Source organism: Somniosus microcephalus, chromosome 12 (assembly GCF_052327205.1).
Source record: "Somniosus microcephalus isolate GS21.2 chromosome 12, FLI_Smic_1.0, whole genome shotgun sequence".
Classification (NCBI taxonomy): domain Eukaryota; kingdom Metazoa; phylum Chordata; class Chondrichthyes; order Squaliformes; family Somniosidae; genus Somniosus; species Somniosus microcephalus.
Window position 1 is genome coordinate 16,170,520 of NC_140998.1, and position 121,896 is coordinate 16,292,415.

The 121,896-nt window shown below is 47.0% G+C and overlaps 2 protein-coding genes across 7 annotated transcripts; one reads left to right on the forward strand and one right to left on the reverse strand.

Moving 5' to 3' along the window:
* Positions 1-13,201: 13,201 nt before the first annotated feature.
* Positions 13,202-14,212, forward strand: LOC147109046 (G protein-coupled receptor 68-like). Its single transcript, XM_086004194.1, has one exon. The coding sequence runs from the start codon at positions 13,202-13,204 to the stop codon at positions 14,165-14,167; it is 966 nt and encodes a 321-aa protein (XP_085860320.1). The 3' UTR covers positions 14,168-14,212.
* A 2,286-nt stretch (positions 14,213-16,498) lies between these two features.
* On the reverse strand, positions 16,499-119,671 carry LOC147109047 (D-glutamate cyclase, mitochondrial-like). Of its 6 annotated transcripts, none has more exons than XM_086002610.1 (14): positions 119,487-119,671; positions 115,699-115,810; positions 76,378-76,531; positions 71,679-71,792; positions 62,781-62,979; positions 52,347-52,497; positions 46,370-46,492; positions 45,756-45,962; positions 44,151-44,411; positions 42,407-42,506; positions 40,493-40,641; positions 37,117-37,236; positions 27,799-27,950; positions 16,499-16,905 (listed from the first exon to the last, which is right to left on the reverse strand). In XM_086002610.1, the coding sequence occupies exons 2-14, from the start codon at positions 115,799-115,801 to the stop codon at positions 16,747-16,749; spliced, it is 1,992 nt and encodes a 663-aa protein (XP_085858736.1). In that variant the 5' UTR covers positions 115,802-115,810; positions 119,487-119,671; the 3' UTR covers positions 16,499-16,746. The 6 variants fall into 6 exon arrangements, with proteins under 6 accessions (XP_085858736.1, XP_085858735.1, XP_085858739.1 ...); XM_086002609.1 differs by lacking the exon at positions 119,487-119,671 and adding an exon at positions 116,790-116,891; XM_086002613.1 differs by lacking the exons at positions 44,151-44,411; positions 119,487-119,671 and adding an exon at positions 116,790-116,892.
* Positions 119,672-121,896: the final 2,225 nt, after the last annotated feature.

Below are 121,896 nucleotides of genomic sequence, written 5' to 3' on the forward strand. Positions count from 1 at the left end.
AGGCTGTCCCCCAAGGGCATCTGCCGACTCACTATCTGACCCTCAGCAGCCTTCCCCCAGCCTTGCTGCAGCCACTGGGGTCCCATTGTGGAGGAGCTGCAGGGCGGGAAGGGGCCAATCTCGCAAGCGAGGCAGATCACCCTCGCAGGCCAAAAAGTAGGAGGTATGGCAAAATGTTTTTTTTTGTGAAGGCCGAGGATCATGGTCATTTTTGTTTAACTCTTTTGTTCATTGTCTCCAGGTTGTGAGAGCCAGTTATGTGTCTGACTGTTTTTTTGGGAGTTTCTCTGTATTTGTTTGTCACGTGGGAAGGGCACAGAGTTTGTTAAACAAATAATTGTCTTTATTCAGATTGTGCATGTCTGCACTTTGAACTATTTTTGTTGCCTTGATCGGCTCAGGGTTTGCAGAGCGGCTCCATTCATGTTCTTTCAATGGCACAAGCCATTCCCTGAGAGGGGGCCTAGAACCGACTTGCAATAAGCCGCTGACGGACGGCCCTTGCACTTTGTGCCTCCCTCCCATCGTGGTGCTCCTCCTCCTCCTCCTCCTCTGGTGGTCCTCCAATGTCTGCTGGCAGTGGCTGAGTCCTGAGGATAGCCAGGTTGTGCAGCATGCAACACACTACAACGAAATGGGAGACTCGCTCAGACGAGTACTGTAGGGCTCCCCCGGAATGGTCCAGACAGCGGAACCGTTGCTTTAGCACACCGATCGTGTGCTCAATGATGTTCCTGGTCACTTGATGGCTGTCATTGTATCGCTCTTCAGCTGGGGTGGTGGGCGCACGGAGCGGGGTCATCAGCCAGGTGCACAAAGGATAGCCCTTGTCCCCGAGAAGCCAGCCTCCTGGGTGAGTCGGGGCTTCGAAAATGTCTGCCACAGAAGTCTGGCGCAGGATGAAGGTATCGTGGCTGCTGCCTGGAAAGCGGGCATTGACAGCTAGTATGAGCTGCCTGTGGTCACACACCTGCAATGATCAATAACATGTCATTCTATAGTGGACACTAGGTGGAGCCATAGAGCTGTGTAGCGCTGTATATAAGACTACACTACCCAGCTGTATATATATTAAGACTACATTACCCATGAGGCACTAGGCTAACCACAAGGCAGCAGTCAAGATGGAAGCCTCTACAGGTACTGTACCTAGTCCACATGTGCTCAATAAAGTAACTAGCAAAAGCTAGCTGTGTTCATAATAAGAATGTCTATTTATTAATGAACATAAGATGGTACCAGGATGGTGAAGATCTGCAGAAAATTGTGAAAAGCGACATGGAGAATTTGAAGCCACCAGAGCGTTTGAAACTCACAGGAAACATCGAATACAATTGGCAGACTCTAAAACAACAATTCGAACTCTACATTGCAGCCATCGGATTCGGTACGAAGCCAAACGCAAGGAAGAAAGCGTTGCTGCTTACGGTTGCAGGTCCACAGGCGATAGAGGTATTTAATACATTTGTATTTAATCCAGAGGAGAACAGAGAAAAATTAGAAGACGTGCTAAAAAAATTTGATGCACATTGCTCTCCCAAAAAGAATGAGACCTATGAAAGATACATGTTCTGTTCAAGGACACAGCAGCAAAATGAGACATTTGATAGCTTTATAACGGATCTGAAACTGAAAGCACAGACATGTAATTTCTCTGAGCTGAAATCATCCATGATTCGTGTCCAGATTGTGTTTGGTATTCATGATAAAAAAGTCAGGGAACGTCTGTTGAGAGAAACTGAACTAAATTTGGAAAATGCGGTGAAAATATGCCAAGCCAGCGAGCTAGCTCGAAAGCACGTGAAGACTTTCAGTGAAATCAATAATGATGCGATTGTAATGAGTGATAATGCTGCTGTCGGTGCTGTGTCCTGCAAGGGGAAGAAACGTGGGCAGAACAGAAATGAAAAGCAATCGGAGGATGAAATTTTTAATTGTAAACGCTGTGGTTACAAACACCAGTTAAGACAATGCCCAGCGTTTGGAAAAATGTGCACAAAGTGTAATGGAAAGAATCACTTTGCCAAACAATGCTTTTCAAAAGTAAAAACTAAGAAAGGGCAACGAGTTAATGTAATTGGGGACACTGATTTAAGTGAGACATTCTTTGTAGGAATGGTGTCATGTGACAATATCAAAAAGGATACAGAAAATGTGCAGCCATCAGAAATGGACAATGCTGAACATAAAGTTAATGCAGTAAAAGAGGACAAATGGATGATCCCACTGCAGGTAAATGGAGCATGAGTTACCTTGAAACTAGACACTGGGGCAAAAGCAAACTTAATCAGTATGAGTGACATTAACAATATGAAAGAAAAGCCCAAAATACAGAAAAAGTCAGTACTACTGAAGGACTATAATGGACAGAAAATAGATAGCTTAGGTGTATGCAGACTTAAAGTGACAGTCAAAGACAAAGTGCATCATCTCATGTTTTCTGTTGTGGCTGAAAGACTTGATTCACTACTGGGTGACAAAGCTTGTGAAGACTTCGAACTGGTCAAGAGAGTCTACCGTATAAACTGTGCCATAAGCAGACCAGATGGCTCAGTGGATTCTGTAGTGAATAATTTCCAGGATGTGTTCAAAGGATTTGGAGTTCTACCATTCACTTACAAGATCCAGCTAAAGGAGGATGCTCAGCCAGTGGTACATGCTCCACAAAGAGTTCCAGCACCCCTGCGTGACCGGCTCAAGAATGAACTGGACAGAATGACCACACTAGGAGTCATCAGGAAAGTCGAAGAGCCAACAGACTGGGTTAACTCCATGGTATGTGTAAAGAAAAAGAACAATGATCTAAGAATATGCATGGATCCAAAGGACTTAAATGCAAACATAAAACGGGAACACTACCAGATTCCCAAGCGAGAAGAAATCACCAGTGAAATGTCAGGTGCCAGATACTTTACAAAGCTCGATGCCTCACAAGGATTTTGGCAACTAAAACTGGATGAAGAGAGCACCAAATACTGTACCTTCAACACACCATTTGGCAGGTATTGTTTCCTCAGAATGCCTTTCGGGATAATATCTGCATCTGAAATCTTTCATAGAGCGATGGAACACATAATTGAAGGTCTGGAAGGAGTTCGGGTCTATGTTGAAGACATCATCATCTGGGGCTCCACACTGAAAGAACACAATGAGAGACTGACTAAAGTGCTACAGAGCATACGCCGGAATGGACTGAAGCTCAACAAAGCCAAGTGTCAGTTTGGCGTCCAGGAAGTCACTTTCCTAGGAGATAATCTATCTGGTAAAGGAATAGAGCCAGATATGGAAAAAGTAAACGCCATACTCAAAATGCCCCGACCCACTGACAAAAAAGGTGTGCTACGCATCATGGGGATGATAAACTTCATTGGAAAGTTCATTCCTAACTTGTCAGCCAAGACAGCCTGTCTGCGAGACCTGCTACATAAAACAAATGAGTTCGCATGGACAGAAAGACATGAACAAGAGTGGCATTTGATAAGGTGCCACACAAAAGATTATTGCTTAAGATAAAAAATCACGGGATTGGGGGTAATATTCTGGCAAGGATAGAGGATTGGCTATCTAACAGACGGCAGAGAGTTGGGATAAATGGTTCATTCTCAGACTGGCAATCAGTAACTAGTGGTGTTCCGCAGGGGTCAGTGCTGGGTCCCCAACTCTTTACAATCTATATTAACGATTTGGAGGAGGGGACCGAGTGTAACATATCAAAGTTTGCAGATGATACTAAGATGGGAGGGAAAGTAGTGAGTGAGGAGGACATAAAAAACCTGCAAGGGGACATAGACAGGCTAAGTAAGTGGGCAGAGATTTGGCAGATGGAATACAATACTGGAAAGTGTGAGGTTATGCACTTTGGCAGGAAAAATCGTAGAGCAAGTTATTATCTTAATGGCAAGAAACTGGAAAGTACTGAAGTACAAAGGGATCTGGGGGTCCTGGTGCACGAAACTCAAAAGGTTAGTATGCAGGTGCAGCAAGTGATTAAGAAGGCCAATGGAATGTTGGCTTTCATTGCTAGGGGGATAGAATAAAAAATAGGGAGGTATTGCTTCAGTTGTACAAGGTATTGGTGAGACCGCACCTGGAATACTGCGTACAGTTTTGGTGTCCATACTTAAGAAAGGGCATACTTGCTCTCGAGTCAGTACAAAGAAGGTTCACTCGGTTAATCCCGGGGATGAGGGGATGGACATATGAGGAGAGGTTGAGTAGATTGGGACTCTACTCATTGGAGTTCAGAAGAATGAGAGGCGATCTTATTGAAACATATAAGATTGTGAAGGGGTTGGATCGGGTGGATGCGGGGAAGATGTTCCCGATGATGGGTGAAACTAGAACTAGGGGGCATAGTCTTAGAATAAGGGGCTGCTCTTTCAAAACTGAGATGAGGAGGAGCTACTTCACTCAGAGGGTGGTAGGTCCATGGAATATGCTGCCCCAAAAAGCTGTAGAAGCTACATCATTACATACTTTTAAAACAGAAATAGACAGTTTCCTAGAAGTAAAGGGAATTAAGGGTTACGGGGAGCGGGCAGGAATTTGGACATGAGTCTAGGTTCGGATCGGTCATGGCCCTGTGGGCAGCGGAGCGGGCCCAGGGGCCGTGTAGCCTGATCCTGCTCCTATTTCGTGTGTCTAATTCTGTTAGATTCAGGAGATGGTTCTGTGATAGTGGATTGGCGGTTAGGATCAGATCAGCCATGATCTTATTGAATGGCGGAGCAGGCTCGAGGGGCCGATTGGCCTACTCCTGCTCCTATTTCTTATGTTCTTATGTAAACATCAAAACAGTGCTGATAACCACACCTGTACTCACCTTCTTTGACCCAACAAAAAGAATCAAAGTGTCAACGGATGCATCAAAAGATGGCCTAGGTGTGGTCTTGCTACAAGCAGAGGGTGAAGATTGGAAGCCTGTTGCCTATGCCTCCAGGTCTATGACTGATACTGAGTGTCGATACGCCCAGATTGAAAAGGAATGTCTAGGCTTGGTAGTTGGACTAGAAAAGTTTCATGGCTACATATATGGACTTCCCACCTTCACAGTTGAGACAGACCACAGCCCTCTGGTTGCCACCATAAAAAAAAACCTGAATGAGATATCTCCAAGGATTCAAAGACTCATGATGAAGCTGCAAAGATATGACTTTGAACTGATCTACACACCAGGCAAATACATAGTGTTAGCAGATGCACTATCCCGAGCACCCACAATGAGTCATGTGAGCTCTACTGAGGAAGACGTGGATGTTCATGTGAGTATGGTCACTGCTGCGCTGCCTGTGTCAGACACAAAATCAAAGCAAATAACAGAAGAAACAGTAAAAGATACAGTATTACAAACAGTAATAGAGAACATTCATCATGGTTGGCCAAAAGGTTCCTGTCCAAAATATTTTCACATAAGGTCAGAATTGAGTGTCGCAAGTGGACTATTACTAAAACAGAACAGAATAGTCATTCCACAGGCTCTACGTCAAGACATGCTCAAAAGGATTCATGAGGGACACCTCGGAATTGAAAAATGCAAAAGGAGAGCAAGAGACACTGTTTATTGGCCTGGCATAAATAAGGACATTGAGAACATGATAGGCAAATGTGAGACATGTCAGAAACACCAAAACAAACAAGCAAAGGAACCAATGATAGTAGCTGACATACCAACAGCACCATGGCAAAAGGTTGGTATGGACCCTTTTCATTTAAATAGTAAAGATTATCTAATAGTGATTGACTACTATTCTAACTATCCTGAGATGGCGCTGCTCTCAAGCACCACAGCAAGCAGTATCATAATGCATGTGAAACCATCTTCGCCAGACATGGAATTCACAGGATTGCCGTTAGCGACAATGGTCCGTGCTTCAACTGTAAGGAGTGGCAACAGTTTGCAGCACAGTATGACTTTCAGCACATCACATCCAGTCCTTTGTATGCTCAGTCAAATGGTAAGGCAGAGAAAGGTGTTCAAGTTCTCAAGCAGCTACTGAAGAAAGCGACAGAAAGCAAGTCTGATCCTTATCTCGCCCTGCTGAGCTATCGAGCCTCACCTTTAGACTGTGGTTCTTCACCTGCTGAACTACTAATGGGTCGCAAGTTGCGCACCATGCTACCCTGCTGTGCAAAAGAACAGCAAAGTGAGGAACTGAGACAGAGACTTCAACTGTTAAAGCTGAAACAGAAATCATACTATGACAAGTCATCCAAAACTCTAAAACCATTGACAAGGGATGATGTTGTCAGGATTGAGGATCCAGATGCATGGAACAGGAAAGCTACAGTTCTTGAGGAAGTAGGACCAAGGTCATACACTGTTAGAACTGAGGAAGGACAGATTCTCAGGAGGAACCACCGTTCCCTCCTAAAAACACAGGAGACTATTCAAGGCCAGGTTGATGACAATGCCGCAACTGCATCTTGTCATTCACCGCCAGAACAATCTCATGAAGACACATCAGACTTACCCGTGTTGAGAAGATCCACACGTGAAGTAAAAAAGCCGGATAGACTTAATCTTTGAGTACAATGTAAAGCTTTGAAAATGTGTTGACTGTTTTGAAAATGTTTATGTTTATAGAGCACTAACAAAAGTGTTACTGATATTATCTTTATTGTTTTCTTGAAAGTTGATTGATATTGATTTTGTTAAACCTCAAAGAAAGGGGGATGTAATGATCAATAACATGTCATTCTATAGTGGACACTAGGTGGAGCCGTAGAGCTGTGTAGAGCTGTATATAAGACTACACTACCCAGCTGTATATATATTAAGACTACATTACCCATGAGGCACTAGGCTACCCACAAGGCAGCAGTCAAGATGGAAGCCTCTACAGATACTGTACCTAGTCCACATGTGCTCAATAAAGTAACTGGCAAAAGCTAGCTGTGTTCATAATAAGAATGTCTATTAATTAATGAACATAAGAACACCAACTGCACGTTCAACGAATGGTACCCCTTCCAGTTGCGGTAATCATCGGCATTCTCTAGAGGCGCCTGCAAAGCCACATGCGTGCAGTCAATGGCGCCCTGGACCATGGGGAAGCCCGCTATTCTTGCAAATCCCATTGCATGCTCTTGCTGCTTCTTCAGGGTCATGGGGAAGGAAATGTACTGACGTCTCCTTTTGAAGAGGGCATTCGTGACCTGGCAGATGCAGCAATGCACCGCGAACTGGGAGACATTGGCAATGTCCCCAGTAGTGGATTGGAAGGAGCCGGTGTCATATAAGTTCAGAGCCACTGTCACCTTCACTGCCACCGACAGAGACGTCCTGCTCCTCAGCTGAGGCTGCAGATCTCTCTGAAGCAGGTGGCAGATCTCAGTGACCACCTCCCTTCTGAATCGAAGCCTCCGAATGCACTGCTCCTCAGACATGTTGAGGTAGGAGAAGTGCTGGCGGTATAACCTGGGAGGGTAAGGCCTCCTTTGCTGACGCCTGTTGGCCCTCCTCCGCCTGGCCATGATTGGCACTCTCTCTCAGCGTCTCTGAGCCCTTTCAATGCAATGGAGAAACCCAACGTTTCCACCCATTGCAGCCTCATTATAAGTGGCCACTCAAGGCTATGGCACTGAAAAATCAATCCAACTGCAAAGCTCTGGGCTGAAGCCAGAAGTACCTGTGCGAGCGCTGAGTCAAAGCAGAAAGCTCTCTCCCATTGTCTCTCTGCAAATCTCTCTCTCTCACACACACAGGAGTGGTCCAAAATGGCTACCACAAAGAATGCAGGAAGAGTCCCCTTTAAATAGCACCCCCCCAGCCCCACAGCGACTGGGAACCGTTCCACTCAACCAGTCGCTGTGAGCGCCAGGCAGAAAGAAGGGGGGCGCCACTGAAGTTCCGGTTCGGGGCGCACCAAGGGCGTTGCACCATGAAATGACATCAGGATCTCGTGCGCAGCTGAGCGGGCGTTGCGGTTTTGCGCCGCCGTTAATTCTTCACTCAAGTTCCCGAGAGGCGCAGATCGCGCCGCGCCCGGGCGCTAGCCGTTTCGCGCCCCACTTATCGCCCTCTTAAGGCGCTAGCGGCTGGCGCTACCAACTGAATTTCTAGGCCTATGACTATAAGGATGAGAATTTTAAATTGGAGATATTGGGGAACCGGCTGGGGAGGGCAACGTAGCTTGGCAAGGACAGGGGTGATGGGTGGATGGGGCGCGGTGCGGGAGAGGGTACAGGCAGCAGGGCTTTGGATGAGCTGAAGCTGTAACAACACACCAGAAGTACGGCACTATGCAGAACAAAGCAGTTCGCTTCATCTGGCACCTCCTCCACTAGCCTATACATCCACAACTGGCGAACCGTGGCTGCAGTATGTACTATCTACAAGATGCACTGCAGCAACTCACCAAGGCTTCTTCGACAGCACCTCCCAAACCCGTGATCTCTACCACCTAGAAGGAAAAGGGCAGCAGGTGCATGGGAACACCACCACCTCCAAGTTCCCCTCCAAGTCACACACCATCCTGACTTGGAAGTATATCACCGTTCCTTCATCATCGCTGGGTCAAAATCCTGGATCTCCCTCCCTAACAGCACTGTGGGAGTACCTTCACCACACGGACTGCAGCGGTTCAAGGCGGCGACTCACCACCACCTTCTCAAGGGCAATTAGTGATGGGCAATAAATGTTGGCCCTGCCAGCGACGCCCACATCCCGCGAATGAATATAAAAAAAGAAACCAAGACTCGTCGCTCCATCACCTGAACCTCAAATCTGGATCTCCTCATAGAAATATAGAAGATACATAGAAACATAGAAGATAGGAGCAGGAGTAGGCCATTCGGCCCCTCGAGCCTGCTCCGCCATTCAATGAGATCATGGCTGATCATCCAAATTGAGTACCCTGTCCCTGCTTTCTCGCCATATCCCTTGATCCCTTTAGCCTTAAGAAATATATCTAACTCCTTCTTGAATATATTTAATGAATTGGCCTCAACTGACTTGTGTGGTAGAGAATTCCACAGGTTCACCACTCTCTGGGTGAAGAAATTCCTCCTCATCTCAGTCCTAAATGGCTTACCCCTTATCCTTAGACTGTGACCCCTGGTTCTGGACTCCCCCGCCATCGGGAACATCCTTCCTGCATCTAGTCTGTCTAGTCCTGTTAGAATTTTATAAGTTTCAATGAGATCCCCTCTCATTCTTCTAAACTCCAGCGAATATAAGCCCAATCGACCCAATCTCTCCTCATACGTCATTCCTGCCATCCCAGGTATCAGCCTGGTGAATCTTCGCTGCACTCTCTCCATGGCAAGAACATCCTTCCTCAGATAAGGTGATCAGAACTGCACACAATACTCAAGGTGTGGTCTCAGCAAAGCCCTGTACAACTGCAGCAAGACATCCTTGCTCCTGTACGCGAATCCTCTCGCTATTAAGGCTAACATACCATTTGCCTTCTTAATCGCCTGCTGCACCTGCATGCTTACCTTCAGCGACTGGTGCACAAGGACACCCAGGTCTTGTTGCACTTCCCCTTTTCCCAATCTATTGCCGTTCAGATAATAATCTGTCTTCCTGTTTTTGCCACCGAAGTGGATAACCTCGCATTTATCCACATTATACTGCATTTGCCATGCATCTGCCCAATCACCCAACCTGTCCAAATCATACTGGAGTTTCTCTGCATCCTCCTCACAGCACACATGCCCACCCAGCTTTGTGTTGTCTGCAATCTTGGAGATATTACATCTAGTTCCCTCGTCTAGATCATTTATGTTTCTGCTTCCCTCAGCCATCCCCTCTCCTATAGTTTACAAACTTCTTAAAAAAACATGTCCTGAATTCACTCAACCATTAATTTTTCACTTACATTGTCTTCTCTCTGCCCAGTTGTGGCCTAAACTACGGACTTCGATTGTTTACCCTGGCTGGTGAGACCACACCTGGACTGCAGCGGTTCAAGAAGGCGGCTCACCGCTGTTATGTTCATTTTATAAATAGACATTCTTATTATGAACACAGCTAGCTTTTGCTAGACACTTTTATTGAGCACATGTGGACTTGTACAGCATCTTGTAGAGACTTCCATCTTGACTGCTGCCTTGTGGGTAGCCTAGCCTCATGGGTAATGTAGTCTTAATATATATACAGCTGGGTAGTGTAGTCTAATACATACAGCTATATACAGCTCTACGGCTCCACCTAGTGTCCACTATAGAATGACATGCTATTGATCACTACATCCCCCTTTCTTTGAGGTTTAACAAAATCAATATCAATCAACTTTCAAGAAAACAATAAAGATAATATCAGTAACACTTTTGTTAGTGCTCTATAAACATAAACATTTTCAAAACAGTCAACACATTTTCAAAGCTTTACATTGTACTCAAAGATTAAGTCTATCAGGCTTTTTTACTTCACGTGTGGATCTTCTCAACACGGGTAAGTCTGATGTGTCTTCATGAGATTGTTCTGGCGGTGAATGACAAGATGCAGTTGCGGCATTGTCATCAATCTGCTCTTGTATAGATCGAGGTCTCCTTGCGATCTTTGCTTGGAGAGGGTTTCAGTGTTTCCTTCACTCTTCATGCCATAACTCTCAATGTAGTCAATGCACTCTCGAAAAACTGCTGGCAGCTGGATCCCATCATACAGCATAGTCCTCTCAGCAGCCTCGGCTAATGGGACACCAAAGATTGGCCTGAGGGAAGAAGGAGTATCCACCGGAACTGCTTTCTGCTCTGGTGCAGGCTTCTTCTTTTTCTTTTTCTCTTTCCACTGCTTAACAATATCTGCTGCGGTTATATCTTTGGACTTTTTCTCCTTGTGTTTTCTCTCTTTGTGCTTTTCTTCCTTTGGCTTCTCTTTGACCTTAAAGTCTTTTACTTTCTTCTTGGAGAAACTAGGCTTTTTGAAGACATGGATACCCTTTGGCCTTTTCATCCTTGATGGGCTCTCTGCTTCATCACCTGAGTCATCTGGTCTGCCTATGGCACAGTTTATACGGTAGACTCTCTTGACCAGTTCTAAGTCTTCACAAGCTTTGTCACCTAGTATCGAATCAAGTCTTTCAGCCACAACAGAAAACATGAGATGATGCACTTTGTCTTTGACTGTCACTTTAAGTCTGCATACACCTAAGCTATCTATTTTCTGTCCATTATAGCTCTTCAGTAGTACTGACTTATTCTGTATTTTGGGCTTTTCTTTCATATTTTTTATGTCACTCATACTGATTAAGTTTGCTTTTGCCCCAGTGTCCAGTTTCAATGTAACTAATGCTCCATTTATCTGCAGTGGGATCATCCATTTGTCCACTTTTACTGCATTGACTTTATGTTCAGCATTGTCCATTTCTGAGGGCTGCACATTTTCTGTATCTTTTTTGATATCGTCACATGACACCATTCCTACAAAAAATGTCTCACTTAAATCAGTGTCCTCAATCACATTAACTTGTTGCCCTTTCGTTGTTTTTACTTTTGAAAAGCATTGTTTGGCAAAGTGATTCTTTCCATTACACTTTGTGCACATTTTTCCAAACGCTGGGCATTGTCTTAACTGGTGTTTGTAACCACAGAGTTTACAATTAAAAATTTCATCCTCCGATTGCTTTTCATTTCTGTTCTGCCCATGTTTCTTCCCCTTATAGGACACAGCACCGACAGCAGCATTATCACTTGTTACAATCACATCATTATTGATTTCACTGAAAGTCTTTGCGTGCTTTCGAGCTAGCTCGCTGGCTTGGCATATTTTCACCGCATTTTCCAAATTTAGTTCGGTTTCTCTCAACAGACGTTCCCTGACTTTTTTATCATGAATACCAAATACAATCTGGTCACGAATCATGGATGCTTTGAGCTCAGAGAAATTACATGTCTGTGCTTTCAGTTTTAGATCAGTTATAAAGCTATCAAAAGTCTAATTTTGCTGCTGTGTCCGAGAACAGAAGATGTATCTTTCATAGGTCTCATTCTTTTTGGGAGAGCAATGTGCATCAAATTTTTTTAGCACATCTTCTAATTTTTCTCTGTTCTCCACTGGATTAAATACAAATGTATTAAATACCTCTATCGCCTGTGGGCCTGCAACCGTAAGCAGCAATGCTATCTTCCTTGCGTCTGGCTTCATACCGAATCCGGTGGCTGCAATGTAGAGTTCGAATTGTTGTTTAAAAATCCGCCAATTGTATCACAGAATCACAGAAGCCCCACAGTGCAGATAGAGGCCATTTCGGCCCATCGAGCCTGCACCGACACATATCCCACCCGATCCCCGTAACCCCTACACATATCCCACCCTATCCCTGTAACCCCACGTATTTAATCCCCCTAACACTAAGGGTCAATTTATCATAGCCAATCAACCTAACCTGCACATCTTTGGACTGTGGGAGGAAACCGGAGCACCCGGAGAAAACCCACGCAAACACGGGGAGAATGTGCAAACTCCACACAGACAGTCGTAGTCGATATTTCCCTCGAGATTCAAACGCTCTGGTGGCTTCAAATTCTCCATGTTGCTTTTCACAATTTTCAGCAGATCTTCACCACCCTGGTACCGTGTTATGTTCATTTATAAATAGATATTCTTATTATGAACACAGCTAGCTTTTGCTAGACACTTTTATTGAGCACATGTGGACTTGTACAGCATCTTGTAGAGGCTTCCATCTTGACTGCTGCCTTGTGGGTAGCCTAGCCTCATGGGTAATGTAGTCCTAATATAATATATAGCTGGGTAGTGTAGTCTTATACATACAGCTATATACAGCTCTACGGCTCCACCTAGTGTCCACTATAGAATGACATGCTATTGATCACTACAACCGCCACCTTCTCGAGGGCAATTAGGGATGGGCAATAAATGCTGGCCTTGCCAGCGACGCCCACATTTGAGAATGAATATTGAAAAAAATCACCATAGCTGGAGAGGTTAGGAGAATTTTTAGCACAGAAGGTTGTTTTTAAATGCCTTAGCAGAAACATAAATATTTGAAAAAGAAATATTGAAATGGTATGAGGAAAGGGCAGGCGAATAGGACAGATTGGATGGATCATTCAGTGGGCTTTCAGTGGCACGATGGGCCAAATGGCCTCCTTCTGTGCTGTAATGTTCGATAATTATATTGTTTCATAACTTCTCTGTTTTTCCTCTAGAGAGACATGTTTCAGTGAAGAAGAATTAAACAGAAAAGTATCATAAAATTTATTAGACGAGAAAGTCCCAGTATTGTGTTGAATGATGACCAACTGTTCGATCGACCACGGTATCCACCAGACCCTGTTTCCCACGGTCTACATCTTGGTCTTCATCGTCGGCCTCCCGACTAATCTCCTGTCCCTGTATCACAGCTACCTGCAGATCAGGCAGGGGAACGAGCTGGGAGTCTACCTCTGCAACCTGACCATCTCAGACCTATTGTACCTCATCTCCTTGCCCTTGTGGGTTCAGTATATGCTGCAACACGATGACTGGATCTTATCCCGGGGACTCTGCAAGTTCAGCGGCCTGCTCCTCTACCAGAATATCTACATCAGCATCGGCTTCCTCTGCTTTATCTCCATCAATCGCTTCCTCGCCGTGGCCTACCCTGTGAACTTTAAATCCCTGCACACCATGAAGACTGCAGTGCTCATCAGTGTTATCATCTGGCTCAAGGAGGCAGTCATCTGCACTTTCTTCATAGGCTCCAAGGTTCTCAGTAAAGACAAGGAGAATGACACCTTGTGTTTCGAACATTATCCTCTGCGCCCATTAGACAGGGATTTAAATATTTACAGGCTCTCTGTTGGGTTCTTCCTCCCGTTTATATTATTAGTCTTCTCTTACTACAAAGTGTTGACGGTTGTCCACAAGGTCCGTGGGCTTAACGAAAATCAGAAATTAAGAGTAAAAAAATTGGTGTCTGGGACAATCATCATTTTGCTGGTTTGCTTCGCACCCTATCACATTTTCCTGATGATTCGGACCATATTCGAGCACAGCTGTGAGTTCGCTCAAGATATTTTTGACGTTTACCATTTTGGGCTTCTGCTAACGAGTTTAAACTGCGTGGCCGACCCCATCTTGTACTGCTTTATATCTCAGAGTTCACAGAGCTGGCTAGCCAGATTCCTGGATCCTGTTAGAAATCTCTTTCACTGCCAGAAGAGACGAGAAATTGAGACCGTGGAGATGAAGACCAAATCACCAGTTATGATTTAAAGTAACCTTACATGTTGAGGACACCGCAAAAGCTTTGAAAACAATGATGGCCTCATCTTACAGTGTGTTGTAAACAAGCAAGTGCTCCTTTTATTTTTAGGTATAGAATAGAGCTCTGAATTAGAGCTTTGGGTAAGAGCTAGCATTTTCAGTAAGATTTATAATTGGATTTCGGGTAAGAAGTAAAATTGCTGTAGTTTTCTGGTAAATATTGTGATTGGATTACAACTATCAGTAAGAAATGGACTTAGATTAGGGATTCTGGTGAAGACTGGGATTGGATTAGACCTCCAAAGAAAGACTTGCATTTATATAGCACCTTTCACGACCACGGGACATCCCAAAGCACTTTACAGCCAATGAAGTACTTTCTGAAGTGTAGTCAGTGTTGTAATGTAGAAAACATGGCAGTCAATTTGCACACAACAAGCTCCCACAAACAGCAATGTGATAATCTGTTTTAGTGATTTTGGGATAAATATTGGCCACAACACCAGGGTTAACGCCCTTCCTCTTCTTCGAAATAGCAGCCATGGGATCTTTTACGTCCACCCGAGAGAACAGACGGGACCTCGGTTTTAACATCTCATCCGAAAGACGGCGCCTCCGACAGTGCAGCGCTCCCTCAGTACTGCACTGGGAGTGCCAGCCTAGATTATGGGCTCAAGTCTCTGGTGTGGGGCTTGAACCCACAACCTTCTGATTCAGAGACGAGAGTGCTGCCACCAACTGAGCCACAGCTGACACGCAAGGAAGAATTGAGGTTGGATTATAATTTTTGGTATAGATTTGGGTTGGATTTGAGTTTCAGGATGAGAACTGGGATTGGATTAGAGCTTTTGGTAAAGTTTTGGGATTGGATTAGAGTTTTTGGTAAAGATTGATTGATACAGATTAGAATTTTTGATGAGAACTTGAATTGGATTACAGCTTCAGATAAGAATTGAGGCTAGATAAGAATATGGTTGTATTAGAGCATCTGGTTTCTAATTGTAACACTTTTACATTATAGATCTTTTAATTTAAATTGGCTAGGTCATTGAATCATAGAATGGTTACAGCACAGAAGGAAGCCATTCGGCCTGTCGAGCCCATGCCGGCTCTCTACAAGAGCACTTCATCTAGTCCCACTCCCCCGCCCTTTCCCCGTAGCCCTGCAAATTTTTTTCCTTCAGGTACTTATCCAATTCCCTTTTGAAAGCCACGATTGAATCTGCCTCCACCACCCTCTCAGGCAGTGCATTCCAGATCCTAACCACTCACTGCGTAAAAAAGTATTCCTCATGTCGCCTTTGGTTCTTCTGCCAATCACCTTAAATCTGTGTTCTCGGCCCTTCCGCCAGAGTTTTTTTTACATGTAAATCACAGCTGGTGTCTCTTAGATGTTCTTTGTCTTTTTTCTTTGTGTGTGTGTGTGTAGGTGGGAAGTAGAGTCAACCCATACTTCTCTCCGAATTCTCTACGTAGTTAAATGCAAAAGAAATTCTTTCCTCGCTATGAACTTTGGATACTCCAGCAGCTTCTGATCTAAAGTCAACCAAATTACAAATGCTCTGAAGGTCATTTCTTATTTTTTTTATTCATTCTCAGGATTTGGGTGTCACTGGCAAGGTCCAGCATTTATTGCCCATCCCTAGTTGCCCCTTGAGAAGGTGGTGGTGAGCCGCCTTCTTGAACCGCTGCAGTCCGTGTGGTGAAGGTACTCCTACAGTGCTGTTAGGGAGGGAGTTCCAGGATTTTGACCCAGTGACGATGAAGGAACGGCCGATATATTTCCAAGTCGGGATGGTGTGTGACTTGGAGGGGAACTTGGAGGTGATGGTGTTCCCATGGACTTGTGGGTTCCCATCAGACAAGTATCAAACAATGCAAGCTTGTAGATGTAGTTGTTAAACCTAACAGTGGAGCCATCAAGAAAACAACTTTGGCCGAGAATTTCCTCGGAGGTGCTCCTGTTCCACTTTGTAACTTCACAGGAAGAGTGGAGGAAACCTCACTTTCGTGTGTAAACGGGATTTCCACCACATGTCCATGGAAGTTATGGCAGTAGAACGGGAGCAGTGCCAAGGAAATTCACAGCCTTTGTTTGATAAAACTTGCCTAGGTGCATATGGTTTCAGCACTAGGAGCTCCCTAAATCAACATCTCCCACTATTGTATCCAAGTCCTAAAATATTCTAGTCACAACAATATTTCCTAGGCTTTTCCTTTATCTATCCAATCTTCTTCTTTAAATTTGTCAGACTTCTGAGGCAAAATGAAACCCTGAACAGTACTGGGCACAATTATCTAAAGAACAGTTTCGAAATGACTGACACAAACACTGGAATAAACTGTTTTGTGGGGAAGAAAAAAACATTTGTTGTATTAATTCTTGAAGTGAAACAGAAGCACAACACAGCCATAAAAAATTACATAAATCAAAAATAAATGCAACACTGCATTATAACATACCTGTCGTGCAAATATCATTACATTGATTAGTTAGTGTAAACCTAACGAGAACTTTCTCAGTTAAAAGGTTGGCAAGAATGATTGTAATTCTATATTAAAGGTTCCCTTATTGCTCACATTGTGACCTAGTTCGATAGGGCCTGTCCTAGGGTGATCTCCAACAGCTGTTTGATCATAGTTGAGTGCGTGTCATGAAACAGCAAGCCGTCCACTTCCATTCCCAGATTCCCGGTTTTTCCGCTTCGTATTCCATGTTCCACCAGCAACTCCAGCAGCTTTTCTTCCTAAGGACAGATGAAAAGATTGACTACAGAACTGAGAGGTTATAAGCATCAGGAAAGATTGAACAGGCTGGGGCTCTTTTATCTGGAAAAGAGAAGACTGAGAGGTGAGCTGATAGAAGTCTTTAAGATTATGAAGGGATTTGATAGGGTAGAGGCAGAGAAGGTGTTTCCACTTGTGGGGGAGACCAGAACTAGAGGCCATAAATATATGCCAGACACTAATAAATCCAATAGGGAATTCAGGAGAAACTTCTTTACCCAGAGAGTGGTGAGAACGTGAAACTCGCTCCCACAAGGAGGAGTTGAGCCAAATAGTATAGATGCATTTAAGGAAATGGTAGATAAGCACATGAGAGAGAAAGGAATAGAAAGTTATGCTGATGAAGAGGGGTGGGAGGAGGGTCGTGTGGCGCACAAACGCCAGCATAGACCAGTTGGGCTGAATGGACGGTTTCTGTGCTGTAAACTCGATTTAACTCGGTGTAACATTCAGTGTAACAAAAGGATGGAGCATTGAGTTAGCAAGAATGTATTCCTATGTCACGTGTGCTGCTGGGTCTGTGCAACACGGTGGTAGGACGTGGCTTCACCCCTACAATTAAACAAAAGATGTCTTCCTGATATTACCCAGAGCAACTGAGGAGAAACTACTTCATTGAGGGAAGAGATGAATAAAAGAAATCAAAAGGGTCAGTTAACCTATACTGTTCCTCCTAACACCAAAAGCTAGTGGACAGGTACAAAAAATACCAAGGGGGCTGGAATACAAAAAGTAAAAGTTACGTTACAGTTATACAAAGCTCTGGTTAGCCCCCATCTGGAGTAACTGCGTTCAGTTCCGGGCACCGCTCCTCAGGAAGGATATATTGGCCTTGGGGGAGGTGCAGCTCAGATTCACCAGAATGATACCTGGGCTACAAGGGTCAAATTATGAGGGCAGCTTGCACAGACTGGGCTTGTATTCCCTCAAGTATAGAAGGCTAAGGGGTGATCTAACTGAGGTGGTTAAAATGATTAAAGGTGCTGATAGGTTAGATGGAGAGAAATTATTTCCTCTGGTGGGGGGAGTCCAGAACAAGGGGGCATAAACCTTAAAATTAGAGCCAGGCCGTTCAGGGGCGATGTCAGGAAACACTTCTTCACACAAAGGGGTAGTAGTAATCTGGAGCTCTCTACCCTAAAAAGCTGTTGAGGCTAGGGGGTCAATTGAAAATTTCAAAACTAAGATTGATAGATTTTTGTTAGGCAAGGGTATTAAGGGATACGGAACCAAGGCGGGGAAATGGAGTTAAGATACAGATCAGCCGTGATCTAATTGAATGGCGGTGCAGGCTCGAGGGGCTGAATGGCCTCCTCCTGTTCCTATGTTCTATGTGTTCTTTGAGCCAGTTGCCTACCCAACAACAGCTACTGCACTTCAAACTAATTTATTGGACGTAAAGCACTTTGGGACACTTCTGAGAGACAGGATAAGGCGCTAAGTAAATGCAAGTCTTTCCTTCTTGACGAGAGATAGTGAAACAGGCCAATTACAGCGACAACTTGCATTTATATAGCGCCTTTAATGTAGGAAAACGTCCCAAGGTGCGTTGCGGAAACGCAATCAGACAAAAAAATTGACACCAAGTCAAAGGAGGAGATATTAGGGCAGGTGACCAAAAGATGGGTCAAAGGAGTAAGCTTTACCCACCTTGCTGGAGAGCAGGGCGTGATGTAGGAAACCTAATGTCGAGGAGGAAACAAAATGCACAGGAAACGACTGACACGATTCGTCCATTTCCAAAACAAAGTGAGTTTTTTTTAAGGGCTAAAAGGCTAGCACTGCAGCCTAGGACATCATCGAGGTGGTAATAGATTAGAAAACACAACCAATCAAGAAGTATTGGTTTGAAAGAAAAAGAAAAAGAGACTGTGGCGACATGCCACCATTGGACATAATCCGCTCACGGCGGCACGGACAGTTTACGCAGGCGCACTGCCGGCAGCAGCCGCCCCCAGCCGTGTGCCCTTTCCTCCGGCAGCTTGTTTCCCATAGGGACAGGCTGCCGGGAGCACTTCCTGTCTGGGGAGTATTTAAGTGGTTGCGCGGGCTTTTTAAGCACTTGTTTTTGCCATGATGTAAATTAAAGCAGTTGTGTTCCATCAACTCTGGTCTCGACTCCCATGTTTGCCGCGGTATCTCAACACTGGTGACCCCGACGCTCAGGACGAATCCTAAGCTAGCATGGCGGATACAAACGCAGTCACGGTTAAACTACCGGACTTTTGGGAGAACCTGGCCGAGGCCTGGTTCATTCAAGCCGAGTCCAGATTCCGGCTGAGAAGCATTACAGTCGATGCCACGAAGTACGACTACCTCGTCGCCTCTCTCACCTGCGCCACAGTCCCTAAGGTTCGGGCAGCGCTGCAGGATCCACCAGAGGAAGGCAAGTACGAACATCTGAAGGCTGCGCTCCTTAAAAAATTTCAGGCGTCCTCCTACCAGCGCAACTGCCAACTCCTCGACCTTCCAGGCCTTGGTGACGCTTCACCATCAGACCTGCTTTCCCACATGCTGTCCCTCTCGGACGACAAAAAACCCGGCGCCCTCTTTCGCACGCTTTTCATTTGGCAGCTCCCCGCCAGCATCCACCCGCTCATTGTGGAGTCTGGCTCCATGGACCTGAATGAGATAGCTGAAAAGGCCGACCGGCTGCTCTCCGCGCAGACCGCCCGCGACGTCGCGCCCGACCTCACGGCAACGACCACGCGGTCCCCCCGGCTCACTAGGCCCGACCGCCCTTCCACTCCGGGTCACTGCTACTACCACACCCGTTTTGGCACTAGGGCCCAACGCTGCACGCCACCGTGCACTTTCAAACCCCTCCCCGCACCGGCCCCCACGATGGCCGCGGGGCAAAAGGGGCCCCTACTGTACGTCATCGACGACAGCACCAACCGCCGATTCCTGTGCGACACAGGAGCCCAGCACAGCATCACCCCCGCCTCCGCCCTCGAAATCCAACGCGGTGCACGGGGTGTTACGCTGGCTGCAGCCAATGGCTCTGACATCCGCACATACGGCACCCGCATGGTCACGCTCGACCTCGCAGGCCGCCGCTACCACTGGGAGTTCCTCACAGCCAAGGTCCTCTGTCCACTCATCGGTGCCGACTTCCTACGCGCCCACGGCCTCCTTGTCGACATTCCGAGGCACCGCCTCGTCGACATCAACACTATGGCCCCCATACCTGGCGCAGTCACCCCGGCCCGTTCGGCCGGCCTGACGACCTACTGCCTCGCCAGAGCCACGGACGACTACTCGGCACTACTAGTCGAGTTTCCCGCCCTCACTAACCCGACCTTTTCGGCCAAAGCCGCCAAACACGGTGTGGAGCACTATATCCCCACCACCGGCCCCCCCGGTCGCTGCCCACGCCCGCAGACTCGACCCGGCCAAGCTGGAAATCGCGCGGGCCGAGTTCACCACCATGGAGCAACTCGGCATCATCCGCCGCTCCAGCAGCCCTTGGGCCTTGCCCCTCCACATCGCCCCCAATCCCGGCGGAGGCTGGCGCCCCTGCGGGGACTACCGCCGCCTCAACGATGCCACCACCCCCAACCGATACCCGGTGCCGCACATCCAGGACTTCTCGGCCCGATTGGCCGGACGAACCGTCTTCTCCAAGGTCGACCTGGTGCGCGGTTACCACCAAGTCCCCGTACACCCCGCGGACATCCCCAAAACGGCCGTCATCACCCCATTCGGCCTGTTCGAGTACCTGAGGAAGCCCTTCGGCCTCAAGAATGCAGCCCAGGCTTTTCAGCACCTTATGGACTCAGTCCTCCGGGACCTGAACTTTCTATTCGTCTATCTAGACGACATTCTCGTGGCCAGCTCCTCCAAACAGGAACACCTCGAACACCTTTGCATCCTGTTCGGGCGCTTAGCCCAACACGGGCTTATCCTCAGCCCGGCGAAGTGCCAATTCGGCCTAGCCGAGATCGATTTTCTCGGCCACCACATCACTCCTGTTGGGGCCGTCCCCCTGCCCAACAAGGTGCAGGCCGTCCAGCAATTCCCCCACCCTAAAACCATCAAGGGCCTCCAGGAGTTCCTCGGGATGGTGAACTTTTACAACAGGTTCATCCCCAGAGCTGCAGCCCTCATGAAGCCCCTATACGATTCCCTCCAAGGTAAATCCGGCAAGATGGCCGTAGCCTGGACCGCTGACACGTCAGGCGCCTCCGACGCCACCAAAAACGCGCTCGCCGACGCCACCTTGCTCGCGCACCCGAGGGCTGATGCCCGGGTCGCGCTCACCACCGACGCCTCCGACCATGCGGTCGGAGCCGTGTTCGAGCAGTGGGTCAATGGCGTGTGGCAGCCACTTGCCTTCTACAGCCGCCAACTGCGCCCCCCGGAGGTCAAATACTCTACTTTCGACCGCAAGCTCCTCGCGCTCCACCTGTCGGTCCGCCATTTCAGGTTCCTGCTGGAGGGCCGCCCCTTTACCGCGTACGTGGACCACAAGCCGCTCACATACGCGATGGCTAAGAACACCGACCCCTGGTCCGCTAGGCAGCAACGCCAGCTCGCGGCCGTGTCCGAGTTTACCACGGACATCCAGCACGTCTCCGGTAGAGACAACGTTGTCGCCGACTGCCTTTCCCGTCCTGCCGTCTGCACGAATCACCTAGCGGCCGACTGCGCGCAACTAGCAGCGGCCCAGCTCACGGACCCAGACCTCCTCTCGGCGGCTACCAGCCTGCCAGGGCTACGCCTAGCCAAGGTCGTGCACGGGCCCGAAGCCACGGCAGTCACTTGCGACGTCTCACTCGGCCAACCCAGGCCGGTCGTCCCTGCAACCTGGCGCCGCCGCATCTTCGACGCGCTCCATAGGCTCTCCCATCCGGGTTCCCGCGCATCCGTTAAACTCCTCTCCCAGCGCTTCGTCTGGCGCGGCCTTAGCAAAGATGTTCGGACTTGGGCCAACTCCTGCCTCGCCTGCCAACGGGCTAAGGTGCAGCTGCACACAAAAGCACCCCTGGGAGACTTCGAGGTACCCAGCCGCCGCTTCGACCACGTACACGTCGACATCGTCGGTCCTCTGCCGCCATCGCAAGGCCAAACTTATCTTCTCACGATGGTCGACCGCTACACACGCTGGCCTGAGGCAGTGCCGCTGACCTCCACCACCACAGCCGACATCGCCAGGGCGTTCATTAACACCTGGGTCGCGAGATTCGGTGTACCGGCCGACATAACCTCCGACAGAGGCACCCAGTTCACCTCCGAACTCTGGACGGCCACAGCACGCAACCTCGGGGTGACGCTCCACCGAACCACGGCGTACCACCCACAGGCCAATGGGCTGTGTGAACGCTTCCACAGGTCACTCAAGGCCTCACTTCGCACCAGCCTGCAGGACAGTACCTGGACTGACCGCCTACCGTGGGTGCTGCTAGGCCTACGTACCGCGGTCAAGGAAGACCTCCAGTCCTCAGCAGCGGAGTTAGTCTATGGACAACCGCTGCGCGTACCAGGCGAATTCCTTCCGGAGGCTACCACGCCTTGGTCGGCCGAACAGCAGCAGCTCAACTCTTTCTCTTCCGCTCAACAGTTCGCCCCACTTCCAGTCAACCGACACGGCGAACTCGCACCTTACGTCCCGCCAAACTTACAGCAGGCACGTTTCGTCTTCGTGCGACACGACGCACACCGCAGACCCCTGCGACCCCTGTACGACGGACCGTACGAGGTACTACAAACCGGGGACAAGGTCTTCAAGCTGCGACTCGGCGACAGGGTTGAAACGGTCTCCATCGACCGACTCAAACCAGCACACACAGAACCAGGGGAACAGGTCCCCGTGGCCCGACCTCCAACTGGAGGCCGTCCCGCCAGCAAGCTAGCACAGCCGGCGGCGAACCGCCCGGCCTCACCAACTAGACCGGCGGCCACTCAGAGCCGCTCCGGCAGAACCATTAGACCACCGTCACGACTCGTCTACTCCTCCTAAGCGGATTCTGGGGGGAGCTCTGTGGCGACATGCCACCATTGGACATAATCCGCTCACGGCGGCACAGACAGTTTACGCAGGCGCACTGCCGGCAGCAGCCGCCCCCAGCCGTGGGCCCTTTCCTCCGGCAGCTTGTTTCCCGTAGGGATAGGCTGCCGGGAGCACTTCTTGTCTGGGGAGTATTTAAGTGGTTGCGCGGGCTTTTTAAGCACTTGTTTTTGCCATGATGTAAATTAAAGCAGTTGTGTTCCATCAACTCTGGTCTCGACTCCCACGTTTGCCGTGGTATCTCAACAGACTTGTATTTCTACAGTGCCATTCACAACCTCAGAAAGTCCCAAAGCACTTTACAGCCACTGAAGTACTTTTTGAAGTGTAGTCACTGTTGTAATGTAGGAAACACGTCAGCCAATTTAGAATCATAGAACGGTTACAGCACAGGAGGCCATTTGGCCCCTCGAGCCCGTGCTGCCTCTCTGTAAGAGCACTTCAGCTAGTCCCACTCCCCGGCCCATTCCCCGTAGCCCCACAAATTTTTTCCTTCAGGTACTTATCCAATTCCCTTTTGAAAGCCACGATTGAATCTGCCTCCACCACCCTTTCAGGCAGTGAATTCCAGATCCTAACCACTCGCTGCGTAAAAAAGACTTTCCTCACACCGTCTTTGGTTCTTCTGCCAATCACCTTGAATCTGTGCCCTCTGCTTCTCGACCCTTCCGCCAATAGGAACAGTTTCTCTCTATCTACTCTGTCCAGACCCCTCATGATTTTGAACACGTCTATCAAATCTCCTCTCAACCCTCTGCTCTAAGGAGAACAGCCCCAGCTTCTCCAGTCTGTCCACGTAACTGATGTGCCTCAACCCTGGAACCATTCTTGTAAATCTTTTCTGTACCCTCTCTAAGACCTTCACATCGTTCCTAAAGTGTGGTGCCCAGAATTGGACACAATACTCCAGTTGAGGCCGAACCAGTGTTTTATAAAGGTTCATCATAACTTCCTTGCTTTTGTACTCTATGCCTCTATTTATGAAGTCCAGAATACCGTATGCTTTTTTAACAGCTTTCTCAACCTGCCCTGCCACCTTTAATGATTATTGCACATGTACCCCCAGGTCTCTCTGTTCATGCACCTGCTTTAGAATTGTACCATTTAGTTTATATTGCCTCTCCTCATTCTTCCTACCAAAATGTATCACTTCACACTTTTCTGCGCTAAATTTCATCTGCCATGTGTCCGCCCATTTCACCAGCCTGTCTATGTCTTCTTGAAGTCTATCACTATCCTTCTCACTGTTCACTACACTTCCAAGTTTTGTGTCATCTGCAAATTTTGAAATTGTGCCCTGTACTCGCAAGTCATAAATATAAATCAAGAAAAGCAGTGGTCCTAGTACTGACCCCTGGGGAACACCACTGTATACCTTCCTCCATTCCGAAAAACAACCGTTCACCACTGCTCTCTGTTTCCTGTCACTTAGCCAATTTCGTATCCATGTTGCCACTGTCCCTTTTATTCCATGGGCTTCAACTTTGCCGGCAAGCCTATTATGTTCACCACATCAACTGCATTGCCCTCATCAACCCTCTCTGTTACCTCATCAAGAAACTCGATCAAGTTAGTTGAACACGATTTTCCTTTAACAAATCCGTGCTGGCTTTAATCCACACTTTATCCCTGATTATCATTTCCAAATGCTTTCCCACTACCGAGGTTAAACTGACTGGCCTGTAGTTGCTGGGTTTATCTTTACACCCTTTTTTGAACAAGGGTGTAACATTTGCAATTCTCTAGTCCTCTGGCACCACCCCCGTATCTAAGGAGGATTGGAAGATTATGGCGAGTACCTCCACGATTTCCTCCTTAACCTCCCTCAGCATCCTAGGATGCATCCCATCCGGTCCTGGTGACTTATCAACTTTAAGTTCAGACAGCCTTTCTAGTAGCTCCTCTTTATCAATTCTTATCTCATCCAGTATCTCCACTACCTCCTCTTTTACTATGGCTTTGACAGCATCTTCTTCCTTGGTGAAGACAGATGCAAAGTACTCATTTAGTACCTCAGCCATGCCCTCTGCCTCCATGCGTACGTCTCCTTTTTGGTCCCTAATCGGCCCCACCCCTCCTCTTACTATCCGTTTATTATTTAATATGCCTATAGAAGACTTTTGAATTCCCTTTTACGTTAGCTGCCAATCTATTCTCATGCTCTCTCTCTGCCCCTCTTATTTTCTTTTTCAGTTCTTCTCTAAACTTTCTATATTTAGCCTGATTCTCAGATGTATTCTCAACCTGACATCTGTCATATGCCCCCTTTTTCTGCTTCATCTTATGCTTTATCTCTTCCATCATCCAGGGAGCTCTGGCTTTAGTTGCCCTACCTTTCCCCCTCGTGGGAATGTACCTCGACTGTACCCGAACCATCTCCTCTTGAAAGGCAGCCCATTGTTCGATTACAGTTTTGTCTGCCAATCTTTGATTCCAATTTACCCGGGCCAGATCCGTTCTCAACCCACAAAAATTTGCCTTCCTCCAATTAAGTATTTTTACTCTAGATTGCTCCCTGTCCTTTTCCATAGCTAATCCAAACCTTATGATACTGTGATTACTGTTCCCTAGATGTTCCCCTACTGACATTTGCTCCACTTGACCCACCTCATTCCCCAGAACCAGATCCAGCAATGCCTCCTCCCTCGTTGGGCCGGAAACATACTGATCAAGAAAGTTCTCCTGAACACACTTCAGAAATTCGTCCCCATCTCTGCCTTTTACACTATTACTATCCCAGTCTATATTAGGACAGTTGAAGTCGCCCATTATCACAACTCTATAGTTCTTGCACCTCTCTGTAATTTCCCTGCAAATTTGCTCCTCTATATCTTTCCCACTAGTTGGTGGCCTATAGAATACGCCTAGTAGTGTAATGGCACTTCTATTATTTCTTAACTATAACCAAATAGATTCTGTCCTTGACCCCTCCAGGACATCCTCTCTCTCCAGCACTGTAGCATTCTCCTTAACCAATACTACCACCCCACCTCCTTTCTTTCCTTCCCTATCTTTCCTGAACACCTTCGGCTGAAAATTCAGTAGCCTTAGCGCCTCATTTGAGGCGCTAGAGGGCCTTGCGCCGGAGTTATGGCCAGTAGTGAAATTCCCTGGGGCCCTAAATCGGCGTTGCTCCAGTAACGCTGCGCCGGCACCGATGACGTCATCGGTGTGCGCAGCGTCCCGGTTGCCGTGGTAACCCGCCCGAACTCCGAAATTGAGTTGCGGCCGCCTCGCCCGTGGCAGCCGCAACCAGCGTTTTGTCAGAGGTGCCTTACTGCAGTTAGCGCCGGCGCATTAAAGGCCCCGCGGCGGCCGGCCGCTTTCCCGCCGGCCGCCTGCCCGCAGCTCCCTCCCCGGACTTCTCTCCACCCACCCCCCCCGGAACAGATGCAAGCCCGGCACTTGTCCGAGGTGCCGGGCTCATTTTTAAGCAGATTTGCGCGGGCCGCGGCCGGGTGCAGGCAGCTCCTTCTTAACGGAAGGAGGAGGCCTGCACTTCCCCAGCCTGCCGCACCGCATCGGGTGCCGCAGCGCCGGAATTGTGGCGCGAAACGGCAGTTAGCGCCCTTTTCCAGGCGCTAAGACCCTTCAGTGGCGCCGGCAGCCGTTTGGGCGCGGCGCCACTGAATTTTTGGCGCGCGCAGGGGACTTAGCGCCGGCACTAATTTCCGGCGCTAAAGCCCTGGCTAAGCCAAAACCCAATTTCTAGGCCCTTATATCCAGGAATATTTAAAACCCAATCCTGCCCTTTTTTGAGCTAGGTCTCCGTTATCGCCACAACATCATATTCCCATGTGGCTAATTGTGCCTACAGCTCATCAACCTTATTTACCACACTTCGTGCATTCACACACGCGCACTGTAAACCTAAACAAAGGGCAATGTGATAATGACCAGATAATTTTTTTTTAGTGATGCTGGTTGAGAAATATTGGTCCAGGATTGAACTCCCCATCTCTTCTTTGAAAGCTTTTGGGTCTAGGAGGAGGGTGATATATAAGGAAGGATATACTCCTTAGAGGCGGTGCAACGAAGGTTCACTAGATTGGTTCCTTGGATGAGAGGGTTGTCCTATGTGTAGAGATTGAGTAGATTGGGCCTGTACTCTCTGGAGTTTAGAAGAATGAGAGATGATCTCATTGAAACATATAAGATTCTGAGGGAGATTGACAGGGTAGATGCCAAAAGGCTGTTTCCCCTGGATGGGGAGTCCAGAACTAGGGGTCACAGTCTCAGTATAAGGGGTCAGCCATTTAGGACTGAGATGAGGAGAAATTTCTTCGCTCAGAGGGTTGTGAGTCTTTGGAATTCTCTACCCCAGAGGGCTGTGGATGCTGAGTCGTTGAGTATATTCAAGGCTGAGATCGATAGATTTTTGGACTCTAGGGGAATCAAGGGATGTGGGGATGGGGCGGGAAAGTGGAGTTGAGGTCGAAGATCAGCCATGATCTTATTGAATGGTGGAGCAGGCTCAAAATGCTGTATGGCCTACTCCTGCTCCTAATTCTAATGTTCTTAAAATGAACAGAGGGTAGGAGTTCCATAATTTTGAGATCATGAGAAGGAACAAGCCAGAAGAGATGGTGTGATGAGTCTTGATTTCAAAACAGTGAAAATGCAGGGAAGAGGAAGGTGGAGAGCTGAAGGAACAAGAGAGTAAAACTCAGGAGCATTGAGCTTAGTAGTATTGATAAAATAAGAGACAAGAAAAGGCTGCGATGGGAAGAGAGAGAGAGGCGATAGGAGCAAGAGGCTAGAAAAGGATCACATGCAACTCCACTGGAGGAAGGAGATAGAGAGAAATGGTCCTCTATCCTGGTGAGAAAATACTGTTACCTACCTTACGGACACTAGGTAGTGCCGAGATACATCCATCCATTTCAGACGTCTTAGGAAACCCAACCGCTTTGCGTAGGTAGCGTTCGTGGATTGTACAGGTGTTGAGAATGTACAGAGCACAGGCTACAGCATAGCCTCCCCAGTTTGACACACCTAATAAAACACATTGCCATTTAAGATTGCTTCTTCTACTGTTTACAGACTGGAAGAGCTCTGTTTTGATTTAGCCAAATCTCAAGGTGTCATCAATCGGCCCATCAATCCCACTAATTCCAGAGCCTGCAACTGTTCTATGACAGACATCTATTCCACACCACCTGTTGGTCTCCTACATGGAACACTCATTTCTTTCCCTCAGAAAAATAACTTGCCTAGAATTTATTGAGAGGAACTAATTACGGGTACCCCAAGCCCGCCCCCACCCCAACCCGCCTCCGTGCCATCTTCCCAGGAGGCGGGTAGCCGACCCGTGCCGGGTCCCGTCTCCTGGAGGCGGGAAGGGGATTACAGCCACTTAACTGCCTGTTAACAGGTAGTTAACAGACGGTTAAGAGGATTATCCCCATTTTTCCAGCAGAGGCTGTAGAGAGGGCTTTAAACTAACTAGTCGGGGGGAGCTTCCTAGAGAACAAATAATAAAAATGACAACAGAGAAGGTCATAGACTTAGGTAGCAGTGGGGAAATTAAAAACCAGAGCGTGTCAGGAAGGGGCAGAAGGTATGGAGTAAAAGGTAAAGTAATAAAAAGGGCAAAAGCAGGAAATAAGTGTCACAAAACACATTTGAAAGTTCTCTATCTGAATGCACGTAGCATTCGTAACAAAATAGACGAGTTAAAGGCACAAATAGCTACATATGGGTATGATCTTGTGGCCATTACAGAAACATGGCTGCAGGGTGACAATGCCTGGGAATTAAACATACCAGGTTATTTAACAATCAGGAAGGACAGGCAGGAAGGAAGGGGAGGTGGGGTGGCTATGTTAATAAAGGAAGGAATCACTGTAATACAGAGAAATGATATTGGGTCAAAAGATCAGGACAATGAAACAGTTTGGGTGGAGATAAGGAATAATAAGGGGAAAAAAACACTAGTGGGCGTAGTCTATAGGCCTCCGAACAGTCGCAACTCGGTTGGACGGAGTATCAATCAGGAAATAGTTGAGGCTTGTAATAAGGGAACATCTATAATTATGGGGGATTTTAACTATCATATTAATTGGACAAATCAAATTGGGCAGGGCTGCCTTGAGGATGAGTTCATTGAGTGTATTAGGGATGGGTTTCTTGAGCAGTATGTAACTGAACCGACCAGGGGGCAAGCAACCTTAGATCTGGTCCTGTGTAACGAGACAGGATTAATTAAAAATGTCCTAGTAAAGGATCCCCTTGGAATGAGTGACCATAACATGGTTGAATTCCATATTCAATTAGAGGGTGAGGAGGTTGTATCTCAAACAAGCGTGCTAAGCTTGAATAAAGGAGACTATGAAGGTATGAGAGCGGAATTGAGTAAAGTGGATTGAGAAAATAGATTAAAGGGTAAGACGATACATGATCAGTGGTGTACATTTAAGGAGTTATTTTACAACTTCCAAAAAAAGTATATTCCACTGAGAAAAAAAGGGTGTAAAAGAAAAGACAGCCATCCGTGGCTAAGTAAAGAAATTAAGGATAGTATTCGACTAAAAACAAGGGCATATAAGGTAGCCAAATCTAGTGGGAGGATAGAGGATTGGGAAAACTTTAAAAGACAGCAAAAAATAACAAAAAGATTGATTAAGAAAGGGAAGATAGATTATGAAAGTAAATTAGCAAAAAATATAAAGACAGATAGTAAGAGTTTTTATAGTTATATAAAAAGAAAAAGGGTGGCTAAAGTAAATGTTGGTCCCTTAGAGGATGAGACCGGGAAATTAATGGTGGGAAATATGGAGATGGCAAAAACACTGAATGAATATTTTGTATCAGTCTTTACAGTAGAGGACACCAAGAATATCCCAACACTGGACAAGCAGGGGGCTATAGGGGGGGAGGAGATAAACACGATCAAAATCACTAAGGAAGTGGTACTCGGTAAAATAATGGGACTCAAGGCGGATAAATCACCTGGACCTGATGGCTTACATCCTAGGGTCTTGAGGGAAGTGGCGGTAGGGATTGTGGATGCATTGGTAATAATCTTCCAAAACTCCCTGGACTCAGCAAAGGTCCCAGCAGACTGGAAAACTGCTAATGTAACACCCTTATTTAAAAAGGGCAGTAGACAGAAGGCTGGAAACTATAGACCGGTTAGCCTAACATCTGTGGTAGGTAAAATTTTGGAGTCCATTATTAAGGAGACAGTAACAGGACATTTGGATAATCATAATTTAATAAGACAAAGTCAGCATGGTTTTATGAAGGGGAAGTCATGTTTGACAAATTTGCTGGAGTTCTTTGAGGAAGTAACATATAGGGTGGATAAAGGTGAACCAGTGGACGTAGTGTATTTAGACTTCCAAAAGGCATTTGACAAGGTGCCACACAAAAGATTATTGCTTAAGATAAAAAATCACGGGATTGGAGGTAATATTCTGGCATGGATAGAGGATTGGCTATCTAACAGAAGGCAGAGAGTTGGAATAAATGGTTCATTCTCAGACTGGCAATCAGTAACCAGTGGTGTTCCGTAGGGGTCAGTGCTGGGTCCCCAACTCTTTACAATCTATATTAACGATTTGGAGGAGGGGACCGAGTGTAACACATCAAAGTTTGCAGATGATACTAAGATGGGAGGGAAAGTAGTGAGTGAGGAGGACATAAAAAATCTGCAAGGGGACATAGACAGGCTAAGTAAGTGGGCAGAGATTTGGCAGATGGAATACAATACAGGAAAGTGTGAGGTTATGCACTTTGGCAGGAAAAATCGTAGAGCAAGTTATTATCTTAATGGCAAGAAACTGGAAAGTACTGAAGTACAAAGGGATCTGGGGGTCCTGGTGCACGAAACTCAAAAGGTTAGTATGCAGGTGCAGCAAGTGATTAAGAAGGCCAATGGAATGTTGGCTTTCATTGCTAGGGGGATAGAATATAAAAATAGGGAGGTATTGCTTCAGTTGTACAAGGTATTGGTGAGACCGCACCTGGAATACTGCATACAGTTTTGGTGTCCATACTTAAGAAAGGACATACTTGCTCTCGAGTCAGTACAAAGAAGGTTCACTCGGTTAATCCCGGGGATGAGGGGATGGACATATGAGGAGAGGTTGAGTAGATTGGGACTCTACTCATTGGAGTTCAGAAGAATGAGAGGCGATCTTATTGAAACATATAAGATTATGAAGGGGTTGGATCAGGTGGATGCAGGGAGGATGTTCCAGATGATGGGTGAAACTAGAACTAGGGGGCATAGTCTTAGAATAAGGGGCTGCTCTTTCAAAACTGAGATGAGGAGGAACTACTTCACTCAGAGGGTGGTAGGTCCATGGAATATGCTGCCCCAAAAAGCTGTCGAAGCTACATCATTACATAAATTTAAAACAGAAATAGACAGTTTCCTAGAAGAAAAGGGAATTAAGGGTTACGGGTGTTAAGTCTGTGAATTATTTAGTTAATTAAGACACAGACTAATGAGTAACAATAAAAACAGGTCTTTACTGGTTGGAGGTAGGGACTATACTGAATACAAGATTACTGCACAGTGCTTATATACCGGTGTGTTCACCCCCGGTATTACGTCTACAGCAGCCTGAGAAAGTAGTACATCTCTTAAGGTGGAACAGGCTTAAGCTCTCTTAAGGTGGAACAGGTTACATACACAACACTCCTCCCTTCTTAGCTTTATAGTCATCCCCCCATTTAACATAACGTAATAACATATATACATATATAACTTCATGTTTAACGTAACATATCACAGATTCAGTCTCTGCGGAAAACAGTTCACTGATTCAATCTCTGTGGTGTAGTCGGTTCACGTTACTCATTCAATAGTCCTTTCATGGATTTAACAGCTTGAACTTCCGAACTGATTTGGCTCCGTTCGGAGGGACCACGTGTGTGATCTGGTAGAGGTGATAATGGTTCAGATGGGTCATCTTCTGTTTTTACTTTTCCTTTTCTGCTTCTTGGAGACTCTCTGGGCTCCATTGTCAGCTGCCACAGCTGCCAGCTGCATGCGCAGTTCCTCCTTCTCTTCCTCCTGTTTCCGTCGTAGAGCCAGCTTCTCCCGATGTTCCGTAGACTTTTGGTGCTCCTCCATGATTTCTGCACTTTGGGAGTCGAAGTTACAAGCTGGGCAGGACAGGACATCGTAATATTCGGTGTCGTCCACCAGGTCATGGTAATATTCGGTGTCGTCCTGAGCTAGACCAGTGAGAGGGTCGTCTATTTCCTTCATACCCAGCTGGACGTTAGCCAGCTCTTGTTCCAAATCCAGACATCTTTCCTGAAGAGACTTCTTCATGTGTACCTCTGCATCCAGCTTTTTCTGGGCTTTCAGCAAGTCGTTTACTAGTGACCTCATTTGTGATTTTAATACTTCAACTTCCTTTGGAGATTGATTGATCGGACTATGCAATCCCTCTACCGGAGCAGCTGTTTCAGCGGTCTGTTGTTCTACATTGACGTGAGTCAGCGTACTTTTGGCATCCAATGGCTGCTCTGTTGCAGTCGTTTCAGTCTGTGTCGTCACATCAGCCATCTCAATGACTTTTGAGAGCTCCGAACCCTTTTCCTTTGAAGATCGCAGCTCGTGTTCAAGTTTTTCCCATTTCAGAGTCTTGTCCCTCAGCATATGAAGGAGTTGGCTGACCGTTAACTCTTCTGACACCAGATTATGGCACGCACCTTCAGAACCTGAATCAGCTTTGATTCGTTCGGCCTCCTCGCGCAGATGGTTGGTGTGCTCCTGCTCCATTTTCTCCATCAGTTGCTTCTGTTGCCTTTCCAGATTCTCCCACTCTGTAACAAAGAACTTTTTTATTTCATTCATCTCTTGCTCAAAACGGCGAATCATTTGTTCTAATTGCTGTTGTAGTTTGAAATGGAGTTGAGTTCGAGCCCAGTGTCCCTCAAAAATGTGCATATCGGTAGACTTGACAGACTCAGAATTCTCTGTTAAACTATGTTGTTGTTGCTCAGTGGAATTCTGTGCTGAAACTTTGTCTTTTGCACATGGGTTGGTCTTACCATCATCAGTTCTAGAGTCTGGGCTGATTATCTGCACCGAGTTCTCACTCTTTATGGCTTTTAGCGAATGCCAGTCCATATTTATGTTTCTAAACCACTCCCGGCCTAGTAGTGGTGGACCTCCCTCCGGTAGCACATATAAGTCCATTATTTGACTTCCTTCGCCCCTGTTGGCCACTGCAACCTTTATTGTCCCGATGGGGTACACTCTCTGCCCCGTGTAGGTTGTCAATATAATCTCCGTATCCTGTAGGGGAATATGTTGGAATAACCTTCTGTAATCTTTCTTATTCATGACCGACAATGCCGATCCAGTGTCCAATTCCATTTTTACTTGGACTCCTTCTATCTGAAGAGTAACCCAAATTGTCTGGAGGTCTGCACCCTTACCAACGTTGAGTACCCTTAAGCTAGCCAGTTCAATACTGCTTAAGCCAGCCAGTTCATTACTGCTAGCGTCTGAATCGGACTCCTGTTCGGCCACCTTGTGTACCTTTGCGTATTTCCCTTGCGGTGACTTCTTGTTGCTGGTCTTCTTCCCTGACCTGCATACTCTAGCTATATGTCCAAGCCTACCACATGTTCTGCATTCTTGGTTTTTAAACCAACACTGGTTCTGATCATGCGTTGTCTTTCCACAATGATAACATTTAACAGAACTCACACCCAATTTGTGTGCACTGAGCTCCGGTGACCGTAGCTGCATTACTGCCGTGCCTCTCGCTGCGGCTTCGTGTGCTGCTGCCATAGTGACCGCCTTCTCAAGCGTCAGCTCATTCTCCTCGAGCAGTCGCTTTTGTGTATCTTGTTTAAATAAACCACACACAAATTTGTCTCGTAGTGCATCTGTCAGTCCCGTTCCAAACTGACAATATTTCACTAATTTACGCAATTCCAGCAAATATTCAGCATTGCTTTCATTCTGTAGTTGCCTTCTGTCGTAAAATTTAAATCGTTCCGCTAGCATCAGCGGCGTGGGGTTTAGATGATCTTTCAGGACAGTAACAATCTCATCGAACGTCTTATCCGCCGGTTCATCTGGTGATAACAGGTGTTTCAATTGCCCGTATGTCTTCGCACCCATTAAATTTAATAATGTTAGTGCTTTATCTTGCTCACGAATTTTATTGGCCTTACAATAATTTTTTACTCGTTCTACATATATGGCCCAATCCTCGATGTCACTATCAAAGGTGCCAATATTCCCGTGTTTAGGCATTGTTACAATTTTGTTGGAATTTTATGTTACACAAGATGGCGGCTTCCCGCTCTTTGTCGTCGTCCTCCACTCCCAAGATGGCGGTTTTCCCGCGTTTGGCGGTCTTCACCCGTCCCCCGACGCTGTCTGTAAGCCCGAGTGCGGCCCTTATCTTTTATGCGATCGCTGATCGCGAAGCGGCTCCCGACCGAAGCGGCTCTCGGCCCTTATCTGGAGTGCGATCGCTGGCTTGAAACGCCTCCCGCTCGAAGCGGCTCTCGCGCCCTTATCGCAGATGCGATCGATTTGAAAGCGGCCCGGCCCTTATCTGCCGATCGCTATCGCCCTGTACCTCTGTCTTCCCCAGCCCTGTCTTCTACTCCAGTTCACAAGCTGATGGAGGCTTCAGGGTCCTAATGCCTGTCGCTTCCAGTGGGGTGGTGAGGTTTGAAACCTCTCTTCAACCGCCGTGGAATAACTGCCGCAGGGTAAGAACCTGACTCGTCGCCAGTGTTAAGTCTGTGAATTATTTAGTTAATTAAGACACAGACTAATGAGTAACAATAAAAACAGGTCTTTACTGGTTGGAGGTAGGGACTATACTGAATACAAGATTACTGCACAGTGCTTATATACCGGTGTGTTCACCCCCGGTATTACGTCTACAGCAGCCTGAGAAAGTAGTACATCTCTTAAGGTGGAACAGGCTTAAGCTCTCTTAAGGTGGAACAGGTTACATACACAACAACGGGGAGCGGGCAGGAATTTGGACATGAGTCTAGGTTCGGATCGGTCATGGCCCTGTGGGTAGCGGAGTGGGCCCAGGGGCCGTGTAGCCTGATCCTGCTCCTGTTTCGTGTGTCTAATTCTGTTAGATTCAGGAGATAGTCCTGTCATAGTGGATTGGCGGGTAGGATCAGATCAGCCATGATCTTATTGAATGGCGGAGCAGGCTCGCGGGGCCAATTGGCCTACTCCTGCTCCTATTTCTTATGTTCTTATGTTCTTATGTTCCCGATATCGGGAAACCCCACCAGGGTCACCGAGGCGAGCAGTGGGTCTGCGGGGTCGGAGGGGTGCAAAAGTGCACTGTGGAGGTGAGTGATGGGTGCAAGTGTGGAGGGGTAAGTATGTGAGGTGAGTGAAAAGTGATAGAACATGTTTACTTACCTTTGTTTCTTCCTGCAGGCTTCAACAGTTGGTAAACCAGAGAGTCTCGCATCTCACCGGCAGAGATGACAGAATGGCTGCTGCATTCTCCGATGCAACAACCATCTAATTTCTGCTCAGGAAAGAGGTTTGATGAGTCTTGAACACAAGGACTCACCAAACACAGAGCTGTCAAACGGTGACAATTCATCTGTCAATGAAACGTCATACGCTGACGTTCTCTGTAACCGGCTTCCCCTTAATTAGCCTGCTGAGCCCGCTGGACGGGCTTAACAAGGTCAATCAAGGGAAAATAGCGTGGGGTGGCCACAAGTCGATGGAGGCGGGACTAAAACCTGACAAGCAGCAGTCCCGCCTCCAACGCGCCCCCATTGGCAAAATCACCCCCATAGTTGGATTTAAAAACTTGTAAGTTAAAGAAATCTGTAAAAGTTTTAAAAATGCAGTACCCAACATTTTCTTTGCTCTGAAACTCACCACGTACAACATTGGATTCTTCACACCACTTCTGCAGCTGTCATCATTCCACAAACAGCAGACTCACAACACGCCGCACTGACCTGGTGCGGTGTCTGGACGTCGGGAAACCCGAGCCAGAAGCGGCAAAATCCAAAAACAGGCTGAAAACTACTGGCAAGTACCTGTTAATAGGCAGGCCTTTAATCCGCTTCCCACCGCTAGGTGTCGGGTCCATTCGCAAATCGGGGACCCGACACGTGGGAAAGCTGTTTGGAAGCGGGTTGCCAGTGGGATTGGAACCCGCCGTTAATCAAATCGAATTTAACCTCTGACCTGCCTCCAAACCCGCACTCTAAGCGCCGGCAAAATCGCGGCCATAGTGTCCTTGAGTACTGTATGCAGTTTTGGTCGCCTTACCTGAGGAAGGACGTTCTTGCCATGGAAGGAGTGCAGCGAAGATTCACCAGGCTGATACCTGGGATGGCAGGAATGACGTATGAGGAGAGATTGTGTCGATTGGGCTTATACTCACTGGAGTTTAGAAGATTGAGAGGGGATCTCATCGAAACTTATAAAATTCTGTCAGGCCTGGACAGACTAGATGCAGGAAGGATGTTTATGATGGCCGGGGAGTCCAGAACCAGGGGTCATAGTCTAAGGATAAGGGGTAAGCCATTTAGGACTGAAATGAGGAGGAATTTCTTCACCCAGAGAGTGGTGAACCTGTGGAATTCTCTGCCACAGAGGGCGGTGGAGGCCAGTTCATTAAATATATTCAAAAAAGAGTTGGATATATTTCTTAAGGCTAAAGGGATCAAGGGATATGGGGAGAAGGCAGGGACAGGGTACTGAATTTGGATGATCAGCCATGATCTCATTGAATGGCGGAGCAGGCTCGAAGGGCCGAATGGCCTACTCCTGCTCCTATCTTCTATGTTTCTATGTTTCTATGTCTAAACATATGAAGCCTTGGTACTCTCCAGAAACTGAACGATTTGATCACCTCCACCTAGCACAGCCAGGAGATACCACAGCCTAGACTTAGCATGGCTCAGATCAGTAAATCCAACAGTGTGCGAATTAAAACTTGCATCCTCCCTCTCCCCGGGACTTAACAACAGTTTCCTAATGATCAGCACCACCACTTTGTTTCCAGAATATCACAGATTAAATAACTGTCCAAAGTTGACCCTGAATTTATTTAATTATTTAAAAGCTTTGAATTCCACCAATTAGCGATCCTATGCTCAGTACCTACTACATATTCAGGACCAACCTTTGGACTGTCCAATGTATTGGTACAAAGTCCAGTAAACCCACCTGCGATGACCGTAAAATCTGCTTCGACGTCACAAGCTATCAGGTCCCCATTGTGCACATGTTTTTTGACGGCCTCTTTCACCTTTCCCATTCCCAGTTCGTTCCCTCCATCACCAATACCTGGAGAACAAAGAGACACAACTTTGTTTTAAATTTGTTCCTGGGATGCGGGCGTCGCTGGCAAGGCCGGCATTTAGTGCCCATCCCTAGTTGCCCTTCAGAAGGTGGTAGTGAGCCGCCTTCTTGAACCGCTGCAGTCCGTGTGGTGAAGGTGCTCCCAAAGTGCTGTTAGGGAGGGAGTTCCAGCATTTTGACCCGGCGACGATGAAGGAACGGCCGATATATTTACCAGTTAGGATGGTGTGTGACTTGGAGGGGAACTTGGAGGTGGTGGTGTTCCCATATGCCTGCTGCCCTTGCCCTTCTAGGTGGTAGAGGTCGCGGGTTTGGGAGGTGCTGCCGAAGAAGCCTTGGCGAGTTGCTGCAGTGCATCTTGTAGATGGTACACACTGCAGCCACGGTGCACCGGTGGTGGAGGGAGTGAATGTTTAAGGTGGTGGATGGGGTGCCAATCAAGCGGGCTGCTTTGTCTTGGATGATGTCGAGCTCCTTGAGTGTTGTTGGAACTGCACTCACCCAGGCAAGTGGAGAGTATTCCATCACACTCCTTACTTGTGCCTTGTAGATGGTGGAAAGGCTTTGGGGAGTCAGGAGGTGAGACACTCGCCGCAGAATATCCAACCTCTGACCTGCTCTTGTAGCCACAGTATTTATGTGGCTGGTACAGTTAAGTTTCTGGTCAATGGTGACCCCTAGGATGTTGATGGTGGGGGATTTGGCGATGGTAATGCCGTTGAATGTCAAGGGGCGGTGATTAGATTCTCACTTGTTGGAGATGGTCATTACCTGGCACTTATCTGGCGTGAATGTTACTTGCCATTTATCAGCCCAAGCGTGAATGTCATCCAGGACTTGCTGCATTCGGGCATGGACTGCTTCATTATCTGAGGAGTTGCGAATGGAACTGAACATGGTGCAATCATCAGCGAACATTCCCATTTTTGAGCCTGATGGAGGGAAGGTCATTGATGAAGCAGCTGAAGATGGTTGACCTTGGGGCAAGCTAGGTTGCATCCATGATCAGAATGCAATACCTGGCCGACTTGGTTCAGGTGCACACATCAGGGCAAGGACTCAAGCTCAGAAGAGGGAAGGTGAAGGCAGAGTTTGACTTTAATTACTTTACACAAAGGATGATGAATGTACGGAACAGACCAATGGGCAGGTAGTGAAGGTGGACAGTCTTGGCCAATTCAGGAGGGAACTGGGCAGGTATTTGGCAGAGAAAGGGATTGAGGGGTAAGAGAGCGAGAGTAGTATATGGTAAACCAAATACAGTAGTCACTTCTAATCCTGTATATTTCTCTGCTCCTATCTTTGTTCACTTGCTTCCCCACAATCTTACAGATGCATATTTGGGATGTAGTCCTAAGAAGGTTGACATAGAAAGAATTTACAGTACAAAAAGTAACATTTGCTGAAATTTTAGGCTGAACACTTATGATCACCATCGTCAAGGAGACCTTCTACAAAACAAATCACCTCCAGGAATTATCATTAACTTTTGAAATAAAGGCAGGAAATGATCAGCATCTGAAGAGAATGATAGGGTAATGTTATGGGTGGATTGTTTTGCCAAAACTCGCACAGACCCTTTTATGGGACTAACCCAGACATATTTAAGAAGGGGGAGAGGAGAGGAACAGATGGAGATCAAGATTTTAAATCCACTAACAGCTTTCATAGAGGCCATTTGTGATGGGTGAGCCTGAAGAGTGAGTGGCATCTCAGGGGTGGAATCTCAGCCAAATCCTCACCAATCATTTACAACAACTTGCATTTATATAGCACCGCTAACATAGTAAAACATCCCAAGCCGCTTCACAGGAGCGTAATCAGAACAATAGCGTCTGACACCGAACCACATAAAGAGATATTAGGACAGGTGACCAAAGGCTTGGTCAAAGAAGTAGGTTTTAAGCAGAGTCTTAAAGCAGGAGAGAAAGGTAGAGAGGTTTAGGGAGGGAATTCCAGAGCTTAGGGCTTCGGCAGCTGAAGGCACGGCCCCCAGTGATGGAGCGATTAAAATGAATACACAAGAGGTTAGATTTGGAGGAGAGCAGAGCTCTAGGAGGGTTGTGGGGCTGGAGGAGGTTACAGAGATAGGGAGGGTGAGGCCATGGAGGGATTTGAACACAAGGATGAGAATTTTAAAATTAAGACGTTGCCAGATCGGGAGTCAATGAAGGTCAGCGAGCACAGGGGTGCTGGGTGAACGGGACTTGGTGCGGGTTAGGAAACGGGCTGCCGGCGCGCAACGCTTCCTGTGGGGATTGCTGGATAGCAATCCGGAGAGAGAACCCTGGCTAATTTCTTCCCCCATTCCTAGTTCTGGAGACCAACCGTTGAACTTGGGCTGGATGTCAGGATTTGGGCCGAGAGCCGATGAAGGAACGGCGATAAATATCCAAGTCAGGAGATTGTGTGACTTGCAGGTGATGGTGTTCCCAAGACACTGCCGCTCTTCTCCCTCTGGGAGAAACAGGTCTCAGGGGAGGGAGGAGCTGTTGAAATAACCTCGGTGAGTTGCCGCACTGCATCCTGTAGCTTTTTTTAAAATTTGTTTATGGGATGTGGGCGTCGCTGGCAAGGCCAGCATTTATTGCCCAACCCTAATTGCCCTTGAGAAGGTGGTGGTGAGCCGCCTTCTTGAACCGCTGCAGTCCGTGTGGTGAAGGTACTCCCACACTGCTGTTAGGGAGGGAATTCCAGGATTTTGACCCAGCGACGATGAAGGAACGGCCGATATATTTCTAAGTCAGGATGGTGTGTGACTTGGAGGGGAACTTGGAGGTGGTGGTGTTCCCATGCGCCTGCTGCCCTTGGCCTTCTAGGTGGATGATCACGGGTTTGGGAGGTGCTGCCGAAGAAGCCTTGGCGAGTTGCTGCAATGCATCTTATAGATGGTACACACTGCAGCCACGGTACGCCGGTGGTGGAGGGAGTGAATGTTTAAGGTGGTGGATGGGGTGCCAATCAAGCGGGCTGCTTTGTCCTGGATGGTGTCGAGCTTCTTGAGTGTTGTACTTATTACAGCCATAGTGGACCGATGGGGGAAGGTGTGGATAGCGAGTCCAGTGGCAGCAACACCGATCAAGCAAACTGCTCTGTCCTGGATGGTGTCGAGCTCCTTGAGTGTAGTTCTGGCTTCAACCATCCAGGCAAGTGGCGAGTGTTCCATCACACTCGTGACGTACAATCCTTTTTCTCAAAGTACGTGGGACAGTTTCCAACCCAACGTTAAGTTTGTACTTACCAGTTGTGACGATTCCGGGGATGTCCTCTGCTGTTAGGAACAGTTTGTCAATGGGATCCACCAAATGTTTAATGTTCACTCTCCATGCATTGTAGTAATTGCCATCTGCAGCCATTCCAGCACGTTCTATCGCTACGAGATGGTCGAACCTGTCCATATTCAAAAGTCATGCAAAATTACTCAATAACTTGTTAATGGCTGAACCCACACGTAAGTTACTGGTTACTGCAAGATGTCCATAAGAACATAAGAACATAAGAAATAGGAGCAGGAGTAGGCCATTCGGCCCCTCGAGCCTGCTCCGCCATTCAATAAGATCGTGGCTGATCCAATCTTGGCCTCAACTCCACTTTCCTGCCCGCTCCCCATAACCCTCGATTCCCCTGTTTTTCAAAAATCTGTCTATCTCCGCCTTGAATATATTCACTGACTCCGCTTCCACAGCTCTCTGGGGTAGAGAATTCCAAAGATTCACGACCCTCTGAGAGAAGAAATTCCTCCTCATCATTTTAAATGGGCGACCCTTTATTCTGAAACTATGCCCCCAGTTCTAGATACCCCCACGAGTTGAAACATCCTCCCTGCATCTACCCTGTTAAGCCCCCTCAGAATCTTATATGTTTCAATAAGATCACCTCTCATTCTTCTAAACTCCAATGAGTATAGGCCCAACCTGCTCAACCTTTCCTCATAAGACAACCCCTTCAATTCAGGAATCAACCTCGTGAACCTTTTCTGAACTGCCTCCAATGCAAGTATATCCTTCCTTAAATAAGGAGACCAAAACTGTACGCAGTGCTCCAGGTGTGGTCTCACCAACGCCCAGTACAATTGTAGCAAGACTTCCTTACTTTTATACTCCATCCCCCTGGCAATAAAGGCCAATATTCCATTTGCCTTTCTAATTACTTGCTGTACCTGCATGCTAACTTTTTGTGTTTCATGTACAAGGACACCCAGATCCCTCTGTACCGCAGCATTATGTAGTCTCTCTCCATTTAAATAATATTTTGCTTTTTTATTCTTCCTACCAAAGTGGATAACCTCACATTTCCCTACATTATACTCCACCTGCCACCTTATTGCCCACTCACTTAGTCTATCTATATCCCTTTGCAGATTCTGTGTACTCCTCACAACTTGCTTTCCCACCTATCTTTGTATCGTCAGCAATTTTTGCCAAGTCATTAATATAGATTGTAAATAGTTGAGGCTCCAGCACTGATCCCTGTGACACCCCACTAGTTACAGTTTGCCAACCTGAAAATTACCCATTTATTCCGACTCTCTGTTTTCTGTTAGTTAGCCAATCCTCTATCCATGCTAATATATTACCCCTAACCCCATGAGTTCTTACCTTGTGCAGTAACCTTTTATGTGGCACCTTATCGAATGCCTTCTGGAAATCCAAATACACCACATCCACTGGTTCCCCTTTATCCACCCTGCTCGTTACATCCTCAAAGAACTCTAGTAAATTTGTCAAACACGATTTCCCTTTCCACAACTTATGATCCACAGAACTACCATTTTTATTTATTTCTGCCCTTAATTCAAGCCCAGTGACTTCAGCGCACAATCCAGGCTGGCACCTCAGTGCAGTACTGAGGGAGTGACCCCTAGTTTTACTGATGGACGATGTCCCAATGTAGAATGACCCTTAGTTTTACTGATGACCCATTGTAGAATGACCCCTCATTTTACTGATGATGTCCCAATGTAGAGTGACCCTTAGTTTTTCTGATGATGTCCCATTGTAGAGTGACCCCTCATTTTACTGGTGGCGAATGTTCCATTGTAGAATGACCCCTAGTTTTAGTGGTGGACAATGAACCATTGTAGAGTGACTCCTAGTTTTACTGATGGACAATGTCCCACTGTCTCTCCAACCCACGCTTTACAGTTAAGGTTTACCTTGGAAACTGGGGCTTCCCATCATGACACAGGAACATCAGGGATGAAGCCTCACCATCATCCTGGAAGCTAACAACAGGGACAGGGGTTTTCATCACTCCTATGGACAAATAAAGGAGAGAGTCTTGAAGTAAAGAGAAGTTGCAAATATTGAAAATGCGCAGGTGGCCAATCAGGATCTGCAAGAGAAAGAGATACATTAATCATAACTGATGAACTGTTCCATTCCAGATATTCTAGATGTTGCCACTGTCCCCTGTGCATTTCTAGCATGTTCTGTCTTGGCATGCTTCCAATGTTCAGTGCCATCAATGATAAAAGGATTTTATCATGATGGTGACAATTCTGTTGGAGTTGGACCTATCTTTCTCTTGCGGATGCTAACTGGCTGTGCATTTCTAGGAATTGAGGCGAATTAATTAAGCATGACCTGTTAATCCTGGATGAGTGCAGCTCCAAAACACTCAAGAAGCTCGACACCATCCAGGACAAAGCAGCCCGCTTGATCGGCACCCCATCCACCACCTTAAACATTCACTCCCTCCACCACCGGTGCACCGTGGCTGCAGTGTGTACCATCTACAAGATGCACTGCAGCAACTCGCCAAGGCTTCTTCGGCAGCACCTCCCAAACCCATGACCTCTACCACCTAGAAGGACAAGGGCAGCAGGCGCATGGGAACACCACCACCTCCAAGTTCCTCTCCAAGTCACACACCATTCTGGCTTGGAAATATATCGCCATTCCTTCATCGTCGCTGGGTCAAAATCCTGGAACTCCCTCCCTAACAGCACTGTGGGAGTACCTTCACCACACGGGCTGCAGCGGTTCAAGAAGGCAGGGCACCACCACCTTCTCAGGAGCAACTAAGGGTTGGGCAATAAATGCTGGCCTTGCCAGCGACACCCACATCCCATGAACGAATAAAAAAAATCAGTTCTTCCGGTTAACAGTAATGGAAAATCATCTCATTTTCTGGAGGGGTGGGTTGGGGGGGGGGGAGAATGGATGGGGAAATTGGGAATCAAACAGTTCAAGGAGGTCATGATTTCAAGCCTCAAGGCTGTCTACCACTCAAACCTCACATCCATTGGGCAACTTTGGTCGGTTATTACCCATTGGGCTTGATAAGGGCGCCTGTGTACATAGCCACAAAAGCCAAGAAAGTCCCGGGCTTCTTCCCTGCACCCCCCAACTCCAACTATGCTGAGTTGAGTTAGACTATCTCAGCTGCACGGTGAGTGCTACATCAGTCCCCAGTACTCAGGCTGGGATCCTTCCCTCACCTTATTACTGTCCAGTCAGCTCTGCTACTAAGTGTGTGGACGTCCCGTGATGGGGACGGTCTACAACGTCCCTCATAGATTGACTGGCCTGCCACTATTCTCAGTCACAGGCTTGTGCATGAAGAACGGGTAAAGCATCGGAGGTTCCGCATGCTCTCTGTGGAACTGTACCCTGCCATAACTCAGTGTCTTTAGGAGAGATGGTGGGAGAAAGCTGGTCGGTGGGGTGTGGGGGGGGGGGGCGGGGTGTGGAGCACAGTCACTAGCTGAGACCATTCGGTGCGTTTGCCAGTATGGCTTCTTTACAGTTAGATGAGCTGGGCCCAATGGAGGGATTAATAAAGAAAAGGAAACTTTCATTCAAAAGGAATTGGTTGTGGTAAAACCCACGGCGAACCATTAATCTTCACTTGCTGCCAGATCAAGCCGCATTTTTTAAATGAAAAAAACCCCCCACCTTGCTCAACAGCTTCTTCAATAATCTTCTTGTACATCTCTAAGGCTCTTTGATCTGTTACTATGACGACCCTTTTCTTCAGGGCCTGCAACATAGCTGCCATGGCAATAGCTCCTGGAGGACCATCCGTCTCCTCTGGGGGCTGGTGATTGAAGTGGGTTGGAAATCCAGTGGTTATGAGCACAGATTTTGCGTGTGACAGCGAGAGGGAGGCTTTCAGCAGCTGCTCTTCGGTCAACAAATGCTTGATACCTCGGTCGCCTGTCCGGGACAGAAACACGTTTCATTAAGACTTAATTCCAACCGGTTCAATTGCGTTCTAAGACGTTCAGTCCAATTGTACAAGTTCTGAATAAAATAGCAATCGGAACAAGACCCAATTGCTATTGCAGGTTGATAATGGGCGAGCACCATACAGGTTGTTCACAGTAATGGGGTTTATTTTGGGTCCCGGTTTGGGGGACAATGGAAACCACACACAAACCATTCAGCGTTACTAACAGTAGGATAAGGAGTCATCTTGGTCTCACTTATGGTAAATTAGTTGCAGACAAGAATCTTGTGTCACAGGCACTTCTTGTGGCGATAGGCTTTCTATTAAAGACTCTCTGCCAAGCCCCCCTGTTGACCCAGCGGGGAAAGCCACAGCCTACCTCTGCAACCTCCTCCGGCCCTACAACGCTCCGAGAGCTCTGCGCTCCTCCAATTCTGGCCTCTTCAGCATCCCCGATTTTCATCGCTCCACCATTGGTGGCCGTGCTTTCAGCTGCCTGGGCCCCAAGCTCTGGAATTCCCTCCCTAAACCTCTCCGCCTCTCTACCCTCCTCCTTTAAGGCGCTCTTTAAAACCTACCTCTTTGACCAAACTTTTGGTCACCTGTCCTAATATCTCTTAATGTGGCTCGGTATTAAATTTAGTTTGATAATGCTCCTTCGAACGTTTTATTATGTTAAAGGTGCTATATAAGTGCAAGTTGTTGTTGTTGTATGGATTAGGAAGGTCCTGGTTTCAGCCCGATTGCGTTAGCCCATCTCAGCCAGGACTGTTGTGAAGTGCAAATGTCCTCAGCAAGTCTAGGGAAGGGGGGCAGATGCGGAATCATAAGAACACAAGAGCATAAGAAATAGGAGCAGGAGTAGGCCATTCGATCCTTTGAGTCGAACTCGAGATTGCGCCATCTTGGCAGGCAGGGGACCGAGCTGGGAACTGGGGAATTACTTGGTCCAAAGGCCAAGCCGGGAAACTGCACAGACTCACCAGGCCAAACCTGGGGACCGAAGGCGGGTGACAGAGGTTCCTGGGACTGCAGTAAAGGTGGTCCTCCAACGGCAAGTTGGCCAATCTAAAAATGATTGAGGAGAGGGGGAAGGGGTCATGACCTCTCTGACCCACACTGCCATTAAAATAATGGGGAGTGGGGGGGGTTGGAATCTATCAATGAAGCCAGATAGCTACAGAAATCGGAAGGCGGAAATTCCTGCCCCCCTCATCGCCCAGCCCCCACGCTAATTCCACACCATTTCCTGTTACTTAAGTGTTGCTTAAGTGCATTTTAACTCTGAACCCCACTATCGTTTAGTGTTGTGATTCGCATTCTTTTCTTACCTGGATCTTGCTGAATCAGAGTATCCAGCGCCTTGATTTTCTCAACTGCGGTGACCGAGGCAACGCTATAGTGGGGCGGGTTCTGAGAAATGCAGAAAACGCGTGGGGTTTCTGCATCCGCAGTGCAGTCACTGGTCACCCCCCGCTCACTCCTCAGGTCAGTAATGAACATGCAGCCAGGAGCGTGGGTGAAAGCCAGAGGGGATTCTGAAAGTAAGAGGAATTGGACCAGTTAAGAGCTATTTAATTTAATAATTTAAAAGGGAAGGGTGGAATCAATTTCATATTGATATTTACAAAATATGTGTATGTTACTGCCCCATCGATGAGGGTCCCTGATGTATTACGTACGATCTCTTGCATGTAAGCACGTAATCTATCAAGCCCTCCACTGAGGGACATTAAAATCATCTGCGTCAGGCTCCCCCATTCTCTTTATAAATTTGGCGAAAAAAGGGTAAAAATTTAAATTAAAATGAACAGAGAAAATAGAAGAAAGAAAAGTCCAATAAGTGAGCATCGATCAAGTGTTACATTTTTTAAGTAAAATTGGAACTTTAGTAGTTTAGGATTACTTTACACAACTGCTCGAGTCTGCTATCACTGTATCTTACTGCAACTGCGAACAGCCTCTGCTCCAGTGACTCCGCATGCCCAGAAGACTGGGGTGTCACCAGGATGTGCTTCAACTGCGTCCCCGAAATCTGGGTTGGACAAGTCTTCAATTCCGATTGATCCTGAGGGTGGCAAAAGTGAACTTGTTTTAATTCCTACGCTGGTGGCTTATTGGAAAAACATTTAAAATCCGCCAAAACAACAATGCCCAGGAGGAATACAAATATTGGTTCTTCCCCCTTCATGGACCTTGCTTAGCTTTTACCTTCTCACTCTGCGACTGGTAGGACAACCTCAAAATGTGATCTATTGCGGGGACTCTGCAAACCCTTTCCTCAGGAGATACTGTAAAGTCTGTGTGTTGTATAGCGAATTAATACACAGACTACAAGAGTAAACTTTAACAGGACTTTACTATTCGAAGGTCAGGGCGAATCTGCCCAATCACTCATTACACAGCACTTATATACCGGTGTGGTCACCACCGGTATTACAGTATACAGCAGCCAAAATAAAGTAGTGCAACACCTAAAATAGTTCTCTTAAAGGTGGACGGTTACATACAATAGTTCTCTTAAAGGTAGAACGGTTACATACACAACAATCCTCCCTTTTTAGCTTACAACATACTTATTCCCCATTAAACATAACATATATCCAACTTCATGTAAAACAGTTCACAGATGTAGTCTCTGCGGAAAACAGTTCACAGATTCAGTCTCTGCGGGAAAACAGTTCACAGATTCAGTCTCTGCGGAAACAGTTCACAGATTCAGTCTCTGTGGAGGCGTCTCCTGTGCTTCCTGACTCGGTCCGGACAACGCCTCGGTGTTGTAACAGTTCCCTGTGGTGTAGTCGGTTCACGTTGCTGGAGTGACTCATCCAATAGTCCTTCAATGGACTTAACAGCTTGAACTTCCGTCACTTCTGAACCAGCATTGCTGACTTCTAAAAGCTTGAGTACCTTGGAAAGTTTTTCTACTTCCGAACTGATTTGGCTCCGTTCGGAGGGACCACGTGTGTGATCTGGCAGGTGATAATGGTTCAGATGGTCATCTTCTGCTTCGACTTTTCCTTTTCTGCTTCTTGAAGACTCTCTGGGCTCCACTGTCAGCTGCCAGCTGCATGCACATTTCCTCCTTCTCTTCCTCCTTTTTCCGTAGTAGCGCCACCATCTCCCGGTGTTCCTTAGACTTTTTGTGATTCTTCATGGTTTCTGCACTTTGGGAGTTTTCATCACAAGCTGGGCAGAACAGGTCATCGTAATATTCGGTGTCGTCCAACAGGTCATGGTAATATTCGGTGTCGTCCTGAGCTAGGCCAGCGAGAGGGTCTTCTATTTCCTCCATACCCAGCTGGACGTTAGCCAGCTTTTGTTCCAAATCCAGACATTTTTCCTGAAGAGACTTCTTCATGTGTTCAGCTTCATCCAGCTTTTTCTGGGCTTTCTGCAAGTCTTTTACTAATGACCTCATTTGTGATTTCAATACTTCAACTTCATTCGGAGATTGATTGATCGGACTATTCAATCCCTCTACTGGAGCAGCTGTTTCAGCCTTCTGTTGTTCTACATTGACGTGAGTCAGCGTACTTTTGGCATCCACGGGCTGCTCTGCTGCAGTCTTCTCAGTCTGTGTTGTCACCTCAGCTATTTCAATAACTTTTGAGAGCTCCGAAACCCTTTCCTTTGAAGATTGAAGCTCGTGTTCAAGTTTTTCCCATTTCAGAGTCTTGTCCCTCAGCATATGAAGGAGTTGACTGACCGTTAACCCTTCTGACATCAGACGTTTCCCAGTATCGTCATCCTGTGTTTTTGACGGATAGGCTACAGGGCTGTTGGTAACCTTGCACTGGGGTCCCTTTGCTGCTTCTAATTCTCCATCATCTGCAGCCTCCACCATTCGAATTTCAACAAATGAATCGTTCGGTGGTGCTGCACCCAACTTCAGTAGGAGCTCGGAATTCATGGCAACCAAATCAGCCTTTTCTGCCTGCAACCTGCTAACAAGCGCCTTCGGTTGCTGAACACCTTGCTCCACCAGATTAGGGCACGCCCCTTCAGAACCCGAATCAGCTTTGATTCGTTTGGCCTCCTCGCGCAGACGGTTTGTGTGCTCCTGCTCCATTTTCTCCATCAGCTGCTTCTGTTGTCTTTCCAGATTCTCCCACTCTGTATCAAAGAACTTTTTCGTTGCATTCATCTCTTGCTCAAGACGGTGAATCATTTGTTCTAATTGTTGTTGTAGTTTGAATTGGAGTTGAGTTCGAGCCCGGTGTCCCTCAGAAGTGTGCATGTCTGTAGGCTGGACAGACTCAGAATTCTCTGTCAAACTATGTTGTTGTTGCTCAGTGGAATTCTGTTCTGAAACTTTGTTCTCCTCTAAAGCATAAGCATTTATGCACTCCTTCGTTTTTCCAACATTAGTCTGCAAGTCCATTTTAGCCTTGTCTTTTGCACATGGGTTGGTCTTACCATCATCAGTTCCAGAGTCTGGGCTGATTATCTTCACCGAGTTCTCACTCTTTATGGTTTTTAGGAAGTGCCAGTCCATATTTATTTTCCTGATCCACTCCCGTCCCAGAAGTGGTGGACCCCCCTCAGGCAGTACATATAAGTCCATTCCTTGGTGTTCTTTGCCCTTGTCTCTCACCTTGACTTTTATCTTTCCGATGGGGTATACTCTTTGCCCCGTGTATGTCTGCAATACAATCTTGGTATCTCGCAAGGGAATATGTGAGAATAGCCTCTTGTAGTCCTTTCGGTTTATGACTGTTAGGGCTGATCCTGTGTCCAATTCCATTTTCACTTGGACTCCGGCTATTTTGAGTGTGACCCAGATAATTTGTAGGTCAACTTCCTTACTCGCATTGTGAATTCTCAGACTATCCAGTTCTTGGCTGTTGGAGTCTGAATCCGAATTCTGTTCATCTGAACTCTTCTCAGTCACCTTGTGTACCTTGCTGTGCTTTTCCTGCGGTGACTTTTTTTTGTTGCTGGTTTTCTTTCCTGACCGGCATACTTTAGCTATGTGACCAATCTTGCCACATTTTCTACATTCCTGGTTTTTAAACCAGCATTGGTTCTGGTCGTGTGTTGTCTTCCCACAACGATAACATTTCGTTGTACCCGAAGTCATTTGATCCACGCTGAGTACCGCTGCCTTCAGCTGCATTTCCGCCGTGCCTCTCGCTGCGGCTTCGTGCGATGCTGCAATAAGGACAGCCTTATCAAGTGTAAGATCGTTCTCTTCAAGCAGTCGCTTTTGTGTTCCTTCCTTCGACAACCCGCACATGAACTTGTCTCTCAATGCCTCTGTCAGATTTTCCCCAAACTGACAGTATTTCGCTAGTCTACGTAGTTCAACCAAATATTCCGCGTTGCTTTCCTCTTTCCGTTGCGTTCTCGCATAAAATTTGAATCGTTCCGCCAACATCAGTGGTGTGGGGTTCAAATGATCCTTCAGGACAGCAACAATATTAGCGAACGTCTGATCCGCCGGTTTAGCCGGTGATAGAAGATGCTTCAATAGCCCGTATGTCTTCGCCCCCATTGAGTTTAGTAAGGTTATAGCTTTATCATCATCTTCTATTTTATTGGCCTCACAATATATCTCGATGCGTTCTACATACGTGGCCCAATCTTCTACCTCGGAATCGAAATCGTTGATGTTACCACGCTTAGGCATCTTCACAATCTTTCTAAGAAACAACAACGAAGTTTTCCTTTAACTTTTTTTTTTTCTAAAATGGCGGTTTCCCGCGCTGATCTTCTTCCCCGCCCACTTTCAAGATGGCGGTTTCGCGCTTGTCTTCTTCCCCGCCTAACTGGCGGCTTCCCGCGTTTCTTCCTCTGGTGGGAGGGGTAAGCTTTGCCCTCGGACGACGACCGCTGGTTTACGGGGTTTGCAGCCTGCGCGCCGGCTTCAGTTTATTCTGAAGCGCGCACGAGAACAGCCGATCGCGTTCCCTTTTTCGGCAGGGGCAACCGGCGCTGGGGACAACCAGTTGGCGTCGGACAGCACCAGCTCCCGGTCCTTCACGGCAGCTGGTGTAAGCCGCTGGCCGGAACCTCGTTCGGCCCCGCTCCCCCCTCGCTCGGGCTCTGTCTCTCCCGCTCGCCGGCACGGTCTCGCTCGCTCTCTCTCTCGGGCTCCGTCTCTCCCGCTCGCTCGGCTCTCCCAGACCTCCCGCAGTCCGGTCCTTTCCTCCCCCGGCTGCGGCCGAGTCCCTCGCGGTTTATTTATTTATTTATTGCCTCCGCGCCTTATGATCCCGGTCACAGCGCCTCGCGGCCTCGGTAGATGCCCGGCCTTTTACCCGCTGCGTTCCCGCTTGTAGTCCGGTCTCTCACACCGGCTGCGTTCCCTGCACCGCGGCTGCCGTGCCCTACGCTGCCCCAGTCTCAGCGCCTCTGGCCCCGACTTCTGTCCGGCTCCTTTCCCCTGGCCGTGGTCGAGTTCACCGCCCTTATCCTCCGTTTATTTTTTATTTTTCCCCCTACTCACAGTCAACGTGGCTGACTTGCTTCTCGTGGCTGATCGGCTCACTCACTACCGTGACAGAAGGGACGATCACTGCCTGTTGCTGATGGAAGGCCTCGTGTCAGAATTCTTCCTTCTTCCTTGCTCTGCAGACTCGAGTCTTCTCGCAGCAGAACGGCGAGGGCGGATGCCTCTTCTCGACGCTTGTTAACTGCTTCGGATGTATCGCTGCTGCAGGGTAAGATCGAACTCGTCGCCACTGTAAAGTCTGTGTGTTGTATAGCGAATTAATACACAGACTACAAGAGTAAACTTTAACAGGACTTTACTATTCGAAGGTCAGGGCGAATCTGCCCAATCACTCATTACACAGCACTTATATACCGGTGTGGTCACCACCGGTATTACAGTATACAGCAGCCAAAATAAAGTAGTGCAACACCTAAAATAGTTCTCTTAAAGGTGGACGGTTACATACAATAGTTCTCTTAAAGGTAGAACGGTTACATACACAACAGATACCGTGGGCGAGGTAGAATTCATGATCAAACAGAGGTCCCACAGAGGGGGGGAGGGCTCCTTTATGGGCGTGCCATTATCTCCACGCGATTTTACTCTATGGTTAGATCGCATCTGGAGTACCAAAGAGATTTAGGGATTTCATGTGCACAGATCACTAAAATGTGATGGTCAGGTACAAAAATGAACCTGTTTCTCTCTCTACAGATGCTGCCTGACCAGCTGAGTATGTCCAGCATTTTCTGTTTTTATGACAAAAATTAATCCAAAAGGCGAATGGAATGTTAGCCGTTACAACTAGAGGGCTAGAATATAAAGGGGAGGACGTTTCGCTACAGCTATACAAAGCCCTGGTTAGACCACATCTGGAGCACTGTGTACAGTTCTGGGCACCGCACCTTAGAAAGGGTATATTGGCCTTGGAGGGAGGGCAGCGTAGGTTCACCAGAATGTTACCAGGGCTCAAGGGGTTAGATTATGAGGAGCGATTACATAAACTAGGCTTGTATTCCCTGGAATATAGAAGGTGAAGGGGTGATTCGATTGCGGTTTTTAGGATTTTGAAAGGAATTGATAAGGTAGTTAGAGAGAAACTTTTTCTGCTGGTTGGGGACTCTAGGACAAGATGACATAATCTTAAAATCAGTGCCAGGCCATTCAGGAGAGAAGTTAGGAAACACTTCTTAACGCAAAGGGTGGTAGAAATGTGGAACTCTCTCCCACAAAAAGCAGCAGATGCTCGCTCAATTAATAATTTTAAATCTGAGATCTTTGATAGCCAAGAGTCTAAAGGAATATGGAGTCAAGTCAGGCAGATGGAGTTAAGATACAGAGCAGCCAGGATCTAACTGAATGGCGGAACAGGCTCAAGGGGCTGAATGGCCTCCTCCTGTTCCTATGTGCTGGTCCCAGAAGCAAGAACAGGAAAATCAACCCCCCTTGTGCATTCTTTATAAGAGCCTTAAGGTAAAGTTACCTGGATGACCAATGTGTACAGGTGCACCATGGGCATCCTCCATGCGATGGGTTATTTGAACAGTTGCATCAAGCTTGTCTATGGGGATGGGTCGCATAGTGACCACCATGTTACACTGGAAACTGCCAACCTCGATACATGGAATAGACGTCTGGGAGGAGGGGAAAGAAATGGAAAGAAGATAAGAAGATTTTGCCACAAAGCTGTCGATAAAAAAAAAAATCAGCATATGGTTTGCAGGCATTGTGCACACATTTAGACATAAAATTGGCTGGTCCACGTGGGTTTGCTCATGATGCCAGATAACAGGGGTACGGTAGCGTAGTGGTTTATGTTACTGGACCAATACTGGACTATAATTGAACCCAGGTGAGCAACGCCAAACTGACCTAGGTGCAACCGCTCTCCCGCATTCACACAGCCACCCAGCCCGGTCTCAGCGGCAGCCGAAATCAGAGGTCTACTATTCCTCTTGCCCGACTGGCCGAAGCCCAGTAATTTAATGCTGAGCCGGTCCGACGCATCGTGACGGGAAATGCGCTGGCGCACTGAGCAGAACACAGACAGCGGTTGCCGTGCCGATGGCCAAGCTCCAGGTCAACAAAAAAGTTGCAGTCGGCTACATGGAGGTGGGGGTGGTTCACACCCACGAGCGGAGTCATAAGAACATAAGAAATAGGAGCAGGAATAGGCCATATGGCCCCTCGAGCCTGCTTCGCCATTCAATAAGATCATGGCTGATCATTGACCTCAACTCCACTTTCCCGCCCGATCTCCATATCCCTTGATTCCCCTATAGTCCAAAAATCTACCTATCTCAGCTTTGAATATACTCAAAGACTCAGCATTCACAGCCCTCTGGGGCAGAGAATTCCAAAGATTCACAACCCTCTGAGTGAAGAAATTCCTCCTCATCTCAGTCTTAAATGGCCGACCCCTTATCCTGAGACTATGCCCCCAAGTTCTAGACACTCCAGCCAGGGGAAACAATCTCATCATCTACCCTGTCAATCCCCCTCAGAATCTTGTATGTTTCAATGAGATCAGCTCTCATCCTTCGAAGCTCCAGAGAGTATAGGCCTATTCTACACGATCTCTCATCATAGGACAGCTCTCTCATCCCAGGAATCAATCTAGTGAACCTTTGTAGCACTGCCTCCTTAGATAAGGAGACCAAAACTGTGCCCAGTACTCCAGGTGTGGTCTCACCAAGGCCCTGTATAATTGTAGCAAGACTTCCTCACTCTTATACTCCAACCCCCTTGCAATAAAGGCCAACATGCCAATTGCTTTCCTTATTGCTTGATGTACCTGCATGCTAGCTTTCTGTGTTTCTTGCACAAGGACACCCAAATCTCTCTGAACACCAACATTTAAAAGTTTCTCACCATTTAAAAAATATTTTGCTTTTCTATTCTTCCTACCAAAGTGAATAACCTCACATTTCCCTACATTATACTCCATCTGCCACCTTACTGCCCACTCACTCAGTCTATCTATATCACTTTGCAGACTCTGTGTTCTCCTCATAGCTTACTGTCCCACCTAGCTTTGTATCATCAGCAAACATGGATACATTACACTCGGTAAAATTTTCAAACACGATTTCCTTTTCATGAAACCATGTTGACTCTGCCTAGTCATGTTATAGAAACATAGAAGATAGGAGCAGGAGTAGGCCATTTGGCCCCTCGAGCCTGCTCCGCCATTCAATGCGATCATGGCTGATCATCCAAATTCAGTACCCTGTCCCTGCTTTCTCCCCATATCCCTTGATCCCTTTTGCCTTATGAAATATATCCAACTCCTTCTTGAATATATTTAATGAATTGGCCTCTACTGCCTTCTGTGGTAGAGAATTCCACAGGTTCACCACTCTCTGGGTGAAGAAATTCCTCCTCATCTCTGTCCTAAATGGCTTACCCCTTATCCTTAGACTGTGACCCCTGGTTCTGGACTCCCCGACCATCGGGAACATCCTTCCTGCATCTAGTCTGTCTAGTCCTGTTAGAATTTTATAAGTTTCAATGAGATCCCTTCTCATTCTTCTAAACTCCAGCGAGTACAAACCCAATCGACCCAATCTCTCCTCATACGTCATTCCTGCCATCCCAGGTATTAGCCTGGTGAATCTTCGCTGCACTCCCTCCATGTCAAGAACATCCTTCCGCAGATAAGGTGACCAAAACTGCACACAATACTCAAGGTGTGGTCTCACCAAGGCCCTGTACAACTGCAGCAAGACATCCTTGTTCCTGTACCCGAAACCTCTCACTACGAAGGCCAACATACCATTTGCCTTCTTAACCGCCTGCTGCACCCGCATGCTTACCTTCAGCGACTGGTGCACAAGGACGCCCAGGTGTCGTTGCACTTCTCCTTCTCCCAACCTATTGCCATTCAGATAATAATCTGCCTTCTTGTTTTTGACACCAAAGTGGATAACCTCGCATTTATCCACGTTATATTGCATCTGCCATGCTTCTGCCCAATCACCCAACCTGTCCAAATCATACTGGAGTTTCTCGGCATCCTCCTCACAGCACACACGCCCACCCAGCTTTGTGTCGTCTGCAAACTTGGAGATATTACATCTAGTTCCCTCGTCCAGATCATATATATATATTGTGAATAGCTGGGGTCCAAGGACCGATCCCTGCGGTACCCCACTAGTCACTGCCTGCCACTTGGAAAAAGAGTCGTTTATTCCAACTCTTTGCTTTCTGCCTGCCAACCAGTTTTCTATCCAAGTCAATACCTTGCCCCCAATCCCATGTGCCTTAACTTTACACGCTAATCTCTTATGCGGGACCTTATCGAAAGCCTTTTGAAAGTCCAAATACACCACATCCACTGGTTCTCCCTTATCTATTTTACCAGTTACATCCTCAAAAAATTCCAGTAGATTAGTCAACCACGATTTACCTTTTGTAAATCCATGTTGACTTTGTCCGATCCGGTCACTGTTTTCCAAGTGCTCTGCTATTACATCTTTTATAATGGACTGTAGCATTTTCCCCACTATCGATGTCAGGCTTACCGGTCTGTAATTCCCCATTTTCTCTCTACCACCTTTTTTGAACAGTGGGGTAACATTAGCTACCCTCCAATCCATGGGTACTGTTCCAGAGTCTATCGAATTTTGGAAGATGACCAGTAATGCATCTATTATTTCTAGGGCCACTTCCTTAAGTATCCTAGGATATAGATTATCAGGCCCTGGGGATTTATCGGCCTTCAATCCCGTCAATTTCTCTAACACCATTTCTCTACAAATACTGATTTCTATCAGTTCCTCCCTTTCATTAGACCCTATGTTTCCCGACATCACTGGGAGGTTATTTGTGTCCTCCTTTGTGAAGACAGAACCAAAGTATGTATTTAATTGGTCTGCCATTTCTTTGTTCCCCATTATAAATTCCCTGATTCTGACTGCAAGGGACCTACACTTGACTTCACCAATCTTTTTCTCTTCACATATCTATCAAAGCTTTTACAGTCAGTTTTTATGTTCCCTGAAATCTTACTCTCATACTCTATTTTCCCCCTCTTAATTATGATTTTCTAAGTGCCCTGATACTGTACCACTTCCTTAACAATGGATTCCAGCATTTTCCCGATGACTGATGTCAGGCTAACTGGCCTGTAATTCCCTGATTTCTCTCTCCCTTCTTTCTTGAATCGCGGTGTTACATTTGCTACCTTCCAATCTGCTGGGACCGTTCCAGAATCTAGGGAATTTTGGAAGATCAAAACCAATGCCTCCACTATCTCTGCAGCCACCTCTTTTAGAACCCTAGGATGTAGGCTGTCAGGTCCAGGGGATTTGTCGGCTTTTAGTCCCATTAGTTTCTCTAGTACAGTTTCTCTACTTATATTAATTACGTTAAGTTCCTCACCCTCATTAGACCCTTAGTTCCCCACCATTTTTGGTATGCTTTTTGTGTCTTCTACTGTGAAGACAGATACAATAGGGGGATAGAATATAAAAATAGGGAGGTATTGCTTCAGTTGTACAAGGTATTGGTGAGACCGCACCTGGAATACTGCGTACAGTTTTGGTGTCCATACTTAAGAAAAGACATACTTGCTCTCGAGTCAGTACAAAGAAGGTTCACTCGGTTAATCCCGGGGATGAGGGGATGGACATATGAGGAGAGGTTGAGTAGATTGGGACTCTACTCGTTGGAGTTCAGAAGAATGAGAGGCGATCTTATTGAAACATATAAGATTGTGAAGGGGTTGGATCGGGTGGATGCAGGGAAGATGTTCCCGATGATGGGTGAAACTAGAACTAGGGGGCATAGTCTTAGAATAAGGGGCTGCTCTTTCAAAACTGAGATGAGGAGGAACTACTTCACTCAGAGGGTGGTAGGTCCATGGAATATGCTGCCCCAAAAAACTGTAGAAGCTACATCATTACATAAATTTAAAACAGAAATAGACAGTTTCCTAGAAGTAAAGGGAATTAAGGGTTACGGGGAGCGGGCAGGAATTTGGACATGAGTCTAGGTTCAGATCGGTCATGGCCCTGTGGGTAGCGGAGCGGGCCCAGGGGCCGTGTAGCCTGATCCTGCTCCTATTTCGTGTGTCTAATTCTGTTAGATGCAGGAGATGGTTCTGTGATAGTGGATTGGCAGTTAGGATCAGATCAGCCATGATCTTATTGAATGGTGGAGCAGGCTCGAGGGGCCGATTGGCCTACTCCTGCTCCTATTTCTTATGTTCTTATGTTCTTATGTTCTTATGTAAAATATTTGTTTAACGCTTCTGCCATTTCCTTATTCCCCATAATAATTTCTCCTGTCTCAGCCTCTAAGGGACCAACATTTACTTTTGCTACCCTTTTCCTTTTGACATATTTGTAGAAACTCTTACAATCTGTTTTTATATGTCTTGCTAGTATCCTCTCATATTCTATTTTTTCCCTTTTTATCAATTTTTTGGTCATCCTTTGCTGTTTTCTGAAACTCTCCCAATCCTCAGGCTTACTACTATTCTTTGCAACATTATAAACTTCTTCTTTCAATTTAATGCTATCCTTAACTTCTTTAGTTAGCCATGGCTGGATCACGTTTCCCGTAGAGGATCCTTCCCCTCCTACTCCAAGTTCTTCTCCAGCCTCAAGGAGATATCCTTAACCTTGGCAGGCAACTCAACCTTCGGAACTCGCTTTCGAGGCTGCAGAGAACAGTATCTATCCCCCTGACTATACTGTCCCCTACCACTATCACATTCCTTCCTCCCCCCCCATTTGGATGGCCCCCTGTACCATGGTGCCGTGGTCAGTTTGCCCATTCTCCCTGCAGTCCTTTTCTTCATCCATACAGGTAGCAAGTGCCTCGTACCTGTTAGACAAGGTCAGGGGCTGAGGCTCCTCCATCACTACATCCTGGGTCCCCTGAGTCGATGGAGCGAGACCTGCTTGCCTCCAGTCGGCATCGCTTCAGCATGTGTCTTTATTTAGTGGTGGACACTGTGCGGCCGTTTGATACAACCCACTTCAGAGGACAGTTAAGAGACAAGTGTGGACATCAGTTGAGGAGATTGGCTGTGACTGCTTTCTTTTCTTCATTCTCGAGATAGACAGAGCTTTAAACTAATGAAAGTGGGGTGGGAGGAATCAGGAAAGAGTAAATTTAAAAGCAGCGAGAAAAATATCAAGGCTCAAGAGCAGAGTAGAGATTTGGGTAAAAATAAGCAGAGTGGGTCAGGAAGGGACAGAGAGAGTAACAAAGGTAATAAGGCATCAGGGAAAAATAGAAATAAGTCAAAGCTAAAGACACTATATCTGAATGCGCAAAGCATTCGCAACAAAATAGATGAATTAATAGCGCGGATAGAAATTAACAGGTTTGATCTAATAGCCATAACGGAGACGTGGTTGCAAAGTGGCCAAAGTTGGAACTAAATATTCCAGGATACTTAACTTTTAGAAGAGATAGGCAAAATGGCAAAGGAGGGGGGGGGTAGCCCTGATAATAAAGGATGGGATAAAGACAGTAGAGAGAAAGGATCTTAGCTCTGAAAATCAAGAAGTAGAATCAGTTTGGATGGAGCTAAGAAACAGCAAGGGGCAGAAATCATTGGTGGGAGTTGTTTATAGGCCCCCAAACAGTAGTTGTAATGTAGAGCAGAGTATAAATCAGGAAATTAGAGGTGCATGTAACAAGGGTAATACAGTAATCATAGGGGACTTTAATCTACATATAGACTGGGCAAACCAAATTTGCAGTAATAGTGTGGAGGACGAATTCATGGAATGTATGCAAGATAGTTTTCTAGATCAGTATGTTGAGGAACCAACTAGGGAATAGGCTATTTTAGATCTAGTATTGTGCAATGAGAAAGGATTAATTCATAACCTTGTAGTAAAGGGACCTTTAGGGAAGAGTGATCATAATATGATAGAATTTTATATTGAGTTTGAAAGTGATTTAGTTAAATCCGAAACTATGGTCTTAAATCTAAACAAATCAAACTATGTAGATATGAGGGGTGAGTTGGCTAAGGTAGATTGGGAAACTACATTAAAAGGTATGATGGTAGACAAGCAATGGCTAGCATTTAAAGAATTAATACATAATTTACAACAAATATACATTCCTTTAAGGCACAAAGCCTCCACAGTAAAAGTGGTCCAACCGTGGCTAACAAGAGAAGTTAAAGATAGTATCAGATCAAAGGAAGAGGCTTATAATGTTGTCAAAAAGAATAGTAAGCCTGAGGTAACAACAGAAAGTGCTGGAAACACTCAGCAAGTCAGGCAGCATCGAGGAGAGAGAAACAGAGTCAATGTTTCGGGTCGAACCCTTTGTCAGAACTGGAAAAGGTTAGGGAGGAGAGGAGCAAAGATCAAAAGGAAGATCTGTGATAGGATGGAAGGCAGGAGAGATGGAATGACGAAAGGGATGATGGTGCAAGGCAAAAGGAGAGGTAATGGGACAAGTTAAGAAACAAAAGATGGTTCTAGATGATGTGTGAATGACGATGGCAGCAACATTAACAGCTACCATGTGAGGAAACAAGAGAGAGAAAAATAAATAAAGAAATACAGGGGCCAATTTATCGTCTGAAATTGTTGAACTCGATGTTAAGTCCAGAAGACTGTAAAGTGCCTAATTGAAAGATGAGGTGCTGTTCCTCGAGCTTACGTTGAGCTTCATTGGAACAGTGTAAGAGGCCGAGGATGGAGAGATCAGAGTGGGAGTGGAGTGGTGAATTAAAGTGACAGGTGACCGGAAGCTCGGGGTCACGCTTGTGGACTGAACGGAGGCGTTCCACAAAGCGGTCACCCAATCTGTGTTTGGTCTCCCCAATGTAGAGGAGACCGTATCGTGAGCAGCAAATACAGTGTATTAAATTGTAAGAAGTACAAGTAAATCGCTGTTTCACCCGGAAGGAGTGTTTGGGGCCCTGGATGGTGGGAAGGGAGGAGGTAAAAGGGCAGGTGTTGCACCTCCTGCACTTGCATGGGAAGGTGCCGGGCAAAGGGGAAGGGGTGTTAGGGGTGATAGAGGAGTGGACCAGGGTGTTGCGGTGGTAGCGGTCCCTCGGAATGCTGAAAGGGGGGGGTGGGATCACACTGGAGGTGGCGGAAAAGGCACAGTAAGCCTGAGGATTGGGAGGATTTTAGAATTCAGCAAAGGAGGGACAAGAAATTGATAAAGCAAAGGAAAATAGAATATGAGAGTAAACTAGCTAAAGACGTAAAACAGACTGTAAAAGCTTCGATAGGTATGTAAAAAGGAAAAGATTGCAAAAGTAAATGTGGGTACCTTACAGGCTGAGACAGGAGAAATTATAATGGGGAATAAGGAAATGGCAGAGAAATTAAACAAATACTTTGTATCTGTCTTCACGGAAGAAGATGCAAAAAACTTCTCGGAAATAGCGGAGAACAAGGGTCTCAAGCGAGAATGAGGAACTGAAAGAAATTAGTATTAGTAAAAAAATAGTACTGGAGAAATTAATGGGACTGAACGCCGATAAATCCCCTGGACCTGATGGCCTACAACCTAGGGTTTTAAAAGAGGTGGCTATAGAGATAGTGGATGCATTGGTTGTCATTTTCCAAAATGCCACAGATTCTTGAATGGTTCCCACGGATTGGAAGGTAGCAAATGTAACCCCGCTAATTAAGAAAGGAGGGAAAAGAGAAAATGGGGAACTACAGACCAGTTAGCCTGACATCAGTAGTAGGGATTATTAAGGACATGGTAACAGGGCACTTAGAAAATAATAATAGGATTGGGCAGTGTCAACACGGATTTATGAAAGGGAAATTGTGTTTTACGAATCTGTTAGAGATTTTTGAGGTTGTAACTAGCAGAATCGATAAGGGGGAACCAGTGGACGTGGTGTATTTGGATTTTCAGAAGGCATTCGATAAGGTGCCACACAAGAGGTTATTAAACAAAATTAGGGCTCATGGGATTGGGGGTAATATACTAGCATGGATTGAGGATTGGTTAACGGACAGAAAACAGAGCATAGGAATAAACGGGTAATTTTTGAGTTGGCAAGCTGTAACTAGTAGGGTACCACAAGGATCAGTGCTTGGGCCTCAGCTATTCACAATCTACATCAATGATTTGGATGAGGGGACCAAATGTAATATATCCAAGTTTGCTGATGATACAAAGCTGGGTGGGAATGTAAAGAGGCTTCAAGGGGATATAGATAGGCTAAGTAAGTGGGCAAGAACATGACAAATGGATTATAATGTGGAGAAATGTGAAGTTATCCACTTTGGTAGGAAAAATAGAAAAGCAGAGTATTTTTTAAATGGTGAGAGATTGGGAAATGTTGGTGTTCAGGGGGACCTGGGTGTCCTTGTACACGAATCATTGAAAGTTAACATGCAGGTACAGCAAGCAATTAGGAAAGCAAATGGTATGTTGGCCTTTATTACAAGAGGATTTGAGTATAAGAGTAAAGACGTCTTACTGCAATTATATAGGGATATTATATATTATGAGACCACACCTGGAGTATTGTGTATAGTTTTGGTCTCCTTACCTAAGGAAGCATATACTTGCCATAGAGGGAGTGCAACGAAGGTTCACCAGACTGATTCCTGGGATGGGGGGATTGTCCTATGAGGAGAGATTGAGTAGTCTAGGCCTATATTCTCCAGAGTTTAGAAGAATGAGAGGTGATCTCATTGAAACATACAAAATTCTTACAGGGCTTAACAGGGTAGATGCAGGGAGGATGTTTCCCCTGGCTGGAGAGTCTAGAACCAGGGGTCACAGTCTCAGAATAAGGGGTTGGCCATTTGGGACTGAGATGAGGAGAAATTTCTTCACTCAGAGGGCGGTGAATCTTTGGAATTCTCTACCCCAGAGGGCTGTGGAGGCTCAGTCGTTGAGTATATTCAAGACAGAGATTGATAGATTTTTTTTAATATTAAGGGAATCAAGGGAAATGGGGATAGTGCAAGAAAGTGGAGTTGAGGTAGAAGATCAGCCATGATCTTATTGAATGGCGGAGCAGGCTCGAAGGGCCAAATGGCCGACTCCTGCTCCTATTTCTTATGTTCTTATGGGCGTCGCTGGCAAGGCCGGCTTTTATTGCCCTCTAACTACCTACTTGCCGAGAAGGTGGTGGTGGGCCTGCTTCTTCACCCACTGCAGTGTGTGGTGGTTTTATACAATTGAGTGTATTGCTAGGTCACTTCAGTGGGGAGTTAAGAATCAACAATGTTGATGTGGGAACTGGAGTCACATATAGGCCAGACCGGGTAAGGACGGCAGGTTTCCTTCCCTAAAGGACATTAGTGAACCAGCTGGGTTTTTAACGACAATCCAACAGATTCAAGGTCACATTTACTGATACTGTGGCGGAGCCACCAAAGGACTCAGATCGTTTGTATATAATTCCTTTAACAACATGTTAGCTACAGCCTGAGTCTGTATCTTTATTTATGCTGTTTAACTGTACAGAGTGTGGTTACTTTAACAGCGCGGCTAAAACGTGATGACGTCACGCCGTTCATCACGTGATTCCCCACTGGCGGGAGAACGTGATGACGTGATGACGTCAGCCACGGGACTGCAAGGGCAGTCCTCGTGGAGCCGAGAGAGAGAGAGAGAGAGAGAGAGAGAGAGAGTAGACCTACATTCGATGTTATCCTGCAGTTTCTTGTTAAAGCCTGTTTGTTTCATTAAAGTTCGGTTTGTTTGATCGCCTGAGTAGAACTCAGTCTTTTAGTTAGGAACCCACGTTCCTACAATACCAGGTTTTGATTTGAAAGTGAATTCAAAGTCTCAAACTGTCATGGTGGGATCTCAACTCACGATCGACTGGAATATTAGACCAGTAACATAAACCACTACATACCCCTGTTACCTGGCATCATGAGCAATGGCACAAGGACCAGCTAATTTTATGTCTAAATGCATGAAAGTGTACGTGCAACCTTTAACCTACCTTGTACATGCTGACATTACACCCTTGTTCAACATTTCTTATCGGAACACCAGCCTCGAGGACTGCACTCTCAAAGGAAAAGCTGCATCCCAGGTAAAACGTAACCATCTCCTTTAACTGCTCGGTGTATTCCTTGAGGTTGCTCAAATTGCTGGTGAAGTTTCCTCCCTCATACTTCCTGTACTGTGGGCAATCGGTCCTAAAGCCAAATTGCAGTGTTAGATTTTGTGTTAAGGAGTTATTGTTAAAAAAATCCAGAACAATTAGTCCCGTTAAACTAGTTAAATTAGTCATAAATAAAAACAGAAAATGCTGGAAATACTCAGCAGGCCAGGCAGCATCTGTGGAGAGAGAAACAGAGTTAACGTTTCAGGTCGAGGACCTTTCGTCAGAACTGGAAAAAGTTAGAGATGTAACAGATTTTAAGGAAGTACAGAGGAAGGGACAGGGGGGAGGGGAGGAAAGAACAAAGGAGAAGGTCTGTGATAGGGTGGAAGGTAGTAGAGATTAAATTACAAAAGGTATGATTGTACAAAGCAAAAGGTAAGATTGTAAAAGGCATCCCTAAGTTAAGGGATCTTTTACGTGCGTTAGTCAAAGAAGAGCAGGGGAGTTATCCCCAGTGTCCTGGCCAATATTAATGTCTCAACCAACATCACTAAAACAGATTATCACATTGCTGTTTGTGGGAGCTTGCTGTGTGAAAATTCATCGTCGCTGGGTCAAAATCCTAGAACTCCCTCCCTACTAACACTGTGAGAGTACCATCACCACACAGACTGCAGTGGTTCAAGAAGGCGGCTCACCACCACCTTCTCAAGGGCAATTAGGGCTGGGCAATAAATACTGGCCTTGCCAGCGACGCCCACATCCCATGAAAGAATTTTTTAAAAATTGGCTGCTGCGTTTCCTACATTACAACTGTGACTACACTTCAAAAAATGCACTTCACACATTGTCTGGATGAGTGCAGCTCCAACAACACTCACAGCTCGACATCATCCAGGACAAAGCAGCCTGCTTGATTGGCACCCAATCCACCACCTTAAACATTCACTCCCTGCACCACCGGCGTACCATGGCTTCAGTGTGTACCATCTACAAGATGCACTGCAGCAACTCGCCAAGGCTTCTTCGGCAGCACCTCCCAAACCCACAACCTCTACCACCCAGAAGGACAAGGGCAGCAGGCGCATGGGAACACAACCACCTCCAAGTTCCCCTCCAAGTCACACACCATCCTGATTTGGAAGTATATCGCCGATCCGTCATCATCACTGGGTCAAAATCCTGGAACTCCCTACCTGAGACGAGAGTTGGGTAGGATTGATTGGGGAATGTCACTCAAAGGGTTGACGGTGGATAGGCAATGGCAAACATTCAAAGACCGCATGGATGAATGACAGAATTTGTTCATCCCAGTTTGGCATAAAAATAAAACAAAAAAGGTTAATCAACCGTGGCTAACAAGGGAAATTAGGGATAGCATAAGATCCAAGGAGAGGACATATAAATTGGCCAGAAAAAGCAGTAAACCTGAGGATTGGGAGCAGTTTAGGATTCAACAAAGGAGGACAAAGGGATTATTTAAGAAGGGGAAAATAGAATATGAGAGTAAGCTTGCTGGGAAGATAAAAACTGACTGGAAAAGCTTTTATAGATATGTGAAGAGAAAAAGATTGGTGAAGTCAAACGTAGGTCCCTTGCAGTCAGAATCAGGGGAATTTATAATGGGAAACAAAGAAATGGCTGACCAAATAAATACATATTTTGGTTCTGTCTTCACAAAGGAGGAGACAAATAACCTCCCAGAGATGTCGGGGAACATAGGGTCTGATGAAAGGGAGGAACTGAAAGAAATCAGTATTTGTAGGGAAATGGTGTTAAGGAAATTGATGGGATTGAAGGCCGATAAATCCCCAGGGCCTGATAATCTACATCCTAGGGTACTTAAGGAAGTGGCCCTAGAAATAGTAGATGCATTGCTGATCATCTTCCAACATTCGATGGAATCTGGAACAGTACCCATGGATTGGAGGGTAGCTAATGTTACCCCACTATTCAAAAAAGGTTAATCAACCGTGGTAAATGGCAGTTGGAAAGGTTACCTGTAAACATCTGACATGATTCTCTGACTATATAAGCTGTGTCTTTATGCATTTCTCCACTTCACCTGAAGAAGGAGCAGCGCTCCGAAAGCTTGTGATTTCAAATAAAGCTGTTGGACTATAACCTGGTGTTGTGTGATTTCTTACATTTGTCCACCCCAGTCCAACTCCGGCATCTCCACACCATGGCTTCAAAAAAGGTGGTAGAGAGAAAACGGGGAATTACAGACCGGTAAGCCTGACATCGGTAGTGGGGAAAATGCTAGCGTCCATCATAAAAGATGTAATAGCAGAGCACTTGGAAAACAGTGACAGGATCGGACAAAGTCAACATGGATTTACAAAGGATAAATCGTGGTTGACTAATCTACTGGAATTTTTTGAGGATGTAACTGGTAAAATAGATAAGGGAGAACCAGTGGATGTGGTGTATTTGGACTTTCAGAAGGCTTTCGATCAGGTCCCGCATAAGAGATTAGCGTGTAAAGTTAAGGCACATGGGATTGGGGGCAAGGTATTGACTTGGATAGAGAACTGGTTGGCAGACAGAAAGCAAAGAGTTGGAATAAACGGGTCTTTTTCCGAGTGGCAGGCAGTGACTAGTGGGGTACCGCAGGGATCGGTCCTTGGACCCCAGCTATTCACAATATATATTAATGATCTAGACAAGGGAACTAGATGTAATATCTCCAAATTTGCAGATGATACAAAGCTGGGTGGGCGTGTGTGCTGTGAGGAGGATGCCGAGAAACTCCAGGATGATTTGGATAGGTTGGGTGATTGGGCAGAAGCATGGCAGATGCAATATAATGTGGATAAATGTGAGGTTATCCACTTTGGTAGCAAAAACAGGAAGGCAGATTATTATCTGAATGGCAATAGATTGGGAGAAGGGGAAGTGCAACGAGACCTGGGTGTCCTTGTGCACCAGTCGCTGAAGGTAAGCATGCAGGTGCAGCAAGCGGTTAAGAAGGCAAATGGTATGTTGGCCTTCGTAGCGAGAGGGTTTGAGTACAGGAACAAGGATGTCTTGCTGCAGTTGTACAGGGCCTTGGTGAGGCCACACCTTGAGTACTGTGTGCAGTTTTGGTCACCTTATCTGAGGAAGGATGTTCTTGCCATGGAAGGAGTTCAGCGAAGATTCACCAGGCTGATACCTGGGATGGCAGGAATGACGTATGAGGAGAGATTGGGTCGATTGGGCTTGTACTCGCTGGAGTTTAGAAGAATGAGAGGGAAACTTATAAAATTCTGACAGGCCTGGACAGACTAGATGCAGGAAGAATGTTCCCGATCGCCGGGGAGTCCAGTATCAGGGGTCACAGTCTAAGGATAAGGGATAGGCCATTTAGGACAGAAATGAGGAGGAATTTCTTCACCCAGAGAGTGGTGAACCTGTGGAATTCTCTACCACAGAAGGCAGTAGAGGCCAATTCATTAAATATATTCAAGAAGGAGTTGGATATATTTCTCAAGGCTAAAGGGATCAAGGGGTGTGGGGAGAAAGCAGGGACCGGGTACTGAGTTTGGGTGATCAGCCATGATCTCATTGAATGGCGGAGCAGGCTCGAGGGGCCGAATGGCCTACTCCTGCACCTATCTTCTATGTTTCTATGTTTCTAATTGGAAATACTCAACATGTCAGGCAGCATCTGTGGAAAGAGAAACAGAGTCAACGTTTCAAGTCGATGACCTTTCATCAGATTCTTAACACTATCCTTCTAAGTTCCTGGGAAAGCACTGTGGGAGTTGTTGTGTATGTACCTTTAAGAGAATAACTGGTCTCAGACTGCAGTACCGGCAGTGACCACCCCTGTATAAAAGGCACTAGTGAGTCTCTGTGTTTTCAGTTTCCCTATTGACTTCAATCAGTAAAGACTTGTTTTGTTCAACTCCTGCTGTCCGTGTCTCAATCATTCACGGACATAATACTGGCGACGAGCAGATACGAACTTACCTGCAGTCTGCACCACCTCCTGGGATCCATTCCTGCAGCGAAGTGAGCAGAGGTCGAGGCCAGAAGGAAGAAAGAAGCAGTAGAAACGGGCGTCGACCGTGGGCATCCGCCCCTGTGTTAGCGGAGTTGAAGATTGCTGGAGAAGCTGTCGAAAGCGGGGCCTGATTCCTGTCGACGGTGCTTCAGCTAATCGGGCTGGTGGCAGGTAGTACACTGATCCTTCCTGGGCTGCGGCGTTCGCGAACTCGAGCGGGTGGCTTGCAATGGGGCCGAGCAGCGTTGTCGGGAAGAGGCAAGAGAGAGGGTGGAGCACACAGGGCGCGGCCGGTGCTACGAAGCCGGGCTGCGTATAGACCCGAGAAGAGGGAGGCAAGAGTCCCACAGGGTTGTTCCACGACGGGAAAATAATAAAGAAAAGAAATATTAAACGCGCAAGAAACCGCGAGGAGCTGCAGGTTGCAACGGGAACCGCGGAAAGCAGCGCTAGCAACAGCGGGGAAGAAGGCAAAGCGCAGGAGGCGCCATCTTAATCAGCGGGGAAGAAGGCAAAGCGCGGGAGGCGCCATTTTGTTAAATCGGGGAAGAAGGCAAAGCGCGGGAGGCGCCATTTTAGATTTTCAAGATGCCGAAGACTGGCTGTATCACTGCCTTTGATAATACAATAGAGGACTGGACCACGTATCTGGAAAGAGTCGCGGTATATTGCAAGGCAAACGAAATAGCCAATGAGAAAAAGGCATCGGTATTGCTAAACTTAATGGGCGCTAGAACGTACAGCCTATTGCGGGACCTGATTACTCCAGCCAAACCGAAGGCGAAGAGTTTTAACGAAATTGTTGCTGTCCTACAGGAACATCTAAACCCTGCACCGCTGTTGATAGCAGCAAGATTTAAATTCCACAGGAGAACTCAGCATAAAGATGAGAGCAATGCTGAGTACCTTACGGAACTACGCAAGCTATCAAAGTACTTCCAGTTCGGAGCAGGACTGGCAGATACCCTACGGGACAAATTTGTCTGTGGACTCCTGAGTGAAGGAACACAGAAGAAGTTACTCTCAGAGAAAGAGCTGACGCTAGATAAGGCGAATAATAAACATTCAAGAAGGCTATCAAGGCAATGTGTAATGAAGACATACCCCTACAACACAAGGTGGATAACTTCTTGTTTGCCTACCGGAATGCGACACATGCGGTTACCAACCAAACTCCAGCCATGATGTTCTTCAATCGAAGACTACGATGCCGCTTGGATTTGGTTAAGCCAAACATCAGAAGAGATGTGGAGAACAGGCAGTTTCAGAATATGAATGAAAGGCCGACCAGGAGTTTTAAGATAGGTCAACCAGTTTTGGCCCGGGACTACCACACAGAGAAATGGCAGCCAGGAACGATCTGTACACGGCAAGGACCTCTAATGTATACCGTGGACGTTGGAGAGAGCATTGTAAGACACCATGCTGACCAGATTCTAGAGTCACTGGAAAACGTCAATTCCACACCATGATCCGATACACCTGGTGATGAAACCGAAGTACCAATTGCATCTACCTCAGAATCGGTGACATTGGAAGCAGACGAACCAAACAACGACGTTGATCCCGAATCAACTTTGCCAGAAGAACCTGATACCCCAAAGAGGCGTTATCCAGACAGAATCAGGAAGCCTCCTCAAAGACTGAACTTATAATTGCTTAACTTCAACTAATGTATCTAGCAACTGTAATTGTAAATATGTTATTTAATTATTAATCGAATGTTATGTACTGTTTAGCTAAAAGGGGAGGAATTGTAGTGTATGTACTTTGCAGAAGGAACTATATTCTGCAGCCCCTGTATACTGCAGTACCAGTAGTGACCACCCCTGTATATAAGGCTGTGTAGTAACTTTTGCACAGTAGTTCCAGGTTGTCTCCACTCAGTAAAGACCTGTTGTAACCAACTCCTGCAGTCCGTGTCTCAATTACACATGGACATAATAAATGGCATTTTAATTCATCTTAAATATGCAATTTTAAAAAATTTATTTGAAGTGTAATGTATTTTTTGGGGTATTCCCATTCATGCTTATGGGGTTTCTATACATACAGAATCATCTTAAGCATGAATGGGGAACCTCTTCTTTCATTCGTAGGGCCGGCCCACGTTATCCCAGGGGCACTTGTGAACCGCCTGTGCCCCTGAGATACGTGGGCCTCTACCCGCGCGTACCCGGAGAGGCCCAGGACCGTGAGTCTCCGTACCTCCCAGACCACCAGGTACACAGGCATTTTATTTGCGGATTGGAGGCATTTCCCTGCAGGAAGCCTCTGGCTGTAAGTTCAGGGCATAGATGGCACAACGAGGCTTGATTACAACACAATGGGAACACAGTAAGTAGATAGAACGTACCAACATACACAAAGACTGGCTTGTCCAACAAGCCTGTCCCAAACAGTCATGATGCAACTAAGCATCATGACTCCAAGTGTACCCTCCCACTTATAGTCACGTAGGGCAGGATTTTCATTGGGCCGTGGAGGCAGGATTGGAGGCGTGTGGGGGGTTAAAATCTCGAAATCGGGGGGCACGAACCCATCCCGCCCCCAACCCGCCTCCATGCCAGTTTCAAAGAAGGCGGGTACCCGACCTGTGCTGGGAGCCGCCTCCCCGAGGCGGGAAGGGGATTAGTGCCAATTAACTGCCTGTTAACAGGTAGTTAACAGGCAGTTTTTAGCCTAATCCCTATTTTTATTGCTGAAGTGTGGGACTCCCGACAGCTCCAAACCACGCCAAGTTAGCGAAGTGGGCCGTCGGGCTGAAGGACTTGGTGGGTTCGAGATGTCCGGTGTTCAGGTGCGTGATGGGTGCATGAGTGCAGAGGTAAGTGTGTTTGGTGTGTGTAAAGTGTTTAAAGAAGTTTTACTTACATTTACTTACATTTACAGCCTTCCTTCCTTCAGGTCTCTGGAGTCCCTCATCTCACCGGCACAGAAAGCAGAATGGCCGCGATCTGTCAAAAATTGCAGCATTCAGCTTTCTGTTCCGGAGAGATCTCTAAATCAGCCTGAGAGGAAGGAATTAACTTGGAGTACAGATTGTCAGTGTTTGACAGCTTCAAACAGCTGTGAAACGCTGATATTTCATCTGTCAAAAGCTCTTGACAGATGAAATGTCAATCTGTGATGTCACCTGTTGCCGGGTGGCCCTTAATTGGCTTGCTGAGCCCGCTGGGCGGGCTCAACAAGGTCAATCAAGTGAAAATCGCGTGGGTTGGCCAGAACTCGATGGAGGCGGGACTACAACCCCGAAAGTTGTAGTCCCGCCTTCTACACGCCTCCTCAATGAAATTCCAGCCCGTAATCTCCATGAAGAAGCAAAAAGACAGATTTAAGAGAACCCTAGACCAATTCAGTAATAACCTATTTTTAATATTTATTGTCTTTTATAATATATTTTAATATATTTATAACCTAGGTCATGGATAAAAGATATTCACTAATAAATACAATAAAGAATTTCGGAGAAACTTCTTTACCCAGAGAGTGGTGAGAATGTGGAACTCGCTACCTCAGGGAGTGGTTGAGACGAATAGCATAGCTGCATTAAACAGGAAGCTAGATAAGAATATGAGGGAGAAAGGAATAGAAAGTTATGCTGATAGAGTTAGATAAAGTAGGGTGGGAGAAGGCTCGTGTGGGGCATAAGCACAGGCATAGTCCTGTTGGGCGGAATGGGCGGTTTCTGTGCTGTATATTCTATGTAATTCAGGGAAAATGAAAAGGTCTGGAAAATTTCTCTCCAACTCCCGAAGGCGATCAAAATGAGTTCCAAGAGGTTACAGTGACCATGAGGTACATCACCCAACGTCTCTGGACCCAGTGATATCAACCACAGCAAGCACGTATAGGAAAACATAATTGGAAGTTTAGCAGGAAGAAGAGAGACAAGTTCACAAGAGCAATGGCTACGTCGAGTTACATTGAGTCTACAGCACAGAAACAGCCCATTCCGCCCAACTGGTCTATGCCAGTGTTTATGCTCCACACGGGCCTTCTCCCACCCTACTTTATCTAACCCTATCAGCACAGCCACCAATGGTTGAGTGATTAAAATCAGGGATGTTCAAGAGGGCAGAATTAGAGGAGCGCAGATATCTCTGGGGGGGGGGTTGTGGGGCTGGAGGAGATTACAGAGATAGGGAGGGGTCGTGGCCATGGAGGGATTTGAAAACAAGGATGAGAATTTTAAAATCGAGGCATTGCTTAATCTGGAGCCAATGTAGGTCAGCGAGAACAGGGGTGATGGGTGAACGGGACTTGGTGCGGGACACAGGCAGCCGAATTCTGGATGACCTCAGGTTTACGTAGGGTAGAATGTGGGAGGCCAGCCAGGAGTGCATTGGAGTAGTCAAGTCTAGAGGTAACTAAGGCATGGATGAGGGTTTCAGCAGCAGATGAGCTGAGGCAGAGGCGGAGACGGACGATGTTACAGAGGTGGAAATAGGCGGTCTTTGTTATGCTGCGGATATGTGGTCGGAAGCTCATTTCAGGGTCAAATATAACACCAAGGTTTCGAACAGTGTGGTTCAGCCTCAGACAGATGTTAGGGAGAGGGATGGAGTTGGTGACTAAGGAACGGAGTTTGTGGCGGCGACCGAAGGCAATGGCTTCAGTCTTCCCAATATTTAATCGGAGGAAATTTCTGTTCACCCAGTACTGGATGTCGGATAAGCAGTCTGACAATTTAGAGCTAGCGGAAGGGTCGCGAGAAGTGGTGGTGAGGTAGAGCTGGGTGTAGTTAGCGTATATGTGACGGTGGGCTAAAAATTCTGGGGTTTTACGCCACCCGCTACCGGCAAAAAATAGCGAAACGAGGGCGGCCTCCACTGTTTTGCCAGCTGGTGGCGGGTCCCGTGGCGTCCTCCATTTTCCCAGGCCTGGCAGCACTGTCGGTAAGACGCATTGCCCTGCAAATTAAAATGAGGGTGAGGTGATATCAGACACCGTGCAACGCCGACTTAACATCACTACAGCAAACTTGGACGTTTGCACTGAGTTCAGCGCTGGGTCCTAAGCTCGCTATGTAAGCCTAGCGTGCAACAGACTGACAGAGGCACTGTCAGCGCATCTAAAAGAGACACACACATCTTTTAGGTAAGTTTGCATTTAAACTTCTGGACTGGGTTTTTTTTTAATTGAAGTAGCGGCTTGCTGCAATAGATGTTAAAAGTTTTTTAAGTGTGCAGGGAGTGCTGTTGGATGCTTGCAAGGCCTTGGAATGTAAAGGAAGACCTCTGAAAAGACAGAAAATGCTGCAAATACTCAGCAGGTCAGGCAACATCCGTGGAGAGAGAAACAGAGTTCACATCTCAGGTCGAGATGCTGCCTGACCTGCTGAGTATTTCCAGCATTTTATGCTGTCATTTCAGATTTACAGCATCCACTCGCAGAGGAAGAAGCTGAAGAGGAGGAAGCAGGAGAGAGGGAATCAGGCGGAAGGATGCATCCCAGACAGCCCCTTTTGGCCTGGATGTCCGGGATGGAATCATCCACCTGCAGTACCAGAGACCACAACCCCAATTCCCCTTTCAACATTAGTCCCACACCTTCCCTTCCCTCTGCTACTGACCATCACAGCATCCTCTTGGCCACGATGCTGAAATGAAAGCCACCACAAAGCAAACTTTCCAAACCACCTATATACGTCTATCCATCCAATATGACATCAAGAAATCAACTCATTACCCTTATACATTCCCTTAGTGACTGTCTTGTGTGTGCCTTTGCCTATTCTACTGATGTCATGCAGTGCCACCCCAGTGGCTGCAGCATGGCTGGTGGAAGGCTGCTGACTTTCAGTGGGGGACACTGCAAATGGCTTTGCTGGTCGACTTTGAGGAGTTGGTGTGCGAAATTGAGTGACAGTGTTTCTTCTTCTTCTTCACTCTCCTTTCCCTCTTATTGGCCACCTCCTGGCTGGGCAGGCTGCATTTCTTGGGTGTGTGAAATGAGGAAGGCATAAGGGTGGAGTTGTGGTGAGAGGAGGGTGGAAAAGCAAAAGGTGCATCCCAGAAGGAGGATAACATATGAGGATGCCCACCGCTGGCCAAGGGCTCAGCCATGCCCCTGCCAAGAATGGCCAGCACCGTCTCCTCCAAGAGGGTGAGGTGAGGCTAGGAATGGGAGATGTGCCTCGTGATTGGTACAGATTGTTGGTAGGTGAGTGATTGGGGGGGAAGTCGTGCATTGAGCAGTGTGTGAGGCTAGTGGTGCAGTTAGTAGGAGATGGCTTTTAGAAGATGCATTCGATGACCTTGACCAGTGGTCTGAGGTCATGAAGCTTCTTTGGGCACTGGAGCCAGGTGGTGGGGGCGACACTGCTTTGATGTGGTCCCACATCCTTCTTTCTGGAGGGCCTCCTGGCCCCTGTGGGTAGAGGACATCTCTTGAAGTGATGATCGCCTGCACAAAGCTGGAGTGCTGCGTGCGAGACCGTGGAAGCTGCTTCTCCGGCTTGCTGAGTCATTTGTGTCACTTTTCCCATTTTTTGAGGTTCAGAATTGAATTCAGCTTTAAGAGCTGAAGACTCCCATTTGGGACTTCTTTTTAATGCTTCTTTTTTTTAAGAGGCAGTAAAGGCTGAAAGCTGCATTTCTTTCACTTCATTTTGATTTTTATTAGTCCCTAGCAAACTCCATGACCTCGCTTCCAGAGGCTGTTGGAAGCTGGAACGAGGACTTCGACTCCCATGCCGGCACTAACAGCAGCAGGAGGTCGTTACATGGTAAGTTAGCGCTGGGCTACAAATCGTTAGCCCCCAGCATGAATTTTTCTCTGGTAGCGCTTCGACCATTTTCAGCGGCCGTTAACCCGAGTTGCCAGTCACGAATTTTTAGCCCACTGTGTTTTCAGATAATATCGCCGAAGGGCAGAATGTAAATGAGAAATAGGAGGGGGGCCAAGGATAGATCCTTGGTACAGACAGAAAGTGATAATAGAGAAAGAGAGCGAGAGAGAGAGAGAGAGAGAGAAAAGCTGGCAGTTACTGATTAGAGAAGGATCACCTATCAGACAACAGCCTGCTGTCAGTACGGGCCCCGAGGTTATGACAGGTTTAGTAACTGTGGGTCCACAACACAAAAATGCACATAATGTGACACAAGTTAGCAACGGACCAGCAATTTCACTCCAAGGGGTTACCCATTAGCTTAGTAGCTAAGGTCATCACCCAGTGCAGCACTGAACCGTGCAGACCAGAAGAGCCTGATCTCAGACCTTGACTGGGGCTGAGTTAGCTGATTGCAGCCAGGGGCTGAAATTGGAGTGTTTCAAATGACAGTGTGTCCCAGGTTGGGACAAGAAAGTCGGCCAGAATTCCTGCTCCTCATCCTCTTCTGGTGATTCCTACCACAAAGTCTGCATGGGTGCGTAGCGTGCGGATGGTTGCGATGCCTCCCAATGTCCAATAGCTGACCAACACTCACTGGGCTCACAAAAGGGCTACTTGGGTGAGGTGCTGGTGTGTGCCCAGCACCTGTGGAATCATAACCCAACCACAGGTAATCACCTACAGGAGGGTAATGAGGAAACTTGGGGAGGGGGGAGGTAGAGAACTACTGAAATCATCTTCTAGTGTTTGACACTCACAAGCTAAACTCAAATGAGTCAGTTAATGTATTAACCTCTTCTATAAAGCTCTCAGACTTTGTCCTGCAATCCAATATATATTAACTTAGGTGTGTAATATATAGTGACTTGTAAACTGAAAGCGGCTTTTGCATGTTAGTGCAAGTGACAGATTCCAAAAAAACAAGATTAAACGTTAAACTAGGGATGAAAGGTCAGTGCTTCAATGGGTTTCTTTTTAATGCTCGATGTCTTCTCATGTTTTTACACTCAGCCACGAAGAATGGTCACTTGGCTACGGTACCTGACAGCACCATTGGAGTTTCACCCCAGCGCCAGTCAGGACGGTCAGGAGACAGGGAATTTTGTTTCTAAAGAAAGAGCTGAAAATGTCAAGGGTTGAGGCCAATGTTCCCTGTGAGCTGCGCTTTTTCTGCCTGGCCAGTTTCTTTTAATGCGCGGTCCCTTTAAATTTCTGCGCATTGCCTGCATTTACAACGTAAAAGCCAGTGAGTGGCCTGCGCGTGTACGCACCTTAGCGGGAACGTTGGTTGAGGCCACCATATGGCTAACAAGCAATCAAGAGCTCGACCACTCACATGCCAGGATCCTCACCAATTGTTTTGCACTCACAGTATTTCTTGTGAGTTACTAGTGTCAGATACCCTATTCTTATAAACATATATATGTAGGATTAGGATTTGGTTTAATTTTGTATGCTTAAGGTTTTTATTTTGTTTTCACCTATTAATAGCTTGTAGACCTGTACTGTATAATAATAAAATGGTCAAGATGCTCATTCCCACAATTCTTCTAGGTATGGATGACATTTAGCAAGAAAAAGCTTTTAGTAACGAGTGCTAAATAAGGGGTCAATGATCTCCCAGACAAGTGGGTAGCCTATATCACAAACAAACAAAACAATGGGCAGCAGACCAGTTGGGAAACTGAAAAATAACTCCTTTTAGGGGATGGTTGTGTGTGACTAGAGCCCTATAAAGATTTTAAGCTTTCCTTCACAATTCGTAGGGAGCGACAAGAACGAAAGAATCGACAAAGGTTACATTATCTATCCAGAGTGAAATCGGGTAATATCGTTTATTTCTTTGTATGACTATTGCTTAAGACATTTTTCTAATCGTTCATAGCATGTGGGCATCGCTGGCATGGCCAGCATTTATTGCCCATCCCTAATTGCCCTTGAAAAGGTGATGGTGAGCTGCCTTCTTGAACTGCTGCAGTCCATATGGTGAAGGTACTCCCACAGTGCTGTTAGGAAGGGTGTTCCCAGGACTTTGACCCAGCGATGATGAAGGAACAGCGATATATTTCCAAGTCAGGATGTTGTGTGACTTGGAGGGGAATTTGCAGGTGATGGTGTTCCCATGTGCCGCCTGCCCTTGTCCTTCTAGGTGATAGAGGTCGCGGGTTTGGGAGGTGCTGCCGAAGAAGCCTTGGCGAGTTGCTGCAGTGCATCTTGTAGATGGTACACATTGCAGCCACGATGCGCCGGTGGTGGAGGGAACGAATGTTTAAGGTGCCAATCAAGCAGGCTGCTTTGTCCTGGATGAGTGTTGTTGGAGCTGCACTCATCCAGGCAAGTGGAGAGTATTCCATTACACTCCTGACTTGTGCTTTGTAGATGGTGGAAAGGCTCTGGGGAGTCAGGAGGTGAGACACTCACCGCAGAATACCCAGTCTCTGACCTGCTCTTGTAGCCACAGTATTTATGTGGCTGGTCCAGTTAAGTTTCTGGTCAATGGTGACCCCCAGGATGTTGATGGTGGGGGACTGCGTGATAGTAATGCCTTTGAATGAGTATGTCAGGACTCGTTTAAACTCAATAAAGATTATTTGCAACCAAATTGGTGTTAAGTTCAAGAACCTTACACTAGGAAACAACATATAAGGAGTGCTTGAACCTACCTTATATCAGAAGTGGTGCTGAGTGGTGGGGAGCTCCACTCGCCAAGTTTACTCCTGTACAGCAATGGCAGTGGTCCATTGTTCGCCAAGCAAAATTTCTCAAAGTCATCGGCAAGCTGCTTGTTCACTATCACAATGTTGGCTTGCTTGAAACCTTTTGAGATAAATCCATAAGACTCGAGTAATTATCTACACTGGATCAAAGACAAACTTCCTAAAATACCAGGTAAAAAGGAAACTTACTGGGCCGGACGAACAGCGCCAGCCATTTGTTGCACTTCTCATTTTAAACTAGTAAATGGGAGGGGGGGGAGGGCTCAGGGCGAAATTGCAGTACAAATAGTAGTTCAAAAACAAACGAAAGGGAAGAGAGTAAAGTAGCAGTCAGAAATTGTGCTTCAGGTAAAGAGAAAACTAAAAGATGTAAAGCGATTAAACCAGGAGAGAGAAATAAGAAACATGTGAGTAAAACATCAGAGCTGAAGGACAGGCTAGGGTGCGTGGCCCAAATAAGTGTTCTTTATACAAACGCACGGAGTATAAGGAATAAATTGAATGAACTACAGGCACAAATTCAAATTGGAGGGTATGACATGGTAACCATTACTGAGACATGGCTGCAAGACAGTTATGACTGGGAACTAAATATACCAGGTTATGAGGTCTACAGGACAGATATGAAAAATGGCAGAGGGGGAGGAGTAGCCTTAGTGATCAAGGATGAAATCACTTCAATGATAAGAGAGGATTTAAAGAGAGGTAAACAGCTTATGGGTTGAATTAAGAAATAGGAAGGGGATCTAAGACTGTAGTGGGAGTTGTGTATAGGCCCCCTGGTAGCAGCTGTGAAGTGCTAGATTGTATAAATGCAGAGATTAGACAAGTGTGTAGCAAAGGCAGAGTGGTTTTAATGGGGGATTTTAACTTTCATATAGATTGGGATAAGCAGACTAGCACCTGTCAGAAAGGTAGTGAATTTCTTGAGTGTGTCCGGGATAGTTTTCTACAACAATATGTCCTAGAGGCAACAAGGGGGCAAGTCATATTAGATTTAGTAATGAGTAATGAGCCAGATTTAGTTAACAGCCTAACTGTGCGTGAACATTTATCCAATAGCGATCATAACATGATTGAGTTCAGCATAACGTTTGAAAGGGAGAAACGCGAAACAGATTTGGGTAAGGCCAACTTCAATGGGATGAGGCAGAGACTGTCCACAGTAAACTGGGCAAATCTGTTAATGGGTAAAATGACAGAAGATCAGTGGGAGATGTTTAAAAAAGAATTTACAGGTAATGTGATACAGAACCAGTTTATACCCCTGAGGGGCAAGAGCTCTATTTGCCAGAAAAAACAGCCATGGACAACTAAAGAGGTAAGGGACAGCATAAAACTAAAAGAAAAAGCATAAAAAATACAAAAATTAGCACAGATCCGGGCGAATGGGAAAGATACAAAGAACAGCAGAGGGTCACAAAACAGATAGTAAGAGCTACAAAAAGGGAGTATGAAAAGAAACTTGCAAGGGATATCAAAATCAATACAAAGAATTTTTACAGTTACATTAGGAAAAAGAGGGTGGTCAGAAGCAATGTTGGCCTCTTAAAAACTGAAAGTGGTGATATTGTCAATGACAATGGGGAAATGGCGGACATGTTGAATAATTACTTTGTGTCAGTATTTACAGTAGAAGAAGAGGATAGCATGCCGGAAATCCCAAAGAAACTAATACTGAATCGGGGACAGGGACTCAATAAAATTAACATAAGTAAATTAACAGCAATGAAGAAAATAATGGCACTAAAGAATGACAAATCCCCAGGGCCAGGTGGTTTCCATCCCAGGGTTTTAAAGGAAGTAGGTGAGCACATTGCAGATGCCCTAACTATAATCTTCCAAAGTTCGCTTGATTCAGGAACCGTCCCTTTAGATTAGAAAATTGCACATGTCACTCTGCCTTTTAAGAATGGTGAGAGAAGGAAACCAGGGAATTATAGACCAGTTAGCCTAACATCTGATGTCAGGAAATTGCTAGAGTCTATAATTATGGATAGGGGGACTGAACACCTCGAAAATTTTCAGTTGATCAGAGAGAGCCAGCATGGATTTGTGAAAGATAGTTCATACCTGACAAACCTGATTGAATTTTTTGAATAGGTGACTAAAGTAGTGGACAGGGTAATGTCTGTAAGGGTGACCCCGAGCTTCCGGTCGCCTGTCATTTTAATTCACCGCTCCATTCCCACTCGGACCTCACCGTCCTCGGCCTCTTGCATTGTTCCACGGAAGCTCAACGTAAACTCGAGGAACAGCACCTCATCTTCCGATTAGGCACTTTACAACCTTCCGGACTCAATATCGAGTTCAACAATTTCAGATCATAACCTCGGCCCCTATTACATTTTTACTTATATTTTTTATCCACACCTTTGTTTTGGTTTCCCCCCACCCCCCTTTCCTTTTTTTTTCTCTCTCCCACATGGCAGCTGTCTCCCATTCTGCCAGCGCATTTCACACCTAATCTAGAGCTGTCTTTTGTCTCCACTAGTCCTATCACCATCTCGTCTCATTTTGAATACCTCTTAATGTCTCTTCACTTCTTTTGTTCTCTCCCAGCCCGGCCTCTTAATCTATTTCATTCCCTGTGCCTCTTTAGTCTTGATAAAGGGTTTTGACCCAAAACGTTGACTCTAATTTCTCTCCACGGATGTTGCCTGGCCTGCTGAGTTTTTCCAGCATTTTCTGTTGTTATTTCGGATTTCCAGCATCTGCAGTATTTTGCTATCGTACAGGGTAATGTCTATGGATGTTATTTATATGGACTTCCAGAAGGCATTTGATAAAGTCTCATATAAGAGACTGTTATCTACGGAATTGAGGGCAAATTATTGACCTGGTTAGGAAATTGGCTGAGTGGCAGTCGACAGAGAGTAGGGATATTGGGCAGGTACTCTAATTGGCAGGATGTGACTAGTGGTGTCCCATAGGGATTTGTGTTGGGGCCTCAACTATTCATAATATTTATTAATGACTTAGATGATGGCATAGAAAGTCATATATCCAAATTTGCCGATGATACAAAGATAGGTGGAATTGTAGGCAGTGTAGATGAAAGCATAAAATTATAAAGTGAATGGGCAAAACTGTGGGAAATGGATTTCAATGTAAGCAAATGTGAGGTCATCCACTTTGGACCTAAAAAGGATAGAACCGGGTACTTTCTAAATGGTGAAAAGCTAAAAACAGTGGATGTCCAAAGAGACTTGGGGGGGTTCAGGTACATAGATCATTAAAATGTCATAGAATCATAGAAAGTTACAGCACGGAAGGAGGCCATTTCGGCCCATCATCGCCTCGCCGGCCAACAAAGAGCTATCCAGCCTAATCCCACTTCCCAGCTCTTGGTCCGTAGCCCTGCAGGTTACAGCATCCCAAGTGCACATCCAAGTACTTTTTAAATGTGGTTAGGGTTCCTGCCTCTACCACCCTTTCAGGCAGTGAGTTCCAGACCCCCACAACCCTCTGGGTGAAGAACTTTCCCCTCACATCCCCTCTAAACCTTCCTTCAGTTACTTTAAATCTGTGCCCCCTGGTTTTTGACCCCTCTGCTAAGGGAAATAGGTCCTTTCTATCCACTTTATCTATGCCCCTCATAATTTTATACACCTCAATAAGGTCTCCCCTCAGCCTCCTCTGTTCCAAGGAAAACAAACCCAGCCTATCCAGTCTTTCCTCATAGCTAAGATTCTCTACTCCCGGCAACATCCTTGTAAATCTCCTCTGTACCCTCTCCAGTGCAATCACATCCTTCCTGTAATGTGGTGACCAGAACTGCACGCAGTACTCTAGCTGAGGCCTAACTAGTGTTTTATACAGTTGAAGCTTAACCCCCCTGCTCTTGCATTCGATCCCACGGCTAATAAAGGCAAGCATTCCGTATGCCTTCTTAACCACCTTATCTACCTGGCCTGCTACCTTCAGGGATCTGTGGACATGCACTCCAAGGTCCCTTTGTTCCTCTACATTACTCAGTGTCCTACCATTTAATGTGTATTCCCTTTCCTTGTTAGCCCTCCCCAGATGCATTACCTCACACTTCTCCGGATTGAATCCACTGTTCTGCCCACCTGATTAATTTATTGATATCTTCCTGCAGTCTACAGCTTCCTTCTTCAGTATCAACCACACAGCCGATTTTAGTATCATCTGCAAACTTCTTAATCACACCCTCTATATTCAAGTCAAGATCGTTGATATATACCACAAAAAGCAAGGGACCTAGTACTGAGCCCTGCGGAACCCCGCTGGAAACAGCCTTCCAGTCACAAAAACACCCATCAACCATCACCCTCTGCTTCCTGTCTCTGAGCCAGTTTTGAATCCAACTTGACACTTTGCCCTGGATCCCATGTGCTTTTAACTACGTGACCAGTCGGCCATGTGGGACCTTATCAAAAGCCTTGCTAAAGTCCAAATACACTACATCAAATGTACTACCCTCATCTACCCTCCTGGTTCCCTCCTCAAAAATTTCAATCAAGTTTGTCAGACACGACCTTCCCTTAACAAATCCGTGCTGGCTATCCTTGATTAATCCATGTCTTTTAAATGAAGATTTATCCAGTCCTTCAGAATTCTTTCCAATAATTTTCCCACCACCGAAGTTAGGCTGACTGGCCTGTAATTACTCGGTCTATCCTTATCTCCCTTTTTAAACAAGGACACCACAGTAGCAGTCCTCCAGTCCTCTGGCACCACACCTGAAACCAGAGAGGATTGAAAAATGATGGTCAGGGCCTCTGCTACTTCCTCTTCTTGCTTCGCTTAACAGCCTGAGATACATTTCATCCAGGCCTGGGGATTTATCCACTTTTAAAGCTGCTGAACCCCTTAATACTTCCTCTCTCACTATGTTTATTTACATAGAAACATAGAAACATAGAAGATAGGAGCAGGAGTAGGCCATTCGGCCCCTCGAGCTTGTTCCACCATTTAATGAGATCATGGCTGATCATCCAAATTCAGTACCCTGTCCCTACTTTCTCCCCATATCCCTTGATCCCTTTAGCCTTAAGAAATATATCTAACTCCTTCTTGAATATATTTAATAAGTTGGCCTCAACTGCCTTCTGTGGTAGAGAATTCCACAGGTTCACCACTCTCTGGGTGAAGAAATTCCTCCTCATCTCAGTCCTAAATGGCTTACCCCTTATCCTTAGACTGTGATCCCTGGTTCTGGACTCCCCTGCCACCGGGAACATCCTTCCTGCATCTAGTCTGTCTAGTCCTGTTAGAATTTTATAAGCTTCAATGAGATCCCCTCTCATTCTTCTAAACTCTAGCGAACATAAGCCTAATCGGCCCAATCTCTCTTCATATGTCATTCCTGCCATCCCAGGTATCAGTCTGGTGAATCTTCGCTGCACTCCCTCCATGGCAAGAACATCCTTCCTCAGATAAGGCAACCAAAACTGCACACAATACTCAAGGTGTTTATTTCATCTAACATTTCACACTCCTCCTCCCCCGATAGCAATGTCTGCTTCGCCCCTCTTCTTTGTGAAAACAGACGCAAATTATTCATTAAGAACCCTACCGACATCTCCCGTCTCCACACACAGATTACCCTCATGATCTCTAATAGGCTCTACCCTTTCTTTAGTTATCCTCTTACTCTTAATATATTTATAAAACATCTTTGGGTTTTCCTTGATTTTACTTGCCAAGAATTTTTCATGCTCTCTCTTTACTTTCCTATTATCATTTTTAATTGCACCCCTGCACTTTCTGTACTCCTCTAAAGATTCTGCAGTATTTTGCCCTCAGTATCTGTCATACGCCTCCCTTTTTCTCTTTATCCTTCCCTGTATTAGCGTGAGATTAGCGTGCAAAATTAAGTCACATGGGATTGGGGGCAAGGTATTGACTTGGATAGAGAACTGGTTGGCGGACAGAAGGCAGAGAGTTGGAATAAACGGGTCGTTTTCCGAGTGGCAGGCAGTGACTAGTGGGGTACCGCAAGGATCGGTCCTAGGACCCCAGCTGTTCACAATATATATTAATGATCTGGACGAGGGAATTGGATGTAATATCTCCAAATTTGCAGACGACACAAAGCTGGGTGGGAGGGTAAGCTGTGAGGAGGATGTCGAGAAACTCCAGTACGATTTGGACAGATTGGGTGATTGGGCAGAAACATGGCAAATGCACTATAATGTGGATAAATGTGAGGTTATCCACTTTGGTGGCAAAAACAGGAAGGCAGATTATTATTTGAATGGCAATAGATTGGGAGAAGGGGAAGTGCAAAGAGACCTGGGTGTTCTTGTGCACCAGTCGCTGAAGGTAAGCATGCAGGTGCAGCAGGCGGTTAAGAAGGCAAATGGTGTGTTGGCCTTCATAGCAAGAGGGTTCGAGTACAGGAACAAGGATGTCTTGCTACAGTTGTACAGGGCCTTGGTGAGACCGCACCTTGAGTATTGTGTGCAGTTTTGGTCGCCTTACCTGAGGAAGGACGTTCTTGCCATGGAAGGAGTGCAGCGAAGATTCACCAGGCTGATACCTGAGATGGCAGGAATGACGTATGAGGAGAGATTGTGTCGATTGGGCTTATACTCACTGGAGTTTAGAAGATTGAGAGGGGATCTCATCGAAACCTATAAAATTCTGTCAGGCCTGGACAGACTAGATGCAGGAAGGATGTTTATGATGGCCGGGGAGTCCAGAACCAGGGGTCATAGTCTAAGGATAAGGGGTAAGCCATTTAGGACTGAAATGAGGAGGAATTTCTTCACCCAGATAGTGGTGAACCTGTGGAATTCTCTGCCACAGAGGGCGGTGGAGGCCAGTTCATTAAATATATTCAAAAAGGAGTTGGATATATTTCTTACGGCTAAAGGGATCAAGGGATATGGGGAGAAGGCAGGGACAGGGTACTGAATTTGGATGATCAGCCATGATCTCATTGAATGGCGGAGCAGGCTCGAAGGGCCGAATGGCCTACTCCTGCTCCTATCTTCTATGTTTCTATGTTTCTATGTATGTCTCTAGACATCCAGGGGGCTCTAGATTTGTTAGTCCCACCTTTTTTCTTTAAGGGCACATGTTTGGTCTGAACCCTCCGGATCTCCTCCTTGAATGCCTCCCACTGCTCTGACAATGATTTACCTCCAAGTAGCTGTTTCCAGTCCACTATTGCTAAATCCCCTCTGAGCTTAGCAAAATTTGCTTTTCCCCAATTTAGAATTTTTATTCCTGGTCTATCCTTGTCCTTTTCCATAACTACCTTAAATCTAACAGAATTATGGTCACTAGCTCCAAAATGCTCCCCCACTGATACGTCTTCTACCTGTCCAGCTTCATTCCCTAAAACTAAGTCCAGAACCGCCCCCTCCCTTGTTGGGCTTGCTACATACTGGCTAAAAAAGTTCTCCTGGATGCATTTTAGGAATTCCGCACCTTCTATACCCTTCACACTAATTTTATCCCAGTTAATATTGGGGTAGTTGAAATCCCCTACTATTACTGCCCTATAGTTTTTGCACTTTTCAGAAATTTGTCTACATATTTGTTCTTCTATCTCCCTCTCACTGTTTGGGGGTCTGTAGTACACTCCCAGCAGTGTGATTGCCCCTTTTTTGTTTTTCAATTCGACCCATATGGCCTCGTTTGATGATCCCTCCGACATATCATCCCTCCTTACAGCTGTAATAGTTTCTTTAATCAATACCCCCCTCCCTTTTTACCTCCCTCTCTATCCTGTCTGAAAATCCTGTAACCAGGAATGTTGATCTGCCATACCTGTCCCTCTTTCAGCCACGTCTCTGTAATGGCTATAATATCATAGTCCCAAGTATCTACACCTGTGCCCTCAGCTCATCTGCCTTGTTCGCTATACTCCTTGCATTGAAGTATATACCATTGAGTACAGGCAAACCTCCTTGTTGACTACTATCTAGCCCTTGATTCCTCTGTCCTTCCAATTTACTTTCTATGTTTTTGTTTTCCAATTCCAGTTTTTCTTCCCTCCCTATTGACTCTATATTTAGGTTCCCATCCCCCTGCCAAGCTAGTTTAAACCCTCCCCAACAGCACTAGCGAACCCTCCCATGAGGATATTGGTCCCGTTCCCGTTGAGGTGCAACCCGTCTGGCTTGTAGAGGTCCCACCTCCCCCAGAAACGGTTCCACTTCCTCAGGAATCTAAAGCCCTCCCTCCTACACCATCTCTCCAGCCACACATTCATCTGCTCTATCTTTCTATTTCTGAACTCACTAGCACATGGCACTGGTAGTAATCCGGAGATTACTACCTTTGAGCAGGTACAGAAAATAATCAAAAACAGGTACAGAAAATAATCAAAAAGGCTAATGGAATGCTGGCCTTTATATCTAGAGGACTAGAATACAAGGGGGTAGAAGTTATGCTGCAGCTGTACAAAGCCCTGGTTAGACCACACCTGGAGCACTGTGAGCAGTTCTGGGCACCACACCTTAGGAAGGATATATTGGCCTTGGAGGGAGTGCAGCGTAGGTTTACCAGAATGATACTCTGACTTCAAGGGTTAAGTTACGAGGAGAGATTACACAAATTAGGGTTGTATTCCCGAGAATTTAGGAGGTTAAGGGGTGATCTGACTGAAGTTTTCAAGATATTAAAGGGAACAGATAGGGTAGATAGAGAGAAACTATTTCCGCTGGTTGGGAATTCTAGGACTAGGGGGCATAGTCTAAAAATTAGAGCCACACCTTTCAGGAGTGAAATTAGGGAACACTTCTACACACAAAGGGTGGTAGAAATTTGGAACTCTCCTCCACAAACAGCAATTGATACTGACTCAATTGTTAATTTTAAATCGGAGATTGATAGCTTTTTTATTAACCAAAGGTATTAAGGGATATGGGCTGTAAAGCTCTTTGGGACGCCATGAGGACCTGAAAGGCTCTATATAAATGCAAATCTTTCTTTCTTTAAGCTGTTGGGGGAGCTCCAGCTGTTCTGTTCAATGCACATCAAAGCTTTAATCCACACACGTAAAAATGATTTTGAAAATAACTTTGTAAATTCCAAAGGAGAACTGGTTTTCACAGCCTAAGCTGACGTGACTGTCATTTCCGCAGGATTTGATGGCTTGTCACTCTCTCTGTCGTCTTTCTAACAGCTTGGCCTAGAAATTGAGTTTGCGCTGCGCCGGGGCTTAACGCCGGAAATTTAGCGCCGGTGCTAAGTCGCGCTGTGCGCGCCAAAAATTCAGTAGCGCCGCGCCCAAACGGCTGCCGGCGCTACTGAAGGCTGTTTGTGCCTGAAAACTGGCGCTACGCGCCGCATTGCGGCGCTATTCCGGCGCTGCGGCGCCCGATGCGGTGCGGCAGGCTCGGGAAGTGCAGGCCTCCTCCTTCAGTTAAGGAGGAGCTGCCTGCACCCGCCCGCTGGCCGGTTAAATCGCCACATAAATGAGCCCGGCACCTCGGGGAAGTGCCGGGCTCGCAGCCGAGAAGCATCTGTTCCGCGGGGGGGGGGGGGTGGGGGAGTCCGGGGAGGGAGGTGCGGGCAGGCGGCCGGCGGGAAAGCGGCCGGCCGCCGCTCCACCTTTATGCGCCGGCGCAAAGTCGTGTAAGACTCTGTTGCCAGAGTCTTAGTTGCGGCTGCCACGGGCGAGGCGGCCGCAACTGAATTTCGGCGCTGGGGCCCGTCACCACGGCAACCGGGACGCTGCGCACACCGATGACGTCATCGGTGCCGGCGCAGCGCTACCGGTGTAACGCCGATGTTGGGCCCTAGTCAATTTCAAAACCGGCTGTAAGTCCAGCGCAATGCCCTCTAGCGCCGCAAAATGGGCGCTAAGCCCACTCAATTTCTAGGCCAAGGTGTTTCCCATTTCCTATATCCAGAGTCTCGACTCACAAAATTTAAGAGCAATCCAAAGCTTGAGTGCATCAAGTGGACAGAATGTCAGCTTGGAAGGGTCATAGGTCATTGGCAGGGAGGGGGTCACCCTCAAAAAATTCCAGTTCACCCATTCTTTAATTTTCATTTGTTTTCAAGGAGGTGTATGTCGCTGGCAAGGTCACATTTACTGCCCATCTCGAGTTGCCCTGAATCGGTGATGGTGGGCTCCTTCTGCTTCAAGCCCCACTGAGTGACCACTTCAGAGAGCATGAAGAGCCAGCCACATACAGTCAGATTGGAGTCATACGTTAGCCAGGCTTGATAGGGGTGGCAGGTTCCCTTTATTGAAGGACATTAGTGAAGGTTGGCTTTGTACAGCCATCTGACAGCTTTTACAACAACAACAACAACTTGTAATTATATAGTGTGGCAGAGCCACTAAGGGACTCTGAACAACTGTACATAATTCCCTTTAACAATCTGTTAGCTACAGCCTGAACCTGTATCTTTGTATATACTGTTTGCATGTACAGAGCGCAGTCCCTTTAAGAGCGCGGGCAAACGCGATGATGTCATGCCGTTAATCACGTGATCCTCCAACGGCGGGAAAAACGTGATGACGTCATGAAGCCGTCCACGGGACCGCCCTGGCAGTCCTTGTGGAGCCTTCGAACTGTAAAGACCTGTATCCGTAGTTCTCTTGCATTTGTCTGTTAAGCTCAGTTAGTTTTACATTAAACTTCTTTTGATTGATCGCCTGAGTCGACCTCAGTCTCTTGATAGGAATGAGACCATTCCTACAATAGCGCCTTTAATGTAGTAAAACGTCCCAAGGCACTTCACAAGATTGTGGATAAGTATTACCCATATTGCTTCCCCTGGTGCTAACCCACAAATTACCAGATTTATTGAATTCAGTTTCACAACTTAAAAAGAAAGACTTGCATTGATATAGAGCCTTTCAGGACCTCAGGACGTCCCAAAATGCATTACAGCCAATGAAGTACTTTTGAAGTGTAGTCACTGTTGTAATGTAGGAAACGCAGCAGCCAGTTTACACACAGCAAGCTCCCACAAACAGCAATGTGATAATGACCAGATAATCTGTTTCTTAAAAAATATTTACTAATTCACAGGATGTGGGCGTCACTGGCAAGGCCAGCATTTATTGCCCATCCCTAGTTGCCCTCGAGAAGGTGGTGGTGAGCCGCCTTCTTGAACCGCTGCAGTCCATGTGGTGAAGGTACTCCCAAAGTGCTGTTAGGGAGGGGGTTCCAGGATCTTGACCCAGCGACGATGAAGGAACGGCAATATACATCTAAGTCAGGATGGTGTGTGACTTGGAGGGGAACTTGGAGGTGGTGGTGTTCCCATGCGTCTGCTGCCCTTGTCCTTCTAGGTGGAAGAGGCTGTGGGTTTTGGAGGTGCTGCCGAAGAAGCATTGGCGAGTTGCTGCAGTGCATCTTGTAGACAGTACACACTGCAGCCACGGTACGCCGGTGGTGGAGGGAGTGAATGTTTAAGATGGTGGATGGGGTGCCAATCAAGCGGGCTGCTTTGTCCTGGATGGTGTCGAGCTTCTTGAGTGTTGTTGGAGCTGCACTCATCCATGCAAGTGGAGAGTATTCCATCACACTCCTGACTTATAGAAACATAGAAACATAGAAGATAGGAGCAGGAGTAGGCCATTCGGCCCCTCGAGCCTGCTCCGCCATTCAATGAGATCATGGCTGATCATCCAAATTCAGTACCCTGTCCCTGCCTTCTCCCCATATCCCTTGATCCCTTTAGCCTTAAGAAATATATCCAACTCTTTCTTGAATATATTTAATGAATTGGCCTCCACCGCCCTCTGTGGCAGAGAATTCCACAGGTTCACCACTCTCTGGGTGAAGAAATTCCTCCTCATCTCAGTCCTAAATGGCTTACCCCTTATCCTTAGACTATGACCCCTGGTTCTGGACTCCCCGGCCATCAGAAACATCCTTCCTGCATCTAGTCTGTCCAGGCCTGACAGAATTTTATAGGTTTCGATGAGATCCCCTCTCAATCTTCTAAACTCCAGTGAGTATAAGCCTAATCGACACAATCTCTCCTCATACGTCATTCCTGCCATCCCAGGTATCAGCCTGGTGAATCTTCGCTGCACTCCTTCCATGGCAAGAACGTCCTTCCTCAGGTAAGGTGACCAAAACTGCACACAATACTCAAGGTGCGGTCTCACCAAGGCCCTGTACAACTGTAGCAAGACATCCTTGTTCCTGTACTCGAACCCTCTTGCTACGAAGGCCAACATAGCATTTGCCTTCTTAACCGCCTGCTGCACCTGCATGCTTACCTTCAGCGACTGGTGCACAAGAACACCCAGGTCTCTTTGCACTTCCCCTTCTCCCAATCTATTGCCATTCAAATAATAATCTGCCTTCCTGTTTTTGCCACCAAAGTGGATAATTTCACATTTATCCACATTATAGTGCATTTGCCATTTTTCTGCCCAATCACCCAATCTGTCCAAATCGTACTGGAGTTTCACAACATCCTCCTCACAGCTTACCCTCCCACCCAGCTTTGTGTCATCTGCAAATTTGGAGATATTACATCCAATTCCCTCATCCAGATCATTAATATATATTGTGAACAGCTGGGGTCCTAGGACCGATCCTTGCGGTACCCCACTAGTCACTGCCTGCCACTCGGAAAACGACCCATTTATTCCAACTCTTTGCTTTCTGTCCGCCAACCAGTTCTCTATCCAAGTCAATACCTTGCCCCCAATCCCATGTGCCTTAATTTTGCACGCTAATCTCTTATGTGGGACCTTATCGAAAGCCTTCTGAAAGTCCAAATGCACCACATCCACTGGTTCTCCCTTATCTATTTTACCAGTTACATCCTCAAAAAATTCCAGTAGATTAGTCAAGCATGATTTACCTTTTGTAAATCCATGTTGACTTTGTCCGATCCTGTCACTGCTTTCCAAGTGCTCTGCTATTACATCTTTTATAATAGACTCTAGCATTTTCCCCACTACCGATGTCAGGCTTACCGGTCTATAATTCCCTGCTTTTTCTCTACCACCTTTTTTGAATAGTGGGGTAACATTAGCTACCCTCCAATCCATGGGTACTGTTCCAGAGTCTATCGAGTTCTGGAAGATGACCAGCAATGCATCTACTATTTCTAGGGCCACTTCCTTAAGTACCCTGGGATGTAGATTATCAGGCCCTGGGGATTTATCGGCCTTCAGTCCCATCAATTTTCCTAACACCATTTCCCTACAAATACTGATTTCTTTCAGTTCCACCCTTTCATCAGACCCTATGTTCCCCGGCATCTCTGGGAGGTTATTTGTGTCCTCCTTTGTGAAGACAGAACCAAAGTATGAATTTAGTTGGTCTGCCATTTCTTTGTTTCCCATTATAAATTCCCCTGATTCTGACTGCAACAGACCTACGCTTGACTTCACCAATCTTTTTCTCTTCACATATCTATAAAAGCTTTTACAGTCAGTTTTTATGTTTCCTGCAAGCTTACACTCATATTCTATTTTCCCTTGTGCCTTGTAGATGATGGAAAGGCTTTAGGGAGTCAGGAGGTGAGACACTTGCCGCAGAATACCCAGCCTCTGACCTGCTCTTGTTGCCACAGTATTTATGTGGCTGGTCCAGTTAAGTTTCTGGTCAATGGTGACCCCCAGGATGTTGATGGTGGGGGATTCGGTGATGATAATGCCGTTGAATGTCAAGGGGTGGTGGTTAGACTCTCGCTTGTTGGAGATAGTCATTGCCTGGCACTTCTGTGGCACGAATGTTACCTGCCACTTATCAGCCCAAGTCTGAATGTTGTCCAGGTCTTGTTGCATGCGGGCATGGACTGCTTCATTATCTGAGGAGTTGTGAATGGCACTAAACACTGTGCAGTCATCAGCGAACATCCCCATTTCTGACCTATGTTGGAGGGGAGGTCATTGACGAAGCAGCTGAAGATGGTTGGGCCTAGGACACTGCCCTGAGGAACTCCTGCAGCGATGTCCTGGGGCTGTGATGATTGGCCTCCAACAACCACAAGCATCTTCCTTTGTGCTAGGTATGACTCCAGCCAGTGGATCATTTTCCCCGATTCCCATTGACTTCAATTTTACTAGGGCTTCTTGATGCCACACTCGGTCAAATGCTGCCTTGATGTCAAGGGCAGTCACTCTCACCTCACCTCTGAAATTCAGCTCTTTTATCCATGTTTGGACCAAGGCTGTAATCAGCTCTGGAGCCGAGTAGTCTTGGCGGAACCCAAACTGGGCATCAGTGAGTAGTTATTGGTGAGTAAGTGCCGCTTGATAGCACTGTTAATGACATCTTCCATCACTTTGCTGATGATTGAGAGTAGACCAATGGGGCGGTAATTGGATTGGATTTGTCCTGCTTTTTGTGGACAGGACATACCTGGGCAGTTTTCCACATTGTCAATTAGATGCCAGTATTGTAGCTGTACTAGAACAGCTTGGCTAGAGGCGCGGCTAGTTCTGGAACACAAAGTCTTCAGCACGATAGCCGGGATGTTGTCAGGGCCCATAGATGTAAGACAGCTACTAGAACAGCGGTATCCAAAGGTGTTCCAGGGAATAGGAAGGCTGAACACAAAACAGATCAGTTTGCATATCGACCCACAAGTGAAGCCTGTGGCCCAGCCACTCAGGCGTATACCATTCAACTTAAAGGGGGCAGTAGAGGCCAAAATAAAACAACTGAGGGACATGGACATTATCGAACCTGTAACTGGTCCCACCCCATGGGTAAATCCTGAGGTTATTGTACCAAAAGCGGATAAGGATGTAAGGTTATGCCTAGACATGAGACGAGCAAACCAGGCAATAGTGAGGGAACGATATCCAATCCCAACCGTTGATGAGATACTCCAAGGTATGAACGGCTCGACGGTGTTTAGTAAGCTAGACCTGAAATGGGGTTATCACCAGCTAGAACTGACCCGAGTCACGAGAAATCACAACGTTTGCAGTACATAACGGAGTATACAGGTACAAGAGGCTGATATTCGGTGTATCTTCAGCTAGTGAGCAATATCAGCACGAGATAGCTAATGCCTTAGCTGGAATAGAGGGTGTTGAAAACATCTCAGACGACATTATCGTGCATGCACACGACCAGGAAACGCACGACAGACGCCTGCATGCTGTCATGACCAGACTAATGGAAAGTGGACTGACACTAAACGCAGAGAAGTGCCAATTCAACATGGACCGATTGATTTTCATGGGAATCCTGTTGTCTGAAAAGGGCATCGGACCAACAGCAGAGAGAGTGCGAGCGATGGCAGAAGCTCGGGAACCAGAGAATGCTACAGAGGTGAGGAGTTTCTTGGAACTCGTTGGGTAAAGTAGCAGATTCATCCCTCAGTTTGCAACGCTATCAGAGCCACTGCGACGCCTGACGAGAAAAGACACACCATTTAAATTTGGATCACAACAGAGACAGTCATTCAGTGCACTCAAGGAAGAGTTGGCCAGAGCCGGCACTTTAGCATATTTTGATAAGGACACACCAACCAAGGTGATAGCAGATGCCAGTCCTGTAGGTTTAGGCACAGTACTAGTTCAGGACCAATAGGGACAAGAGGTGCCAATATGCTATGTAAGTCGTAGTTTAACAGACTGTGAGAGGAAATACTCTCAAACAGAGAGAGAGGCCTTAGCTCTTGTATGGGCTTGTGAGATGTTGCATCCATATGTGTATGGCCGAAAATTTAACTTGGTAACTGACCATAAGCCATTACAAGTGATATACAGCCCACACTCTAAACCCTGTGCCCGTATAGAGAGATGGGTACTTAGATTACAGCCGTACGATTTTAAGGTGATACACATTCCAGGCAAGCAAAACATTGCAGACCCACTGTCACGATTGCTGGGGGAGACAGCATAACAGGAGAGACATGCTCATGGCTCAGATGAATACGTGAGATTTGTAGCTGTGAGTGCGACACCAAAAGCACTCACTACTAGAGAGGTGGAGGAAGCCTCTGCTACCGACCCAGAGCTGATTGAGGTACGGAAGGCAATCACAAACGGACATTTTGAGAACTGTAAAGCTTATGCAGCAATTGCAAATGAGCTGTGCGTAGTGGGGTACCTAGTTCTTCGGGGAACACGCATCGTGCTACCCACAATGTTACACGCACGAGCCCTGGTGTTAGCACATGAAGGACACTTGGGAATAGTTGGAACAAAGCAACATCTCAGAACCAAGGTTTGGTGGCCTGGCATGGACAAGGCAGCTGAAAAACACTGTAAAGCGTGCCACGGCTGTCAGATAGTAGCCAGACCCGACCCACCTGAACCGTTGAGACCAACACCATTACCGGAGGGCCCCTGGCAGGATGTAGCTATAGACTTACTGCGACCCTTGCCATCCAACCACTCCATTCTTGTGGTAGTTGATTATTATAGTCGCTACTATGAATACGACATCATGACCTCCACCACAACAGAGAAGGTTATTGATAGTTTAGAGTCAATCTTCAGCCATCATGGTTTGCCAATCACCTGCAAATTTGATAATGGTCCCCAATTCAGATCTGAATTATTCAAAGAATACTGTGAAAACAACGGGATCAAACACCTGAAAACGACAGCAAAATGGGCTCAGGCTAACGGAGAAGTCGAACGCCAGAATGCATCGCTGATGAAGAGAATCAGAATTGCTCAGTCAGAAGGACTAGATTGGAAACGTGTACTTAGAAAATATGTGACTGTGTACAGGAGCATTGACCATGCCACGACAGGAAAGAGCCCGGCAGAGCTGCTCTTTAAACGGAAAGTGAGAGGAAAGCTGCCAGATATCACAGAGTCGCGCGCAGACATGGAAGTACGTGACCGGGATGCAGAACAAAAAGGCAAGTCCAAACTGTACGCAGATGAACAGCGGAGAACACAATACTCAGAGGTGGAAGTTGGCGACACGGTGCTGGTACGGCAGGACAAAGTGGACAAGTTCACCACTCCTTTTAATGCCACACCCCACAAAGTTTTGAGTAAAACAGGGAGTCAAGTAGTAGTAGAATCTCCAGACGGAGCACGCTACTCGAGAAACACTACGTTTGTGAAGAAATACAGAACCAATGGACCAAAGGAGACACTCCATGAGTAGGAGGAAACACAAGGGACTGAGGACAGTATAGTAGACCCTGACACACATACCACTGTGGCACAGGCAATACCCACTGACACCAATATGTCAGACATACCCAATACAGCCAGGCCTCAAAGGGTTAAAAGAAAACCCCAAAGACTGTCTGATTATGTCACAACATAAACTGTGCGAGAACTGCATGGGTGATGTTAAATGTTTAAACCTGGGAATTATTTAATTGTGTGGTAAGACACAAGTTTGTAAAAAGTTTATAAACCAAATAAGTTATGCAGTGTTATTGTAAGCAACTGTTTGTAAACTGCAAGTTTGTTTCCAAGGAAAAGGGGGATGTCATGTATTGATTGCGAGTTTGACACCAGTCAATACGATAATGTAATGTGCATGGCATTATGGGAATTACCCGGGAAAATGGCAGTCGGCCATTTTACGCAATAAAGTGAACATCGCAGTTATAAGCCTGTCTGCCTGAATTTGATGTATCTACATGCTTGATTGAACGCATTAAAGCATAGATACAACAGTGAGGAAGACTTTACAGGGTCGACTGGGCTGGGTGTGCCGGTGCCAGGTGGTCTGTCCAGTTTTATTCTTATGTTTCGTCGCAGTTTGTTACAAATGAGCGGCTTGTTAAAGCACTTCAGAGAGAACCACATTGTTGTAGGTCTGGAGTCACATATAGGCCAGACCAGGTAAGGACAGCAGGGTTCCTTCCCTAAAGATGGGTTTTTACAACAATCCAGTAATTGCATAGTCACCATTTCACCAACTGATACTAGTTTATTTTTTTAAATCCAGATCTGAGATTTGAACTTACACCTCTGAATCTACTGGACTACTAGCCCAATGACAATACCACTATGCTACCTTGATGCTGGTTGAGGGATAAATATTGTCCAGGACCAATGTTACCTTTAAGCTGCACGGCCGTGCAACTCTCTGGACCTGCCGCGCAGCCGGCTCACCGTTTTTCAATGCGAAAATCTGCGCATGCACGGTATTTTGAATGGGCTACGCAGCCCCTTAAAGGTGCCGCGCACCTAAAAAAAAAATTAACAGGAACATTGGCCAGGACACCGGGAGAACTCCCCTAACCTTCTTCAAAATAATGGGCAGAGATCTTTTATGCCCTGAGGTTGTAAAAGGCACTATATAAATGCAAGTCTTTTTCTTCAAAGTACCAAAAGTGATGAAGGTATTAATGTGCACCCGAGCACAATCAGTTGCTTCAAATCCTGAATCACCCAAGTGTCAATCCTGCAGTTCTTTCATTGGGCACCATCCTTCTCGGGCTAGGTCTGTCCACACTCTGCTATCAATATGAAACCAGGAGGTTTATTGGCCTAGAAATTCATTAAGGCGCTGCCAGCTTTGCGCCCAGTTAACGCCTAAAGAGTGATTTTGCGCCAGAAATGAGTTTGTGCAGATATTCAGCGCAGCGGTATTGGCGGCGGTAGCCGTTAGCGCTGCGCCGGCACCAATGACGTCATCGGTGTGCGCAGTGCCCCGGTTCCGCCCCGAAACCGGCCCGATCCCCATATTTAGTTGCGGCCGCCTCCTCCGAAGCGGCCGCAAACAGCGACCAGAAAACGGGGCCGTCCTGCTGCCTTAGTGGGGCGCTTTAAAGCGGAAGGTGCGGCCGGCCGCTTTTTCGGCGGCCGCCTGCCCGCACCTCCTTCCCTGGCCTCCTCCACCACCCCCCCCCCGCGGCATTGCCGGCTGCTTTCCGCGAGCCCGGCACTTCTCCGTGGTGCCGGGCTCATTTGCCGGCACTATCCAGCGGCGATCTCCCCATTGCAGGCAGCTCCCCCTTAAGAGAAGGAGGAGGCCTGCAGTACCGCAGCCTGCCGCTCCGCAGCGGCTGGCACAGCGGCGCCAAGAGCGCTGATATTCAGTGTCAGCGCCCCAAGCGGAGGCGGGCACACCCTGGTATAGCGCCCGGTTGCGAATTGGGGCGCTAACAATGAATATCTGACGATTGCTATAGGCTTCCCGCCCAGCGCTAACTTTTGGGCGCTAGCCAGCTGGCGGGGCCATAGTGAATTTCTAGGCCACTGCGTCTTAAAAAAATAGCAATTTGAATAACTGCATGGTACTGGTTTGTAACAGGTTAGTAGGAAGACTTCCTTAGCCTGTGAGTCTATGTCGGTGGGACATTTGTTTTTGATTCCTGGCAAATTGTGTGGGCCCTGGCGCTATAAACTGAGATCAAAGAGCTTCTGGCATTGCCAGGTCCACTGGCAGCACAGTGAGTTCTTGCTGCACTGTGCTGTGTCCCCGGGCACTACTGCTGAAATCAGCTCCCTGGCTACAGTGGGAGGTAAGAGAGCAACCATATTATCCAAATTATGCTACTGCTGTTTCTACCCGTCTCTCTTTTTCTCCTCGCTGCCGCTTCTTCCCCCTTAACTATTCATGTTGATTCTCTCTCCGGCCTTTCCTTTTGATGAAAATGTGATGAGGGAAGGGGCCACCAACACCTGCAGGCTGCATTTTGGGTTGGGGGGGCGGGAAAGACGGCCCTCAGTAGCTCCCTGGGCCCCTCACCCAATCACTTCCGCATCCCTTACCTCATGACCTGCCCACTACACGTTGTCTTCACGCCACCTACTCACTTAAATTATTACACCCACCTCTTCCCCTTTGAACTAACCCACTCAACCCCCTGTATTCTCCCCTACCTCTTGCTCCATCACTCACATTACCCTTAACCCACCATCCACATATCCACCCCAACACCCCCATACACCCACTTGCTGCCCAAAGGCCAGAAATCACCTCTGCCCTACCTGTCAAACTCTCCATGCCTATCTGTTTCCTTCATAGATGTTTTGCTACTTTCAAAATTCAACATCCTATTTTCTTTAAAAAAGCATACCAACTTAGAATGAGGAAAGGAACTGCCTGCTTTTCTCTCTATGGCCGCGATTTTGTAAATGGATGCGGCTTGGGAGCGGGTCAGCTGGTTTCCGGCTTCCAGTCCCGCCCCCAACTGCATCTGGCCCACGGACGTGATTTTCCATTGATTCACCTTGTTAAGCCCACCTTGTGGTCTTGCCAGCCAATTAAGAGGAAGCCAGTCAGATGACATCATTTGATGACGTGTCATCTGCCAGTTTTCTTAAAGGGACCACACACAATTTTTTTTGACAGCTCATTTATCAGTGTTTGACAGCATTGAGGTACTGCAAACACTGACAATCACTGTACAAAGGTGAGCTCTTGCACCCAGGCTCTCCAATGACTCCCTCCATAGGCTAGAACAGATGGCAGCTGCAGGTGAGGTTACAGAAGCAATCTGTCACTGATGAGAGAGGTTCTCCCAATGAGGTGGGACTAGACATCCAATTCAAAACTTGTTACCTACAGAAAAGTGTAAATGCATTAAAAATGATTTCCCCAACATTTTCTTACCTCTGAAACTCACCAGTGCACCATTGGATCCTTCACACCACTTCTGCAGTAGTCATCAATGCAGAAACACTACAGCAGACTCACAACATGCCACTCTTACCTGGCGAGGTGTCCAGACACCGGGAAGCCCAAGGCAGAAGCGGCAAAATTGAAAAAGAGCCTGTTAACAACTATCAAGTACTTATTAACAGGTAGGTAAGTGGCTTTAATCCTCTTCCCGCTGCTAGGTGTCGGGTCCATGCGCAAATCGGGGACCCAACACTTGGGAAGATTGATTGGAGGCGGGTTGACAGCGGGTTTCCTACCCGCTGTCAATCTTTGCGATTTTGACAGCGGTCCCGCCTCCAAACCCGCACTCTGAGCGCCTCTGTCTCTCATAGCTGTTAGGCAGCCAATGGGGAGAACCCACAAGCAAATTCCCAATGACAATATGGATGTGAAGAGTTTGGAGATGTTTCTCTGAGACGGGATGAAGTTGTGTATAAATGTAAGTCTTGTTGCGCTGGAGTCCGAGGTGCAGACATTGCAGGGCATCAGGGAGGGGGAGTGTTACCTGGACACTTTGATCCAGGAGGCAGTCACACCCATTAGGTTAGGTAGTGGTACAGGTCTGGTTAGTGGTCAGGGACAGGAGGGTGTGACTGCGAGTCAGGCAGCTAAGGGGACCCCAGGTGCAGTGCTGGAGGTTCTTGCTGCCTGTGTGGATGAGGGCAACGTCTGCAGGATGGACGAGCAAACTGATCATGGCACCATGGTACAGGAGGCCATTCAGGTGGGGGGAGGGAAAAGGAATGTAGTAGTGGTAGGGGACAGTATAGTCAGGGGGATAGCTACTGTTCTCTGCAGCCGCGACCGGGAGTTCCGAAGGTTGTGTTGCCTGCCTGGTACCAGGGTTAAGGACATCTCCTCGTGGCTAATTAAAGCCAATTACATAGATATGAGGGGTGAGTTGGCTAAGGTAGATTGGTAATAAAAGATATGATGGTAGATAAGGAATAGCAAACATTTAAAGAAATATTTCATAATTCTCAACGAATATACGATCCATTGAGAAATAAAAACTCCACGGGACAAGTTATCCATCTGTGGCTAACTAAAGAGGTTAAGGATCGTATTAGATTAAAAGAAGAGACTTATAACGTTGCTAAGAAAAGTAGTAAGCCTGAGGATTGGGAGAGTTCTAGAAACCAGCAAAGGATGACCAAAAGATTGATAAAGAGGGAGAAAATAGAATATGAGAGTAAACTAGCAAGAAATACAAAAACAGATTATAAGAGCTTCTACAAGTATGTAAAAATGAAGAGAGAAGTGAAAGTAAACGTGGGTCCCTTAGAGGTTGAGACAGGAAAAATTATAAATGGGGAATAACAAAATGGCAGAGACGTTAAACAAATATTTTGTATCTGTCTTCACAGTGGAAGACACAAAAAACATACCACAAATAGTGGGGAACCAAGGGTCTAATGAGAATGAGGAATGTAAAGTAATTAATATTAGTAAAGAAAAAGTACTAGAGGAATTAATGGGACTAAAAGCTGACAAATCCCCTGAACCTGATGGCCTGCATCCTTGGGTTCTAAAAGAGGTGGCTGCAGAGATAGCGGATGCATTGTTTGTGATCTTCCAAAATTCCCTAGATTCTGGAACAGTCCCAGTGGATTGGAAGGTAGAAAATGCAACCCCGCTACTCAAGAAAGGAAGGCGGGAGAAAACAGGGAACCACAGGCCAGTTAGCCTGACATCAGTCATCGGGGAAATGCTGGAATCTATTATTAAGGGAGTGGTAACAGGGCACTTGGCAAATCATAATATGAATAGGCCGAGTAAACATGTTTTTATGAAAGGGAAATTGCACTTGACAAATCTATTGGAGTTTTTTGAGATTGTAATTAGCAGGGTAGAAAAAAGGGAACCAGTGGATGTAGTATATTTGGATTTTCAAAATGCATTCAATAAGGTGCCACACGAAAGGTTGTTACACAAAATAAAGGCTCATGGTTGGGGGTAATATATGAGCATGGCTAGAGGATTGGTTAAAGGACAGAAAACAAAGAGTAGGAATAAATGTAACTAGTGGAGTGCCGCAAGGATCAGTGCTTGGGTCTCAGCTATTTACAATCTATATTAATGACTCAGATGAAGGGACCGAGTGTAATGTATCCAAGTTTACTGATGACACGAAGCTAGGTGGGTAAGTAAGGAGGAGGACACAATTATGCTGCAAAGGGATATAGACAGGTTAAGTGAGTGGGCAGTAAGGTGGCAGATGGAGTATAATGTGGGGAAATGTGAGGTTATTCACTTTGGTAGGAAGAACAGAAAAACAATATTTTTTTAAATAGTGAGAAACCAATTAGGCACTTTACAGCCTTCTGGACTCAACACTGAGTTCAACAATTTCAGACGATAACCCCTGCCCCCATTTTTCAGGCAGCTGTTGATGATTCAGTCATCCCCATTTGCACCATTTAATCTCTCCTGCCTCCTACCCTAGCACAGACTGTTCCTTCACTTCCTTCCTCCCCTCCCCCTTCCCCTGCCTCTGCACCTGCTTAATATCTGTTACATCTCTAACTTTTTCCAGTTCTGATGAAGGGTCCCAGACCTGAAACGTTAACTCTGTTTCTCTCTCCACGGATGCTGCCTGGCCTGCTGAGTGCTTCCAGCATTTTCTGTTGTTATTAAATGCTGGTGTTCAGAGGGAATTGGGTGTCCTTGTACATGAAACACAGAAAGTTAACATGCGGGTACAGCAAGCAATTAGGAAGGCAAATGGTATGTTGGCCTTTATTGCGAGGGGGTTGGAGTTCAAGAGTAAGAAGTCTTGCTGCAATTGCACAGGGCTCTGGTGAGACCACACCTGAAGTACTGTGCACAGTTTGGGTCTCCGTACCTACTTGCCTTAGAGGGGGTGCAACAGAGGTTCACCAGATGATTCAAAAGCAAAATACGGCAGATGCTGGAAATCTGAAAATAAGTTCTGACGAAGGGTCATTGACCTGAAGCATTAACTCTGTTTCTCTCTCTACAGATGCTGCCTGACCTGCTGAGTATTTCCAGCATTTTCTGTTTTTATTTCATTAGATGATTCTTGGGTGAGAGGGTTGTCCTATGGGGAGAGGTTGAGTAGAATGGCCCTATACTCGCTGGAGTTTAGAATGAGAGGTGATCGCATTGAAGCATATAAGATTCTGAGAGGGCTTCACATGGTAGATGTTGAGAGGCTGTTTCCCCCTGACTGGAGAGTCTAGAACTGGGGGGGCATAGTCTCAGGATAAGGGGTTTTCGGACTGAGATGTGGAGAAAATTCTTCACTCAGGGGGTTGTGAATCTTTGGAATTCTCAACCCCAGAGGGATGCTCAGTCATTGAGTATATTCAAGGCTGAGATCGATAGATTTTTGGACTCTAGGGGAATCAAGGGATATGGGGATCGGGCAGGAAAGTGGAGTTGAGACCGAGGATCAGCCATGATCTTATTGAATGGCGGAGCGGGCCCGAGGGGCCGTATGGCCGACTCCTGCTCCTAACTCTTATGTTCTTATAAATAGCGATGAGGGAAATCTGCAATGTTCCCGACTGGACAATTTTAACCTAACCTATCCGTCGGGAAACTGACCAGATCGGGTGCAACGCTGGTTTTACACCTTGCCCGATTTTTATAGGGAGAGTAATATTGGGCGGGGTTTAAAACGGGGTCGATTGGGCTTATACTCGCTGGAGTTTAGAAGAATGAGAGGGGATCTCATTGAAACTTATAAAATTCTAACAGGACTGGACAGACTAGATGCAGGAAGGATGTTCCCGATGGTCGAGGAGTCCAGAACCAGGGGTCACAGTCTAAGGATAAGGGGTAAGCCATTTAGGACTGAGAAGAGGAGGAATTTCTTCACCCAGAGAGTGGGGAACCTGTGGAATTCTCTGCCACAGAAGGCAGTTGAGGCCAATTCATTAAATATATTCAAGAAGGAGTAAGATATAGAAGATAGGAGCAGGAGTAGGCCATTCGGCTCCTCGAGCCTGCTCGGCCATTCAATGGGATCATGGCTGATCATCCAAACTCAGTACCCTGTCCCTGCCTTCTCCCCAAATCCCTTGATCCATTTAGCCTTAAGAAATATATCTAACTCCTTCTTGAATATATTTAATGACTTGGCCTCAACTGCCTTCTGTGGTAGAGAATTCCACAGGTTCACCACTCTCTGGGTGAAGAAATTCCTCCTCATCTCTGTCCTAAATGTCTTACCCCTTATCTTTAGACTGTGACCCCTGGGTCTGGACACCCCCGCCATCGGGAACATCCTTCCTGCATCTAGTCTGTCTAGTCCTGTAAGAATTTAATAAGTTTCAATGAGATCCCCTCTCATTCTTCTAAACTTCAGCGAGTATAAGCCCAATCGACCCAATCTCTCCTCATACGTCATTCCTGCCATCCCAGGTATCAGTCTGGTGAATCTTCACTGCACTCCCTCCATGGCAAGAACATCCCCCCTCAGATAAGGCGACCAAAACTGCACACACTACTCAAGGTGTGGTCTCACCAAGGCCCTGTACAACTGCAGCAAGACATCCTTGTTCCTGTACTCAAACCCTCTCGCTACGAAGGCCAACATACCATTTGCCTTCTTAACTGTCTGCTGCACCTGCATGCTTACCTTCAGCGACTGGTACAAAAGGACACCCAGGTTGTGGTGTATGTAACCTGTTCCACCTTAAGAGAAGTTAAGCCTGTTCCACCTTAAGAGATGTACTACTTTCTCTGGCTGCTGTATACGTAATACCGGTGGTGACCACCGGTATATAAGCACTGTGTAGTAATATTGTATTTAGTATAGTCCTGACCTCCAACCAGTAAAGACCTGTTGAACTTTAATCTTGTAGTCTGTGTTAGTAATTACAACTAGAACACACAGACTTAACAGTGGCGACGAGTCCGATTCTTACCCTGCGGCAGTTTATATCCATGGCGGCTTCGTCCACAGAACGGACGTCGAAGAGAGGCTTCCACCCTCATCACCCTGCTGGAAGACACGTCGCGCGGCAGACATCGAGAAACCAGAGTGCAGAAGACATCCTGAACTCGAAGCCTCCATCAGCGGCTGTCAGCTATCTTCTTTCTACCTCGGTGGTGGGTAAGCCGGGCAGCGACGCGACCAGAAAGTCGGCCGCGTTGGCTGTACAGACGGGGAGGGAAGACGGAGGAATAAGGGCGGTGAGATCGATCGCGACCGGAGATAAGGGCCGGGCCGCATTCGGGCCGAAAGGCGCAGCGCGGGGACATCGATCGCGGCTGGTGATAAGGGTCGGGCCGCATTCGGGCTAAAAAGGCGCAGCGTCTGGGGCAACTGAAGGCGCGAGAGCCGCGGTGAAGCGGAGACAGCGTCGGGGGACGGGTGAAGACCGCCAAGCGTGGGAAAACCGCCATTTTGTAGGCGGAGGACGAAGACAAGAGCGGGAAGCCGCCATCTTGGATAAAAATTAAAATAAATTAAATTGCAACGATGCCTAAACATGGGAACATTAATACCTTTGATAGCGACATCGAAGATTGGGCCATGTATGTAGAACGCATACAAAATTATTGTAAAGCAAATAAAATCCCAGATGAAGAGAAAGCACTAACATTATTAAACTTAATGGGTGCGAAGACATACGGGCAATTGAAACACCTTTTATCACCAGATGAACCGGCGGATAAGACGTTCGAGGAGATTGTTACTGTCCTGAAAAATCATCTAAACCCCACGCCGCTGATGCTAGCGGAACGATTTAAATTTTACAGCAGAAGGCAGCTGAAGGATGAAAGCAATGCTGAATATTTAATGGAATTGCGTAAGCTAGCAAAGTACTGTCAGTTTGGAACGAGACTGACAGAGGCGCTACGAGATAAATTTGTGTGTGGTTTATTAAAAGAAGATACACAAAAGCGACTGCTCGAGGAGAATGAGCTGACGCTTGAGAAAGCGGTCACTATGGCAGCAGCACACGAAGCCGCAGCGAGAGGCACGGCAGTAATGCAGCTACGGTCACCGGAACTCAGTACAAATAAATTGGGTTTGAGTACTGTAAAATGTTATCGTTGTGGAAAGACAACGCACGATCAGAACCAGTGTTGGTTTAAAAACCAGGGCCTAGAAATTGGGTATAGCCCCGCCAGCTCGGTTGCGCCGTAAATTTTGCGCCCGCCGCGGAGCCAGTTGTGCCCGCCCCATATTCACTTTCAGCGCCCCAAAGCGGAACCGGGCGCTGTTCCAGGGTTTGGCCGCCCCGCTTGGGGCGCTGAAAGTGAATTTCAGCGCTGCCAGTCCCGCTGCGCCACCCGATGCGGTGCGGCAGGCTGCTGTACTGCAGGCCTCCCCCTTCTCTTAAGGGGGAGGTGCCTGCAACGGCCGGAGCCCCGATTGCAAGTGCCGGCAAAAGAGCCCGGCACAACGAGAGAAGTGCCGGGCTCCACGGAAACCAGCCGGCAATGCCGCAGGGGGGGGGTGGAGGAGGCCGGGGAAGGAGGTGCGGGCAGGCGGCCGCCGAAAAAGCGGCCGGCCGCACCTCCACCTTAACTTGCGCCGCTAAGGCTGCAGTAAGGACCTGGTCTCCCGATGTTGTTAACGGCTGCCACGGAAGAGGCGGCCGCTACTGAAGATGGGGATCGGCATGGTTTCGGGCGGTACCGGGGCACTGCGCACACCGATGACGTCATCGGTGCCGGCGCAGTGCTACTGGCTAACGCCGATGTTAGGGCCCACCTAATTTCGGGTGCGACGCAACTTCCGGCGCAACCCACTCTTTCGCCCCTAATTGGGCGCAAAGGCAACTGAATTTCTAGGCCCAAGAATGCAGAACGTGTGGCAGGCTTGGCCGCATAGCTAAAGTATGCCGGTCAGGAAAGAAGACCAGCAACAAAAAGTCACCGCAAGGAAAATACATAAAGGTACACAAGGTGACAAAGAACAGTTCGACCGAACAGAAGTCAGATTCAGACGCTAGCAGTAATGAACTGGGTAGCTTAAGAGTACACAACGTTGGTAAGGATGCAGATCTCCAGACAATTTGGGTCACCCTTCAGATAGCAGGAGTCCAAGTAAAGATGGAATTGGACACTGGATCGGCATTGACGGTCATGAATAAGAAAGATTACAAAAGGTTATTCCAACATATTCCCCTACGGGATACGGAGATTATATTGAAAACATACACGGGGCAAAGAGTGTACCCCATCGGAAAGATAGAGGTAAAAGTGGTCCACAAGGGCAAAGAAAGCCAAGTAATGGACTTATATGTGCTACCTGAAGGAGGTCCACCACTACTGGGACGGGAGTGGATTAGGAAAATGAATATGGACTGGCACTCCTTGAAGGCACTAACGGTAGATTCCGGGGAAACAGATGTCAAACCTAAACGATTGTCCAAAATATTGGATGATGCTAAAGAGGTGTTCCAGCAGGGACTGGGAACACTGAGAGGAATTACGGCAAACATCAAGATTGATGAACATGCACACCCAAAATTTTTTAAAGCCAGACCGGTACCCTATGCAATACGACCTACTGTAGAAGCGGAACTGGAAGCGCTAGAACGTTCAGGTGTACTGTCTAAGGTAGATTGGAGTGAGTGGGCTACGCCCATTGTTCCCGTTATGAAACGTCCTTCGAGCAACAAACCAGGAGAACCAGGGAAGGTTCGCATCTGTGGAGATTTCAAAATCACCGTTAATCCGGTGCTTCACACGGTGCAGTATCCGCTTCCGCGGATTGAGGATATTTTTGCTTCGTTGTCTGGCGGGAAACACTTCACCAAGATAGACCTGGCGCAGGCGTACTTGCAGATGGAGGTTGAAGAAGAGTCACGCCAATACCTCACGATCAACACGCATCGAGGTTTGTACCGGTACAATAGGCTGGTTTTTGGAGTGGCATCGGCTCCAGCAATTTGGCAGAGGGCCATGGAGCAGGTATTACAGGGAATTCCAGGCACACAATGTTACCTGGACGATATTCTGATTACAGGTGATGGTGATGAAGAACACCTCGCAAACTTGGAACTGGTGCTCAACAGACTGAAAGAGTATGGACTTAGAGTTAATCGGCAGAAATGTGAGTTCTTCCAGAAGCGGATCTCGTACTGTGGTCATGTCATTGACCGGGAGGGGCTTCATAAGTCTCCTGACAAGATAGAGGCAGTTGTAAAGGCTCCCGCTCCGGATAATGTCTCTCAGTTGAGGTCGTTTCTAGGATTGATTAACTATTACCATAAATTTCTACCAAATCTATCCACGGTACTGCACCCGCTAAACGCTCTTTTACAGAAGGGGGTACCATGGGAATGGAGCGAAAACTGTAAGAAGGCATTTTGCAAAAGCAAAGAATTGATCACCTCAGAGGAAGTGTTGGCTCACTTCAACCCGACACTGCCTATTCGGTTGGCTTGTGATGCTTCTCCATATGGTATTGGGGCAGTACTCTCACACAAGTTGCCAAATGGCACGGAAAGGCCAGTCGCGTTTGCATCCAGATCATTGACCTCCGCTGAGCGCAACTATGCGCAGATCGATAGGGAGGCTCTCAGCCTTGTATGGGGAGTGAAGAAGTTTAATCATTACCTGCAGGGCCAAAAATTCACACTTCTGACAGACCATCAGCCGTTGGTATCCATTTTTAACCCTAAGAAGGGTGTTTCAGTGATGACAGCACAGCGTCTCCAGAGATGGTCCCTTTTCCTAGGGGCACATCAATATCAAATAGAATTCAAAGGTACGAAGCAGCATGGCAATGCTGATGAGTGTCGCGCCTGCCACTACCTGAAGAAGAAGAAACGACGAAAGTTGACCCTGTTGAGTTATTTCATTCGACCATCATCGAGTGTTTACCAGTCACCAATGCAAGTATTGAAAGAGAAACCAGGAACGACCCGACACTGTCCAGAGTCTACGAGGTGACAGTGAAAGGATGGCCAACACGTGGTGATCCTCTGTTACCGGCATTCTCGGCAAGGCGAGACCAGCTGTCCGTCTGCCATGGTACTTTGATGTACGGGACAAGAGTGATTATTCCTCCCAAGTTAAGGGAAAGAGTTCTAAAAGAACTGCATGAAGGTCATCTGGGGGGAGTTAAGATGAAAAGTCTTGCTAGGGCTTATGTATGGTGGCCGGGTATTGACCAACAGATAGAGGAGTTGACGAAAAGCTGCGCTGGGTGCCAAAAAGTGCAAAATGCACCTCCGATCGCACCACTACACCCATGGGAATGGCCTTCAGCCCCATGGCAACGCGTACATATTGACTTTGCTGGTCAATTCATGGACTCCATGTTCCTAATTGCGGTGGACGCACATTCCAAATGGCCAGAAGTGATCAAGATGAATACCACTACTTCAGAAAAGACAATTGCGGTGTTAAGAACAATATTCGCAAGGAACGGATTGCCAGAACAGATCTGTTCGGACAACGGACCACAGTTCGTGTCGGAAGAATTCCAAAAATTCTTAAAGAAGAATGGGGTGAAACATTATACCTCTGCCCCATATCATCCGGCGACAAACGGGTTGGCCGAGAGATTTGTCCAAACATTCAAAAAGGCAATAAAGGCCATGAACGATGATCAGATTCCGCTACAGCACAAGGTGGACAATTTCCTAATGGCATATCGAAACGCCGCTCATGCAGTGACTAACCAAAGTCCTGCCATGATGTTTTATAACAGGAGGTTGCGGTCCAGGTTGGACTTGTTAAAACCAAATGTGCGGAGGGAAGTGGAAAACAAACAGTTCCGGCATATTAATAACAAGACCACTCGAAGTTTCGACGTAGGACAACCAGTGTTGGCAAGGGGCTATGGAAACGAAAAATGGCAGTCCGGAACAATTCGGGCCAGACAAGGACCTCTGATGTACACAGTAGATATTGGTAACAATGTGATAAGGCGTCATGCGGATCAACTGGTAGAATCGAGAGCAAGGGTCGAACCCATGGTTGCGACAGAGACAACTGTGGAAGACGTTAATGAACCTGAAGCATCTACCTCGGCAGGGAATGTACCTGATGATGATAACACCCAATGCATGGGAGACCAACTAGAGGAGGCACCTCAGCAACAGGAATCAGAGACCACTGAAAGGCGTTATCCAAACCGAATCAGAAGGCCTCCTGAGAGACTGAACCTTTGAACTGTTTATACCTGAAGTTATATATGTTATTATGTTATGTTAAATGGGGATATGACTGTTAAGCTAAAAAGGGAGGATTGTGGTGTATGTAACCTGTTCCACCTTAAGAGAACTTAAGCCTGTTCCACCTTAAGAGATGTACTACTTTCTCTGGCTGCTGTATACGTAATACCGGTGGTGACCACCGGTATATAAGCACTGTGTAGTAATATTGTATTTAGTACAGTCCTGACCTCCAACCAGTAAAGACCTGTTGAACTTTAACCTTGTAGTCTGTGTTAGTAATTACAACTAGAACACACAGACTTAACACAGGTCTCGTTGCACTTCCCCTTCTCCCAATCTATTGCCGTTCAGATAATAATCTGCCTTCCTGTTTTTGCCACCAAAGTGGATAACCTCGCATTTATCCACATTATACTGCATCTGCCATGCTTCTGCCCAATCACCCAACCTGTCCAAATCATACTGGAGTTTCTCGGCATCCTCCTCACAGCACACACCCAGCTTTGTGTCATCTGCAAACTTGGAGATATTACATCTAGTTCCCTCGTCTAGGTCATTAATATATATTGTGAATAGCTGGGGTCCTAGGACCGATCCCTGCTGTACCCCACTAGTCACTGCCTGCCACTCGGAAAAAGACCCGTTTATTCCAACTCTTTGCTTCCTGTCTGCCAACCAGTTCTCTATCCAAGTCAGTACCTTGCCCCCAATCCCATGTGCCTTAACTTTACACGCTAATCTCTTATGCGGGACTTTATCGAAAGCCTTCTGAAAGTCCAAATACACCACATCCACTGGTTCTCCCTTATCTATTCTACCAGTTACAACCTCAAAAAATTCCAGTAGATTAGTCAAGCATGATTTACCTTTTGTAAATCCATGTTGATTTTGTCCGATCCTGTCACTGTTTTCCAAGTGCTCTGCTATTACATCTTTTATAATGGACTCTAGCATTTTCCCCACTACCGATGTCAGGCTTACCGGTCTATAATTCCCGTTTTCACTCTACCACCTTTTTTGAACAGTGGGGTAACATTAGCTACCCTCCAACCCATGGGAACTGTTCCAGAGTCTATAGAATTTTGGAAGATGACCAGCAATGCATCTACTATTTCTAGGGCCACTTCCTTAAGTACCCTAGGATGTAGATTATCAGGCCCTGGGGATTTATCGGCCTTCAATCCCGTCAATTTCCCTAACACAATTTCCCTACAAATACTGATTTCATTCAGTTCCTCCCTCTCATTAGACCCTATGTTCCCCGACATCTCTGGGAGGTTATTTGTGTCCTCCTTTGTGAAGACAGAACCAAAGTATGTATTTAATTGGTCGGCCATTTCTTTGTTCCCCATTATAAATTCCCCTGGTTCTGACTGCAAGGGACCTATGCTTGACTTCATCAATCTTTTTCTCTTCACATAGCTATAAAAGCTTTTACAGTCAGTTTTTATGTTCCCTGCAAGCTTACTCTCGTACTCTATTTCCCCCCTCTTAATTAATCCCTTTGTCCTCCTTTGCTGAATCCTAAACTGCTCCCAATCCTCAGGTTTACTGCTTTTTCTGGCCAATTTATATGTCCTCTCCTTGGATCTTATGCTATCCCTAATTTCCCTTGTTAGCCACGGTTGAGTCACCTTTTTTGTTTTATTTTTATGCCAAACAGGGATGAACAAATTCTGTAGTTCATCCATACAATCTTTGAATGTTTGCCATTGTCTATCCACCATCAACCCGTTGAGTAACATTTCCCAATCAATCCTACCCAACTTGCACCTCATAGCATCGTAGTTTCCTTTATTTAAATTCAGGACCCTAGTCTCTGAGTCAACTACATCATCTCCATCTTAATGAAGAATTCTATCATATTATGATCGCTCTGCCCCAAGGGACCTTGCACAACAAGATTGCTAATTAATCCTTTCTCATTACATAATACCCAGTCTAAGATGGCCTGGTCTCCAGTTGGTTCCTCGACATATTGGTCCAGGAAACCATCCCGTATACACTCCAGGAATTCCTCCTCCACAGTATTGTTACTAATTTGGTTAGCCTAAGCTATATGTAGATTAAAGTCACCCATGATAACTGCTGTGCCCTTATTGCACGCGTCTCTAATATCCCATTTAATGCCATCCCCAACCTCCGCATTACTGTTTGGTGGTCTGTATACCACTCCCACTAATGTTTTCTGCCCCTTGGTATTTCTCAGTTCTACCCATACAGATTACACATCATCAGAGCTAATATCCTTCCTTTCTCCTTTCTGTCTTTTGCTTCTATCCTTGTTTCCCTTTCCTCTGTCTCCCTGCTCAGGTTCCCAACCCCCTGCCATTTTAGTTTAAACCCTCCCCCAGAGCACTTGCAAACACTCCCCCTAGGACATTGGTCCCGGTCCTGCCCAGTGCAAACCGTCCGGTTTGAACTGGTCCCACCTCCCCCAGAACCGGTTGCAATGTCCCAGGAATTTGAGTCCCTCCCCCTTGCACCATTCCTCTAGCCACGTATTCATCTGAAATATCCTTCTATTTCTATTCTGACTAGCATGTGGCACTGGTAGCAACCCTGAGATTACTACCTTTGAGGTCCTATTTTTTTAATCTACCTCCTAACTCCCTATATTCAGCTTTTAGGATCTCATCCCAGTTTTTACCTATATCGTTGGTGATGCGCCATCAATTACTCAAAAGACTGAAGTTGAGCGAGTAACAATCAGGCTTTTATTAACTAAAGAATGAAGGTCTTGTCTCGAGTGGTCGACCCGTCCAGAATACTAAGGGACTGGGAGGTAGTCACTTATATACCTGGAATAGTGGGAGGAGTCAGCCGAGGCATGTCCAGACCTGTACCTAGTGGAATACACATACAGACACAGACAGGTATGACAGTGGTTTACCACATTCACCCCTTGTTTAAAAATGAGTCCGGCGGGGTGAAGTGTATTTAAAAGTTCGTGTATTGGAGTCTCTCCGGAGGTCTTGTCTGCCGCTGTGATCGACGTGGCGACGGCAGGGGTGGTGGAGCTTCCGGCGTCGCGTCCCGTGTAGGCTGGGGCCCTGGAGTGTAGTCCTCATGGGTGACGGTCCAAGGCGAGCCGGCTGCTGGGGTTGGATATCGGGTCGTGGGGGGGGGTGGTAATGGGTAGTGGGTTACAGCGGTCCCCGAGGGTGCGAGGTCTCGTATGGAGACTGTGTCCTCCCGCCCGTCCGGGTACGCAATGTAAGCGTACTGGGGGTTGGCGTGGAGGAGGTCGACCCTCTCGACCAGGGGGTCCATTTTATTGGCCCTCACGTGTCTTCTCAGTAGTACCGGCCCTGGGGACGTCAGCCATGGCGGTAACGATGTCCCCGATGTGGACTTCCTTGGGAAGACAAACATTTTCTCGTGAGGGGTGGCATTGGTGGCAGTGCAGAGAAGTGACCGAATCGAGTGGAGCGCATCGGGGAGCACCTCCTGCCAGCGGGAGGTCGGAAGGCCCCTAGACTTTAAGGCTAGTAGGGCAGCCTTCCAAACAGTTGCATTCTCTCTTTCCACCTGTCCGTTCCCCCGGGGGTTGTAACTGGTGGTCCTGCTTGTGGCAATACCCCTAGCGAGCAGGTACTGGCGGAGTTCGTCGCTCATAAACGATGAGCCCCGGTCGCTATGGATATAGCTGGGGAAACCGAACAGGGTGAAGAGGCTGTTCAGACATTTAATGACCGTGGCACTGGTCATGTCCGGGCAGGGGAAAGCGAACGGGAACCGGGAGTACTCGTCAATGATGTTGAGGAAGTACACATTGCGGTCGGAGGAGGGGAGAGGCCCTTTAAAATCGACGCTCAGGCGTTCGAAAGGGCGAGTGGCTTTTATCAGGTGGGCTCTGTCTGGTCTATAAAAGTGCGGTTTGCACTCAGCGCAGACTTGGCAGTTCTTGGTCATGGTCCTGACCTCCTCAATGGAGTAAGGCAGGTTGCGGGCCTTGATGAAGTGGAAGAACCTGGTGACCCCCGGGTGGCAGAGGTCATTGTGGAGGGCCCTCAGCCTATCGATCTGCGCGCTGGCGCAGGTGCCACGCGATAGGGCATCTGGGGGTTCATTGAGCTTCCCAGGCCGGTACAAGATCTCGTAATTGTAGGTGGAAAGTTCGATTCTCCACCTCAAGATCTTGTCATTTTTGATTTTGCCCCTCTGCTTGTTGTTGAACATAAAAGCAACTGAACGCTGGTCAGTGAGCAGGGTAAATGGTTTTCCGGCCAGGTAGTGCCTCCAATGACGCACAGCCTCCACGATAGCCTGGGCCTCCTTCTCGACCGCGGAGTGTCTGGTCTCCGGGCCCTGGAGGGTTCGTGAGAAGAATGCCACAGGTCTCCCCGCCTGATTAAGGGTGGCGGCCAGAGCGAAGTCGGACGCATCGCTTTCCACCTGGAAGGGGATGGATTCGTCCACTGCGTGCATGGTGGCTTTGGCAATGTCTTCCTTGATACGGTGGAAGGCTAAGCGGGCCTCTGCCGTCACGGGAAAAGAGGTGGACTTGATCAGCGGACGGGCTTTGTCTGCATAGTAGGGGACCCACTGAGCGTAGTAGGAAAAAAACCCTAGGCACCTCTTCAGAGCTTTTAGGCAGTGGGGCAGTGGGAGTTCCATAAGGGGACGCATCCGGTCCGGGTCGGGACCGATGACCCCGTGTTCTACAACACAGCCAAGGATGGCGAGGCGGTCTGTGCGGAATATGCACTTCTCCTTGTTATATGTCAGGTTCAGGAGTTGGGCGGTGCGGAGGAATTTCTCGAGGTTTGCGTCATGGTCCTGCAAGTCATGGCCGCAGATGGTCACATTATCTAGGTAAGGGAAAGTGGCCTGCAGCTCGTTTTGATCGACCATCCGGTCCATCTCCCTTTGGAAGACGGAGACCCCGTTGGTAACGCCGAAGGGAACCCTAAGGAAGTGATAGAGGCGGCCGTTTGCCTCAAAAGCAGTATACTGGCGGTCTTCAGGGCTGATGGGGAGCTGGTGGTACGCTGATTTCAGGTCAATGGTCGAAAAGACGCGGTACTGCGCGATCTGGTTGACCATGTCAGCTATGCGGGGGAGTGGGTAGGCGTCCAGCAGGGTGTAGCGGTTTATTGTTTGGCTGTAGTCGATGACCAGGCGTTGTTTCTCGCCGGTCTTAACGACCACAACCTGGGCTCGCCAGGGGCTGGAGCTGCCCTCAATAATCCCCTCCTTCAGGAGCCGTTCCACTTCGGTTTTGATGAAAACCCTGTCCCCGGCACTGTATCGCCTGCTCTTTGTGGCGATGGGCTTACAGTCAGGGGTGAGGTTAGCAAACAGTGGGGGGGGTGGGACTCTGAGTGTGGAGAGGTTGCATCTAGTGCGCGGCGGGCAATTTGGAGGCTGCTGGCTGCGGACTGTGAGTGGGGGGAGGGGGCCACCGTACGCCATCGTAACGCTTTTGAGGTGGCACTGGAAATCCAACCCCAGTAGAACGGCAGCGCAGAGGTCGGGCAGGACCAGGAGTTTAAAATTATTGAACACAGTCCCGTCTACTACTAGTGTCACCACGCAGTAGCCGCCAATGTCCGCTGACTGGGACTCGGAGGCCATAGAAATCCGCTGGTGCGCAGGCAGGACTGGGAGAGAGCAACGCCGCACCGTGTCGGGGTGGATGAAGCTCTCTGTGCTCCCGGAGTCAAAAAGGCAGTTTATTGCATGGCCGTTTACCTTAACGTCCATTTTGGACCGAGCTAACTGGTGCGGTCTCGTTTGGTCCAGCGTCACAGAGGCCAGCGTAGGGGTCGGTGTGTCGCTGCGAGTATCAGATGGGTGGGGGTTGGCGGTCTGCTGCGTCCCGGCTGGTGTCCAAGATGGCGGCGCCCATGATTCCCATGTGGCTGGAGTCGTCCAAGATGGCTGCTGCTGCGGTGGTTCGCACATGGCTGGGGAGGCCCAAGATGGCGGCTCGCACGGCCCACACGCGGCGCTGCTGGCGTTCGGGGTGGCTTTGGCCTTGCAGACGCTGGCGTAGTGTCCCTTTTTCCCGCAGCCCGAGCAGGTTGCATTCTTCGCCGGGCAGCGCGCTCTGGGGTGTTTGGCCTGGCCACAGAAGTAGCATTTCTGGCCTTGGGATACTGCTGTCTGGCTTTGGGACACTGCTGCGGTAGTTGGGCCGTTGTTGGGCTGTGGCTGGGGTGGCACGGTGCTATGGGGCTGTCCTACCGTGTCCCAGGTTGTCGTTCCCCGCGGCGTCCACGGTGCAGAGGAGTAGGCATCCATGCCCCGGAAGGCTGCGTCCAGCGTTAGTGCGATGTCGGAGGCTTTGTCGAGGGTGAGGTCACTCTGCTCCAGCAGTCGCTGTCGGGTGTAGTTGGACCTGTGGCCCGCTACGAAGGCATCCCGGATCAGTTCCTCCGTGTACTTAGTGGGCGTTACCGCCTTACACCCACAGGCCCGGCCAAGCACGGACAGTGCTTGGAGGTATTCCTCAGTCGATTCCCCAGGTTGTTGCTTGCGACTCCCCAGAAGGTGCCTAGCGTATACTTCGTTCACAGGGCGCGTGTACTGGGTCTTGAGGAGCTGGAGGGCGGCTGTGTACGAGGTCGCATCCCGGATGACTGAGTACACTCGGTGGTTCACCTTGGAGATCAGGACAGACAGTTTGTCCGCATCCGTTTCGACCGCAGTGGAGGCAGTCAGGAATGTCTCGAAGCACGTGAGCCAGTGAGCAAACTTGGTGGAAGCGTCCGCTTCCCGACTGTCCAGGTCCAGGCATGCTGGTGTGAGGATCTTCTCCATTATAAAAAATTTAGTTAATAAAATTGATGCGCCATCAATTACTCAAAAGACTGAAGTTGAGCGAGTAACAATCAGGCTTTTATTAACTAAAGAATGAAGGTCTTGTCTCGAGTGGTCGACCCGTCCAGAATACTAAGGGACTGGGAGGTAGTCACTTATATACCTGGAATAGTGGGAGGAGTCAGCCGAGGCATGTCCAGACCTGTACCTAGTGGAATACACATACAGACACAGACAGGTATGACAGTGGTTTACCACAGTTGGTACCTATATGCACCACGACAACTGGCTGTTCACCCTCCCCTTCCAAAATGTTCTGCAGCCGCTCTGAGACATCCTTGACCCTTGCACCAGGGAGGCAACATACCATCCTGGAGTCTCGTTTGCGGCCGCAGAAACGCCTATCTATTCCCCTTACAATTGAATCCCCTATTACTATAGCTCTACCCCTCTTTTTCCTCCCGTCCTGTGCAGCAGAACCACCCATGGTGCCAGGAAGTTGGCTGCTGCTGCCTTGCCCCGATAAGCCATCCTCCCCAACAATATCCAAAGCGGTATATCTGTTTGAGAGGGGGATGGCCACAGGGGACCCCTGCACTACCTGCCTGCGCCTACTACTCTGCCTGGCAGTCACCCATTCCCTTCCTGCCTGTGCAGCCTTTACCTGCGGTGTGACCAACTCATTAAACGTGATATCCACGACGTCCTCAGCATCGCAAATGCTCCAGTATGTATCCATTCGCAGCTCCAGCGCCGCAATGCGGTCTGCCAATAGCTGCAGCTGGATACACTTCCCGCACACATGGTCGTCAGGGACACAGGAAGTATCCCTGATTTCCCACATAGTGCATTTATATTTCGTAAGGCTAAAGGGATCAAGGGATATGGGGAGAAAGCAGGGACAGGGTACTGAATTTGGATGATCAGCCATGATCGCATTGAATGGCGGAGCAGGCTCGAGGGGCCAAATGGCCTACTCCTGCTCCTATCTTCTATGTTTCTATGGCCTAGAAATTAGCTATAGCCCCGCCAGCTCGCTGGTGGCCAGAATTTACCGCTGGGCGCGGAGCCACTCGCGCCCAGCCGATATTCAGTTTCAGCGCCCAAAGTCGAGGACGGCCGCTGTTCAAGGGTGTGGCCGCCCCCGCTTGGGGCACTGAAACTGAATATCGGCGCGCTGGTGGCCGCAGCGCCACCCGCAGCGGAGCGGCAGGCTGCGGTACTGCAGGCCTTCCTCCCTCTCTTAAGGGGGAGGTGCCTGCAGCAGCCAGAGCCCCGATCGCGAGTGCCGGCAAACCAGCCGGCAATGCCGCGGGGGGGCGGTGGAGGAGGCTGGGGAAGGAGGTGCGGGCAGGCGGCCGCCGAAAAAGCGGCCGGCCGCACCTCCACCTTAAAGCGCCCCACTAAGGCTGCTGTACGGACCCGGTCTCCGAATGTTATTAGCGGCCGCCACGGAAGAGGCGGCCGCTACTGAAGATGGGGGTCGGGCCGGTGTCGGGGCGGAACCGGGGCGCTGCGCACACCGATGACGTCATCGGTGGCGGCGCAGCGCTAACGGCTACCGCCGCAATTAGCGCGTCAATGAAGTTCGCCCGAAGTTTGCAGACTGGCGCAAAAGCCCTCTTTGGGCGGTAACTGGGCGCAAAGCCCACTGAATTTCTAGGCCTATGTTTCTAAAACCGGCATTGCACCCGATGCCGTGGTTTTCCCGCCCAGTCAGTTTAAGTTAAAAATTCCCCTATAAAACAACCAAACCTGGGCTGGGGAAGCTGTGTGTGATTGTGCAATGAGACCTGATAAAGAGAATTAAGACAAAGTAGCCAGCCTTACTGGCTGCGGCCTTTTCAGCACAGCTTGGTGTGGCGGACTGCGCAGGCGCTACGCGGGTAGGGGGCGGACTATCGCTGCGCCCTAACTGCGCCCGGTACCTTGGGACACCGCGGAGGTGCCCGCGCCCCGGAGCCGGCCGGCTCGGATCAAACTTCTGACGGAGGCCGGCAGCACAGACTTCAGCGAGCGGACATTCAGCATCGCTGGGTCCTAGGAAGAAAGAATAACGGAAACTGCACAATGCATTTAAAGCAAGAATTTAATGCGTGGTAATTGGCATTAAAAAAAATCCCACCAATTTACACGATCGCATCAGCTTTCTACTGCAATAATATCAAGACAGGGTCACAGCAAGTTCCTGCTTGCGGTCTCTGCGTTTACACTGAATATTGATCCACTGACATAAACAGGACCTAGCTGATTGGCACTTTACAGTTTCCAGATTCACCTGTCAAACTTTTACTTTTTTTGTTAATTTAAAAAATGTATTTTAACTCGCTCTGCAATTATACCATTGCATCATTGAATTTTGCAGCAGAGACAGACTGAATGTCAGCCGTAGTTCAGTGGGTAGTTTTCTTAGTCTTCTGAGTTAGAAGGTTGTGGGTTCACGTCCCACTCCAGCACAAGAATTTAGGATGACACTCCAGTTCAGTGCTGCACTGTCAGAGGTGCTGTATCTTTCAAATGGGACGTTAAACCGAGGCCCCGTCTGCTCTCTCAGGTGGATGTAAAAGATCCCATGGCACTATTTCGAAGAAAAGCAGGGGAGTTATCCCCAGTGTCCCTGAGCCAATATTTATCCCTCAATCAACATCACTAAAACAGATTATTTGATCATCATCACGTTGCTGTTTTTGGGAGCTTGCTCTACACAGATTGGCTGCTGCGTTTCCTACATTACAACAGTGACTGCACTTCAAAAAAGTACTTCATTGGCTGTAAAGCACTTTGGGACGTCCTGAGGTGGTGAAAGACGCTGGAGAAACACACGAATTAGGAGCAGGAGTAGGCCCCTCGAGTCTTTCTTTTCTTTTTCTCTCTTACGAGGTTTCAAACCTCGGTGCTGATCTGAACTTTGGACCTTGGCTTTTCATCCGGTTTTCTCAAGTTATTTTTAAAAGAAAAGGGTGAGGTTTTTAAAAAAAATAATCCAAAACCCCCCCCCCCGATTCTGACTATACTGTACCTCATCGTACATCGACGGACCCGGATTTCCAGCGTCCATGACCCAAATGAAAATGTCCTTCAAGAAAAGGCCACTACACAATAAAGATTTCTCAGTTTAGCCAGGATTAAAGTTTAACCTGGATTAGTGAGGAGATAACGCAGTCACTGTTGCTTGGCTGAAACTTACCACTTTGACTAATGGTTACTCTCAGTCCACTGACAGTTGGTGGCATGAAAGAGCCAGCTTAGCTGCAAAATGATTGTGCCAGATCGCGGTGTGTGCAGCAATATTTTGGGGCACACCTCTGGTGAAGCAGCAACTGCAGTAATTACGGAGGCCTGTATTATCCACGAGTAGCTCATCCCAACCACAATAAATCACCACAATTCTAATACCAATTGAACTGATAATGGACAGGAGCCAGTGCAAATCAGACTGCGGTCTCCTCTACATTGGGGAGACCAAACGCAGATTGGGTGACCGCTTTGCGGGACACCTCCGTTCAGTCCGTAAGGGTGACCCCGAGCTTCCGGTCGCCTGTCATTTTAATTCACCGCTCCATTCCCACTCTGACCTCGCCGTCCTCGGCCTCTTGTATTGTTCCACGGAAGCTCAACGTAAACTCGAGGAACAGCACCTCATCTTCCGATTAGGCACTCTGCAGCCTTCCGGACTCAATATCGAGTTCAACAATTTCAGATCATAAGCTCGGCCCCCATTTCATTTTTTCTTGTAATTGTTCCACTCCTTTCCACCCCCCCCCTTTCCTTTTGTTTCTCTCTCACACCTGGCAGCTATCTTTTGCCCTGCCAGTACACTTTACACCTAATCCCAGCCTATTACCATCTCGTCTAGCTTCTAATCTCTTTTACTTCTTTTGTTTCTTTTATTCTTTTGTCTGATCGCAGCCCTGCCTTTGATCTAGTTTCTTTTCTTTCCAGTTCTGAAGCAGGGTCCGACCCGAAACGTCAACTCAAATTTCTCTCCACGAATGTTGCCTGACCTGCTGAGTTTTTCCAGCATTTTCTGTTGTTATTTCAAATAAATAGATGGTTATCTATGAGATTTTAAAACTCTCTACTGATATTGTCATTATTGCTCCCTGGTTAAAGATTTTCCTTTTGAAAATCTATACAACTAGATGGAATAAATCAAGAAGGATGGTCTAGCTAATCAGATTTATTTGTAACAGGTTGAATTTTAAAAGGACCATGTGACATTGCTCCCAAAAAGAGCAGCTTAAAGGTGGGTGTTAGTTCTTCCAACGGCTCAGTCAGTTTTCAACCTCGGCCAGGAGAATCAACAGTGCTCCACAAAACTAACCCGGGCCGATGCACCACCTGGGAGAACTCCCCATCTCTTCTTCGAAACAGGATCCTCTACGTCCATCTGAGAGGGCGGACGGGGCCTCGGTTTATCGTCTCATCCGAAAGACGGCGGCACTTCCGACAGTGCAGCACTCCCTCAGTAATGCACTGGGAGTGTCAGTCTGGATTATGTCCTCATATTCATAAAAGAACAGCACTAAAGGGGTATGCATGAGTATTGAGGTCACAGCAAATAAAAGGAGGCTATGGTGTCGGCCAGACAAGCTGGACAGGATATCTCAGCTAGGACAGGACTTGCACCAGCAGTAGCTTTAGGCTGCAATTTAGTTCAACATGAGGAATCATGGTGCTGAGGCACCAACTGCAAAACTGTGGTACAAAATCAATAAGCACAGTATGTGATGGGAATCATTAACCACCTCTGTGTCTCTGACGCCCAAATTAATGTAGTAATCTGATGGGAAACACGGTCATATTTTTATCTATCCTTTTGCATTTCTACTGTATGGCATGCTCACACTTATACACACGCACACTTAGACGCACAGACACGCTCTTACACGCACTTATACACACAGACACACTCTTACACACACTTACACGCACAGACACATTCTTACACACACTTATACGCACAGACACACTCTTACACACACTTATACGCACAGACACACTCTTACACACACTTACACGCACAGACACATTCTTACACACACTTATACGCAGACACACTCTTACACACACTTACACGCACAGACACACTCTTACACACACTTATACGCACAGACACACTTACACACACTTACACGCACACACATTCTTACACACACTTATACGCAGACACACTCTTACACACACTTATACACACAGACACGCACTTATACGCACACTCTTACACACACATACGCACAGACACACTCTTACACACACTTATACACACAGACACGCACTTATATGCACAGACACACTCTTACACACTTATACGCACAGACACACTCTTACACGCACTTATACACACAGACACACTCTGTCACACACTTATACACACAGACACGCTCACACACACACACACACACTTTGCACATGTACCCCAGCGAGAGACCGTCACAACTCCCGGCGAACGGCTGAAAGAAGCCGTGCGCCCTGTTTCTCTGGGGTAGGGGAAGAGATACTTCCGCCAGAGTGAGGGTGGGAGCCGGCAGAATCACCACAGAATTTCAGGGGCCTGTGTCTTTTTGGGTTGTGGCAAAGGGAGGCGTGAACTCTGACTGAAGAAATCAATTGTGGCTAATCTTTAAACCCTGGAAATTAGGCTGTGCAATATTGGCGCTCAGATCAATTCTGCCCGTCTGCTACTCTGACCGGTTTAAAATAATCCGATACTTACCGGTGAAGTGTTTGCAGAATAGTATCACATTTCCTTTTTATTAGTATTCATTCTCGGGATGTGGGTGTCACTGGCAAAGGCGACATTGTTCACCTGTCCCCTAGTTGCCCTTCAGTGTCATTTTTAGGCTTTAAATCTTTTTGTATTTTAGTTAGTCCTGGGTCTCAATCAGACCGTGACCGTGCGAGCCTTGGATTAACATGCAGGAGGCTGCTCACAAACTTCTCAATGCGAGAAAGCTCTCTTTTAACAGTCAATCCCAGAGGCTTTAATAATGGAAGGGGTTTCCTCTTTCTGGCCCCCAGTTTATTTTTGTTTCCACAACAGTGGTTGAGCCATTGCAGAACAGAGTAATCGAGGCAAATCGCATAGATGCATTGAAAGGGAAGTTAGATAAATGCATGCGGGAGAAAAGAATAGGATATGCTGATAGGGTGAGATGAAGTCGGGTGGGAGGAGGCTCATGTATTACATAGTATTTACAGCACAGAAACAGGTCATTCATGCCGGTGTTTATGCTCCGCACGAGCCTCCTCCCACCCTACTTCATCTAACCCTTGTAATGATCAATAACATGTCATTCTATAGTGGACACTAGGTGGAGCCGTAGAGCTGTATATAGCTGTATGTATATTAAGACTACATTACCCATGAGGCACTAGGCTACCCACAAGGCAGCAGTCAAGAAGGATGCCTCTACAGATACTGTACCTAGTCCACATGTGCTCAATAAAAGTGTCTAGCAAAAGCTAGCTGTGTTCATAATAAGAATGTCTAGTTATTAATGAACATAAGGTGGTACCAGGATGGTGAAGATCTGCTAAAAATTGTGAAAAGCGACATGGAGAATTTGAAGCCACCAGAGCGTTTGAAACTCACAGGAAATATCGACCACAATTGGCAGACTTTTAAACAACAATTCGAACTCTACATTGCAGCCATCGGATTCGGTACGAAGCCAGACGCAAGGAAGATAGCGTTGCTGCTTACGGTTGCAGGCCCACAGGCATTTGTATTTAATCCAGAGGAGAACAGAGAAAAATTAGAAGATGTGCTAAAAAAATTTGATGCACATTGCTCTCCCAAAAAGAATGAGACCTATGAAAGATACATCTTCTGTTCTCGGACACAGCAGCAAAATGAGACTTTTGATAGCTTTATAACTGATCTGAAACTGAAAGCACAGACATGTAATTTCTCTGAGCTCAAAGCATCCATGATTCGTGACCAGATTGTGTTTGGTATTCATGATAAAAAAAGTCAGGGAACACCTGTTGAGAGAAACCGAACTAAATTTGGAAAATGCGGTGAAAATATGCCAAGCCAGCGAGCTAGCTCGAAAGCACGTGAAGACTTTCAGTGAATTCAATAATGATGCGATTGTAACGAGTGATAATGCTGCTGTCGGTGCTGTGTCCTACAAGGGGAAGAAACGTGGGCAGAACAGAAATGAAAAGCAATCGGAGGATGAAATTTTTAATTGTAAACGCTGTGGTTACAAACACCAGTTAAGACAATGCCCAGCGTTTGGAAAAATATGCACAAAGTGTAATGGAAAGAATCACTTTGCCAAACAATGCTTTTCAAAAGTAAAAACAAAGAAAGGGCAACGAGTTAATGTAATTGAGGACACTGATTTAAGTGAGACATTTTTTGTACGAATGGTGTCATGTGACAATATCAAAAAGGATACAGAAAATGTGCAGCCCTCAGAAATGGACAATGCTGAACATAATGTTAATGCAGTAAAAGAGGACAAATGGATGATCCCACTGCAGGTAAATGGAGCATTAGTTGCCTTGAAACTAGACACTGGGGCAAAAGCAAACTTAATCAGTATGAGTGACATTAACAATATGAAAGAAAAGGCCAAAATACAGAAAAAGTCAGTACTACTGAAGGACTATAATGGACAGAAAATAGATAGCTTAGGTGTATGCAGGCTTAAAGTGACAGTCAAAGACAAAGTGCATCATCTCATGTTTTCTGTTGTGGCTGAAAGACTTGATTCACTACTGGGTGACAAAGCTTGTGAGGACTTAGAACTGGTCAAGAGAGTCTACAGTATAAACTGTGCCATAAGCAGACCAGATGACTCGGTGGATTCTGTAGTGAATAATTTCCAGGATGTGTTCAAAGGATTTGGAGTTCTACCATTCACTTACAAGATCCAGCTAAAGGGGGATGCTCAGCCAGTGGTACATGCTCCACGAAGAGTTCCAGCACCCCTGCGTGACCGGCTCAAGAATGAACTGGACAGAATGACCACACTAGGAGTCATCAGGAAAGTCGAAGAGCCAACAGACTGGGTTAACTCCATGGTATGTGTAAAGAAAAAGAACAATGATCTAAGAATATGCATGGATCCAAGGGACTTAAATGCAAACATAAAACGGGAACACTACCAGAT

What these genes read in the sequence shown, in the direction of transcription:
- LOC147109046 (XM_086004194.1), top strand. Translation starts at nt 13,202, where the DNA reads ATGATGACCAACTGTTCGATCGACCACGGTATCCACCAGACCCTGTTT.
- LOC147109047 (XM_086002609.1), bottom strand. Translation starts at nt 116,828, where the DNA reads ATGGACGCTGGAAATCCGGGTCCGTCGATGTACGATGAG. An exon ending in TGAAGAAGCTGTTGAGCAAG is followed by an intron (nt 42,507 to 44,150) that starts GTGGGGGGTTTT and finishes ATTTGTCCATAG; the next exon opens with GAGTGATGAAAACCCCTGTC. An exon ending in CACTACCTAGTGTCCGTAAG is followed by an intron (nt 16,906 to 27,798) that starts GTAGGTAACAGT and finishes ATCTGTCCTTAG; the next exon opens with GAAGAAAAGCTGCTGGAGTT.